Genomic DNA, 144,179 nt, shown 5'->3' with positions numbered 1-144,179 from the left:
CACATAAGAAGGCTGAAAATAATGTGGGATTCTTCATAGTATTTTGACCTATGATCATTTAGGATGTATAATATTCATTTTTAAACAGGTAGGTCTTTAGGGAGTGTTTGAAAGGAAAAAGAGAATCTGGTGGTTGTGATAGGGAATTCCAGATTGAAAATCAGACTTGCAGTCTGGCATGGAGTATGAGAGGAGAAGAGAGGTAAAGGTCAGAAAGAGTGTGTTTTAAGATCAGAGTTATGATATAGGGAGGGAAATTTGAGAGCCAGTGAAGGTATTTACATAAAGTAAGAAGAGCTTGAAGAACACCGAAAGAGAGAATGACAGAGAGGTAAAGCCACAAAAAAGAATAATCAAAAAGATAACATTTGAACCATAAATGGCAGTGCCACGAATTACAGTAAAATATGTGTGGGAAGAGGGGATGGTTGGCCATGTCAAAGACTGCAGAGAGATATTAAAGCATGAGTATGGAATTGTAACCTTCATAATTTGCCATTAGAAGGTCATTGGTTACTTTGGAAAGAGTATATTCTGTTGAGTGAAGTGTACAGAACCAAGATTGCATGGGCAGAAATGTAGTTTTGAGTGAAATTCTGAACCATGTGGTTGTAAACAAGTTTTTTTTAACATTTTGAAGACCAAAGGAAGTAGAGAACATGGACAATAGTTGATAGGAGAACAAGGTCAAGGCTAGGTTTTTTCAAGGATGAGAGTAATTAGTGCTAGCTTGAAATAGGAAGTAAAACTACCAGAAGTAAAAAGTGAAAGGTTAAATAGGCAAATAAGTGCAGGGTTAAGTGTATTGCAAAGTGGGCCAAGGAAGTGAGAGGGTAAAGGGGTCAAGGGAGCTGGTTGTGGGGTCAGAGCAGACCAGACATTTGCTTGCTTCCTCTTCTGTAAGGTAAATGTATCTTTGCTGCTAGCTAAACTTGGTGTATAATGGCATGCTGAGTTAAATGCTGTCTAATTTGTCTTTAAAGAAATTAAAAAGGTTTTGAGTAGTGCCACGAGTGGGTGGAGGAGGTGCTTGGGTACAGTAGAGTTAGAAGTAGCAAACAATCTTTGGGTTTAGAGGATAGAGGGAAGATGAAAGAAGATAAGTACAGTTGTTGAGCTGTAGTGAAAGCGTTGACATGACGTAGAGGAAATCAGGATCAGTTTATGACTTTTTTCACTGCCGTTTAGTTGATTGGGAACATCTTCTGAGATGCCAAGTTGAGCTAGAGTGCCAGTTGGGCTTCACTGGATAATTGTGATAGGTGGTGGAGCAAGAGTGTTAAAAGCTGATTTTTATAGAAGCCGCCTTATTCGGATATTCAATTGCTCATAAAATTGGTGACAAAATATGATGTTGTTTTCAGGCAAAAGTACTTTGATAAATATTTGATAGGTAGGTAGTTTTTGAATTTCAAAAACCTAGGTATGACTGGTCCTGTAATAGTTTTAACATCTGTAACCCACATTTAGCTTCATGTTCATAATTAGAATTTTCATTTCAAAGCTACTGTGTATGCATTTATGCAGTTTCGTAGTAGAGCCTGCTAGTTTGTCCATGATCAACTAAAGCAAGTTAAGGTAACCATAGTATTGCACTGCAATACTCTTACCCTTCTCTTTTTTAATGCAATGATATGTACACATATGGGTGGGGCACCAGAGCCAAAGAAAGTCTTAGTAATGCTTCCAGACAACGATCCAAATTATTCCTTCAAAACATAATTTTAGTCTTGCTGTGGAAAGCATTAAGCAATAAAGAAGATGACTTCATGAAGCAAACCCCTATATGTAAGTATATTTGAAAAGACATGTGCATTCAGACTGAGTAAAGGTGCAGAAGTGATGAGACTTTAGCGCTTGAGCCTTTATCAGAACACGTAACACTTTTCCTGGTGGTCCAAAACATGAAATACAAGTTTAATTAGCATTCAAATGTCAGTGGGATCTGACTTTATTCCCCGAGGCCCTTAAACCTTTGCCTCCCACAGTGTGAGTTCTGAAAATATTCTGTACTGTAACTTTAGTTTGAGTTAAGTTTATTTCATTCACTAAATTTCCTAGTCTCTTCCTGATAATCATTTTATTCCCTTGTCTCCCAATGTTTGGCAGCAGATGCCCTGGCAGAACGCCCAAAACATGGTGAATGACAAATCACTACCAGATGAAGGTATGAAGTCTCTGGGTTTTACATTGAGCATTTCCTTTCGCTACACAATACTTGGAGGTTCAATACAATTGCTACAGAGGTTGAGATTTAAAATTGGAATCATCTTGCTTCAAAGTCCTCCAACGCATAAAACTCCTTGAAATCATTAATACATTCCATTCAAGAAGATGCAACAATTACATTGATTAAAACTAAACTTTTTGAAATGTCAGATTGAGCTCTAATGCATTAAATAAATGTGTCCTTCTGAAAGAGTTTACCTATTTAGCAAAGATACAAACTGGAATTTTCTTTCATTGTTTACTTTAACTGCAGAGCTAAAACTAAACTGTATGTCATATATAAATAAAAATATATAAAAAACTCACAATTGATTCTTAATGTACATTATTGTCAACAGACATATGGTTTGTACCTACATGCTTTTACTTTTCACTTTCATAGTGGAATTTCTTTTTTAATAAAGTTGAGCATTGTGCCAAATTTAGCAGTCAAGAAGTAAAACAGGAATTAAGTTTGGCGGCTATGTTTCAGACCTAGGAAATATATTACAGGTATGGGACCTGTTATCCAGAATGCTCGGGACCTGGGGTTTTCCGGATAATGGATCTTTCCGTAATTTGGATCTTCATGCCTTAAGTCTACTAGAAATTCATTTAAACATTAAATAAAACCAATAGGCTGGTTTTGCTTCCAATAAGGATTAATTATATCTTAGTTGGGATCAAGTACAAGCTACTGTTTTATTATTACAGAGAAAAAGGAAATCATTTTTAAAAATTTGGTTTATTTGGATAAAATGGAGTCTATGGGAGACAGCCATTCCGTAATTCGGAGCGTTCTGGATATCGGGTTTCCGGATAAGGGATCCTATATCTGTACTATTATCTTTAATGCAATAAAATGCAAATGACCAAGACATTTTGGAGTAAAAATGTGTAATTTGACCTTTATAATTTCAAGAGTAGCAGCAGTGTATAAATACCATGGGTGTCATTTTATTGCATTTAGGAATGCAGCAAATCCACTATATAAGGATTCTGCCAAATCTCAAATCCTTTGTGTAAGATTCAGCAGAAAACAGAACCTAATCCAACCCTAATATGCATATGTAAATTAGGGAAACGAGGGGAAAGAGAACTGCGCATGTTGGAAAGTTTTTGACTTGTTCGTGTGATGAAAAGTCACATGATTTTTTGGATTCGAATTCAATTCAGCCAGGCACGGCCAAATCCTGCTGGAAAATGCAGAATCTTGGCCAATTCCGAACCAAATCCTGGATTTGCTGCATCCCTTATTACATTGCACCAAACATCATTTATTTGGATTTATTCCTCATTTTATTCTCCCCTATTTTTATAAGGGGTTGTTCAGTTCAGTTAGTTTCAGATAGATCACCAGAAATAAAGATTTTTTCCAACTGTAAACTGTAAATACAATAAAGATACGCTTAAAAAAGAGCAAACTGGAATCCAGAGGGTTTTAACAGCTGTTCAATATTTTCCCCAAATAGTAACACCTTTAGGTCTGTCAGGAAAGTGTTTAATAAACTGACAGATTTATCAGAGCATGTAATACTTTAATCAAGATGTGAGTGCTTCATAATGTATCTGACTGCTTTGAGCATGTGTATCCTGAGGCTCCTTAGGCAGCATTTGGTTCACCTGTAACTCCCCACCCTATCGATAAGACTAAGAAAATGAAAGGGGAACACAATAAAGGTTACAGAGAGCCATTAGTAAAAATAAGTTTCCACATTATTGTAAATGTGTAGTAACATGCAAAATGATTAGTAAATAAGCCACACTACTTGTTATTGCTTAAAAACATCACAGCATAGTAAATCTGTCACTGGGTTTTCTTTTTTTAACAAGTTATCTCCCCATGCTACATTTTCAGTTGGATGTTACATTATATAAGCAGCCCAGGCGACTTTCATATCAATGGCAAGTTCAACCAAGTGGGTGTTGGAGTTCGTTCCAAGACATCGCCAGGCTGTTTATTACTGAGCATCCACTGGCAGTTATCCTTCCATGCATTCCGTGGTATTCTATATGGAAATGGCTCTGGGATTCTGTGAAGGAATCTGTGTAAAATATACACAGCTTTACAACCCACCTATGGACTCAAAACACACACACACACATATATATTTGTAAACCTGCAAACATCAACTGCCTGGATGTCGGTTATGTCAAAATATAAAAGTACAAAAAAAGAACTGTGCTCACAGGACTTTTAGTGAAAAAAGTAGTTTGTTTATTGCAACGTTTCGGCTCCTAAAGTTGAGCCGTCATCAGGAGGTGATCGTGATGACGGCTCAAGTTTAGGAGCTGAAAAGTTGCAATAAACAAACTACTCTTTGCACTAAAAGTTCAGTGAGTGTGGTTCCTTTTCTGTACAATACACAGAGGTCCTGGACTAGGGGAATCCAGTCAGGAATTACATGCCCAGCACCCCCTGAGAGTTACACCCTAGGCACATGCCTCTTCTGCGTACCCCTAGTTTTGGCCCTGTATATATTTAAGAAATGTAGGAATATTTTCCAGGTACCTCCCTGGCTTCCTCACTTGCCAGTAGCGAACAACATGTGATTGCAAACTGCACCTCAACAAATACGGGGAAGAACCCAATTTTGCATCGCAACAGGTACAGACTCCATTTTATGATACATGGACTCAAAAGAGAGTTTGAAGAATATGGAGCATACATTGCTTTTAAAATAAATTAAAATGATGTAACAGATTATGTCGTTTGATTCTTGCCATAACAAATCAAACAATGAATTGTTCCAAGGCCACCATCTTGTTTTCATAATCAAATATGTGTTCTGTCTTAGGACCCTTACACATGGGCGTTTGGCCTCTGTTTGCGCCTGTGTGATTATGCTTTTCTTCCAATATTTTTTCTTGCAGTGTATTGCAGGAGAGATCCACCTCAGGGAAATGCCCATGTGTAAGTGGCCTAGTTCACCTCACAAAGAGTTCAAGATTTCTTCTATCAAGAGCTCCAATTCATTTATAACATATTTACTATGTTGACATACACAGCCTGGTTAATTGGAATATAAATGCTTATTCTGGATACTGCTTTAACTATAGCTTGGTGCCTGTTCTTAAAGCACATTTATATAAGGGGATCTTGACCAAATGTTGGGCTGCAAAGCTAAACTTTAATCCAATCATTGTGTATTCTATTTTATGTAACATGCAATACAAATGTAATGCTTCATACTCCTTTGTTTGCCCTTCTCACTCTGCTCTGCTCACTACATAATGTTTGCATATAGACATATATCTTTTCAGAGGTGGGGAAATAAAGAGCTATTTGGTAAATAAACAGAAGGGTAGGGGTTCCACAAACGGATACTCTGAAGCAATATTTAATGCTTTAGACCCTTAAATAAATGAGCCCCAGTTTGGTACTGTTAAATCCTCTTTTTAAAATAAGCTGTAATCTCATTTAATGTATTTTCACTGTTTGCCAGTTTAGGTCACAGCCCAACAAAAACTAATTATACCCTGTTTGCCATCCAATCATAAAGCAAAATGTAGAACCAGCTATGGTGATGACATTAGCAATTTACTGGAGCCCAAGAGCAAGGGGACAAGTGATCAGTGAAAATTAAGGAGAGGAGAGCTATGAATGGGCAGTTTGTGAAGACTGATTCTCATCTCTAATAACTATGCAGAAAATGTCTTCCTGATTAAGTGTTCCTGAAAGGTGTAATTAAGTTGTGGTTTTCTGCATGTGCTTAGTTTCAGGAGTAATTGGGGTTTTGGATGAGTGTTTATTTGCCATTCAAAGAATAGCTGAACCTATAGCAGGGTAACTGTTTTGACAAAGGTTATATTGAGATATACTGTATCTGTAATCTTATTAAAAGATAGGGGGAGTAGGCGTGCCCAAATGTTGGGCCTTAAAGGGGTAAGGTTTTAAACCCTAAATTGCTGCAAATGTCTTTATTAGAAGAACAATATATACTGTATACATCAGTCAAAATGGGTAATTAATACTGAATGTAATTTAAAAAAATCAATGTTGATAATATTAAAAAAGGTTAAATTATTTTCATTTAAAATATTTAATTTTAATATGGAATTATTATTCCTAGTCACATGGTTGTTCACCAAATCCCTCGATAATTCCCACATTTCATGGCAGCATAACGTTTCAAATGGCACTCCACTCGTTATCAATTCTTTATATGGGATATTTTTTTATTCAGCATGTTAAGGAACAGTATTCCCACATATTTGTTTAAGTTAGTGAAGACTAATGGGGTCCCCCTTGAACGTTGGCAATCAGAGTATAACATCTAAAACTGTTATTTTAAAGTGAATCCATTACCCGATGCTTGTGTGTAAATCTGTTAATAGCTCATTGTTTAAATCTAAATAAATGGGTTTTAATAAAATTATTATAAGTTCTTACATCTGAGAGTATTTATTTTATGCTCTACATAAGGCTGCCTCCATGACAGATATTCTACAATATAGGGCGTGCTTCTTGAATAGGCATGCTTAGTATTGTATACGTGCCTGGAGGCTCTTAAAGAGTTCCAAAATCAGGCAGCCTGTATGTGTCAACTCTGACTCATTGCTGCCTGACTTCAGAAAAACTACTTAACTATGTAGTTGCCAGTGAGCATGCAGTTATGGGGTTTAATTGTTGTGCTGAATGTATGAGTTGACTCACACATCTTGCCTGACTTTGTAACTCTTCAGATACCACTAGGTGACACGTTATACATTTTCATAAAATGATTAAGCGCCATGCACAATTGAAAAATAGTTTTTTTAATTAAAATACATTTCAATCAATAGAAACATTGTTGCAGTAAAAGACATATATCCAGGACCAGCCTCATTCATTTAAAAAAAAATGACTGTGCATTTGCGTTTGTGTGCATTTGGTCCAAATTTGAAGTTTCACATGCCATTATAAGAAATCCACCAAATCCATGTTCCGTACAGCTTGCATAATTCCATTCCGATTGAGTCAAACCTCAAGCGCAGGCCACCCATGTTTGGAATGGAGTTCATTACAGAGAAATTCCACATTCATACAGTAGTTTCCTATCCATGAGTGCTGACTAGTACAGTAAATACTTACAAAAGTTACAACAGCAACAACCCCAGAGCATTCGCAATGGAAAGTACAAAGAGACCAAGTCATTTGACTTAAAGATGGAGGTAAAACAAACTTCAAAGGGTCGCGTCTAGACAACACTTTCCTGTTTCAGAGAATTGCGTGCAGCCCTTTTGTATAGGCAGAAGAGGGAGAAAAGAGTGCTGTCAAATCTCATTGACCAGTCGCAAGAATGCTTGGTAATTCCTTCTGATAATGTCGCAGGGAAGGAAATCCTACAGACTAAATCCATTAAAGTCTCCAGAGAAATATTATTTGAGTCTTGTGGGTATTTTTTATTTTGTTTAAAGGGCAAGTCGTTGGATGCAGATTATCACTCTTTCTGAAACATACTTAATGTTTTAAGGATGGCACTTAACATAAGCCTTCAAATATTTGTATTTTCCTATTATATTGATTTTATTAATTTGGGGCTTTCTTAATATCCACTTTCTGTACATGTTATTTTTCCCCCGGAAAAACTGTTATTAGAAATATTTATACAACCACCACCAAGAACTTTCTTTCAAACAGAAAAGCAATTAGTGTAGTTTCAAAGACATTTTTATATATAGTTACTTTAAGGTAATCTAATAAAAAATGTTTTTTCTTTCGGAACACTTTAGAGATATCCAATCAGGATGCTGATCAAAAGTCCCAGTATTATTCTCTCCTACATGTTCAATGTGCTATACTATTTATCATAGCCTTTCATCTTGGCTCCTAAAAGCCACAAACTCTTGGGAAGTAACCACAAGTAACTCAATTTAAGCACAGTCCAAACACTGTTTTACTTTCTTCTAAACTAAATACAACTATAAACTAAACTTTATTCAGAGATACAGTATATAATCTCCTACCAAGACAGAAGGATACAGCGATCTTCAATTTTAAAACTTTGTTTATGAGACTTTGCTAATTCATGTTTGTTTAGTGTTGATGTTCCTAAAGATAAAAAATCCTTACAGCCCATGTTATTTTTTTAATAGTTAGGGGTTTGATTTTCAACATATTGAACTACTGTATGGATGTGTCCGTATAGCAGTAAAAATAAAGAAACATCTGCCTTTACTTGAGTGTTTTTTACCCTACTTTCTCGAGGTCAATAAGGTCATCAGAGACAGGGTAGGCCTGCAATCTATAGGGCTCATTTACAAGCACAAGCAAAATCTGTAATGTGGCAAGTCATGTTCAAATTTTACTGGTGTTAAAGTTGCACCATACGCATCAAAATCAGACACATTTAGCATTTTCTGTAAGAGCAAGTGTGGAGAACCTTTTTAAATACCTTTGTTAAATACTATGGGCATAGACAGCGGATGGGTAAAAGATATAAAATGTAATGGGAAATGTCCATATATGAAAAATGCCACATTGAGGAGCCTATTAACTAAAAATCTAACTTTGATTTGAATCTCACATTTTTTTAAAAAGCTCTGCAAATTCGAGTGCAAAGTATTAAGTGTAAAAACCATAAAAACCTCTAATACAGGGTCCCCAACCTACGCAAACATTAACAATGTTCCTGGGTGGTGCAAAATAAGTGCTGCGATGGCTATGCAGACTGGCAGCCTATGGGAGGCTCTATTTGGCATTATGTCTGGGTTTAATTGCAACAAAAACTTCACTTCAAGCCAGGAATTAAAAAAATAAGCTCCTGCTTTTAGGTCACTGGGAGCAACACCCAAAGGTTTGGTGAGCAATATGTTGATCACGAGCCACTGGTTGGGGATCACTGCTCTAATACAAAACTTCACCAAGTAAAAGTTATCAAGGTCCTATAGAAGTCAGTGGGAGCTACGCTGATCATATTGGACTGTTTTAAAGGAATTTGGAATTTTAGAGGTTTTCGGATTATTTTTCGCCAGGAATATGTCCAAAAAACTCTAATTTTTTAGAGGTTTTAGAGGTATTTGTATTTATTTTCGGATTGTTCAGCGTAATTTTCAGTCCATACTGTTTTTATTCAATTTTAATAAATTGCATGGCATTTGAAGTTTTAGAGAAATGGAGTTCAAAAATCTCTAAAACCACTAAAATCTGACCTCCACGTGTTACCTTAAAATAAAGAGTAGTTCAGCATTGTAGAATTACTTATGTTTATAAAAAGCCCCCAAACAACCAAGAAAAAACACCCTCTGTTTTTAGCCTTGCTGTCTTTGGGACTTATTATATCGACAGTATTAACTGCTATTGATTTTAACCTGTATAGAGTCAAAATGAATCACACCGGCCCAGACTAGTTTTTCAACAGGGAGGGTGGTTGCAATCTGTCCAATTGTCTCAGCAATCCTCCACAGTAGGTCAGGCTTGGCACATGTGCAGACCTGACCTGGCCTTGCCAGTGGGGAGTGCCTAACAATTGGCACCACATTTTCTTGTACTTTAAGGCTACTTAAGAATATTTCAACATAAAACAAGTAATAGGATACTTTTGCCGATTTATTCTAACACAGTTAACATACATTACAGTGTATATTTTATTATGACAGATTAAAAAACAAGTCAGTAAATATTTATTGACTTCAAATTAGTCACTCCGGGATATAGAATTGCCATATTGTGAAGAGTTCTGAATAATGGCTTCCAGATAATCGATGCCATTCCTGTATTTGGAATAAAACAGTACACACCTCCTGAAAAATGTAAGTTTATTTTTGTATTTTTAAATACTGATATATAGAAATAATTCATTTAAATTACTAATTTAGCCCATATTTTAATGCTTCATGCTAAATATTTGAGTCCACTCTGAATATTGGTATTATTAAGCTGATCACAAACCTTGCATGTACTTAAAAGTTCCCATGCCAACTCTGGCTAGCTTGGGGGTTTATTGAGATAAAACCTTGGTTATAAGATAGCCCACACATGCAGAAAGATTGTTTTTGCAGTTGTACTCTTGCCATGCCTAAAAAAATTTTGAAGAATTTAGGATTTTCTTCCATAAATAACGTGCTTGTCTCAGCTGCCTAAATGACTAGAAAGGGGAAACATTTTCAGATGCTGTTGTGTCATTTATTGAGTCGGCAGAAAAGGGAATGGGTTTGCATCTAACACTGACAAGTAGGAACAATTTATTAATTCATAGTAAATGAAAAAAGCTCTTTTTTTCAAGAAAAATTAAAATCAGCATTCAACATTGATTTTGTATGTGAATCTAAATGCCTTAGCTCTGAGAAAATGTGCCTTGCTGAATGGTTGTCAATACCTTTTTCATTTTGACATATATGAGCCATGTCATATCATAAAAGTACTGATGCTCATAATGCATTCTTTTTTTCAGTGCTTTACAACTGTCATTAATACACAACCCTAAAGGTCCATGGCACACCCAGTAGTTTTTGATTTTTCTGCCCAGCACGGAAAAAACGCAGTGTCAAAACTCTTAGAATCCCATATTCTTGTGTATGGGAAATGCCTGAAAACACCATCAAAGCTGTTTTCACATGATTCGCACAAATTCATGCAAGAATTGCATAAACGTGACATTGTCGTCAAAAAAGATTTGCTTCTGTTTGCACTTTACCTCGGTCTCCCTAAGTGCTTAATCCTAGACTTAAGTCACTTTCCTTTTAATTTGTTTAAAGTGTTGCAGAATTTGGATAAAACTGGCAAATAAGGTTTACTGAATGTGTAACGCTAGGAAATGGACAGTGTGCTTTGGATGTCACCCTTTTTGGTTAAATGAAGGTGGGTACATCCCCTCTTATGCAGGAATACCTGTAAGTGTTCCTTCCTGTGGAATAACATTGATTAGAATAAATCCCTGTTTCACTTTTTATGGTAGCACAAATTAATGAAAGCTCTTCTATAATGATCTAATTTCCATCTATCATATAACTGTATGTTATTTTGAATAAGTAAGGCGAAACAACCTCTCTAATATAGCCTAGATGTGGAATAATCTCCCTTTGTAAATGTGATTGGTGCTTATCAGCTATGTGCCTTTTAAATATATCAGCTCATGTCATTTTTAGTTACTACTGTGTAAAGTCCATTATAAAAACTTCTACTCTTAGTCGCGGCAGTATTAGTCCAGTTACTATGTATGTGTGCATTGTTCAAACGAATCTGCCCAAACAAATCGACATTAACGGATTCATTTCCAGAAAGCATTATTAATGTGTAGTGCATGTGGGCACCCTTCAGACTCAAACACAACAGTGGTCTCCTTAAATCTGCATTAAGTTACAGGGCAAAAAAATGGCTTTTAAAGCAGAACAAAGCAACAAGACTGAAATTGTGTAGTCTGTGGCTAATATCATAATTAATCATAAAATGAATATGAGAGGCACTAAAAATGGCTACTCATTTGTATGAAGCATTTCTAACAAATGACTTGTCAGATACATATAAACAACACATAAAAAGACTAAAATCTCAATTGGAAAAATCAGGAAGGGCACATTTACACGAAATACAGCAGCTGACGTAAAACCAGGGGGGCAGGTTAATATGGAAAGTGAAATGAAATTTTAGCTACATGTCTAGTCTGTTAGCGTTATTAGCAGATGTTATGAATATGGATCAAGGTACAGAATCTTGAAGTCAGAATTCCAGACAGCTGCTAGTACTAATTGAATGCAAGGACCCTCCCACCAGGTGTCTGGAGCTGAAAAGATGTGTATTAATATAAACTATTACACATAGCTTAGTCTATTACAACTAACAAGTTTCTCCTTCATTACTATGCAAGTTGAGTGTGTTCCAACCATAACACAAATCTATCAAACTTAGTGGTGATCATTGGTTCCAGATCACGTGGGAGCGCACTTGGATGAATGGATTTACTGAAAGTAACCATCACAATTCCCAAAGGAATTTGCTGAAGGGACTGGAATATCATTACTCAGTGTGGGTTTAGTATCATCATACAACCAACATGGATTTTAAACATATTCCTTATATGCATGGAATGTTCCTTTCATTCCTTTTTTCTTTTGGAAATGAAGATGTGGGACATTAATATTCAGAACATTGTTGTTTAGTCTCGTTTATAAATTGTGTGAGAACAATTTAAGTAAAATCTAATTATGGCAAAATAGTTGCCAAGGCTTTGTGACTCTCAGTGAGCTAACTGTGTTAGTATGCACCTCCAAACTAAGCACAGAAAATGCACTCAAAACCTTTAATCAACCATTCTTTAGAACAGCCCCCGGATCAGCACCACAAGTCTAAACAGTATTATTTTCATGACTAGTCTTTTGTACTGTAAATCCATAGATGTTTGCTTTTAAATGCATTTCTCTTCCTTTGCTCCTTGTGGGATGAAAGCAAACTTGTATCCGTCATCCATCCACTTCCTAACCATTAAGTGGTTAACCAAAGTATTGTCAAGATTGGTTTCCAAAAGTCAAAGCAATGGGGTAAATTATCTAAAGGGTAAGATCTGTGAAGTTTGGTACTTTGAAAAAAAAATAGAATGGATGCAATCTCTTCCAGGGCTGTCACCATGGCTCCATTATGTTTCTTTTGTATTCGGCTTGGAGGGAGAAACTTGAAATAACAAAAGGAAAATATTATTCAACGCCTTCCAAACTGTGATCCATTAGCTTTACTAATTGCACCATAATATTCATCCCATCTTGCAACAAATGAAAGCCCTTCTGTTGCACAGGCTGTACTTCCTTAGAACTGTTCTGACTCCAGTTTCCTGTTTCCGAGTTTATTGTATCATTTTGTCTTGCAAACACTTCAATTCAGAGCTATTTACATTTCCTGATGCTTCACAGTAAAGCAGTCGTATGCCAGTGATAGATTATACACATTTGTAGGAAATCAACTCAAGGTCAAATCAACTCCAAAATAAAATGTTTCCTAATAAAAGAAAACATTATTCTAAGCAACTTTGCAATATGAATTCATTACACATTTTCTATGGTTTTTCATTTATTTGTATATATATTGCTATTGAAATCAGTGTTTCTCTGTCCCTTTCTATTCTCTTTCTTGATGGCTAAGACTGTTGATACAATATAAGACAAATAGCTGATTAACAGACCTGAATTGGCTGAGGAACCAAGACTTTTGCAACATTGTTTAAAAAGTAACAAGCAGGAGTTGAGCAAATGCTGCTTTTAATAGCAAACATTTTTACAAATAACTTTAAAAGCACTGAAAGATTTTTTAATAACTGTATATTAGAAAGTTGCATAGAATTATGTTTGCTTTTATTAGGCAGATTTTTATTTTGGGGTTGACTTGCCCTTTAATGTGTATATGCAGTCAAAATTAAGTCACTCTAACAAATTGCTTACATAAAATAAATGCCTTTTATGTGACACTTCTAATATATTTTATCCAACATGGCCATTACACAGGATCAATAAGTATATATACATAACCGATGAGAACTATAACCTGGGTGCTCAAGCCCCGAGTCCCTTGCACTCCAACCAAACAAAATTTTAGCCTAATCTGCTGTATAGGCTGGAATTTACCAAATGTTGTCGGTGGCCCAGGTGTAGCAGCCCTGAGCAAGTAGCAAGGGGAGGAATCCAATACACCTAGGGGCATAGTTATAAAGGGTTGAATTTCGAATTGAAAAAACTTTGAAATTCTAATTCAAAAAGACCAACCGAAATTAAGTCGAAGGTTTTTTTTGGTCGAATAGGTCCTTTTCCGATCTAATAGGTCCGTATTCGGCTGAATCGATGGAATATCGCATTCGATCAAATTCGATTCGAAGTTCTTCCCAAAAAAAACCTTCGATTTTTCAAAGTCCAACAATTGAAGCCAAATAGGTTGTAGGAGGTCCCCTATAGGCTAAAACAGCAATTCGCAAGGTTTTAGATGGCGAATGGTCGAATTTTTAAAGAGACAGTACATAATAAATTTTTATTTTCGAATTTTTTACAAATTCAAATCGAATTTGGACTATTCTCTAGTCGAAGTACACAAAAAATAGCTTGAAATTCGATTTTTTTTTTTTTTTATTTGAAAATTCACCTCAACCTTTAATAAATCTGCCCCCAAATGTAGTGGGTTGCGCTCTACCAGACCACCAAACCAGATTAAAAATTTAAAAACAAAATCTTTTTTGGAACATTTAAAAACACATATAAATGCTTGTTGCTTTTTGTGTCCTGCACTAATTCATAAGCATCACCGATGGTCTGGTAGAGCGCGACCCTTCTAATGTACCCCAAACCAGATTAACAGCCTTATTTATTAAAGCATGGGTAAGGTGCAAAGTTCAAAATATTGTGCAAGGTGCCCTGTTTTTTGCACTTTGTATCTCGCCCCATGGGTTGCTTTTGGAGGCACAATTATTTGTACTATTAGACAGAGAGCAAAGAGTTACTTCTCACTCCTTATGCACCATACATAGGGGCATGGCCCCAGACAGATATTGTCTTTGAAATCTAACGCTATTACCAACCTGTAAAACAAATGACAAAGTGACACATTCCTAAAATAATGCATCTAGGTAGCTATCAGCCTTTGAAAAAAGTTAGCTAGAGATAATTCAAATTACTATATGGGGTTCATTTTGTCTTGGGCAGTGTGGCTTATCAATTTCCCATATTTTTATCATAAGCTTGTAATTTAAAAAATTGCTGCTAATTAAAAAGCTAAATTATTAGCTAACTATAAGTGATATCACTATAAAATTAAATTGTCACATAATATAACTGTATACATCATATTAAAAAGGTGAACTACCTGAATAAAAGGATGCTGTTGATTCATCTGCCTCTTATTTTATCTTCATGCACTACAGGATTAACCACTCTTCTAACTTTAATATACAATATACGTTACATTTTTAAAAGGACCTGTATTAGTGTTCCCTTCATAACATAGAGTTTGCAGAGTAATGACAGGTGTATGAAAAGCCTACCATAACATTATTTGGTTAGCACAAAACTGAAATAAAAAATACAAAGTAAAGAAATATGTTAATGCCTATGTAACTTTACTCAGCTACACTGAATCCAAATTAAATATTTAGCAAAGAGTATTTAATACAGTTGAAAAAGTTCACAGGCCTCTTACAAACATGTCAGCCGTACTTCGCCAGATAAAAAGGATAAAAATGACACTGCTGTGAAAATTATAAATTAAAAAAAAAAAAACAAGAAAAATAAACAAAACTGTGGAAACAACAAAATACTCCAGTTTTGTGATAGCAAATATTAAACTGGGCAAAGATATTAAAGGAAAAATATACCCCCTCTTTTTGACATGAGCTTATTTGATTGCTGTTATATAGAAAAGGTATATGATACCAGTTAACTCCTTTCCATAGACTGATCCAACTGTTCCCTCCCCTATGTTCCATTTTGAAGTGGATTCTGGGGCACAGTGTTTTAGTAGTTCAGAAGCCAAATAAGTGCCCATAATGCACTGCCCCTCCATTCTTAGTACTTCTTTGTGTCTAGCAATGCTGCTCTCTGTGTTTTGGGTCTGATTCCATAAAAGGAGACTCAAAGACACAGAGCACAGCTGCTTACAACCAGCGCATGGCACAAGCATAATGTGTATTGCCTTCTAATGAGTATAGTTTTGTGTCTATTAGTGCCTAAAGCACTTGTTTGTTGCTTGGTATATAAGCACTAAAATCTTTGCTCCAGGTCTTAAAACAGCAGGCTAGTGACCAATGCTACCTGCTGATTGGGATCACACTAAATGCTACCTGCTGATTTAGTCACACTAAAATGTTACGTGTAGTTACAACATTCATTGAAGGTAGGTTTGTCCAAACATGCTCCTTGGACTTTCACACAGTTGCATTGCCACCATTAATTCTGCTTCGATGAAAAGTGCTATCTTGCTGGGGGAATCCTGGAGCTGTCGCCAACCTGGGTGTAATCATAGAGTTTCCACAGCAGGCATCAAACTTGCACCTAAAGAATAACTGTGCACCAGATATGATACAAGTGCCATTGTTGCAATTTGGTCATAATTTACACCCCACAAGCTTTTCTAACTCTGGCCCTGCTGATACTTACTGGCAGGAATATGGGCTTAATTAATAGTGATTTCATGGATAAAATTACACTTTCTTTTTACAGTCATTTTCCAAATCTATGGCAATAGTATGAACTTGAGACTTCAATACTGTAGCATTTAAAGGCTACACAAATGATCCCTGTACTGCCATAGGCAGACATTAATTATTGGCAATAGAGTAAATTATAGGAAAGTTCCTTCTTGGTGCACAATTCAGATATGAGTCCTAGTCCTGCCAATCTGTATGGAGTTTGTATATACTCTCTATATTTGTGTTTGTTTCCTCTGAATTATATCGACAAATACACATGGGCAGGTTAACTGGCTCCTGATGAAAGTGACCCTAGCGTGTATGTGATAGTGACCTAAGCCTGGAAGCTTCCCTGGGCCAGGGATTGATACAAATGATAAATAACCTCTGTTAAGCATTAGATCACATATTTCCATTATAATACAATAGAGGTGCTGTGCCAAGACGTGACATTAGTGCTGCTTTTTCATACCTAACCCAAAGCATGTTCATTTGTGAGTATAAAAATGACTATAAAATAAAGGGGAAGGATTTAGCATCATTCCTAAAAACGTTCCTGACTGGCAGAAAAGTGTTCTACTAACTGATTTATCAAAGCTAATGAATATGTCTGTTTAGAGCTCAGGGGCAGGACTAAACACTAAGGGGCAGATTTATCAAAGGTCCAGCTGAATTTTCGAATGAAAAAAATGTGAACTTCGAGCTATTTTTTGTGTTTTTCAAGTAGGGAATAGTCCAAATTCGATTTGAATTTGAAAAAAATGCAAAAATTTGAATATCGAAATTTATCATGTACTTTCTCTTTAAAAACTTCGACCATTCGCTGTTTTAGTTTTTTTGGGGAATTGGGGAAAACTTTGAATCAAATTCGATCGAATGCGCTATTCCTTCAATTCGTACGATTCAAATTCGAAAACGGACCCATTTCGACCAAAAAAAAAAACTTTCAACTTAATTTCGGTTGGTCCTTTTGAATTTAAATTTCGACATTTTTTTCAATTCGAAATTCGACCCTTGATAAATATGCCCCTAGTACCTGATCTAATCAATGATGCCAGGTGCAAGTAGGGATTAATACTTTGGATGACACAGAAAATAAATTGTATAATCTGACAAGATATTCTTTTCCAGAAAGGTCATTTTTTATTCAACATGTTTGGCTGTAGTGGCAGTAGGGAATATGAGGCTACAGTGTTATGATTTTCACCTGCCCATTTGTAGAGGTTTTATGCAGAATCATAAAGAAGCTACTCTTTGGTTATGTTTCTACTATTTAGAGCCTTTAATTCAACAACATGGATTGTTTGCCAAACCTAAAGACTGTGCCAGAATGTTAGTGGCCCCTGTAGTGTTATCTTTGTCTGGTAAAGGGTGACACAGTTAGGACGAATGTGTGCTCGCTCCTCAGAAGCATTAAGTCCCATGTAGAATATAGACACAAAGGCAGAAAGGTTCAGGATGTATAATGTGTAATGAGTACTGCTGATCCCTCCAGATGATTTTACACATCCAGTGCCCTCGTGGGCTCATCTTTCAACTGCTCCATGGAGGAAACAATGCTGTTGTAAACTGTCAGTTTAATTGTCCACCACTTCTAAGGTGGCACAGATTTGCCTGCACAGTGGAACCACAACTGCATTCTTCATTTACTTCTACCAGCAATCTTCCGCCCACTGAGGTAATACAATACTACAGTCACATTGCATCATCTGGATTCAACTGTTTTTTCTATGTAGTTTTTTTAAATTGTTATATCCTATCTTATTTATAAGAAGGCTTTGAAGATTTTTTTCATGCCACTAGGGCAATTGAATTTGCCATAGTGGCAAAATCTACAGTAATAGAAGTAGTAAATTTTTTCTATTGACTAGAGTGGAAAGGCAGCCTCCAGCACCATGCAATAAAAATATATAGAAATTGAAATATAGAAATATAATGCCCAATAGTGGTACAATAGTAGTATCATTTTGTGGAAAATCATCAACTCCCGCTGTTTATATGGGGGTTTTGCTCCATAAATCCAGATCTGTGTGTTGCCAGGCATTATTTAGAATTGTCTGTTTACGCAGTTCTGGAACAAACATTAGAAAAATGAGATGGACATCACTGGTGTTTTTATTTTTCATTATCCAAGAGCCACTAGATTCCACTAAATGAACCGTTTGTCAGGTTTGACAGAATGCCACTTTTGTTTATCCAAAACCAACAGGAATAACCTTTAGGGCATTTCGACCAACTACAGTGAAGGCAGAATGTTCTCCAAACAGTGGCTTATTTATTTGAATTCATTATGTAGTTGAAGTTGTTTGTTTGTAGTTATAAGCCTATGGAAAGAAGTTTCCACCTAACCGCCCCTACACCATTTTGTATACAACTACAAAGTCAATTCTCGTTGAAAATTCAGTATTGCCCTTTGTTAATGTTAAGTCTTCTAACCGTAACAACAAACGCAGCCATCATTACTGATTGTTTATGATACTATATCGCACGCCTTGTGATTCTACAAGAAGTTGCTTTTAGCGTTCCCTTTCCTGCTTTGGGCAGAATATTAAATACCGTATTTATTAATATACTATTATTGGAAACTATAGAAATCTGGAAATCCAATATATGTAAACAAGGCCTCCATCATCAGGGTATAAGGGTGATCCATTCAGGGGCCCCATGGTAATGTGAGCCCCCAAGAAATGCAACACCGATAGTCACAGGTTTTGGGTATTGGACTGATTATTGGCAGGGTTTGACATAACTGGTACATGACTGTGGCAGATCAGGGGCATCACCATATCTACAAATTTTATTTTACTTATTGGCAGGGCCCACCCTTCAATTGGTCCCAGTGACTAAATAACTCAGTGACCAAATTAGTGGGCAAATTACTTTATAGTATGGGGCCCCTTGGTTAAAAATGGCAGCCCTGATGTGTAACTGCAGTTTCTTACAGGGAATAGGCGCTGAAAAATAATAATAACTCCATTTATGTCTATATATATATAAATATATATATATATATATAACGAGAAAGAAAAAGATTAATTTACATTAAAAATTCGGCCTAATTCGGGCGAATTTTTAATGTAAATTAATAAACATGGAATTTTAATCTTTTGTACACAAATCCTGGTGTGCATCTTTTTCTTTCTCATTATTTGGATAATTTTGCCAGTGAAGATAGCACCCAGGTATCGACCTAGACTGATGCATTACGGTGTGCGTTAAGAACTTCTGGACTGTATATATATAAGATGCACACCAGGATTTGTGTACAAAAAATTAAAATTCCATATTTATTCATTTACATTAAAAATTCTATAGATATACAGTATAGATAGATATAGATATATTTATATATACATCCCACAAAGAAGGTCCGCACTCAAAGGACTTAAATTGAAATCAAAATGTTTTATTTAACTAAACGACTAACGTTTCGGCCTCTCCAAGGCCTTTCTCAGAGTGATAATAGGCATTCAGAAAATGCATTAAATACCTATGATGGCGGGAAAAAAGACTTAATTGACTGACATGTCATCATTGTCATCCTCACTGTGCGTCAAATAGTTTAATTACATATGTAAAATTCGTATTGTTACTTAACAAAAATAAATACAGGAATAACCACATTTATATTAAAACTTCCCTATTGGGCTAAAACCACCACACTTTTATCTAAGTAAAGATAGATCACATTTTAGCTATCGCTATAGAGGGTGTCCTAAGACAGACCTTTCATCTATAATCAACTGTAGGTATTTGTAACATAAGTAACATTTTGTGCTGTGAAATACAGAGGGTTACAATTAAGATTAACAATTGTTACAAAATACATTGTTCTGTTTAGCCCAATAGGGGAGTTTTAATATAAATGTGTTATTCCTGTATTTATTTTTGTTAAGTAACAATACGAATTTTACATATGTAGTTTAACTATTTGACACACAGTGATGATGACATGTCAGTCAATTAAGTCTTTTCTGAATGCCTATTATCACTTTGAGAAAGGCCTCGGAGAGGCCGAAACGTTAGTCGTTTAGTCAAATAAAACATTTTGATTTAAATTTAAGTACTGAGAGTGCGGACCTTCTTTGTGGGATGAATATTTCAAAATTTTGGACACTGCACCCAGGCACGGTTGAACCGTTTGACGAAAGTGCCGGCTCCTCCATTGATTCTATAAATATACATATATATGAAATATATAAGCAATGGTTAAAACTGCATTTGAGAAAGCCTGCATAAATGGTAGTCAATAAGGAGAAGAACTATAAAGGTTATAGCAATTCTAAGGCCAGAAATGTCAATTCTTCCTTCAAGAACAGTTACAGATTGTTTTATTATCCTTATTTTAATGCTTTCCTCAACAGAGATAATGATAGGATAACTATAATGAATTTTAATGAATAATAATTGAGGATCTGGAGCCCAGTTCCAGTAATTACGACAGTAGACGGGGAAATTGTCCAAATAAGTTACAAACTTCCAACGATTCAGCCATCAATTAAGTGTGACCTGCTAGCTAGACAATGTACTGTATCAGGAAATAATATAAAGATTATTATTGGGAAGGAGCTTTTGGAAGTTGAATTATAGAACTTTATCTGAAATTGCAAGAAGCAGGGAGCTGTTAGTATGTACCAGGGTTGATTCTATCATTTTAACAGTGCCTGGGCAATTTGCATTAAAATGCATTAAATATTATGCCGAGGCAAAGTAAATATTGCATTGCATGACCTGAACTTGAAAAAAAACCTATACAAATACATGAAATCTGATCTTCTAAATGTGACAGAAACCCCTGTAACTCAATTAAGCAAAGGGAGTACAGTAGAACCCCCATTTTACTTTTGTTGCATAAAATCAGAGAAGTGAGACATTGGTGGGACCACAAAAATGGTGTAAAATGTGGGAAAACAAAATCGGGATATGCAAAATTGAGGTTACACTGTAATAATATGATAACAATAGTTGACTAGTTCTCACTCTCAATCTCCACATTTTTACATGATGACATGACCCCTCTAAAACTTGGAATAAAGGAGAGACAATTATCTTATGGTGAATTTGCACAAGTGCTGACTCTTCACAGTGTATCAATTTAAAATACATTGAAAATGATTAATTCAAGTGACAAGTGCCGACAAAAGTAAATATTTTTAATTTGTTTAAATGAATCCAGTCATACCACCAAGGAAAGAAGACAGGAATCCAACAGCTGCCGTTTCAGTTCTTACCTTCCCCATAACTGCATGGAGAACTAGGTATCCTAAAAAAACTCACGAACCCAGTGGCCCTTAGAAAATAGGATAGAAGTTAGGTTCTACAGATGTCTTGGAATACTGCAGCCTGAATTAATAAAAAATCAGACAATAGATGCCCACTATCAACCAATTACCTGGGCATCTATGTGTCCAAAATTACACTTTGCACACTACACTTGCAATTAAATGCCCCTAAAAAGTAGTGCAGCTCTTGCTCTAAAGGTTAATAAATACCTAAATAGTAGGTGCCCACTATAGGGGAATGTGGACAAGTAATTTAGTAATTTTTAGTAGTTATTTGTGAAAAAAATTGTGAGATTTAGACTTATGCTACTTGTGGTGTTTATACAAATGGCCTGTAGATGTCACTGTGCTCATACTTATACTGTGCATACTTCCTGTCAGCTTAAAAGTGAAAGTTACTGTTGTGAAATGCCTGCATGACTCTGCTAATAAAGCACTGTTATACTCTCCTCATCCTCGGCTACCCAAAACATAACAAATGGCGACAAGGATGGCTCTTCTACCTCTGCAGCAGCCTGTACCTTTTCTTCCAAACGCTGGTGAGCCTACCATACATTTTACTGATTGGATCCATATGTTTGAAAATTACATTATTGCTGCTGACCAAGGGGAGATTTCTGCTGCTAGAAAGCGTGCTTTACTTATTCACTGCCTGGGAGCAGAGGGACAGCATATATTCTATACATTACCATTACCTGATGATACTTATGAAACTGCTCTTACTGCTATAAAGAACTTTTTCGTGCCAAGAGTAAATGTGGTTGCTGAAAAATATAAATTCTGCCAATGTGGACAATGTAATGACGAATCCACAGAACAATTTGTAGCAGCTTTGAGAGAGCTGGTTGTTACCTGTGAGTTTGGAAATCTAACAGATTAAATGCTAAGAGACTAAATAGTGGAAAAGACAAACTCACCTCACATTAGAGAGAGACTGCTCCTAGAGCAGGATTTAACCCTTGCAAAGGCTATTACAGTGGCTAGTTAAATTGAAACAGCAGTAGCAGAGGCTAAAACTCTCAGTCAGGGAACTGCTGGGAATGTACAGATTGTGAATTCAGCACAGTGGCCTAATAATGCACAGTCACAGGCAAAATACAGTGCTAAGGAAAGGGATTCACCTACACTGCAAAACCGTGCAGCAAATACAAATAGAAAATACTGCTTTCACTGTGGTTCAAGACAACACACTGCAAATCATGTTACATGTCCTGCAAAAGCTAAACGGTGCCACAAATGCACAAAAGTAGGACATTTTGCTAAGATCTGCCGTAGTTCTGCTAAAGATGTTCATGAAGTCACTTCTACAAATGTTACAGTATTTAGTGTGGATAAAGCTGATACATTTATTTCAGACAAGTTTATATGCACTGTCAGTACTGCTTCTGCTGACAAGGGACACTCCATTAACCTGATGCTTGATACAGGTTCAGCTGTTTCTATACTACCAAAGGATATTTTCTTGAAATACTTTGCAAAAGATCCGCTTGTTGCACCTGCCCTGAAACTGGTCAGTTACTTAAAGGATCCAATCCCTTTGCTTGGTTGCTTGCCAATGACTGTACAATTTGAATCAAATACTGCAAAATGTGACTTTTACATTGTGAATAAGGGTACTGCTATACTTGGAAGGGATCTCTTTGCTGCATTAAACCTACAATCGGTTGATGGTCTCATTACTACAGCATCAGTGCCTGCCACACAGCCAGTGTCTAAAATGTCACCACAAAGCAACACTTCACTGGGCTGTGCAAATAACTTTGTACTCAAAGTTACGTTGAGGCCAGATGTAAAACCAGTACCATTTCCTGATTCAGCATGGGAAAAACTGGCTATTGATATTGTCATTCTTTTTACAGATGTTATTATAGACTGTAGATTTGCTATAACCTTGATAGACTGTTACAGTAAATGGACTGAAATTGCATTTGTTTCTTATATAACATCAGCTACAGTAATAACATTTCTGTCTACAGTCTTCAGCAGAGAAGGTAATCCAAAGAAGTTAATATCAGACAACGGACCACAGTTTGTCTCATATGAGTTTGAATCCTTTCTGAGAGAGAGGAATATTGTGCATAGGAAATCTTCAGTGTATTACCCACAAGCAAATGGAGAAATCGAGCGATTCAACAGAAGTCTGAAAGAAGCACTACAGACAGCAAATCTTACTGGGAAACCTTGGAAAGTATTTACAACAGAGTTCCTACATAACTACAGAGCAACGCACCATGCAACAACCCAATCATCTCCAGTTGAATTATTACATGGCAGAAAGATGGGCACTAAGTTACATGTTGCAGACATCAAATTTCCACAAAATACTGTGCCTACAAAATCATCTACTGCTGACATTGTGAAACGTCAACAAGCCAAATGCAAGGCTTATACTGACAGAAAACGTGGTGCCAGAGAAGTACACTTTCAGCTTGGATCTTAAGTCAGAATTAAGAAACCAGGAATACTGAAACAAGGACAATCTAAATTTACTACACCACCTGAAGTGAGATGCCAGCGAGGACCATCACATATGAACTGTCTGATGGACGTCCATGGAATGCAAGTCATCTTGCTCCTGTTTGAAGAAGCTCCATTTGATAAAGGACATTTTCCTACTCCTGATGTAAAGTACAATAGGCCTGAAGAAAGTGAACCTATGAAGCGTACTGAGAGAATCAGAAAACTACCTGCATGGACCAAGGACTATGTGATGTGTATATTATTGCTGTAAGATGCAATGTTGTTGTTTATTACATTTGCCCAAATGTTTTCCTACTATAGGGGGAATATATGGTGTTGATACAAATGGCCTGTAGATGTCACTGTGCTCAGACTTATCTGTGCATACTTCCTGTCAGTGAAAGTTACTGTTGTGAAATGGCTGCATGAGTCTCTGCTAATAAAGCGCTGTTATACTCTCCTCATCCTCGGCTACCCAAAACATAACACTACTGCAGTTGGTATTATTGAGACATTATTAACATTAAGGGAAACAGCAGGTTTAAGTGGGAGTCAGCAAGCTTAGAATAGGAAATGAATAGTTTAGACAGAAGGAAACACTGAAACAGCAGTTGGAAAGGTGAGACGAAAACCAGAAAAGTCCCTTATTACCCAAGCCAAGTGAGTAGGGTTTCTTGATGCAGGATATAATTAAATCTGTCAAAACAATAACAAGAGCCAGAGCATATGAAGAGAAGGGAGTCTTGAACTTGGCACTGCGAAAGTGATTCTTAAAGTGGCATACTAGCTAAAGCAAGATTGTAGGTGGTCCCTGGGTGAATAACAGGAAGAAAAACTGCTGTTACTTTAAGAACTGATGCATATCAATATTAAACACAAAACAGATAGATATGGAAATGCATTTTAAAAAGATCAGGGCATGACATGCCCAGCCTGCAGTTTGCTGAGGAAACAGGAGTTTCTCTATGTTGGTATGCCAGCCAGCATGACTTCTGGTACAACTAAACAATGCAGAAGAAACTGCAAATGACAGCAACTCAACACATCATCATCATCATTTATTTATATAGTGCCGACAAGATACGCAGTGCTTTACCTTAGTTATAACAAACAGGGAATAAATGGAGGACAACAAACAAGGGTTTACAGAGTACAGTAGGATTAGAGGGCCCTACAAATTAGAGTTTACAAACTAAGGGTTAAGGTACAATTGAGATATTTAGAAACAATTTTGTGATTTATGATACAGCAATGATTGATTCATTAAGGTACATTGAATAAGCTTCTTTAACAGGTGGGTCTTTAAGGAGCATTTGAAAGTTTGGAAAGAAGGAGAAAGTCTGACAGGTCGAGGCAGAGCGTTCCAGAGAAAAGCAAAAGCCCGAGAGAAGTCTTGTAGACGAGAATGGTCAGAAGTGATATATACATAATTTTAAGGGCAGGACTCCATGGACGATTCCGCTGCGATCCGACTTGCTGCGCAAAAACGCAGGCGTCACGTCGGATGCGACGGAAATAAGGTAAGTAATTCTATTGTCGTATCGTGTCGCAGCGTTAATGTGATGGGACACGACTGTCAGATGTAGAAGCTGCATACTACGTCTGCATCCGACAGTCGTGCCGCATCGCATCAATCCGACACTAGCCTTACTTACCTTATTTCCAACGCATCCGATGTGACGGCTGCGTTTTTGCACAGCCCGTCGGATCGCAGCGGAATCGTCCGCGGAGTCTTGCCCTTACACAACTAAAATTTATAATCACTTTATTGTGGAATGTTGCTTACATTTTTTTTCTTTATGCAGCATTGTCTTGTTGGGTTAAAAATCATCCCTTTTAAACCAAAAGTAATAGCCAGATTTAAAATGACACTTGTAGTTTCTCTGTAGAATTTGATGTGTAGGAAGCTGAAAAATAGTAAGCTACTTCAGCAATGGGCCTCATGCAGTAATGGGATAATGCTTGGCACAAAAGTCAATAGGATACTCCATATTTCCATACAGAACATTTTTTTCTGGAATTCCCTGCAAATTGTTTAAAAGTTTGGGGGATGCAAAAACACAAGTCGCACTCAGTACACTGTACTCATCACATAAGCAGGCTGTGAAAGTATATTTATACCGGTTCTGTCAATGGTAAGTGTAAAGTACAGGGTTCCCCCTGAGCCTGCCCTGGGTTTGGCTACAGCCACATTGGGCTAATTTAAGCATGTGGATAAACTTAAATCAGCACTCTTCTGTGCCTGCACCCAGAACCATTGCATCGGCCCAGGTGCAGGCACACAAAGCAGATTTTGGTACTAAAACATGCGCGTATGTATTTTGCCTCCAAAACCCAACCTGTGTGCTTGCACCCAGCCTGGAACAGTGGTTCTAGTGCAGGCATAAAAAGAGAGCGGATTCGAGCATTGGGAACAATCCTTGGCCTGTGTTTATCCACAGGCTGAGAATCAGCCCAGTGTGGCTGTGTCCTTAGAGACTCATTCACATTAGAAGGGACTATTAGTGTTCTGGAATTAAGAGCAAGAAAAAATAAGCAAAGGCACCACGTCATGTTGTATTTCAGCATGGCAGCAATGAGCAGCTGTAGGGTCCTGAACACACTAGACACCCATCTGGGAGTATTCTGCAGCCTCGGCAAGGGCACTCTCTCAGATGCTGGACAGACACAAGAAGTATGAGCATATAGACCCTAAAATTGGGAAAGTAACCAATGCCAAATAATGATATTCCTGCACAGTTACAGCACATGGATTTCTCATATGTTAATTCCCATGTAACCGTTTAAATAAATATTTATGAATATTGCAAATACTCTTTCATATGGGAGTAACATGCCCTTTGGCTATAGTTTTCCTTAAAAACTGCAGCTCATTTACAGTAAATGTGATATTTATTGCTGATTTACCGTCTCACTAATGACCCTGAGCTAAAGCAACACACAAAATGGAGGAAGTGGCTTCCTTAAGTCTCCTATAAAAATGCTCCCCCCCTAAAGCAGATGATTATTTATGATCTCAGAACAATGTACCTCTTCAGGCGGGCTGTTCCGGTATTATGCTCCAATTACACATTGTTATTTATAGTGTAAATATATATAAGCGTAGATTCGTTATTCTACCTTGTAAGAAAATGATCCTTTAATCTAAACAACTATAAGCCTTTCCTGCTGTGTGCAACTTAAATACACACATTCTTCCAATAATCTGTGCCATTTATAGACACATTCCCATATAGCAAGCCAAAATACACAGTTTTGTAATAAATTGCTTATTTAATCAAATATAACAGTGGCAATAACAATGATCTAACAGCTTTCATATTAGTCTTTTACCCATTATACTCTCATTTCCTTGTCAGAAATACTGTACATAGGTGGTGAGCTGGAATGTACCAAGTAGCTCTAGGCTAAAGGAGTTGCAGGACCTGCCATGTATCCTATCAAAGGTATTTTACATTTCTACAAAAATTGGGCAGTTGCACAATGACCCCCCAAAGTGGTGTGTAGGAACATAGTAAATAACACTGCTGCTAAAACCTGTGACCACTGCAGTATAGCCTTCTTAAAAATGAATGGCAACAATGTAATGGAATTCTTCAGAGGAGCATACCCAAGAGAGGGAGGCTTTAGCCTCAGCGGATGAATCCATGAGAATCCCTAACAAGCAATCAAAGGGGCAAATTCATTAAAGTATAATTTTCGCCTGCAAAGGCTCCGCCACACTTCATCACATCAGTTGTAAATTTGCAGCGCATACTTTAGAAATAGAAACGCATTTTTAGAAATAGATCTATAAATTGTGATTATATTGGAGAGGAGTGGAGTGATTTAATCTTGGTAAAAATATAAACGGATTACTGATGGCATAGATTGTACAGATTGTACAGCATTTATCCCTCCCATCCTTCACGTTATCTCTACTTTTAAATGAGGTATCTTCAGAGAGAAAGTATACACTTTGTGTAATGTTTCCTTCAAATGGCATTTTGAAAACATAGCACTGGCTCTCCAATTGGTCTCCAATTCCAGGCTTTGCTTCTATCAGTCTTTCCTTCCAGTGATCCTGCAGCATTCCCACCTGCCCACTGGAGTACTCTTAACATTACTTCTCACTGCTGTCCAGCCAATCACATCGCTGCCCGTTGCTGTTCAGACTGATATCGCCATTAGTCCATCACACTGGATAACAAGTAAGCTGTATGGGAGTACAATAGAGATATGTACAGATATGTGAATACAAAAATACAGTTGTAGACCCATAGTAGCAAGAAAGCACATTTAAAGAAATAAAAAACATAATCCATGTTACTTCAGCTTGTACAGTCACAAAAAGGAATACTTCATCTTTACACTTAAACTATTGGGAAAATCTGTATTTGTGTGGCAACTGCTATCCTACAGTACTGACAATATTACTTGGTAAAGCTACAGACGGTAAATTCTTCCACTTTTCTTTACGCCAAAAGTTCAGGGGATCATTACTTTACTAGTGTCTTTGGAGTGGATTTCAACTCCACTACAAATCCAGATTTCTGGATTGTCCATATGTTTCACTGAAAATCTCTGAAAAGCCTAATTTATATTGGTTTAAGTTGCCCTTGTTTGGCACTTTTGAACTCATCTGTGACTGTTTCATGAGTTAGTGACTATATTTTTCCACATTTTTAAAAAGACTATAGAGTATCGGATTTTCAAGAGATTATAAACCTCAGATTGCTACAATTACCCAACAAGATGGGAGGTTTTTACGGGTCACCACAGGACCTATTCCTGGTCAGTGAGTGGGCTGCTGCAATTCTCTGGTGTTTCCTTTTGTTGTTTATGATTGATGATTAGACAACTGGTAATTGCATCTGTTTAGCACCAGGTGAAACATTTGAGGGAACTGACAATTATTAGCTTTATCCCTATGAAATGTGATAGAAGATTGTGGTATTTTTCTGCAGATGCAAATATAAAGTGTTTCACACCAGCCAATTCTAGAGCACACAAAGCCCTGCCCCATGTGAAATCCTGTGTAAACTATGCATTGTATAGAGCTGTAGTGAAGATGCAGAGGTATATAAGTTATACTAAGGGGCAGATCTATCAAGTGTCAAATGTCGAAGTAATGGGAGTTTTTTGAACTCCCATAACTTCGAAATTCGAATAAAAAAAAAAGAACAACCGAAATTTATTTAAAAAATCAAAGTTTTTTCTGCGGGTGTATAAGCTGTGTTCAATTGTTCGAATCAAAGTAAGATCATATTCAATCGAATTTAATTCAATGTCTTTTTAAAATAAAACTTGCATTTTTCAAAGTCCACCAATTGACTCAAAATAGGAGGTTCCTCATAGGCTAAAACAACAATTCGGTAGGTTTTAGATGGCGAATGGTCTACGTTTTAAACAGATAGTACATCATAAATTTCGAATTTCGATTTTTTTTCCAAATTCGAATCTAATTTCGACTATTCCCTAGTCGAAGTACACAAAAATAGCTAGAAAATTTGAATTTTTTTTTTACTTCTAATTTTCAATTCGACCCTTGATTAACCTGTCCCTTAATATATATAACAGCCATTTGAACTTTCAGTTTCCTACTTATACTGTATGTGTACAGACACCTGGACAACAAGTGTGTTTAAAGTTCAGGTTTGGGAGCTAGCTACAGATGGAGGGGAACTACATCTTACGTCAGGTATAATTGGTATATAATAAGAAGCCTACACCAGAATCAGGCAAGTCTATAGCAGAGACATTTGTTTAAAGGAGTGGTTCACCTTTAAGTTAATTTTAATATGTTATGGAATGGTCAGTTCTAAGCAAATTTGTTGGCCTTCATTTTTTTGATAGTTTTTATACTTCTGCCTCTTCCCAGCTTTCAAATGGAGGTCACTACCCCATCTACAAACAAATGCTCTGTAACTTAACAAATGTATTGTTATTGCTACTTTTTATTGCTCAACTTTCTATTCAGGCCTCTCCTTTCATATCCCAGTCTCGTATTCAAATCAGGGCATGGTGAACCCTAGCAACAAGATTACTGACATTGCAATCTGGAGAGCGGCTGAATAAACAGCTAAATAACTTAAAAACCACAAATAATAGAAAATGGAAACCAATTGCAAATTATCTCAGAATATCACTCTCTACATCATAATAAAAGTTAACTCAAAGGTGAACAACCCCTAAAGGGGAAAATTAAATCATACCTCTTAGTATTGCCTATTAAATAGGCCTACTTTGAGCACAGCTGCCAGTAAATATTTAGACATAGCACAAAAGGAAAATACCTGCAATCTGCAGAGTCGCCTCCTCCTTTCTGGTAAGACCCATCTTGTCTTGGGACCCAAAATAAAACAAGAGTGAAAGAAAGAGATTGTACAGCTGAAAGTATGAATGAAAAAGATCCAATAAGACTTCACCCAATTTTATAGTTTATTTCCACTACACTGCACCTAGGGATATAAAGATGATACATTTTGACTTTCTGACCAGAAAGATAAGGAAACACAAGTGTGACCAAACGCATCTTATGAATCACAACTCTGGTAAGTATTCTCTTCCTAAATCCCCAAATAGAACCACTTTTGACATTGCTGGTGAATAATCTGGAACTACACCTCCAACCACCACTGCACCACTTTTTTTTTTTTTTTAAAGTAACCGCTTGGGTAGAATGGTGACCACCGACTAGTCCACTTTCCTTTCTTTGTTCTACATCACAGATGTGTACGTCTTCAATTCAATATAATGGCCTGTTCAGAGAGAAAAAAATATTGTATTTTTCATCGCTACCCACCGTTCAATTAATGTAAAGATACATATGAGAATGCTGACAATATTCATCACAAAATCAAATTAAAAAGGGGGACCATTTAAAAAAAAAAACTTTTCCAGGGCGTTTTAACAGAATATGTTCAACAATATAGTAAGATGTAAAACAGATGTGCTTTCAAAAGAAAAAGGAAAGAATAATAATGTGTGAATGTATGTTGTTTCCACTGCCTACAGGAAAGAAAATGAAACTGCCTCATTCACAGTTTTCTTTAGAACAACATTTACCTGCTGTACTTGTGGTACCTTGCAGCATCGTGGATTTTCATAAAATTAAGAATTCAGCTGTTCAGTTCTAGAATTTATTAGGCAAGCTGTCTGGTAGGTGTCCAGCAAGGAAGAGTGACTTTTTTACTGAAAGAGGCAGTGCTGACTCTTACTTTGCCGCGCCAGTGCAATATATGAAAGGGAATTTATGACTGGCTCAGCACTTTAAAGGGCATTGTTCACCTTTAAATTAACTTTTAGTATGATGAAGAGTGATATTCTGAGACAATTTGCAATTGGTTTTCATTTTTTATTATTTGTGGTTTTTGCGTTATTTAGCTGTTTATTCCGCAGCTCTCCAGACTGCTATTCAGCAATCTTGTTGCTTGGGTTCAAATTACCCTAGCAAACATGCAGAACAGAAATGTAAGTAATAAAAAGGCAATATAGGGAAACTAAAGTCTAAAATAGAATAATTCTATAACTGCTGTATTTTGTTTACTAAACATAAACATGAACTTACTGCACCAGAAGCCTATTAAAATAATGATTTATACTTTCTAAGTTGACCATTGGGGTCATCATCTTGTAACTTTGTTAAACATCTTTGCAAGACCAAGACCAAGTACCTGCTCAGTGTGGTCTGGGCTGTTGTTAGGAGGTTAAGTTTAGGGATCGTCATAAATTATCAAAACAGCACAATTTAAATAATATCTGCCATAGAAGCCGATACAGCAAGACTTATTAATAATCAGAATATGCAGACTGCACTGGGTTTGCAGCTACAAATCTCTACACAGTCGCCAGCTGCTCTACAAGGAAACAAACAAAGCTGCTTGAGTTTTGGGAAGTAAGGTGGGGGGCTCCCCCCTGCTGTTTTAAAGTATGATTGTTTCCTTGCAGAACAGTTAGGGACCATCTGAAGTTTCCTATCCACAGCAGTCAGAGCAAGTAAAAAGAAGGAGGAATTTCACTGCATACAAATACCACAGGTTTATTATAAAAACATTTTTTAATTAAAGTATATTAGAGATAGGTTTCTTTTTCATTAAAGAAAGTAAAAATGGGATTTTATTTTTTTGTCTTTACATGCCCTTTAACAATATATTTGTAGCCTTATAGAGCATCTGTCTTTTAGATGGGGTCAGTGACCCCCATTTGACAGCTAGAGTAAGAAGAAGAGGGCAGATAATTCAAAGACTACCAAAAAATGGAGACCAATTGAAAACTTGATTATAACTTAAAGGTGAACCACTCCTTTAATTTAATACTGGCTAGATATTAGCTGAATTCTCAAATAAATACAGGTCAGTAAATAGGTTTGCCACCTGGCTGGTATTTTACCGGCCTGGCCGGTAAAAATGACGGCTGATCCCAATGTTATTAATAGGGAAAAAAGATAAATATATAGTAAGGCCTGTATTTTTTTCCAGAAAAGGTGGCAACCCTATCAGTAAGAGGTATGGTGTAAGGAATAGACAAATAGTAGAAGGAGATCTATCATGTGCTGGTGGCATGTACATGTTTTACCACATTAAGATTTTTATCTTATTATACTTTAATAAAAAAAATACCTTCTCTGTTATGCATCTGTTTAACATCTGTGTGTATTTATTTTAAGTGTGTCAGTTACATATGTGTACCTCCATGACAGTTCCAAAGCTGAACAGGCAAGAGCAAAAGCTGACTGATAACAGGCTCCCTTCAGCAAAACACTTGACTTAAAGGGGCAGCAAACACCTATATACAACTGTTTTCAACACAAGCAAAATATATAGAACTTATGCTGAAAACACATTCTGCCTCCTATTTGAATGTTTTTGAAAACTGTGTTTTTTTTATTATAAAGCAGTAACTGAGCATTATTTTCCTTGCACACTTACTATCTGACAGTTATTTAGATGAGTTAGTTTAACTATAGATTCTTGCATAAACAACCCCCCCCATCCACTGTTGTGACTGTATGGCTTATAGATAAGCAGAAACCTATAATGTACAGTGATTATCTGCGCACTGATAATCTAATGCCAAAATATGAACCAAATATGGACTGTCTTAAGTTTCCTGTTTGCCCTATTTAACTCAAAAAATAACAAAAACCATATTGTTCATGGTGAAAACAATAGACAAAAATTATGTTCACCACAAGCCCTATTGATCAAGGTCATGTTGAACAAGGGGCTGTACTACACCTTTAAACCAAAGCCCTGAGAATTAGCAATCATCTTATCGATCTTGTTGCAGACATAATGCCAATTAAGTGGTTATAAAAGGCAATGAGTGAGAGCTAACGAGTACAGCCTGACTGGTATTTCAACTGTTCTTGAGTCTCCAAACACTCACAGTACTGTACACACTGTATGTTACAGAAGGTTATATTCCTATCAACCATTTAATTGCTCTTCCTTTTTATTTTAGTTTTTTCAATTCTTCTTTTGCATGCCTCTTCTGCATTTTCCAACTTTAAATTAGGGTCACTGAGAATGAAAAAAAACTATTGCTCTGTGAGCTTTCTCCTTAAAGGGATACTGTCATGGGAAAAAAAGATTTTCTAAATGAATCAGTTAATAGTGCTGCTCCAGTAGAATTCTGCACTGAAATCCATTTTTCAAAAGAGCAAACAGATTTTTTTATATTCAGTTTTGAAATCTGACATGGGGCTAGACCAGGGGTCCCCAACCTTTTTCACTCGTGAGCAACATTCAGATGTAAAAAGAGTTGGGGAGCAACACTAGCATGTAAAATGTTCCTGGGAGGTGCCAAATAAGGGCTGGGATTGGCTATTTGGTGGCCCCTATTTGGACTGGCAGCCTACAGGAGGCTCCATTTGGCATTATATCTGTTTTTTTACAACCAAAACTTGCCTCCAAGCCTGAAATTCAAAAATAAGCACCTGTTTTGAGGCCACTGAGAGCAACATACAAGGAGTTGGGGAGCAACATGTTGCTCACGAGCTACTGGTTGGGGATCACTGGGCTAGACATTTTGTCAATATCCCAGCTGCCCCAAGTCATGTGACTTGTGCTCTGATAAACTTCAATCACTCTTTACTGCTGTACTGCAAGTTGGAGTGATATCGCCCCCCTCCCTTTCCCCCCCCCAGCAGCCAAACAAAAGAACAATGGGAAGGTAACCAGATAACAGCTCCCTAACACAAGATAACAGCTGCCTGGTAGATCTAATAACAACACTCAATAGTAAAAACCCATGTCCCACTGAGACACATTCAGTTACATTGATAAGGAAAAACAGCAGCCTGCCAGAAAGCATTTCTCTCCTAAAGTGCAGGCACAAGTCACATGACCAGGGGCAGCTGGGAAATTGACAAAATGTCTAGCCCCATGTCAGATTTCAAAATTGAATATAAAAAAATCTGTTTGCTCTTTTGAGAAATGGATTTCAGTGCAGAATACTGCTGGAGTAGCACTATTAACTGATGCGTTTTGAAAAAAACATGTTTTCCGATGACAGGATCCCTTTAAGACTATATTTACCATATAAGCACCCAATAGCCCATGACTAGGCAAAGGTGCCTATATGGATAAACAAGAAACATTGCACAGGGGAAAAAAAACAGATACTTGCAGCTAAATCTGCTGGCAGAGCTGAGGGTGATGGAGGCAGCACTGGCACATAAGGAGAACTGCAAGATCATCTTTCCACCCTCTGATCACCAAGGAAAGAGGATGGGCTGTGTCCAGTGCCTAGGGCAACAGCAGACCACTCCTATTTATCTTCCAATCTCACTTTTAAACCACTGTCTGGTTACTAGGGTAAATTGCCCTATAAATAAGACCACTGCTGAAATTCCTCCCAATACCACTTTCTACATCCTACTTGAATGAATTTGAGGATTAACTACCCCTCCAAGTACAAATACATTAACGGTCAGACATCTGAATCTGTTTCTTTTGGGGATAGGTGGCTAAGTAATTACCTTACTGACCTTGACTTTATTAGGTGCTTTTCCAAAAATTGATATAACATAAGTTCCTTCAAGAAAGAAAAGGGACACAGTTGCCATTATTATCCCACCCAGCAATAATTCCAAATAGATGAATAGTTACTTAGCCCCTGTGTATGGTATGTGAACTCAGGGGAGCGGCTAACTAATGGACCTGGCGGACTGGATCGGTAATTATATGGCTTCCCTGAAGATGAATTAGAAGGGGAATCTGACAGAATGTACTGTGTACTACACTGGGGTTTCAGAAGGCAAAATCAGATTCAGATTAAGTAAAGTAGTAAAAGAACAAATCACACAATGTTCTGGCCATGAATTGATAGACAGCAAATGTATGAAAGTTATGTCCGACAAATAGTAGTGACAATCCCCCATGGATATTATCACATAGACAATACATGCAGAGATATTATCGTTAGCTGACAGAAATCTTCTAACCTGTCCAATCGACTAAACGACTGATCACCATGGCACGAAAAATGTTGGGACAACCCACAAAGGGTCCGAAAACCATACAAAACGAATTTTTGTGCGACATTATCTTTGCATATATATCCCTCAAGCACAAGAAATCAAACAATAGGAAGGCAATGGCTGTATATTTATATAGGTAAATAGGTGTATAAGAACAAAGTTTTTAACGGTCAAGTCAACCACAAAATACAAAATCTTCCTAATAAAAGAAAACATAATTTTAATCAACTTTTCATTATTTTTTTCAATTTTTTCCATTATTCATAAATAGTGATGGGCGAATGTTACCCGTTTCGCTTCACCAAAAATATGCCAAACGGCTAAAATTGACCAAAATGCATTAAAGTCTACGGGCATCAAATTTGTTTTGTCGTGCGATGCACCACATCAAATCACTATTCATAAACACAGTTGCTATTGAAAGCAGCATTTGTTGTTACTTCTCAAACAATGTTGCAAAAGGCCTTGTTTTACATTGTTTCGACAGCCTGAGCCGCCAGGGAAGAGAATATACAGGGTCAGACAAACACTGTTTTTAATAGCAATACATACACAATAGAGATGTGCGGGTCGGGTTTTACCCAACCCACACCCGTCCGATATTCGCCCTACCTCCACCCGCCCCACCAATGATGTCACAAAAGGGGCGGGGCGAGCAGGCGCGGCTATAAAAGTTGAACCCGGAAGTTGGAAGCTGGCATTGTAAGGTTGCGGGCAGGAAAAGCAGGCAGAAGAGCTCAACCCAGACCCGCGACCCCGAAAGGGGAGTGCGAGGTTGGTCCAAACCCACCGGATCCGCAGGTAGCAGACCGGCCCGCACATCACTAATATACAAGTAACTTAAAAACCATAGAAACAATGTAATGACTGTATATTGCAAAAGTTAATTAGAATAAAGTTTTCTTTTCTTAGGCAAACAATTATTTTTTGGGTTGACATTCCCTTTAAAGGAGACATATAGGATAAACAAAAAAAACTAAGTTTGTAGGCAATTATGTATACTATATGGTGTTGGTTTCACACTGTGCTAAAAATGTATATTATCTTTAAAAATAGCCCTTTTATTGGAGCTCCCTATCAGAGTGGGGCCAACCGGGGCAGGCACCCTAGGCAGCCTGCCCGGTTGCTGCGCTGTCTGGGTGCATGCATGCGAGCCAGATGCTTGTGCGTGCGCGAATAGATGCTGGCGTGTGTGCGAATAGGCGATTGTGCGTAAGGCCACACGAGGAGATTCAGTGAGATTTTGTCTCCGGGCGACTAATCGCCTCGTCTTTTGAGTGACTATCTCCCCAAACTGCCTCTGCGTTTTTCCCCATAGGTTACAATGCAAAGTCGCCTGCGCTAATGCACACGCGGCGATGCGTTTTCTATAGTCGCCCGAAGTTGCATCAGTAGCATTGGCCGGTCGGGATGAGACAAAAACACAGACAAGAAGATATTGCTCGGACAGCCAGCTCCAGGCTCCTCAGTCTGGTGGCAGGAAATCCTTCCAATTCATTCATCTGAGCAAAGCGCAAGCAAACAATGGACGACAAGTGATTTTTCTCTTGGCTAAACTAGCTAAAAGAACATTATATTCAAACTGCTTGTGTACATAAATGATCATATGTTAGAGCATTACATAAGCTTTTACTTTTTTCATTGGATTAGAAAAAAAAAAATGCTAGCTCCAATTAAAACTTATCCCAGTGAAAGAAATTGTACAATTTCCATGAGTTTTTGAGTGATTATAACGTCATTTCTTAAAAACATAACCACTATTGAAATCAGTCTATCTGTCCCTTCATTCCCAGCCCTGTGGTTCTGACTTTTGATATAATGTAGCCGAAACCAGTTAATTAACAGACCTGCGAAAAGCTTATGCAAGGCTGACTTCTGTCATTCAAGTGACAGCGCAGAAGATATTGACTTCACTTACAAATAACCTCAAACCCAATTGTAATTTGTAATGTATCTATCAGTACAATGCACAGAAGCTACAGCTACCGAATGTTCACAGAAGCTGAAATAAAAAGGCTAGAGAGCAATTGGATATATATTTAAAAAGGGGTGTAAACTACAAAAATAAACCCTTTTCCTTAATGAAAGTTGATTTAATTCTAAGCAGCTTTCCAATATATATATATATATATATATATATATATATATATATATATATATATATATATATATATATATATATATATATATATATATATATATATTAGAAATTGGCCGTCATGTTATTTGTAACTGAAGGCAATATTTAGCTGTCCCTTTCTGCACTGCTGGTCCTGTCACTTGAAAGGAAGTAGCCGAAGTCAGCCTTGCAATACTTTTTCCTGGTCTATTGATTAGCTGGCTTCGGCTACATTGTTTCAAATAGTCAGAAGGGACTGAAGGAACAGATAAACGCCGATTTCAATAGCAGTTATGCTTATTAATGACGTCATGATAACGTAAAAAGTAATTGATGTTTTCAACATTGTATTGAAACACTCTGGTTATCTCACAGGGAAGCCAGCGTGTATGCTATAACAGCAAGTCCAGTATTTCTCTGTAGAAATCAGTTGTGGCCTATTGCTACGCTTTCATTGGTCCTCCCTCTCTCTCTCTCTCTCTCTCTCTCTCTCTGCAAGACTGAGGTTTTTTTTACTTGGCATCTGGGAAAAGATCCTTGTGCATTCCAGTAACCAGGGAAATGTAATAATATTTATTCGCAGTCCAGCCTTAAAATGATCAACTGCAAATTCACACAATAAAACTGAGATTTTTTTTTTTTTTTTACGTTTCCACTAAAAAAAAAACCCCAACAATATGTTAACTTATTCAATTACAAATCGGGTTTGTTTGAATGTTATCAATTAACAGCACCCGGAGTTTGTTTTTTTATGCAAGATAAAATATATATGTTTGCCAAAGAGGAATGTAGATTTGTATACTTCTTATAGCTTGTTCAAATAAACACAGGCAAGCACATTAAGTGTTCTAAATAGAGGGGAGAAGCACTCCCACCCAGCTGGGAACCCCTCCCTTTGTACTGGAGAGCTGCCTTTGTATTTGGGTCATGTGTGGACTGGCCAGATCATCCCCTGCAGAAGGGAGCACGAGTGGGAACACTTCTTCCATTCATATCCCAACATGGATACAAGAAAGGGAGCTGGCTATGAATTCGGATTAATGGGAAATGGCTGAGGCTGCTGAGGTTGAATGGGTTAATTATGTACTTGGAATAATTGCTGCTCTGCTGCCCTTGTACATAGTGTTTGTCCTCTGGAAAACCCAGACAACTGGGAATTGCCTTAATCAGCATCTGCACCTCTGCACCTATACACTTACTACATATAAATCTAATATATATTATATATATATATATATATATATATAAAATATATATATATATATATATATATATATATATAATATATATATATATATATATATATATATATATATATATATATATATATATATAAAATATATATATTTTATTTATAATGTAGTATAATGTAGTAGTTTTTCAGGAGACCAGAGAAAAATGGTGTAAAATCCAAGTAAAGATGTAAATGTAAGATGAGGGGAAACTTGAAATCGGGTAAAATTGAGGTTTCACAGTATATTTCTGACAATAGATGTATTTAACATTAAAGGGGTAATTCATCTTAAAGTTAATCTTCAGTATGTTATAGAATAGTCAAATCTAAGCAACTTTTCAATTGGTCTTCTTCGTTATTTTTTTTTATTTATACTGTAAAAATTTGCCTTCTTTCTCTGACTTTTTCCAGTTTTTATATGGGGGTCACTGACCACCCATCCAAAAACAAATGCTCTGTAAAACTACAAATGTACCGTTATTGCTACTTTTTATTAGCCATCTTACTATTCAGGCCCTCTCATTTATATTCCAGTCTCTTTATTCAAATCGATGTCATGGTTGCGAGGGTACTTTGGACCATAGCAACCAGATTGCTTCAGTTGCAAACTGATTAAAAAGCTAAATAACTATCACACATAATAAAAAATAAATTGAAAAGTATCTCAGAATATCACTCTCTACATCATACTAAAAGTTAACTCAACTAAAAAGGTTAATAACTCCTTTAAATATGGTTTATTGTTTGTGAGGGTCGGATGGGTCGGATGGAGGGGAGAGCCTAGGAACCCGGGTACCACAGAACTCCCCTGTGTGTGTGTTGTTTTTTACAAAAACCTTGTGGACAGACAGGGTCGCACTCAGGCTCAGCTCCACCAGCAGCAGCCAATGTAGGCGAAAGGATTCTGAATTTTTGTTCACAGATCTCAGGGAGTCGTAGAGGGAGATCGGCATCTTAGGAAAACAAACGCGCTCATTAATGTGATTTATTGTGTGTGTATATTGAGTGCAATTGGCGAGTGAAGTTTATATAAGAGGCAATAAAGTAATCCAAGGCTGGTGCTTATGTGCCAGGCTGATGTACCTGATAGGGAGCAGTAGAATGTGTTCAGATGGGTTTATGCAGCGTTTCTCGTGGCGCAATGTCTCAGCCTGGAGGAAAATCCCGCAGTGGCCGGTTTATTTGGCCTTGTCACTCGCAGGGAGGGAGTTTATGAGCCAACTCGCTCCCAATAGGCCATTGCCAAAAGCCAAGGTCTAAGGGCAATTGTGTTGTGCAGCAGGAGGTCCCGGCCTAAGCCCTGAGGTCACAGTGTTTCCTACTAGACAGGAGGGAGCTATTAAGGGCCAATTAGCAGGTTTAGTCTGGCGAGAGCAGGGATTTCAATGGCAGCAGGACAGGCGGCTGCAGGGCGTGTGTTTCTCCAGGAATCGTGTCCTGCTGCTAAACGCCTGCAGCTCAGCCCATCATCCACCTGTTTTTTTTTATAGTGCATATGTGTATGCTGTCTCCTATAGACTGCCCCACCGTTCTTCTCTGCAACTTGCTCATTTCACCCCAAAATTATTTATTGACTTTGTGCCACTGGTTGGCATTACCCTCTGCTTTGAATCTGCTTCGTATTTCTGAACTGATAGACATTTCATCAGATAAACCATGTATGTGCCAGTCTGATAAGAAAATCCTAATACCCCATGTATGAGCATATGATGATGATTATTATTATTATTATTATTATTATTATTATTATTATTATTATGCGCCATTGTGGTGTATTTTGGGTAAGCGAAGCATACAGATCACGTACAAATGCAAGGGATAAAGGAGACCCGGCTCATTAGCATTTACAAGCTAAACAATACAAAAGAAATCCCACCTCCTTATATACTGGCCCTAGAAACAAACCCTGTCTTCACATAGCGCAAAATACACACAGATCATAATGCCGTTTATATCAGGCAAATGGAACAAAATAAATCCTATTCTATATGAAATGTACACACACATCCTACTTCCCCATATACCACACCTACATAGTTTATCATTTCACTGCATAGTATTCCAGAGATAAGTATACAACTACTATATAATAAACTTTCACCTACACAATAATGAGTGTAATTCCGAAATACAAATGCTACTCATACCCCAATAAATGTTATTTCTACACACCATAACAGTTTTGTCCAATTTCGCCATATTCCCATCATATAAGGAATTTAGATATTCCCATACAGCAGATATAATAATAATAATGATGATGATAGCATTCGAATAAATAAATATCATTATCCCATGTACCAAACATGCGCAGTTCAATTCCATTCTCTTCACACGGTCACTTATATCATATAAAAAAAGTATATAGTTTGAATTCATACTCTATACACAATTATTTATATCATCATATATACCAAACATGTAGTACATACTATATGCAAATCAAACTGCGGCAGACACACGCGCATCCTTATATACTGTATGCGGAAATACGCACCAGATTGAATTCAATTTCTGCATATACCAGATATACAGAATACACCATAGTCATGCATATCCCAAAACTAATCTCAGAGGATATATTTATTAGTGAAAGGAGAAATAATTTTGTAACAATGTGAAGATTTTGATTTTGTTTTATTTGAAAATATTCTAAATTCTACACAGTGCATACAAGTGTGTTCCTTTTGTGTGTGGGGTCTTGATTTATGCCACATATTGGCACATACACCCTCATTGGTACATACAGAATAAATCCTTAGGATACGAGAGAGAGAGAGAGAGAGAGAGAGAGAGAGAGAGAGAGAGAGAGAGAGAGAGAGAGAGAGAGAGAGAGAGAGCGCAATACAGGTGCTATTTGGAAATCACTGTCTCTGTTTCTTCTGAAGTATAACAGCCAGGCCAAAACGCAGAAGACAGACAATTTGGACAAATGTGAAGCAATGTCACCTTAAGGAGGGTGAGCACTTCATCAAACTTCCTAAGGTTTGGCAGAAAAACAGAACTCAGGGGATGCCATGTTACCTGGAAGCTATAACTGCCCAAACACTTCCACAATCCAATATTTTTTTAACCAGCAGGTGTAGAAAAAAAGTAATATATATATATGTGTGTGTGTATATATTCTAGAGAAAGTCTATAATTAGTAATTAAAGAAGTACTAACAGTACAAATAATGTACCAAACAATATCATTATTACCAATATACCTAACAGAAACACTAACAAATTGTTTGAATGTTTATCATAATGCTAAAAGGTTTCGTTTGTTAATTAAATAATTTAAATTTTACAAATACTTCAACTAAACCCATAATCGTAATGGTTTAATCGGATGGCAGCCAGAAAAATATCCTCCATACAAGAAAGAGTCGAATTGATATGAATCGGGAGTATGCCGTTTAATTGAAACCAAATCAATCGAATTGTAAATATTCTTCATACTCAGGTTATTTATGAAGATAAATGCCACTGTAACATGTGTTGTTTAGGAAATATGAGAATATATAGGAATTTTAGAGAAATAAAATAAAGACGCTTGAGAATTCCGGTTAGAGGATGAAATATGTTTTTCAGTGCTGGAAGCAAACAGTGTAGAGCACCTTCTCATTACTCGGAGCACAATAATATCAAGCATCTCATTATTTGCCTTAAACTAAACTAATTGTTTTTTGTTCCATTTTTATCTGCATGGCATCCCTAATTAGCCTTATTATTTGATAATAGACATTCAGATAACAAGCGGCATGAGCTGCCTGGGTGATAAGAAAACAAGAAGAAAGAAAGTCTTGTGGGTATTTTGAGCAGATATTATGCCGGTGGGCAGAGCTACTACTGATACCAAGGAGCAGTTGTTATCACTTGTAGGGGATTTGGGAAAAAACACTGTAATTCTGGCCTTGCCAACCCCCAGCCAAAATATTGCTTGCACCCCCAGAACCAAACATGTGTTTATTCCCTGTGTGCACTATATGTAAATGCTACTTGGGACCCGGCTTAACTGCTTAAGTAGTCATTTGCTAATTCCGATTTATTTCATTTAAATTTCAAGTTGCAATGACCAAGAGCTGCTTTATTGTAGTGACTGATGAATGATATTTAGGAAAGGTCCCCGCAGTGCAAGCTGCGTGTGCAAAAGGATCTCTGTTTGCGTCTGATGGGATTGCCAACATTGTACACATTATTAGGAGATTATAAATTTTACAGCTGTGGATTTGCCCGTTAAACCCCTGTTTTACTAAACGTGGTCTATCCTCGAGCCTGTGTGCAGCTCCCTCGCCCGAGCAGGGCACATGATAACTGTACAGATAAAGCTGTCGGGGTGCAGGGAGTTGGCAGCAGTTCTATACACAACATCCAGCGTGAGAAATCGGGTTTATACAGCTCCAATAAACGGAATCGGTGTGCAAAAGCCACGTGTACTAATTATAAATATGCGGAGTTATTATATTCTGCAAGCCTGACATAAATACCAGAACAGGAGACTTATAAGATTGCACCTGGATAATAAGATTGCGCCTGGATAAAACCCACATTCGTATTTACTTGTAGAATGTGGTTCGTGGAAGTGGAAAGTTTAGATAGATGAAATGTACTGAATTGCAGGTGGGGCAGCTTGTGGGTACCTATCTTGTCTATTCTGCAATTCCAGGAGTGCTCTATGGGCATAGCTTCATTTTTGCCCTATTACATTGTGCCATTCGGTGTATCCAAAAAAAAATATAATCTTGATATAGATGTAGGTAAGAAGAGAGTGGCCGTGTGCCAATTATTTAGTATAGCGGTTCACTACATGATTCCTTTGCTTTCCTTTCCACAAACAAGATATAATAGCAACACAATTGTTCCCGTTGTAGCAGTACAGTGTCCCAGTAGCAGTCAGCAATACGCAATTAGCATTGTACTGTACACAGACGCGCATGCATTATCGCACCGATTTATATGCAGAACTTTGGTTTCATTAGGAAAAAATCACGGAGGAAAAGCTTAATTTATATCGCCCAGCCACAGATTGGCAGATAAAGTTGAGAATGTGAATACCCTGCGCCCCCAAGTCGCTGCGCTCACCTGTTGCAGAAGATGAGCCCTATTGAAGTTGCTTGTCACTAGTCCTTATATGACAGCAAATGGCGAGGAATCTGTGTGAATGAGGATGGACCCAGTTGCATTAGTGAGAGGCAAGGCTGTGAGTCCCACACTGGTTCCAGACAGACACAGCTCAGCACATCAGCTCCAATTATGTGGGCTTTTTCCCTGTCAGACTGGGAGCTTAAGCTAATTAGCAACATACTGTTCCTCGTAGGCTTGATTTCCCAACTAGTCATCACACACAGCACTGGGTGACTCACATGTTGCCTTTTTCTCCTAATGAGCAAGCTTTCTAATAGGAGCACACACACACACAGGGCTACAACTTGTGCTCTAGGATATTGGGGCTGCAAATGATCACTAAGAGGCTTCTGGCACTATGGGGACCTTCCAGCTGCTACACACGAGAAGCAGTGCACAGGAATCTACTATTGAGTCTGACAATGTAGCACTGGCAAATGATAGGAAAGGGGATTACAGGAATTGCCTTTGTTCCAATCTTTCTACCTGTTTTATTGCTACATACAAAACTGGAGTTGGTTGCCTGTCCTGGTCAAGTCTTTGCCATGGATGGAAGGAGGAGTGTCTGGCACAGGGAGGTGCGGCCAGCAAAGCCCCTTCGTTCCTCGAGCTGCTGGTTCCACCCACTTGAAAACAAAACTTTGTTTTTCTGAGCAGATTGTCAGCATTGGAGTCAGGAGCTAGGAGGCAGTGGGAGAGCTGGTCGTGGCTTTTCCAGTTGTGTGGATCCTGTGGAGTTGCTATGTGAGTAGGCCTGGCAGGGCCATGTATTGGAAGAGCGAGCAGATGTTTTTGTGCAAACTGGAAGACAAGGATATTCCTGCCGTAGCGTCCGATAAGGTAAGAAAGGGAATTTCTTGGCGCAAGTCAGCGATGTATTTATTTCCAGCTGTGGGATCGAATGGATCTCCCCCTATTCTCAGCAGCAGCTACAACCCCATTCGTTCCTACAGATCGCACTATCAATACATTTCCCATCAGAATGGGCAGAATAAAATGTTCTTTAGATATTGCCCCTGATGGGCTAGTTACATACATCAACAGAATAGTTCCTTGCTCCGGGTCTATATTTATAATTGTGAGATCCATACAAATAGATCCATGCAACAGATCTCATGCATGTCGCAAATGGATCTTTAAAACAAGGCGCCCCAGAGCCACGCGCTGCGCAAATAATTCCTATAACAAATCCTATGTGGCTGCTGGTGCTCATTGTCTGCCCGGTGCAAAACGATTCCCTTTTTTTTTTTTAAATCTCCCCTAAAGTGCGCATTCAATTCAGCCTAAGTATTTACTATTGTTCCAGGTTTTTTTGTTTTTTTTTCTCTGTTAAAAATAATCCCTTTGGCAGCACAAATGTTGCCTTTTATCGAACCTCAAGTGGCAGTTGAAAACTGTAAAAGAAATGAATATAATTCACCTGCAGATTTAATTGCAGCCGGTTTGCAGAAGGGCCGCTGGCTCGGTTTAATTTGCAGCATTTTCATTCAAATGATGATCGGAAGAAACAGGCGAGCTGCTCGCACTCGGCGCTAATTAGCTCTTGAGGATCCTATTAAAGCTCTTCACTTGCCGGCTTCGCAGCTGAAAGGCTTCCCCTGTGTGTGCGGCTGCGCCTCTAATTGCAGCTCAGTCGGCCCTAGTCTGTGCCCTGTCACTGGGGAGGGAAGTGCTGGCCCTGCGGTTGGTAGTCTCGCTTACTGCCCATAAACTCCACTGGCTGCTCTACGTACTTAGCGTAATAACGCACTGACACATTTGTACCCGGTGAACACGCAGACAGCGGAGCTGTGCCAAACATGTATGGGACAGGCGCTTAGTACTTGTGCCAACTTTGTGCCAGAGTCACCGTGTCTTCCAGGCTGGTCCTGTGTAGCCATTCAGTTCTTATACAACAGCGGAAGGCTCCGGCCAGTGACAACAGTGAGGCATCAATACTTTAAACAAAACCAAACCTTTAAAACGACAGCACGTTTGAACTAATAGGAGCGATCGCAGGACCAAATCGCAGTACAAAGGCCGGTTTGAATAGCCTCGGGCTTCCAGTGTCCCCGGCTGCGGCTGTGGAAGGGTTACAGGGAGAGGGCATAAATAGCGCGCAATGATCTTCCGCACCGCAGCAAGCGGCTCCGAGTTATGGCAGCGGCCGGGATTTGGGAAGAGGGTACCGACACCGCGCTCAATCCGCTCTTTCCTCTCTGTCCTGCAGTTTGCGCCCCGTATGTCCGAGGAGTGTGCGGGAACAGCGCTGCCAATGGGAAGGAGCCGGAAAAGCGAAGGGACTCCGGTAAGTCATGTACACATACCGGCCCGACACGTGGCTCCCCACTAGGAATGGGCGCGAGGGAGGAGACGGAATAGCCAGAATAGGGGCTTCGGGGAAACTCGGTAGGATCTTTTAGATTTTTCCTCTCCGTTTACTTTTTAAATTGCCATTCAGTCTCCTGACAATTTTGGATGGTGAGTGAACGTGAGCCCTGTGAATTGTGGGAAGAGTCTGGCTGCTTTGTGCCAATACAAGGGTCCCTCTGTTATATCATGCAACATGCCAACGACATTCCAGCTGGTGAGGGGCAGTGAGGGGCAGTGACTCCTATGAACCCTATATATCTCCTCGGAAAGTGCATTCATAGTCAGTGAAGCTTGTGTGTGAATCATGGTCCCATGGCTGCTTTTCCACACACACTACATTTACACACAGCCACACTTCACGAACTCCTCTGGGTACCAAGCAAACAAAAAGGAGCCTACTGTCCCAGTCTATACACTGACAGGTATTTGTTTTTTTCCTTGAAATTCAACATGAATTTCACAGTTATAATGTATTCTGAATGTGCGTCAAGCCTACAAATGCAGAATGTTGTGTTAAATAAACACATCTGAATGCTCATCTGTACAAACTGAGTGCAAGAAAATGGGATCAGTTAGCTCACACGTCTAGGCACGCTAAAACACGTGGGGCCTTCCCGTGTGTGCGGCTTTGGCCTCGTGTTTTTTATATTTTATGTTTTCATGAAACTCCTTGGTAACTTATAATATCCTTATATTTTACAAGAGGGGGTACTTTATGAGGGGGTACTTTATTCACTATATATATATATATATATATATATATATATATATATATATATATATATATATATATATATTTTATATATATATATATATATATATATGATCAAAGGATGGACCAGCACTCCAGTTCAAATAAATAACGTGCTTTTATTTATCACCGTGCATCCAACGTTTCGGCCCGCATTGGTAAAGGCCCCAATGCGGCCCGAAACGTTGGATGCACGGTGATAAATAAAAGCACGTTATTTATTTGAACTGGAGTGCTGGTCCATCCTTTGATCATTATACATTACGTTTTTGACCAAGCACCCGTGAAAGTACAAGTGGTTGGAGTGCAGGTACCATTGGACATAATATATCTATATATCTATATATATATCTATATATCTATATATCTATATATATATATATATATATATATATATATATATATATATATATGTATGTATGTATGTATGTATGTATGTGTATATATATATATATATATATATATATATATATATATATATATATATATATATAGTTTGTACAGTGACCGCACTCCTCCCGGTTCAAATTCTGTTGATGGTGGTGCGTTGGTCAAAATTCCATATTACAATTCAGTGAATGGACCCGCACTCATTCTTAAAGGTGAAATAAATGTGCCTGTGAATAAAAGCACATTTATTTCACCTTTAAGAATGAGTGCGGGTCCATTCACTGAAAAAAAAAAAAAAAAATATATATATATATATATATATATATATATATATATATATATATATACACATACACACACATACACACTCTCTAGATAATTTCTTTCTAGATAATCTTCAGCATGTAACAACTGAAAGAACTGACTCGAGTAGTTGGTAACTTTTGTTTCCAGTATCTTAAGTTCTGCGTGGGTTTCCCATAGACTGCCACATTTCACAGCTAAACTTGTTGGAATTTGTCCGTGGGAAGATAAAAACATGTTGGGCTATTTTGTAAGTTTGGGAAGCACTCACAAGAGCAGGATAACTGCAATAAAGCTTTTATTGGGCTTCCACACAGGAGCATCCAGGGAAACACCACAAAAACTAACATACAAAAAAACAAAAGCTAATCTGTGTAAATCTACTTCATGTTGGGCTATTTATTTTGTTATGCCCTTTCCCCAGATGTAAATAATGATTATGATTTCAGCACAGTTTTCAGGCACTCTAAACAACTATTGTAGGATGGATGTTTTTTTTTTTTTTTCATGTTCCTTTCTGCACTGCTGGTTGTGTCTCCTAACGATGTAATGGAAATCTTGTCTTGCATTGTTTCTGTTCATCAAATGGCTGCTGCTACGTTATTGAACTTAAAACCTCCAAGGCAGAAAAGAGAAATTACAATTTGTTGACAAACTATAAAAACACCGACAATTCATAATTTATTATATCTGTTGGAAACTTGCAAAGAATTCTAATTTTATTATAACTGGTTTAAAACACTGCCGTGGCCCACTCCACCCTTCTGTCTAGCTTTTCCACTAAGCAATCCCTCTTCTAAAACCTTTTTTTGATGTTGTTCTAGGTGCAGGGAAGTCCCGGTGCTGCAATGGATGAAGATTCTTGTTCATCAGCTCCTCTGTCTCCTGTATCCTCCTCTTCTCCTCATTCCATGCCAACGGCTGGCCTCAACCAGGGCAAGAACGTGTGCAACAACTGTGGCATGGAAATAGTAGATAAATACCTGCTTAAGGTATGCACTCTGCAGCAACGTTTTCCTAAATCTGGTGGTTATTTTTCATTGTATGGATGTATGTTCTGGTCCTTAACCTCATTTCTAACCAATACGAAACTGTGCAGTATAACTTCCAATTGCCATGTTATATAGGATACCGATACACTTTGTCCTCTGTCCAAAACCAAATCCACTATTGATTTAATATATACAAGCTCTCTGTACCGTGTGCATTTTTATTTATTGTCTTAAAAATAGTTTTAGATGTCACCACAGTACATTTTTTTTTTTTTTTAGTGAAAGAGCTGAAATACATTGGTTAAATATAGAGGGAGACATAAATACCATTGATGTCCTAGAGAGAACAGCATGTACTGGCTGCATTCAGGTCTTTTTATGTTGTTTTTTAACACTATAAGTGTGCCATAAGGGGGACTAGCTTAAATCTGCAAATTGTTTTTAAAAGTGGAAAAATAACACATAATCATCAGATGTATGTAATATATCTAAAATATAGATAAATATCTAAAATATATCTAAAATACTTTACTCTGTCCTAAAACATTATAGGTAAAAAGTCAGAGCAAAGTCTGTATGGAAATTGAACTTTCTTTTTCAATGTATCATACATGTTTAAGTATCTCTTCATTTCCATCAATATCAATGACTATTATTTATTAACTGAACTGATCAAACTCATTTAGAGACTTTCATTATGCCCTCATGTTAATAGCATAAACCTTCCTTGAAATAAATTAAAGGAATAATTGGTTAGTTTGCCTTTTTTAAGAGCCCTGACATCATAATTATTTGAAAACTCTTTACTTCGGGAGCCTATTTGAGAAAACAAATACAATCTTTAGGCTTACTGAGGGATAGGGATTCACAAGCTAGAAGTGATATTACACCACCCCCCTTTACATAATTTGGTAAAATAGTCTTTGTCCTGTTATAGATACGAATGTATAAAATATGTTTTTGTAGTATTGGGAAGCTTGGTTCAGTTTCAATGTTCTCCCATTGTCTGTATGAATTTCATCCTTGTACTCTGGTTTCCTCACACACCACCAGGGACTGATGTGAACGATGGATTCACTTAAGCGCCGCAGAAAATAATATGCACTATATAAGTAAAGATTCATTTGAAATATGTACTCATCAATTAGCGGTTCCTTGAATCAAAATTTATATTTATAGTTGAATCATTAGATACTTGTTATACTGTCCCAACATGCTGCTGTGTTTTTATATACAGTATACTTATCGATAACCCAATTTGTTTTTGTACTAATGAATTTGGGGTGGGGGGGACTTAATCTCTGTTTTTGTATTTTACTCCTATAAGTATTGCATTGCTTGCTGTATTCCTGTTCAGTTGTATTGAAAGGGATTTTGGTTTTACACTCCAGTGTTTTGCAAGGAAGTTGTCATATTATGTATAATAGGAACTGCTAGGAACAAATGTATTCGCTTTCCTCTGTTTCAAAGGGCTCACACTCAAAACGTCAGGTGTAATATCAGGGAATCTTAACATTACACATATAATATATCCAGTTGTCTCCCTAACTAACAACAATTTAATAAAGCAAATTATTAACTTATGCAAAGCTCAATGGCTTAATTTTTTCCAGAAAATCTAACCCATAGTAATTTTAACTTACTATAACTGCATCCTCCAGCAATCTTTTCAGATGAACTGCTTGTTATCTGCCATGGGGACAGAATGGGTGTTCCAATTCTTTAAAACATTTTTTATGATTTGGCTTATATACCCAGTATGTTTAACATTTCTTTGGCAATGTGGAAGGTTGGGGACATGGTAGCAATAAGTGTTCATTTGTACTTTTGGATAAATCAAGAATTGAATATCATAAACCAAAAAGTTTAGTCACAAGATACATTTCACGTTGCGTTACCCTAACCCTGTGTTTAAATAGTGAGCAACACAATTTGTTATAATTGGTAATAATTGTAGTAGATTGCTGAAAAATTGTAAACTGCTCAATTTGTTGCATGTATTTCAGATCTTTTCCTTCTGTTCTAATGGGATATGTGCAGAATACATGTTGCATGGTGAATGCTTGATGGACTAGCTACAATTACAGGCTTTCAGAATATTTGAGAACAGTATAGCATATTTAAATTTTTTTTTTTTTTTTTTGCATCTACAATTAGAACTGCTATTATATACATTTATCAAAAGTGACTTCTCAGTGGAAAAATATTTATGCTAATTATCACATTGGTGTTCCTGCATATTATTTCGTTTTGTATGTTAAAACATGTATTACATGCTACTAGATCAGGCCTGAACCAAAAAAGTTATTGTTGCCTTCAATGATGATTTTTGTTTTTTCTCCAGGTAAATGACCTGTGCTGGCATGTGCGCTGCCTGTCCTGTAGTGTATGCAGAACCTCCCTTGGAAGGCACACCAGCTGCTACATCAAAGATAAAGACATCTACTGCAAGCTTGATTATTTTAGGTAGTATACATGTATGTACTTGATATATCCGTATCAGTTTTGATATGACGAGTGGGGCAAAAACATTTTAACCTGGCAATAAAACATTTTTTTTTTTTTTTTTTTTAATTTTGTTTAAGACGGTATGGAACACGGTGTTCACGGTGTGGTCGGCACATTCATGCCACTGACTGGGTGCGACGAGCAAAGGGCAATGTCTATCACTTAGCTTGTTTTGCATGTTACTCGTGCAAGCGCCAGCTGTCCACAGGAGAGGAGTTTGCTTTGGTAGAAGAAAAAGTCCTTTGCAGAGTGCATTATGACTGCATGTTGGACAATCTGAAAAGAGCAGTGGAAAATGGTAAGTACTGTGCATGTGCAAGTTGTTTAGGCTTATTATTGTGTTTAGAAGGTCTGAAAGATTAACAATGAATTTATCATTTTTTTTTTTCCTTCCACTGTTCCAGGTAACAGGGTTAGTGTGGAGGGTGCTTTATTAACAGAGCAGGATATAAATCAACCAAAGCCAGCTAAAAGGGCTCGTACCAGTTTCACAGCAGACCAGCTCCAGGTAAGTTGTCCTTTCCACACGGGTTTTGGTTTTTTAGTCTTTCTTCAATTTTCACAAATGGACTTCTGCATACTCTGCTAGGGGCAGCAGCTATAGACACCATACATTTGCATACTTACACAGCCATAAACAAACATTTATGTAGTAGCATAGGGGTAGTGTTTCCTAGTCCAGTAACCCCTAGCAGCCAGGTATTTCATTTGAGGCCAACTGGAGTAGACAATCAAAGATAAGTATGGTACAATTTAATAACAGGGAAGCCGTTGCTTCTGTTAATTACATAAAAAAAGGTTTTCTTTTAATAGAAGTGAATAATAAGCTTATTTTATATCTGTGTAGCCATTTGTTGGGCACCATTTGCTCATAAGAAAAACTATTCCCTCGTGTATTTCCCCTTTTAGCGGTTTAATGGAAATATCAACATGTAATGCATACTTTGCCTTTTGTTTCCCCCCCCAGTCTTCTAGGAAGATCATTATGACTTAGCTTGCCGTTTTAAACCTACACGGACCATAAACAGCTTAACATTTGACTATATTGTTTAGTCTGCCTGATTGGTTGGCCACAAATATCCTTATTGCTTTCCATAGCTCTTCTAATTTTTATTTTAAACCCCTCGCCTGAAGTTAGCAGTGGTCACAATCAGGTGGTCAAAGGAATGAAGCCAGCCAAAAGTGTTAAGCAATTGGATTCCATTGGCATAGTATTAGTCAGACTGATGATGCAAGTTTTCTGGTGTCCTGTGACCATATACCTGTACGTGAAATTACATCAGCAAAGTAATGGTTTAGTGGCCTTATCCAGCCCCTTTGTCTAAGCTCATTATTAACAGGTTTTAGTATAGTACCTCTCAGAAATGTCTTCCTTGTGTCAGTGGAAATTGTATGTAAAAAGTTACAATGCTCTTCTTTTGGGAAAATAATCTGTGTATAAATGTTTAAAGCGTATATATAAAATAGAAAAGTATATCAAAGAAAACTTCACATTGCCTTTACAGTATGAATGTGTGTGTCTTTATATAACTGCTAATAAAGAAACCCTATGATGTTTGCAGGTTATGCAGGCACAGTTTGCGCAGGACAACAATCCTGATGCACAAACACTACAAAAACTATCTGAAAGAACAGGCCTAAGCAGACGTGTAATACAGGTGAACATCTTTTAGCTTGCTCTGTTTATGGTTATATATGCAGGTATGGGGATCAGTTATCTGGAAACCCAGTATGGGATCCGTTATCTGGAAACCCATTATCCGGAAAGTTCTGAATTACAGGAAGGCCATCTCCCATAGACTCCCTTTTAAGCAAATAATTCCAATTTTTTAAAATTTTTCTTTTTCTCTGTAACAGAATAACAGTAGCTTGTAATTGATCCCAACTAAAGTAGAATTAATCTTTGTTGGAGGCAGAGCACTGCTATTGGGTTCGATTACTATTTAAATATTTTTTTAGTAGACTTAAAGTATGGAGATCCAAATTACAGAAAGACCCTTTTTTGTATATTTTTGCTTAAAATATCTGATTGCATGGGAAAGACCACAGAATATGAAGGCATAAACACACAAAGTTGCTCCATCTTTTCAGACAAGTAAATCCTTAATTCTAATTTGTTTTGCTTTTTATTCCATGATTGTTTAATTTCCTTTTACTTCTTATTAAATAAGGCCAAAACAGTAACCCCCATATGTAATAAAAGTTTGACCTGGTGCAGTAACCCATAGTTAACAGTAAGATGTTGGCTTTTGGACAGGTGACGGTAAATGCTACCTGCTGATTAATGCTATGGGTTACTGCTCCTGTCTTTCATGCCTTTTAAGTTTGCATTGCCTTCATTCTCTTTTTTTCTTTCTCTCTTTTTCTCTTTCTTTCGCTCTTTCTGTCTTTTCTTTCGCTCTTTTCTTTTGCTCTTTCTTTTGCTCTTTCTCTCTCTAGCACTTACTAACCAGCATTGATCTCTGTTGACTTTTTTTTTTTAACTTGTTTTTTTTTGTACTGAACCTTGTTTCAGGTTTGGTTTCAAAACTGTAGAGCACGCCATAAGAAACATGTCAGTCCAAATCATTCATCAACCACTCCAGTTACCGCTGTGCAGCCATCTAGACTGTCTCCACCAATGTTAGAAGAAATGACCTATTCCGCATACGTTCCTCAGGATGGACCAATGCTAACGGCTTTACATAGTTACATGGATGGTAAGCTATACCACATAAACATTATGCATGCCATGATCCCTTCTGGGGAGTTTTTCTTGCCAACTCTCCTTTTCAACCCCTTATCCAATTTTAAGAGTTCTATTTTGTGCAGGAACACTGTTGCATATACTGCAGGGCTTAAACAAATTTTAACATAAATTAACAAATTTAAACAAATATAAAAATTGGAGAGCTAGCAGTCGTTTTCTGTGGAATTTTTATTGTATGGTTACATTTCTATTGTGTAGGCCCCTAGTGCTGGTAGGATAATGTGTTTTAATGTATCTGATACATTTACCTTGTTTTTCTTATCCTATTGGGGGATTTGCCACATTTTATGGATATTTTTATGTGGCTTAATGTCGTAATCTCTGCTGAATTATTGTTTAGTCTTTCACAACAACTGCATTGACTGGTATTTTGTAACAAACCACAATTGAGAATATTGTGTTGATCATAACTATCTGATTGAAACTGAAAATATAGGTTCTTATATCTGTTTGAGCACAGAGATCTCCGTTTTGGCACAGTTGATTATAACATTTGCCATAGACAGTATGCTTACTAGATTGCAGTCATTGCCCTTTGTGGATAATTGCTTAAATACAAGGCAAGTCATGTGGATCATGTCAATACTCGCTCTGAGAAATCTGTGCATGCCACAAGTTATATCCATAAACCTCATCAATGTTTCTACGAGCACAAGGAATTAGCAGACCTTATAGATCAACCTCCCTCTTGGTTTTTATTGGTGCTTCCAAAACAGTTCTGCTTTACTTTATGTACATTATCTAACTCATGGGTTTTTGTTTTTGTTTTTTTTAGCTCATTCTCCGACTGCTCTTGGTCTCCAGTCATTGTTGCCCCACTCCATGACACAACTACCAATAAGTCACGCTTAAAAGTATTTTTTTTTTTTTCTCAAGAATGTACGTTGGGTATAGTCATTTATTGTGTATAAAATATAATTGAAACATAATGCTTTCTTATATAACTCCCCTTCATCGCTGAAGAAAAGAATGCTTGGCTTTTTTGCATCTCTCTCAGCTGTGAACGAGAACTTATACACATGAATTTAAGGACTTTTGTTGCTGCCCTTGCATGTGAGTATCAATGGGGTTATACTTAAGTGCCACTAAATTCCTTGACTTCATTATTTTCCCCCCTTTTTGTGTTGTCTGGAAATAGTCCAACTTAGTTGTGTGTTTATTTATTTGTCATCTTCGGAGCACTTTGCCAAAAAAAGGTCTGAAAAGTGTGCAAAAAATGTTTACAATTTTTTTTGTGAAATTGTAGTTTTGTCATTAGTTGTATCTGTAAATTATTACAAAGGTGCATTTGTATTTTGATTTACTTTCCCTTTTCATATCTGTGAACTAGCAAATTCAGTTCAATATTTTTTCCCTCTTTTGGAACTGACTGAATAAAGCTTTGATTACAGCACTCTGCTTCTTTCACTTTATACGTTCCTCTGCCTGGACTCCTTTAAAAAGTTTCTTGAGGGTGTCTGGGGGAAAAAAAAAATAGTCCAGTCAGGTAGTTTGATTAACCCTTTAGGTGCCACTTAAAAAAAAAATCCACACTTGTTTCAAACATCCAGGGACAATAGAATCTATGCCTGTAGCTTAGATTTCACAGTGGCTGGCACTTAAAGCAATAATGTTCCCTTCAATTTCGTCATGAAAAATTCTTTTGTGAGCACTTTTTAAAACCATGTGCACGCTTGTCAGTGTGTCGGACGGTCGGAATAACTACAAAGTTAACGCGTTTCAACACAATTCTTTATGGACGTTGGTCTCAAAATTAGTGTGCACAGCTAGAGGCAACGCTAACTTAAAGGAAAGGCTCTCTAACAATGCTCTTTAATTTCTTGTAGCCAATATTTTTTTTTTTTTTTATAAAGAACACACATTAGAAGTGACTTCACAAATATGTAAATATATATCAAGGCGCTAAATGGACTGGATTATTTCTGCTAGACAGGTGTCCAGTGTTCTCCATATGGAAATTATAGTGCATTTCCACATTACGTTGTGTTACAGCCTTAAATAAGATCTGGTGAAGCCAATTGCCTACATAAAGTCATATCATTCGTTGAATGGATTCAATCTATGTGACACTGATCATTTGGATTCAGATTTTGTCAGAGAACATAACTAAATATCATCACAAAGACAAGGAGGTATCAAAACAAGAAAGAGAAAAAGTTCTGGCAAAGCACCAGTCAGGATTGGGTCATTGAACAAATAAATTCCCCCAAACTTTTTTTTTTTTAATGGTCCTCCAGGGCATAAATAAAATAAAGACAACGGAAAGAATACAGTAAAACTCTCCCTAGAGGAAGCCGTGCACCAAAACTCCATTACTAGCTAGGAAGTGGATTAGTCAGAGAAGCAACCAAGAGGGCAACTCTGAAGGAATGCCAAAGCCGAGATGTGAAATGGTTAAAAAGATTTTGCACCTGCAGAGCGTAGTAGTATACTACGGTGATCTCTGAGACTGCACACAGACCATCACAAAATGGGGGTTCAAGGTAAGAGATGTAAAAGGACAATATTTACTTAAATATATATACCAGTTTGGTAAGATTCTTTAATATGTCCCTTAATATGATATTGATTGATATATGATACTGTTGATTAAGTATTCATTCTTGAGGGTATAGTTTTCCGACTGGTCTTCCCGATTGATATCTGGCCACTATATCAATCTGGAAGGATTAATTTTTCCGCTGACCGACCCGTCGGAGCCCATTGCGCCTCGTTGTAATCTGATTGTTCGGATTACCCTGATATAGACCTGCCGTTGGTGGGCAGTGAAAGATCCTCTTGTCTGCCAATGTCACCATTTTAAGATAGTAGATCACAGGGAACTTTTTTTTTTTTTAAATAAAGTAATTGCTTGCATGTTGTAATCTTGTTGGTGATTGACATTCCAGCAAGGTGACAATATATTATGACGGTCAATAAAACACATTTAAAACGTTATGAAACATTTCTTTTTATTAAAAGACATTTCAGAACCTTATTCCACCTGTTACAGTATTATGGAATCAAATTAGGAACCCAGCTTCCAACAATGCCACAATAAACAGTTTTTGTTTTTTTGTATTTTAAAGCATTTTTTTTATTATAGAAAAGTTCTAATTCTGCACAGCAGAAGCACCCATGGTATGGGGTATCAAGGTTACATTCATACACATGAGAAATTTTAAAAGCAGTTAATCTGCTGGACCACATCAGTTGCTTATTATTGTCACCTCAATCATACATTGCACGAGGTTACTAATGGTAAAAAGAGTTTGCAAACAGTGAGCAATTTAATACAAACCTATGTATGTTTATGAAAAACAAGGAATGTTCATTTGTTTATGATAAAAGAAACACCATTTTTTCATGAATCTATTTACATGCAAACATCACCGACACACTATTCTATCACAACTGAACATGCCCGGGAAGTAACTGATCCATATTAAAAAAAAAAAAAAAAAACGTAACAAATTCAGAGAAAATAGCTTTGCTCTGGTCAAGTATTTGATGGAGCTCTTTAGTATTGCATTCTCCTCTAAGGGAAATGTGCAATGAGCCCTTCATAAACATGCTTAAGATGACTCCATCTATCCAAAACAAGAAACCAGATTACTGGTCATTCTACTTCAGTTGTTGAGAGACCACTTTTTTTTTTTTTACTCCAAGAGCCTGTTGGCATGAGTATTTTGCGGTCCTGCTTAGCAAAGCTAAGTCCACATATGGTTGTTGCATGGCCCCTTGCACACTTGTAGTTTATTTGACTAAGTTCTAAGACAGTGGTACCAAAGTCACAGAAACTTTCCTCTCCCTACTTGGGTCACCCTTCAGAATATAAACAAAACTTTCCTCTCCCTACTTGGGTCACCCTTCAGAATATAAACAGATCACTAGAATTTCCGTGTCGGAAAATGCTTTTTTTTTTTTTACCACTCCATTGGTTTTCTTAGTTTGTGGTATTGATCAGTTTAACATTGCTTTAACTTTGCTATAAAATATACAAATATGTAACCAGTATATGCTGTGTTTAAATACGTTGGGTGAGCTTACCACTATACACGGTGGGCCCGGGTGCACATGCCCCAGACCTTCAGCAAAGTAGAGCAAACACCGGGGGGAAAAAAGGCTGGCACAAGCCTGGACCCACAAAGTAGTAAAGCCGGAGTCTGATTGTAAAAGGTTAAAAATGCTTACATTTTATTCTCCATAATAAAGAACCAAGGCCTGACGCGTTTCATGTCTATCAGGGACAATTCGTCTAAGACACGAAATGTAAGCATTTTTAACCTTTTTATAATCTGACTCCGGCTTTACTACTTCGTGGGTCCAGGTTTGTGTCAGCCTCTTTATTCCATTGCAATAAACAAATTGGTCCTTTAGTTTCATGTAACAGATTTAGCAAACGTGAAGCACTTCTAGTCGACTTATATACAGGAAAGCAGATAAAGGGTTTTTATACCTTATCCAGAAAGTATCAGTGATGAAGCCAATGGGCTTATACACACACATAATTAAATATGCCCATCACACTTAATAAACAACGCATTGCATTAGGTAATGATATTATAGAAAATGAATCCTCTGCAAATTATAAGTACCACAATTACATCATTTCCATGTAGTTCCCACTCCCCCCCAAAAAAATATACTGTATTTGTTTATGAATCCAATAAAGAGTCTGCAGGCATTTACTTAAGGGTAGAACTACATGGACGACTTCGGTGCGTTTCTGGTGGATCCGACGAGCATCGCCAAAACGCAGGCGTCAAATCAGATGCGACGGAAAATAAGGCAATAGCAATGTCGGTTGGTGTTGCAGCGTTTATCCGACACAACACGACTGGCAGATGCTGCGTCTGTATCCGACGGTCGCGTTGTGTCGGATGAATACTGCAACAAAATACGATATATGTATTTCTTACCTTATTTTCTGCCGCATATGATTTTTACGCCTGCGTTTTGGCACAGATCCTCTGGAAATGCACCAAAGTCGCCCATGTAGTTTTACCCTAACTTGTTGTCTTAGCACACAACTAGAGTAGCAATGACCACAACTTTAATACAGCGCTAATTTTGTCATAATAATGTCCTATGGAAAGTAGGCAGATGGCATGAATTTGTTTATGTGGATATATTTACTGGCACTCCGTTTGCTATTTTGCTTTTCTTGCCAGTGTCGACTGGCAACCTAAATTCTTCCCCAGGCCTAAGTAAATATTGTGAAAATACTGGCTGCACTCGAATGGTTTCTAATTTAAGAAAAAACTCGAATCCGTGAATTCGGGGTTAACAACAAAAACTCTGAAAAAAACTTGGACATCATGAAGGCAATTAACATCTTCAAATGGTTCAAGGGACCTCTTCCATTGACTGCTACATGATTGTGACAGGTTTTAGATGATGTATTTTTTTTCCAGGGTCGGGGTATAATAAATCTCTGAAAAATTTAAGTTTTTTTAAGCTGGCATCTCAATTCTTCCCCAGGCACAAGTAAATATTGTGAAAATACTGCCTACACTCATCTCAAATCGCTTGAATTAATTTAAACCCACTGAAAAAACTTGAACATCATGAAGGCTACAAACATCCCTTGAAAATGGTTCAAGGGACCTCTGCCATTGACTTCTACATGACCCTGACAGGTTTTAGATGGTGTATTTTTTCCAGGGCCGGGGTATAATAAATCTCTGAAAAATGTTTTTTTTGCCTCCTGTAGAGATACCCGACTAAAACAAATATTCCCGGAACTACCTCTCTTGTTTTATAGACAACCACCTAATCTGAGGAAAATGCTTGTCAGAAGTGCTCTTCCTAAAACAACTAAAGCAGGTACATTTCCCTGCAACAGATGTGAAACCTGCAAATACATCCTGTGCAAAGATCAAGTTGCAATTTCAATACACAATAAGTCTCCAACATTCTGGACCACTATTCGTGTGCTTCATCCAATGTGGTATACATGATTACATGAACTAGGTGCTCTACAGGAGGCATATACATTGGTGAAACAGGACAAAAATTGCGCACAAGGATGAAACATCACAGACATACAATCAACACCAAATCATGTGATACACCAGTGGGGCAACATTTCTGCAGTCAAAATCACAGTCTTCAGGACATGTAGGTCTTAATTCTAAAAGGGAACTTTAAAACTGAACGGGGAAACACATTAAGACAGGGCCTTCATTTAGGGTCAGGTTTCATGTCACACTATGTGACCTGACTGAATCCAGACTCCTGGACTATTTACAACCCACCCTAATTCATTGTATTATCTCTACATTTGATCTCTATCTATCTGTAACTTCCTAATTTATTGCCCATGAATACCTTTCACTGATCTAATAGAATATATGCTGAGCCTTTCTAGCTTTCATTTGTATTTTGCCTGACGAAGGGGCCTTGGTGCTCCAAAAGCTTGCAATGTACATTTTTTTTATTGTTAGCCAATATAGGTATCACTTCTACAATACTTTTTGTATTTGTTTGTTTTTTTATTTGTTATTATATGTAATCTGACAAATTCAAACGACGTATCTGAAGTATGTGAAAAATTTTACTCTGCCCACGTGCTGAGTATGAAGATGATGTATCCTTCCTCAACTACAGTTAAAAGATACATCTCTTCTCTATTGAATAATTATTAGCATTCTCAGATATGTAGGTACATGTTTGGTTCTGTGCTACAATATATAGTGAATAAAATACCCCCTCTTGTAAAATATAAGGATATTATAAGTTACCGAGGAGTTTCATGACCATATAAAAACACGAGGCCGAAGGCCGAGTGTTTTTATACAGGTCATGGAACTCCTAGGTAACTTCTAATATCCTCATATTTTACAACTGGGGGTACTTTATTTATTATAATACACAAGTTTCAGTGAGTCATGTGACAGAAATGACATCAGAACTCACCGTTTATAACTGATGACATCAGAACTCACCGTTTATAAGGATATCATTTACAGGATATTCATGGCTTTTGTGTATTATATGTAGTTATGGAGTAGTTAGGACATTAGAGCCTGTGTCGCACATGTCCTTGATAGCAGATTTTCCATTTGGAGAAATGCCGAAACCCCAAAAGTAACCTGGGCTAGTTAGGCAAGGTACTATTTATTTACTATCATGGGCCCTGGCATTAATTCAAAATCATAATTCCCCTTGTATGCAACGAGGCCTGTAGCCAGAATAACTACATGGACTTTTCAGGGTCTGATTCAGGCAGCTAAACTTGTATACTATACACTGACAATGATAATATGCATTCTAGTAGAGGTTATATTACTGAACATTTAAAGGATTAAAACATTGCAAATCAGGAGTATAATTGTGGTAACTGAGGCAAAGGTTTACAATTACCTTTCTTTGGGGGTAAAATTATACTTTAAACCCATTTAGGCATAATGGCAACCAATCAAACGTTGACTTCCATTGCTTTATTTGCAGCAGTTGGCCAAACAAAAAAAATCACTGACTGGTGCCCATTGCTACTGCCCAGGTGCATTTTTCCCCCAATGTTAGTGTATATACGCATATAAGTCATTTTTTTGTTTTGTAGAACATATATACGGTTGCAAACCTACAACTTCCGTTTGATAGGGCAACAGTTGGAGAGCCTCAAGTATTATTTTATATTCTTTTTTAACCATTCTTTTGTTCTACCTTATATTTATAAAGTGCAGAGCTAAACAAATAATAGCGCAGCTGCCCTTGCTTTAGAGACTTTTCAAAAGTTTACTCTTTCAGAAAAGAAATCTATATTATTATTATCATCATATTTATTTTTACCTCCAAAGTCTGTCTCATGTAGACTGGTGGCTGCAATGTGTCCAACAACCCTAAGGCACTTGGCATAAGACAGTTACAGTAATATTTATAATTGTATCCTCAAACGGTATTTACATTTTCTTAGACATTTAAATGGTTTGTAAAACAGAAGATTAAAAAAATATTCTGTGCATAAATACCCTACTTAACTCTACCAGTAGTTGAAAAGTCCATCGCTATGCACTGAATACTATTCTGAACATTGACTGACCAATACAAAACTCTTCCTTGCTTGAAATCTGTTTCTGGAAAGGTCTCTTACTATGCCAGTTAGCTTTGGTATAAAATATCAACACACTCAAAAGTTACCGCAATTCAAATTATTGTCATTAAAGGTTGTTTTCCATACATTTGTAAAAAGATAGCATAGCTGTGTAAAAAAAAAAAAAAAAATGGTTTTACATTTTACTGTGTTCTGGGCGTGTTTTGTTTGTTCAAGATCTTCAGAAGAGTTTTATTCATATAAAATGGTTTTTCAGCAGAGCCATCATTTCTCTCCAAATCTTCCACTGAGAACAAAAACGATACATAGTAAGTAGCTTCATCAATAGCAACTGACGCACAATGAAAAAAAAAATACACAATTGGAATTCTTTCTCTTCGTGTTTCAATAACGCACGAAGATCACAATTATATATACGTAAATCCATGCTTTCATGAGTAAAGAGTCATGTCTATAAATGGTTATGCTGTGTGCTGTACAAATTATAGTAAAACAGACACTAGAAAGAAGGATTCCTTATTCTGTACTCTGGTACCAAGTCTGAATAACAAGAAATTATACTTTAAAGGGATTCATTTAAGACTTCAGTTAGGTTGTGCCAGTAATAGACTGGGGTTTGTTTCACTTTCAAGCACAGTTGTTCCCAGCAATACAAAATGTGAATTTATTGTGTAGCTTCAGAAAAATATCTATTTTAGATCTTTTGCTAGGCAGAATATTCGTTTTCGTACATTAAAACACCATTATAACAGTATTGGTGAAATACTGTATATAGGGCACTTTAGTAAAGAGAACATATACTCCCTTTTTTGACATGAGCTCATTATTTAGGTTTATGTAGAAAATGTACATGTACAAATGTTTGTTTTTTTTTACACAAATATACTTGATTCCACAGGAAACCACAATAAGTTCTATGAGCATAAGATCCCTTATGCTGTAAGTGTAGTGCAACCTCATTCCTTACTTTGTTCCTTTTTAAAGTGAGGAATTCTGGAACTTAGAGGGGTATTTACTAAAAAATTATCACATTTTTTTCTTAAAACAAAGTCAACCTAACTCCCATCCATAAATTGAACTCATTTATCAAGAAATCAGCTCGAAAAAGTCAAGTGTGGGAAAAGTCTTCATAAAATTGTATGAAAATTCAGATTGTACGTCGAGTTTGACGCCTGAATCGCTCGATTCAACACAGATCATGATGTCAAGCTTAGCAGCTTGGGGGTATGATAAATCTTTAAAAATTCTAGTTTTTTTTTCCTCTAAAAATGAGTTTTCCCATTTAAAAACTTGACCAGAAAAAAAATCAAGCCTTAATACATAGGCCCCTTAAAGTCTCTCTGCTCACTGTACAAAGGAACAGGGTCTGTGTTGCATGCAGTCAGAGTATGGGGGGCAGACTAGCATGGTTTCCCTTTAATCTGTGGAATCAGGTATGCCTGTGTACAAATAAAATATATTTATAATTAATTCTTGAAAGTTCAGATAGTGTTCATGCTTTACTTTTTTCTACACAAGCCTAGCTGGATAAGCCTGTGTCAAAAAAGGAGGGAGTGTAGTTGATCTTTCAGACAAGGACTTGTCTTATCTGGGAACATTGTTAAACCCATAGCATTTTGTGGTTTATCCAATGGAGTCTGATCATATGATTCCACATTAATGAACTAGGTCTAAAATAACTGTTTACAACATTATATATTATAATAGTGTTAGCTTGTGTTTCAATCTGTTATTGTACATTATACATGTTTATATCAGCCAAACCAGGTCTGGAGTTTGATTCAAAATAAGCCCCGTCATTTGAAGCACTTTGAGGCCCAAACAGCCCCCCACCAGCCCAGTAATCTAGATTACCAGTCTGGGCCTAAACCAAACTACTTTTTCTACTTTTGGCAATTCTGTAGGCACTTGCAGTTTGTTGAAGCCCTTCCTTCTATTATTTTATTCATTGCAAAATACATTTCTTATAACAAATGTAATTATATAACATTATTTGGAAAATTCCATGTGCAAGCAAACAATTAAAAAAAAGTGTCATGAAATCAATGTTCTTTCTGTCTCACTATAACATTGTCTAACTTGGTGACAAGCTGCCTTAAGACTTTGGGAGTATCACACAAGATACACACAATGTTGTTTAAATGACCAAACTCTGGTAAGTCTAAGCAGATTCATAATATGGCCTATGAGAGGTCACCAAATGAGCAGATCTTAAACCAATCCAATAATTTGCCCCCTAAAATGAAAAACAGAACACAATGGCCAATGCAGATGGGAGAAGACCTCGTAAATAACCCAACATGGCCCTTGCCTGATGGTATTTTGAGTGCATGCATCAAATACAATGCTCACCAAAACTCTGAGCTGGGTTTACTGGGTGCCTAAACAAACATGCAGCCATGATGGTGTAAGCACATGGTATTTGCTGTGTTCACATTTGCATCCCCCATTCATGAATTAGCCCTCTTGTCTCCCCTTTTTCATTTGATGTGAACATAAACATGGAGTATGCGACTACAGGTGCCTTGGATGTTTTAGAATTACTGTTCCCTACATTCTTCCATTAGTTTAACTGTTGTAGGGATGCTTGGAGAAGTCCTGCAACATGTATGGAGCAAAAAGATGCCTCTCCTGGATCAATACTTTTATCAATTCCACATTATAGCCCATAAAGAAAGAAAGTGTTTAATGTTTTGCTAGAACCAGTACTTTGAAAGTGAAATTCTCTCAATTCTCAATCTCTAGAGAAAATATTTTACATTGTTGTGATTGAAGTAGTTCGATCACTATGCATGATAACAATTAGCAGTATCCAAAATGATGAGTGCCTCCAATGCACTTTACATACTTTACCTACTTTAAAAAAAAAGTTAAACACAAAAATTTTAATACACACCAAGATGAATGTTGGCAGGAGAGACAGGATGTGATTCAGCTTAAATAACTTCTTTGCTTATATTACCTTTAATGTCATGAGTGGCCTAGAGTACATTAGTATAATACAAAAGGCGCATGGTTTTGTAACCCTCAAAGAGACGTATGTCTCAAGTCTGCTATTCAAATACAAAAATGTAGAAATTATTGTACGTTATGCTTGGAAGTTGTAACAGTAATCCAATATTCACATTTCAACTATGTTCCTACCTGAAAAAAAAGAAAAATCTGTATATTTATACTGCATCTGTAGGATTATAGAAAATAAGTTATGACTTGAAAGCCAAAATCAGCGGGGGTGCCAAATGGTTTGGAGCTAGACTCACCCCTGTGATCCTATGGGCTGTGTCACACCTGATATCGTCCCCAATAGTAGCAAGATGTGAGCGGTCAAAATACCAATATGGTTCATTTCCACCTTTCTGTAAATATGGAGAAAATGCAGATACGACTTGCTACCGCCCTGTGTGTGCAGTAAATGACATGACAGGAATCTGCCTGCTTAGTGCTGGATAGATTTTGGCCAGAAACCCCAGTGTGTATTTTGTGGATGAAATCCAACCCATGCTTGCAGCAACAGCCGGATATCATTTATATCATTTACTGCACACACAGGGCACTAGAAATTGTATTAGCATTTTCTCTATATACATTTGTCTGCAGATGGAGAAAATTTCACATGTGACATAGATCACTAACCAAGTACCATAGACTGGTGCTCCTCTTAATTATTATAACACCAGTATACTGGGGTGTTTTTGTTTTATTGATCATCTGTGTCACCCTGGGCAGATTCTCAGGAGATTTCTCTACTACACATTATTAATTTGGCACAGGGAATCACAAAAGAACAAATGGTGCTGGAATTGTTTATGTATACCACAAATAATGATTTTGTTGCATTCTATTTTTCACAACTTTCTAAAATAAAATAAATTTTGTTTTGGCTTTTGCTCCAAGGTTTACTAGTAGCAGCCCAGCAAGAATGGTTACTTAAAGGACCAGTAACATATACATATATTAAAAAAACACATATTAAACTTTAAAGTCGCTAAGTTTTTATTAAGAAATAACTTACCAAAACTCTGATTGCGCTCCTCTTCAGAAAAGACGATCGGCGATTCATCGTGCGGCTCTCCATTTCTCCTCCCTGCCTTCCTTATAGGAGATAGCCAGGGAGGAGAAATCAAGCACTGCACGATAGATCGTCGCCCTGTCAACGTTTCTGAAGAGGAGCGCAAGCGGAGTTTCTTTCTGTAAGTTATTTCTTAATAAAGACTTTTAAAGTTTAATATGTGTTGGCGTCTTTTTTTCGTAGCATACTAACGTTTTTTTAGAAAATTTTTGCTGTTACTGGTCCTTTAAAGGAATTTTAACACCAAAAAAGGAAAGTAATGAAAATATACATATAATGTCCCATTTTGCTGTACTGTGAAACTCACGTGTCTGCTTCAGAAACTCTACAATATTTATATAAATGAGCTGCTGTGTAGCCATGGGGGCAGCCAATCAAAGATGGAAAAGGAGTAAAGGCACAGGATATACAGCAGATAACAGATAAGCTCTGTAGTATACAATGGGATTCTTCAGAACTTATCTGTTATCTACTGTGTATCCTGTGCTTGAATGGCTGTCCCCATGGCTACACAGCAGCTTGTTTACATAAACTATAGTTGTGTTTCTGAAGCAAATACACCAGTGCAGGGAAACAATACATTGTATTGTCATTTCTTTAAAACACTTTAATTTTTGGTGTTTCTGTTACTTTAATGAGCCGCTACTAGGAAACAGAGGGAAACATTTTCAAAATGTGAAACATGAAAACGATTGAATACGTAACTGAAAGGGGTAATTATTAGTGGTGTAGTTTGAACTACCCTTTAAATCAAAATAGCGGTAATGACATCAATAGTATTACCATCATCATAATAAACCATGGTTCAAATACTGTATAATGTTGAAGGATGCGAACGGCTTAATCCTACAGAGGGTCACACACGGGTTATTTTAAACATGGAGGAATCTGTAAAGCTTACATCACAGTTTCGGTGGCTGTCCTGTGAAGTGCAAACATTACCTAGCACCATTTACATTAAGTCACATTGCCAGATCTCTCATCAAAAAAGAAAACGTTTATGGCTAATTATATTAATGTACCATTGTATCAAGTATTTTATGAAAAAGAAAAACATTTAGTTTAAAAAAATGCTGTTCCCTTATATAGAAACCAGCTTTATAAAAATATTAAAAGCCTAAAAGCATTTTAGGAAAATCCTTTATACATTGAGAGCTTTGTGTTAAGAGGCACTAAAAACGTAACACTGATTCACATGATATAAACTTTCTGCTTTGATGAATCCATAGGTTCAGATTGAACGGTTTAAGCATGAAATCAATAACTTCTGTCCAACCTTCATTTACCCTCCTATGGTTTTTAGTTATTGTGTTAAAAAAGTGCTTTTTTTTTTTTTTTGTTAAGAGTGCAAGATCAATTAACGCTTTGCCTTCTTTGAGCTTATTTCCTTTTTTCCCAGAATCCTATGCAGGTTAGGTGACATGTAGTAAGGTTTCGAAGAAGAGCCATTATTCCTTTCCAGATCTTCGCCTGAAGATGCAATAGTGCAGGAGCAAGCAGTAGGGGATTGGGAGCAAGTAGGAAATGGAGACAGAACAGAGAGCAGGTGAATCAACATGAGCTTTTCATATCAAGAACATATTGCACTGGCACAGGGTTCCATATTCAGATTTTACCCCTAATAACGATTTTAACAGTAGGTACATGTGTTATATTTACAGAATGAGAATCTAAAGGTTGAAAATTCAGAAAAGAAGCAGAGCAAAAGCCAAGGACATTTTTACACAGTCCAGCTAACTACTACCTTGCATAAGGCAATGTATTTATAGCACAAAAGAACTGTTGAATAAGGTAGTAGTTTAGGGATATAAAATATTAATTCCAAAGACTTGAGGAGAACGTTGTCAAACCGACATATAAAAGCATTCAGATTCAGAAGAAAGGGCCGACCTTATGTGGCATAGGAATTTAAATAACTGCTAAAAAAAAAAAGTCGTGAAAATGTAAAGCTTTTCCGCCTGCTGCTTCTACAATGCATGTCATATATGAAAGGAAAATAAAGGCTCTGAATAAATCTATGTTTGAAGAGAATGTAGAAGTAATTTTGAACGCAATACAGTCACAAAGTGCATCAGGGTTAAAGCCAGCATAAAATCAGCACAGCATAAATCCCTTTTACCAAGTGTAAAAGCCACGAAAATGCAATTTGTGTAATTTTACACAGTTAACAGATTTATTGGGATGTAGGTAAGTGAAGTATGCATGTACTTATAGCTCAGTGTAGTACCATCCAAAGTTTTCCAAGATACCATAGGCTAATTATCTACAATTTCACTTTTTGGAGGCCTGATACAGTTGTGGCCCACAATATTAACTTGTACCAGCTGTGCTGGAAAATAGTTAAAAATAATAAAAGATATCCACCTATGTATTTTTCTTTTTGCAGAGGATCATTTTAGGATTGCTGGTAAAAAATTACTAAATCTTATTCCACACAAAAATCAAATTTTGCAAATGAACCAATATATATATATATATATATATATATATATATATATATATATATATATATATATATATATATATATATATACATATATATACATATATACATAATATAATATTTACTGGAGGTTTTTTGGAAGGCTGTGCTTTTAGACTCCTTTTTTTCCCATTCAAATTAACTATGTTGCTATGTTAGGAGACCCAGGAGGACCCCACTGTGGTCAGAAAAACATAAGAAAACTACAATGTATAGCACACCATCCTCCATTCTTTCTTTTTTTGTTCTCTGCACAATTTCATATATCATATCTCCCTTTCCCTTCTATTCTTCTTACCAGGTCAGCGTGTTCAGCTTTCATTTACTTTATACCTTTTTTTCTTTCCCTCTTCCATTTTTTCCTTTCCATGCTACATTTACATTTCTGTCTTCCTTCTCTTATCCTCTTGATTCTTCACTTTCCTCTTACCCTCTTCTCTTCTGTATTCTTCTCTTAAGCACAGCACTCACACATGCCGTTCTCACTCATGCCGTTCTCATTCTAACATTCTCAGTTAGAATGCACAGGGCCCCAAGAGGGCATTGGTGAATATCAGGACCACCAAAGTTATGCTTTTCTGTCTGTCACAGGCACAGATGCAACTGGTTCAGACTCTGGCATGAGTCCCCTTTACACCATTTCTTCTGATTTACCCCCACCTATCAACTGTCCTTATAATCATCCCCTCTCCTGTATGCTGCCCTTTAGTGATGTGTGGGTTGAGAAAACCTAAACCCACACCAGACCCTAAGGTGACCCACACCCAACCCTAACCCAAAGTGAGCTCCTACTTATCTGCCGCCCGCTGTTATGTCAAGGAAGGGGCGGGGCACACCAGCATGCAAGTATAGAAAAAGGAGCAAGTCCAGTGGGAGTGGGGCACTAGGAGGTCGTGGCCCACAAACTTTGTCGACCCGAACCCGCCCGCTTCGGGTCGACCAGCACATCACTACTGCCCCTATATTTTCTGCGTTTTCATAAAACTTTTCCTTTGGTCATACACTTTTCCAATCTCCTTTGTATCCCTTTTCCTTTTGCTTATTCAATTTTAAAAAGGTGCCTTCCTACAGCCAACTTTACCCAAATTTCTTTAATAACTGGAATAAAGATATACACTGACCACAGAAAATATTGTCAAGACCATATCTTCAACATAAACTTCTAAAGATAGAGGCTAACTGCCTGCATTATATCTATGCCAATGAGAAGCTTTAAGGAAGTATTTGTATGCTAAAAATATTAATTATATATTTAAAAAGATTATGCATGAGCTATCCCAATAAAAACATACTTACAAAAACACAGGAAAAGGGTGTCAACACACATTGCATAGACACTGAAGAATCCGTGTGCAATCAAGTAGGACCCAATGATCACGGTCTGCAATGAAAGAGATGTAAAATGAAAGGATATTATCAAATGATTTTCACTACTATGTAATGTCAGAAACACGTTTTGCTTTTGTCCTTCTGCAGACATAAGTATATCTGTGATTCAATTAAACATTTTGGTTGATCCAACATGCTAATGGTTTAATTCTAATCTGTGAAGCCAATGTTCACCTGTAAGTTTACGTACAGTATGAGGTATAATCTTGTGCTCTGTATAAAGGAGCATTATCTGTTTTATAAGCGTATGTAGACATAGTGGACCTATCTTGCAAATTATTAACAAATGCCTGTGTCCATATATGAAGTAAAAACCTGCAGTAGAGTGCTGCATCACGTCCAGTACTTGTTGGCCAATTGCAAATGGGTGGCAAAGAATGTCAAAGAATGCTTCTCTACTTCACCTACCACCTTACCCCACTCTCTCATTTCCAGTTAATGATGACATCAGTTGTGGTCTATGATAATGTTACTCCCAGTTTTATGGTGCCCAGCAGTTAGCAGGACTGTGTTATGGTGCCCAGTGGGTAGCAGGACTGGTTGTGAGTAAAGCAGATGTGGGCTGGATTGAGTAGCATTGGATAAAAATGCAGGTGTGGGTCCAGGCATGTTGCAGTTCGACCTGATTAAACTCAGGTAGGTCTTTAACCTGCAGTCTATTGGGTAGGAAATTGTTTACACAGTCAGATGTTTGCACTGGCCTCCAGCCCTATGTGACAGCTGCATGTTCAAAATCTGCAGTCACGGAAGAAAGGCTGCCAGACTGCACCACAACTAGGTAGCAGAGGGAATGATGGAGGAAAAAGGCTGTGATTTTTTTTTTAATAAATAAATAAATAAAAATTATATATATATATATATATATATATATATATATATATATATATATATATATATATATATATATATATATATATATATATATATACACACACACACACAGAAATTGCTCCAGGTGTCCGCACTCAAACCTTCATGTTGCAGAGGTGCAAGATCAATGTGTATAATAGAAATCAAGGATGAGAAAGGTCCCCAAGTGGGACCAAAACCTCGGATATGATGCTGTGTTGACAATAAACACTTTGTTCACTAGTGAGTGCTGATCTTTATTGATTTATATATATATATATTTATATATATATATATTATAAAATATCTAAAATGATAATTATTACAACATACCCAGAACACACATCTATAAACCAATGACTAGTAGAACTAAGAAGGTGGGAGCAATTGAACTAAGCAGAGTGACTAAATTACTAGTACAATTGTTTTTTAAAAGCAGAGAGGTAGGGTTATGAAATCTGAAATTGTCAATTAAAAATAGTCAACACACACGCCATCTTGTGGTGAACAGAAGAATTCCCTCTTAGCAAAGACATTTTTGATATAGATTATACTCTTAGCTTGATCCCGCAATAGTTTATCATAGGTCTAATTTTAGAATTTCCGAATAGAAAAAAACTAGAATCAGAGAGTTCGGGGTTAACAACCCGAAAACTTAAATTAATCGAGTTTTCAGCAGGAAAAAATTCGAATTGCTCAAATTGATTGAGTTTTCTGGCAACACCCTCTGAAAAAAACTCGAACATCATGAAAGCTATTAACATCTTCATATGGATATGGGAAACTCTGCCATTGACTCCTACATGACCTCAACAAGTTTTAGATCGTGTATTTTCAGATTCAAGCTATTTTTCTCGGTAAGGGTATAATAAATCTCCAAATATTTTTTACCAGAAAATTTGATTTTTTAACCAAAAAACCTTTGGAAACTCGATTTTTTTGTGCAAACATTACTCGAACCTAAATAAATCTGCCCACATATGTTCCTTGTTCTTTAAAAACGAGCCCTGAAATGCAATATTTTACTTGATTAATGCAGAAATCAGACACAAACACTTTATAATTGTTGCCAAAGTGTTAGTGGAACATTTTAATATGTTTTTGTATTTTTTTCACATGAGTTGATCCATCAATTCATGTCACACTGTTGCCACAAGTATCTTTACTTGGAGTCATAATTTTTACATAAATCCTAGATGTTTTGAATCCATCAATCCCTAGTAAAGACCAGCTCTATTAGAAGATGGAGGTTGTTGTTGCAGGACACCTACTATAACGGCAAGAAACCATTTTGAGATTAAACATCCCATAAGTGTAAAAAAGCCACTAGTTACAGCCAATTTACTGGGATGAAGCCATGTAGCGCTGCTCAATCTGACAGCAATTGGCAAGGAGTATAAGACTAATAGTGAAATTAATGGAGAAGTTGCCATGAATCTGCCCATATCATCAGTGTGGTTGTTGGCCTTCCTTTACAGTGCTCCGTGCTGAATTGCCTATATGTCTATAACTTCAATCTCAGAACTTTGGTTCTATAGTGAGCTACAAATAATCACTGAGAATAATTTGTTTTTAGGAATACAGTTAAATAATCTCAATGATATGAGTCTACTGGCCAGTTAGCCAGAATAACATGTTATACCAGTTATACATGTATAAACAAAACACATGGCCACCATGAAATTGCTAGGTTGGACAGTCAGTAGAAAAACCTCCTAAAACAATTTTCTACCCTCATAACCTTCAAGTCCCCAATAAATAAGACAAATAGAATCAAGAAAAGATTGTATAGAATGCAGAAGTGAGTTTTCACATCCCAGTCTCTTCCCTTTGATATCAGAAGACAATTTACCATAGTCTAATATGAACACAATCTAACTGCTGAAGAAGTAACAGAATAACAAATGTAGGGGGTATTTAATAAAACTCGAATTTATCCATTTTTTTATTTAAACAAAGTGGACCTAACTCCCATCAACCAATTTAACAAATGTATCAAATAATCAGCTCAAAAAGTCAGTGCGGGAAAAGTCTTGACTAAATCAAACAAAAATTCCAATCATACAACTACATACAACCAGAAAAAACAAACATAAATAAATAGGCCCCCATAGTGACTCCAGCCTCAAGAAAATACTGTAAGTCAGAATATAAGTACATCGCAATCTCCTTCTACACGTTCAAAACAAACTGCTTGATGCCCCAAACCTTTGAATATTGCCTTGGCCTATGTGAAACTGTTGCTCCAAATATTTAATTATCCTTATAAACAGTGAATGTGGCCAGAATCATCTGCCAATATCATCTACAAACATATTTGTATATATGAAATGATGTTCAATGATGTTCAATCAGGTAATTATAGGCCAGTAGAGGTATAAGCACTGGGTGAGGTATCAAGATGTCTTTCACATGCTTACAAAGTCACATCACCTCTATTTCCCAGTATAACTATCATTTGGGCTAGAGCTCAGGGTATGCACTTGGTGTGGCATTCCCCAATTCATTACATTCTAGGCATGGGGCAGCCATATGGGGTAGTGCAATAGTGTTTCCTGGACAGAAAGCCTTGCATATCAAGCCTGTGTTTTTTCCTAAAGATAAAAGTAGACATCTGTGCTACTAGCTACTCGGACACAAACTCTGGAATTACTGGGGCTATTGCTATCTTACAGAATCTACATAGACATGCGAACCCTGTTAGTCACTTAGTAACATAGTTACATAGTAAGTTAGGTTGAAAAAAGACACACGTCCATCAAGTTCAACCTTTTATATCTTTTTTTAACCTGCCTAACTGCCAGTTGATCCAGAGGAAGGCAAAAAACTCCATTTGAAGCCTCTCCAATTTGCCTTAGAGGGGGGAAAATTTACTTCCTGACTACAAAATGAGCTATCTTCCATAACCCTGTATTCACTCACTTGCTAAAAAGCCATCCAACCTCTTCTTAAAGTTATGTAATGTATCAGCCCGTACAACTGATTCAGGGAGATAATTCCACATCTTCACAACTCTCACTGTAAAAAAACCCTTCCAAATATTTAGACGGAACCTCCTTTCTTCTAATGGGAATGAAGTTATTAGTAAATTAATAACTAGACATTTTGCCCATGTAGGCACAGCATAATCAACAAAAGGCAAAGGGGTCCCTGCTGTGCAGTATTAAGGTATCAAGTAAATCAAAAATAGCCGGAGAGCACACCTTTATGTTTTAAAAGGTTTTCATTTTTATTTCACAGACAATCCTGCACAACATGTTTCGGCTACAACAGCCTTCATCAGGTGCACAACATGTTTCGGCTACAACAGCCTTCATCAGGTGCAACCTGATGAAGGCTGTTGTAGCCGAAACATGTTGTGCAGGATTGTCTGCGAAATAAAAATGAAAACCTTTTAAAACATAAAGGTGTGCTCTCCGGCTATTTTTGATTTACTTGGAATCTTTTGCAATCTGGCACGGGGACTGCGGCTCGTTGAGAAGCACTGAACACACGGAAGACCACTATAAGGACTATTTGATATTGAACCAGTATTAAAGTATCCACTAGGTCTGACTGTTGTTACAGTGTCTTGATGGTTTTACCCAAAATTCTGTGTTCCATATATATCTTTACATACCTGCTACCATTGTACAACACAGAATCCTTTGTCATATAAAACATTCGAGCACATCTTAAAGATAAACTTACCAAAAGAGGTACCCAATAGTAATTTAAAGCTGGAGCTTCATCTGTAAGCACTGGGATTTTTCTTGTGAAGAAGAAGAAAGCAAGCACACCTATGCAATCAAGAGATGCAACGTTAAACATAGCAGGGCTTGACACTACTTTTTGTTTCGCACAAATATAATAAATATTAGGAGCATATTTATCAAAGGTTCAATTGTGTTTCCAGTTAAATGTTTGTATTTTTCCAGCAGGTTACATTTTTTCACATTATGAAAGCTTTTCACAACTTTTCCCCCCAATACATTTTAGCAAAGTATTTTCTTGCTTCACCAATTCTTTCACCAAGTGTTTTGTCATTTTAAGCAGACATAAGACATCGTATGGACCAAAACTTGTGTGCCTGCTCTACTTTTTTCAGTCCACTGAAGCAAAGAATCATGAATATTTTTTCCAGTTGTGAGAAAATGTCAAAGTGCAATGTGAAATGCAAAGCTATGTGAAACCAGCACTAATCTAAAATTTCTTTTCATGTCTCCTCACTTGAAAATTCTAGAAAGAGATGACAAGCAGGGGCAATTCTGCAGCCCGCATCACCCTAAAGTAGAGACCTGCAGTGGGTCAAGTTCCCGCAAAAAATACCCTGCGGGATGAGGGTGGGATTTTTGGGTGCGGGTAAAGATGCAGGGCTACGGTCATGAGCTATGAGTTGCGGATCAGGTTGTGGGTCTCATCTATATTTCTTATCTTATGTTATATTGTCTATATTTTACTCCTTTTAAAATTTTCTGGTGATGTCACTTCCAGTTTGCAGTAACAGCACTTCCTGTTTAATGTTGGTTTGGGGGATGCGTATCTGGTTGTGGATAAGATAGTTGCGGACCGGGGTTGGGCAGCAGATCCAAGTGGGTAAATATGAGGGTTACAGTTTGGGTGGCAGGCTGCGGGTCGGGTCTGGGTCTCAAAAATTGGTTCTGCACAGGATACTCTAAACAAGCCTTCTTTCCAATGCAACCCCCCTTAGCAGATCTTCAGTCTCACTGTGGATTGGGGGATACATTACTACTGCAGAGAGTGTAATTCACTCTATACATTGGATGAGCTCAGTTTCTGATTTGAAAACCAGAATCTGATTCAAGTTTCCACACATAAGTTGCCTCACACTGTTATCTAAAGCAAGGTCATGGCAGGGAAGAGTATTAAAAAAGAGAATTTTTTGACCTCTGATAAATCTATCACAGACTGCCTTTATGTGCAATGATGGTTAGTGGTCTATGCACTTTCAAGACTTAGGGCCAGATTCAATTCAATGAGAAAAAACACGTTTTATGAAGCACTCTCTTTGTATCCATTTCTTTGGGATTTTTACAAATCTATTTATTAATAGGTCCCATAGGAATGAATATAAATTGGGGAGCTCTGATCTCACATTTTAATAAATCTACCCCTAAGGGAAAATCTGGAATTCAGTTAGGACATAGAATTAAATTTGGACCATAATATACAAAATATATTATGCTAAAGACTTTGCTAAATTACTAAGCAGACCAAGTTTAAACTAGGGATGCACCAAATCCACTTTTTTGTATTCGGCCGAACCCCTGAATCCTCCATGAAGGATTCGGCCGAATACCGAATCCTAATTTGCATATGCAAATCAGTGAGGGGGAGGGAAAAATAGTGTTGAGAACCAAGTACGGCTATAAAAATTTTTACTTCCTTGTTTTGTGACGAAAAGTCACATGATTTTAAGGATTTGGATTCGGTTCGGCCAGGCTCAAGGATTTGGTTGAATCTGAATCCTGCTGAAAATGGACGAATCCTGGCCAAATACCGAACCGAATCCTGGATTCGGTGCATCCCTAGTTTAAACACAGATACATATCTCAGTAAATGAAATGCATCATATGCATAAGAGTGTGTGTAAGCAACTCAAACTGTAACCATAATGCCATGCAAATTGTTTCTCACACCACATTAAAGGGTATACATCAATGTTCTCTTACCAACAGAGCCAGTCACAAACACTTTCCCAAGAAATAATAGGAAATCTGTTACTTTGTCCAATACAGCAACTCTGAAAATACACAAGAGAAAAGAGATATAAGAAAGACTATTACATATTTTCCTGAATATTCAGCATTGCATATACAGTAAATAAGCCAGTCAAACATTGTATTCATGAATTAACTGCAGGTAACATTATTGTACTATGGGGAGAAATCATATGTTTTATAATTCTGCTGTTGTAGGCTGTAGGCTGTGCTGTGTATGCTTAACTGGTTCCCTATCAGAGGACATCACACCAAATGAAAGTTGACACAGCCACTGGGACTCACCAGCAATTCCCCCTGTATACTGCAGAAAGGTATAATGGGGATGATCCCATGAAGAACAGGTTTCACTGCAATTGTAGCTGCATTAAGCCATTTTGCATTAGGTATGAATAATTTTATATGTGCAAAGATAGAGCAAGGATGTTTTTTTGTATAAATACTTACTTGCTGTTATTTTTTTACTTACCTTATAACATTTCTCATAAGTAGAAAAAATGCATCTTTAGCTGAAGTACAGAAGTTCTTGCCATATATAGCAATCTGTAAGAAAAATATAGCCAAAAATAAGTAGGACAGATGACATAGAAATGCGGTTTAATACATAGAGAGTACTGAGGGAAATCTATACGCACCATTATATATGCATTTCTGTTCATAAACTTAATGAATTTTTCCAGACACCAGAAACAGCATTTCAAGCAGCATAGTAAGAACTTAGCAAAGGAGTTCTGAGAAGCTGAGCAGAAACAAAAATGTAATGTAAAACATATCAGTGGAGTAAGTCACTGTGGTACAAAAAAATCAGGTGGGATACTTTTTAATAAGGTACTCAGCCTATTCCTCACCATTTAATGAAAAGAAATGGGACCTTCCTGATGTGTAATCCAGAGATGCACCGAATCCACTACTTTGGATTCGGCGGAACCCCCGAATCCTTCACAAAATATTCGGCCGAATACCAAACCGAATCAGAACCCTAATTTGCATATGCAAATTAGGGGTGGGAAGGGGAAAACATTTGTTACTTCCTTGTTTTCTGACAAAAAGTCACGCAATTTCCCTCCCCGTCCCTAATTTGCATATGCAAATTAGGATTCGGTTCGGCTAGGAAGAAGGATTCTGCCGAACCCGAATCCTGCTGAAAAAGGCCAAATCCTGGCCGAATCCCGAACCGAATCCTGGATTTGGTGCATCCCTAATAATTTATACATTTAGTAGTACAGAACTGTGTCCCAAATATATCCATATTAAGGAGGTTATTTACTAAAATCCGATTTTATCTCATTGTTTCAATAAAAAAAGCTCGACCAAAATCCCATCCCTTATTTTGCCTTATTTATCATTAAAATAACTAGAATAAATTGGATCTGAAAAAAAAATGATAAAACCAACCAAAAAACCTGCACCGTAGATTTTTTTCAGACTTTTCTCCTGAATTGCTTGATTTTTTGGGGGGTTTTGGTTGAAAACCCGAATTTTTCAGATTATTAAACTAATTCCAGCACAAACCTCAATATCTTCAAATTGGAATAGGGACATCTCCTATTGGCTTATACATGACCTTGAAAAGTCTGATATGGTAGATTTTCGGATTGTGACTTTAGGCAGCATCGGGGTAAAATAAATCTTCAAAAAAATTCAAGTTTTTGCCCCAAAATGCCAGATGACAAAAATTTTAAGTTTAGAAAATAACCCCCTAAATATCTTTGCAAATTCTCAAAGTTCAACCAAATTGCAAAACATATGATTATCTAACAGTTGGCATCAACTATATAAATTTACTGTCACCAGACTATTAAAACAAGCTTGATGGTTACAACTCCGTTTCACCCTTCTTTTGGGACAACAAACATTTTGGAGATTTGACTGATATAACTCTTGTCTTCATGGATTTCAAAACGCATAGCTGTATACAATAATCTAACTCAGAAAGCATTGTGCCTCATATTTTACCTTTGAGTTTGTGATCCAAATACTCTAAAATGATTCGGATTAACTGAACAAGCGCAAGGATGAGAGACCCAAGTGCCAGGGATCCTGTGTGGTATCTGTTACAGAAAAGCTGACAAATAAGGTTGCGTGTCCGAATTTAAACACAACACTCACTATAAACAGTAAGGACAAAGTCACAAAGGTCCATGGGAAAAAAATCACAGAATTACAGCAGATTTTCAACACTTATGGGGGAATGCAATAAAAGTCTGCAACGGAAAAACAATTCACAATGCAAAAATGTTTGCCTTTGTGCGAACAAATCTTTCTTAGCACATATTCAATATAGCTTTTGTGAACCATGAGACTGTTTAGCAATTGTAAATTGTATAGTTTGCACCAGTGCTCAGTGAATGTGATAAAACTTCTTACTGAAAAGGTTTTTATGTTTGCTCCAAAAGTTTAGAATACCTTCAATCATTTCTTGAAGTGTGCAATGTGCAATTAATATTCCCATTGCAATAACAGTCTAAGGAGGAATTACAAATTTTTATTTGTGTGAATTCTTTTCTCTTTTTTTTTCACTTTTATTACATTTCCCCCTTTGATGCCTATTTAACAAACTTTGGGTTATTATAAAGGTTTTTCCATCTTAGACTAAACTCCCATTTTAAAAAACCCCCAACAAACGTCTACTTTTATTAATATATTATAAGATCCAAAGATATAAAAAGCATGGATTTATAAAAGCGAGGAAGAAATCTGAAAACTTTGAAATACTCATTTACTCCAAATTGTTCATGCATTTACAAGTAAAAAAAAAAAAATACTAAAACCTTGAAGTAACTAAATATTTTACTAATGACAGCTCCCTTTGACTTCTGCATGACCTCAACAGCTTTTAGATGATGTAGTTTTACATTAGAGTTTTTCCTGGTTTTTATACTTAATAAATATCAAAAACATTATATTGTGAAACCATTCTTCACAGGCAAGATTTTTAGTGCTAAAAATGTTGAATCGTGAAAAAAAGAATGTTAATAAATTGGCTCCTTTTCCATTACTTTCTGACAATACAATATTAGCAACTGATAGCTAACAGCATTGTGATTGCTACAACTTTCCCACTTTTCTCACTAAAATCTCCTGTGTAGCCACCTACACTACAGAACCATAACTCTCAGTTCAGCTCTATGAACTCAGCGCCTGACTATCTCACCTAACAAGATGCAACTACGCCTATAAACACTTATCATTATGATTTGAATTAAGATTTCATGCATCTGTGGCATTGTCTCCCAGAAAGGGTGAATTTGATGGGTTTGTGTCTTCTTAGCAATATAATTACTATCTTAATATATGTAAATATACTCTGCGTGTTAAGACATAAAAGGCACATCAAACCAGATCATTGATGAAAATAATTGTTTCAGGACAGCACATTTCCAAAACATAAAGCACAATAATGCATTAAAAACACAGCTCTTTGCACCAGAGGAACTTCTATTTGTCTCACCTTATTGCTCTTCCAAATGAAGAAAAGAGAGGGCATGCTGGAATATCTGCAGGCTTTTTGAAAGCCCAATAATAAGAGGCAAAGGCACCAGCAAGGGTACATTGACCCAATGCTATGGAAAAGTTTACGAGCCATAAAAATACAAAAACATTACAGAGCTGAAAGATCAGTATGTATTGATGGTAGAAGCTTTCCCCGCCATAAAATGCAAAAGTGCACTGGGCCCCTGGGCAGACTTTAGTCACATTGGTGGTATTGAAGGTCTGAAAAACAGAAAAGAGTAAATAGTAGAAATACAATTCAGGTTAACTTACATGTACAGTAGATTATTGCAAACTTTTACAAAACTGTGTATAACAGTCTTGATTATATCTAGTCTAAAAAGAAGCATGACCCATCCTATCCAAAATGTTTTTACATGTTACATCAGATGCCTTTGCTTTTCTCTGCTGCTATACAAATATATTTCCCTTCCTAACTGAAATTTCTAAGGTACAGGTATTTCAAAAGCATGTTACCATATTTTTTCATTAACCCTTCCTCATCCAAGTATCAATATATGGCATATCCTCCTGAGGAAGCAAGGCGCACCACGTGAAACTCGTATAGGAATTAATATCGTGGACATTCAATGCTGTTTTATTTTCAAATCTACGAGTATACTCAGTTGGAGGCTCTTTTATCAACAATTAAAAAGATATACTTTACTATATGGCGTTCCTATCTTTGTTTTATCAAGATTGAACTAACTGTGTTTGGCCTATATATCTCTTAAAGCTGGTGAGTAGGTATTGTCTCCAGAGAGGTTTCTTATTACCTTTATTAGTGGGGTTACCATACTGAAACGGTGTATTTGTTTTTGCACTTTTTACTGAGCACATATGTATCTGGATATTCTACAGCAGGAGTTTTAGTGTTTGCGCTTCCCCACAGAATATATTTTCAAGCCTATGTGATTGTCCTGCAAGGTGGACATGTTTGGTGCGAGCTGCAATCAAACACATACCTTGAATACAGCGCCGATTTGACTTTTTTTGCTTTTCACCAATATATTGCATACCTGCCCCACATTGTTTCTGTGAAGGTTATTCAGTCTATTTTCATGTTATAACAATGAATAAAATATTTAATGCATTTAACACAAAAGAAGGATGCTAAGTATAGCATCCATATGTTGTATGCATATATCACAGCTTCCCATTGGGCACAGTAGTACAGCTCAGTTGTGTCTAAAGCTGTTGTGTTGTGTCTATCTTGGTTTCTTAAACTGCATCACATTTCCCATATTTGACAATTTTACTAAACTATACTAAATTCACAAATAAATCTGTTTACATCACATTTCTATTCGTATCTACAAATGTGGATTCTTTTATCTGGACTTATAAGGGAATGCTATATTATACCCTTTAGCAGGGCTTGTTTGGTCTCAAAGTTAAAATAATCTTTTGCACCTATAGGCAAACTTCAGATAGCTAGATGTTAAAGGAACAGTAACACCAAAAAATAAAAGCATTTTAAAGTAAATAAAATAAAATGTACTATTGCCATGCAAAAAAGTTATGTGTTTGTTTTAGAATCACTACTATACTTTATAGAAATAGGCTGCTATGTAGCTATGGGGGAGTGCCATTTAGGCTGAAACAGGAGAAAATGCACAGGTTACTCAGAAGATAACAGATAAGCTCTGTAATAGAATACAATGGTATTCTATAGAGTGCATCTGTTATCCACAATGTAACCCGAGCCTTGAGAAGGTTGTTTATATAAAATATAGTAGAGTTTCTGAAGCAAACACACACATTTTACCAGTGCAGGAAAACAGTACATTATATTTTAATGACATTTTTTTGGTTTTCCTATTCCTTTAATGCTATACATTGAAAGGCACAGCTGCATCAGCATAAACCATAGCATTCCTCCTCTGGCACCTACTGTGAACAAATGCCTTGCTAAATTAAGAATCCATTTAAAACATGTTTATTTAAAGCTGTTTTTAAATTGTACTTACTTCAGGAATACAAGTAATATCTGCATATTTGCACAAAGTTTTATTGGCCATCACTTTATATACAGCTTCACCTGAGGTAGCCATGAATCTTATGACATCTACATTAAGGAGTCAAGCATTCTCTTGTTTTATCCACTACTTTGTTTTTACCAACCCAGATGTACCCAATGTAGATGCTCTGGATCGGATGAGCTTTGATCAAGAATTTCCTGTTTTAATTTAAGACAATATTGTTATTGACAGGAGCTTTAAGCATTTACAAGGTAAGTGTATGTACTGCACCTCAAACAAATTCACATGTAAAGTAGGCCAAACATGTTGTTAACAATGTATAGGACCAAATTAAATTATGTATTGGCAGGAATCAACCTGTCACTAAATTACAATTACATTTGCCAGGAAACCTATACAACTAACATTCATAAAATCTGTTTGGCTGATGATTACATCAACCAGTATTTGTACAGTATATACACAAATGTGCTTATAAATAAACAAAAAAATATATTATCTGACAGGAAGGATACACTGCAGTGACAGCCCAATAGGAAATGCAAATCGATATTAGAATGAAGGTAATGATCGGATAGAACAGCGTTGACATGATATATCCGATTGCTCTGTGGATGAAACAAGATATATAATACAGTATTATTAAAAGCAAAAGAGCAAAAAAAGGACCGCAAACAGCTCACCGCTCTCCCCTCAGGACAGGTGCTCAGTCAGACAGTGTCCCCACTGTACACACAACAAAAATCGAAAAGCAGACGGCACTTCTGAAAATGGGGTTTATTGGAGTTCCTGCTGGAAAGACCTAACGCGTTTCGGGAGTTATCCCTTAGTCATAGGTAACCTATGACTAAGGGATAACTCCCAAAACGCGTTAGGTCTTTCCAGCAGGAACTCCAATAAACCCCATTTTCAGAAGTGCCGTCTGCTTTTCGATTTTTATTATTAAAAGCAAGCCCAATAACATATCTGACATTTCACAAAGTTGAATGAATACATACTATCCATACAGAAAACTCTGTACAAGTTAAAGGGTCGTGTCTTAAACTTAATATTGTATTTATAAGTGGGTTCTTTGTTTTTCAGTTACTGTTCAGTGATAAACCATTGGTCTCCAAGGCTATGTCTGGAAAAAGGATAAATGGTTTGTTTTTGCTAAGCTTCTCTAAGGCATGAAGGTGCCCTATTTTACAATAAAATATAATTTAACTAATAGTAAACTACTTCAGTGCATTAACCTTTCTGAAATGCCAATCTCATATTTTTTGATTGCTACCATTTTAAATCAGGAGTCAGGACATGGTAAGTTAGCTCAGCATAAAAAGATACAAACTAATTAAGGACACCAATGATTGTTTTTCTAGTGTGCAGAGAGTAATCATACCTATTGGTAAGATCATGTGGATATTGTTTGCAGGATAATGTGGAAGATTACAAGATACTGCCTTTTCATTTTACATTCATGGTGTAAGTAGTACAAACAAACTTGTCAGAAACTTGTCCTTTAACTGTACAAACATCTTATTTATTAACATTCCAATATTTTATTATATATTATATTATTTACCTGCTACCTTCTTGCAAAAGGGCAATTGCTATTCGGATTCTGTTTCGCAGGAAGATCAGCATCAGTATGATGACAACTTCAACTATACAGAGCAGTATCACTGTAAAAAATCAACAAATCAGTTAAAATCGCAATAAGATCTTATATTTTAGCACTGAAATACTCAGTAGGTTGCAATAATACTATACTCAAATATACCTTACAGAATTTATTAACCTGAATTTACACTAAAGAATCCTTTGTCTAGTTTTTTTGCTGCAGTTCTTAACCTTTATTCACCCAGGTCACATTATCCTAGTCAACATCCAAGCTTCATCTATTTATAAAGAACATGACTTCTATTATATCTATAGTATAGTGGCAAAATCATTAAATAAATCCAATAGGATTGTTTTTACTTTAATAATGATTAGTTATACTGTAGTTGGGATCAAGTACAAGGTACTGTTTTATTATAACAGAGAAAAGGGAAATAATTTTAGAATATTAAAATGGAGTCTACGAGAGATTGCCTTCGCATGATTCGGAATTTTCTGGATAATGGGTTTCCAGATAACAGATCCCATGCCTGTATTTGAAATTTTGGATTCTGTTTAGAAGAACCACTCTGTAATGACTTATATAAGCATCAAGGGGTCAAAATACATGAAGTTTCCTGGATGAAAAACTCACATTTAAATTACAAGGAGTAGTGCCATTAAGTAATTATAGAGCATTTCATAATTTCTATTAAAAAGTGTACTAAATTAAAATGATATAATGAACAGAACACTTACTGAACGCTAACCATGTCTGTCTCAGTTGCAAGTAAACCCTAAAATCCGTCTGTAAACCAATGTCATATATTGTTAAATCAGCTCCAGGAACGCCTTTCAAGCTGTCATATTCCCAAAAGCAGTGCCAGATGCCTGGAAATAATGACAGAGAATGATTACTACAAATTATTTAAAAGAAAAAAAAAAGGCAAAGTTGCTTAGATTACTTCCATTTACCAAGTTCATTTTAGGTGAAATTTCCCTTTAAAGAACAGATTATACACAGATTATTTTTAAACTTCACATGGACCAACAGATGATCTTTGGATAAAAATAGGGATGCATTGAATCCAGTCAGGAGACAGTTCGGGATTCTGCCAGGATTCTGCCTTTTTCAGCAGGATTCCGATTCGGCCGAATTCTTCTGCCCGGTTGAACCGAATCCGAATACTAATTTGCACATGCAAATTAGGAGAGGGGAGGGAAATCGCATGACTTTTTGTCACAAAACAAGGAAGTCAAAAATGTTTCCCCTTCCCACCCCTAATTTGCATATGCGATTCGGTTCGGATTCGGGGGTTCGCCAAATCCAAAATTGTGGATTTGGTGCATCCCTAGTTAAAAACAATAATAATACCACATTGCCACGAGATTTAATAGGGATGACAGTACAGTATAAGTTTTGTGTTGTTTCTGAAAACAGTTGTCAAGCCTTAATTGTTCCCAAAAGGCATAAAAGAAACATACTATCTATCACACACTCATAGTTTAATACACATATACTGTATATACGTGTATATATATATATATATATATTTTTTTTTTTTTTTCATTATTTACAGATTACAGGAAAAGGTAAAAATGGAACTAAGCAACAGTAAGGTAAGGTATGTGCAACATGAATCATGTGTGAGTTCCCTTGATGTAATTAATATATGGGGATAAATATATGCCAGACATATGGTACGTTCATCTCTTATTCTACCCAGGGTGATCATCACTCTGCCTTTCTTCTGTTATGTAGTATGTAGAGTTATATAGTGGTCTTAGATGTTACTATACAATTCCGAAGTTTTGTTGGCTCATGTTTTTCTTTGGGAAACACTTACCATATCCAACAACTCCAATAACGCCAATTATGAAAATCCAAAAAAATACTCCAGCAGTAAACCTCAGAAGTATAAGGAACAGTAGGCTCACAACCATTGCAATAAAAAGAGCTCTGAAAGATGGAACAGAAAAAAAAATGTTTGGTGAGAAGTAAATTTAGAAAAGAATACAACAAATCAGATTGTTGAATGTGAAATCTAGTTAAACTGGTCTTCAAGAAAATGAGATTATTGGATGTTTATGACACTTCATAGGCAACTTTAGAGAAAAGTGCACAGTGCATATGTTAAAGAGGAACAATCCAGGATTAAACAGCTCAGTCTGTAGCCTGTATTTTCCTAAACTTTCACAAGCTGTGAATAATTAAGACCAACATATCCTGCTTTTACTTTAGTTAAAGTTTAAAAGGAAAAATGATAAAAGAAAAATATACTTACATCAAGATCCAGTACCAGGAACTAGCATAGTCCTCAAAAATCTTCATTCCAAATGATCTTGCATCAAGTACACTATTGATACCACTTCCGTTAAAAAAGAAGAGTGTGCAGTGAGAAAAACACCGGACCCTCACTGCAGTGAACAGCACTGCTTTACATTCAAGAACTGTCTCAAGCTGCTCAAGTTAAAAGCTTGCAAAGGCATAAGTTCCTTTCATTAGTAATGTACAGTACAAGCAGCGCAACCTTAGGGATGCAATATGTTAAATACAAAAGAAAGACTAGTTATTTCTGGCTACTACTCTCAGAAACATATGACATAATAGCACATTACATTATCTAGTATGCATGAAATTTAAAAATCCTAACTTATGCAACCAAAATATTTCAGATAGGCAAACGAATTATAAATGCAATGAAAAGTCTACTGAAAAATAGTTGTCTTAAAAAAGAGATATATTTGGGATCAAATAAAACAAGATAAAAATCTAAACCTTTTATGCTGTTTAAATATCTGTTCTATTTACATATAAAGGGCAACATTAGTATTGCTCCAGCCTCCGGGCTCCAACAATCAGTTATAGAAACCAACAGTGAGTTCCTTAAATTGTGTCTAACGTCTTAAAGGACATGTAAACCCCCCACACAAAACAATCAGTGAACAGACTCTCTGAAATCTTTAGATACCTGCCACTCTGGTTGTTAAAAGGATTACAGTAAGGCTGCAGCATCCCCCTAATTCAGGGGTCAGCTATCAAAAGAGCCATTTTGCCCCTCTCCCACTAAAGAAAAATAGTCAGGATCTGCAAAACATAACACAGCTTATAAACTTTTTTTAATTTTAACTGTTACAACAACAGAATACAACAAACAGAAGTGCATTGTGTATATGCAGGGCTACTTTGAAATAAATTAAACACTGAATAGCCCTATTAAATGCTAGTGTTCTCATCTGTTTAATGTGACTTCTGTTTCTGAAGCTCCATGCTGATCATCTCTCTTGTCTTGGGTGTGTGACCGCGGTAAGGACCATGATGAATCATCTTGCTGTGGCTCAGTCTTACCTGTCACTCCTGTGACATCTATACAGCCCTCGCACCTGCTGGTGGCTTCTTGAGTGTGCTTACCGCACACTCAAGAAGCCACCAGCAGGTGCAAGGGCTGTAAACACGACCTGACAGGCAAAGCCGCAAGACTGAGCCACAGCAAGCAGGATGAAGAGCTGCATGCGGCTCTAGAGCCGCAGGTTCCCTATCCCTGCCCTAATTCTTTCTCCAGCTCTAAACCACTCTGCCCCTCCCTCAGGAATTTGCTTTGGATGTTGGTTAATGATCTTGCTCAGTTCTTCTAAGCTCAGATTACTAAACACACCTTCCAGTCTAACAGCCAACGAAGAGATAGCATTGCTGGTTCCCATAGAAACTCTAGCTGTCTGATCCTATTTTTTTCCTAACCCCCTCTCCTGAGCTCAGCTTAACCATAACCCCAGCTGAACTTTTTTATGTTGTGCCTATGTAAACCTGCATTTTGCACTGCATGAACTTTACAGCATACATGGCCAGTTTGCAGATGCCAATGTTGCTGATGATGTGTCAGAGGGAAAATGGCCGGCGGGGGAAAGCTGCTATTTGTTTTAGGAAAATGTTGTGGCTTGGGTGGGAAAGATATGCCCAACTTACATAGATGGTAGAAAAATGTAGGCTTTACATGTCCTTTAAGGTGCCCTTACTCATTATTGTAATTGTGACACAATCTGTACTGATATTTTGCACCATGTTCCAAGTTCTGTGGATTCTTTGGCATTATCCAGACCACTATGACATACCATGATGCTCAAGCAGTTTGGCCAAGATGACATAAAAACAAAGATGGAAGTGTTAGTAGATGTCAAGTACTTCTTCCTCCACTCCTTTGATGTACAATAGGTTACTATTACAGTTTACATTATTTTGCTTTGGCTTTCTTTATTGCATAGCGTTTTAAGCTAACATAGTGCCATTGGGATACCCTGGCACACGGAAAGGTTAAACAGCACAGCCATGCAGATAAGCCAGTGCATTGCAGAGCACCATTAGTCCTTGATGTATTTCCTCTGCAGGGTGCAATGCATCATATAATAGCTTGTAAGTTAAATACTAACTGAAATACTATTCCAACATGAAATATAGCAATCATTTGTGGAGTGGCATGCTGCATGCAATCCTATATATTCAGCTGCAGAACACAGCAATCTTAAAGTGCCCTAAACTATGACATAAAGAACTGCTATGGTTATCATAAAAAATGGACAAAAACATGGCTATAAGCCATTCTTGCAAGCTAAATTAATCTGGTTCCATCTATTCAAACCATGAAAATGTCCATGCAAAATATTATTTTATACATGATTTATCATGTTGAATTTAATGATTTTCTTCCACTAGAGCATATTATGTATAATAATATCTCCTGACATTTTGCCATATTAATTGTTCTAAGTATTGCTTTGTTCCAGCTGAACAGGTGCCATAGAAGAACGCAATTTATAAGAATAAAAACATTTGGTTTTAACCTTTTAGTTCCGTGCTGAATGGTAGTTACATGGCTAAAAAAATATAAATAAATGTTGTGGTCAAAGTAAAGGAAAAGGTGAATACACAGCATAAGCCCAAAGCAAAAGATAAAATAGGAATACATTTATTGATATCATATAATGGTCTTAAACTGCTGTAAGAGATAAAATATTTGGTGGCCTCTAATAAGGTGAGCACTTTCATACTACGATGCAAATAGCGCATGTTTTTTTTTAGGGTGCTGATTTCAACACATGGGGTCCCTGTGAAAGTCACATGCTACACATAGCATTTCTCTTAAGGGCACCTATCACATAAAAATTTTCCACCACCAGAGGTGCAGGCTAACAGAGCCCACAATCCAGACAGGGGGGAAATAACAATATTTTTCAAATAATTGCACCCTGAACCAGTATGGGGAGTCATGCATACATCTAAGGACCTTTTTATCATGTAAAAAGCTGTATAAAATAATGCCTACGGTTTTGATACTATTTACAAGAGGTGGAAGACTTGTTTTAAGAGGCAAAAACTCTAATTGACTGAGCTAACTGAAGAAGATGGCAGAAAATAGAAAAGACAGTTGCATCTCAGGTAACTTTAAAACTCAATATTAATTTAAAATATACATAATGCAGCATATTACTTTTCAGACAGTATCACAAAGCCAATCTTTACAGAAGAGCTGCCACTACCATACTACTCACTGCAGGTGATAAAACTGTACTGCGCCATAATGTAAAGATCACAAGCACCAAGCATCAGCTGACTGAAACTGTGAGGTGGATCTATAATGGTCCTAACAACAATATCATGACATTCCTTAGAAGCTTCTTAGAAGTAACATTTTCCACAGCACTGTACACAAGGGTACATAACATTGGATACACAGACAAACTAGAGTTGCCAACTGTCCGGTTTTGACTCAAGACAGTCCAGATTTTAAAAGGGCTGGCCAATCGCCGATCACCATGTCATAGCCCTGCCCTTGATGTCACCTTTAGAATGTCAACACACGCTCCTCAACATCGTTGGCCCACCCCCTGCCCGGAGTTAGCAAAAGGTGGCAACGCTAAGACAAACTAGTAGATGTAATAACTGCTCTGTCTGCAACAATCTACACAGATGAGGATAAGTGAGACTAACAGAAAGTATGTAGCTGTAAGGGAAACTTTATTTTGGAGAAATATAAAGTTCATGACTCTTAGTGAGGAGATACCGGATTAGCAAGATGTGATGTATGAAGGGTTATTTAGTTATTGTAAGTATTTTGTGACTAAACTGCCACTGATAAATAGTTTGCAGGCTTGAAGGAAGAGGTGAGTTTTAAGAGAAGATCTGAAACCTCCTGTTGTTGTATTGTAACGCCACAGGTAGGGAGCTGCTCTAGAAAAAAGTTTATGGGATTATGTAATAAAAGGCACAAAATTTGCCCAGGGGCAGTAACTCATAGCAATCAGCAGATAGCATTTACTGGTAACCTGTTTAAATGCAAACATCTTATTGATTGCTATGGATTACTGCTCCCGGGCAAACTTAGTGTCTTATATTACATATAGGGGTTAAAGTCTAACATGGGGCATTTTTGAAGGGAGCTTTATAGTTAATGATGGGGAGTTTGGTTGTTTTTGACATAATTACTATCTATTACTGAAAAGGCGCCTATGTGACAAAAGAAATAGCAGCTTTGTGGAATATTGTATAGAAAAAAATACCATAAGGGTATCAAATGGGAGAATTACAGTATGTGATTAATGTATTCAGTTTACAGATAAATTGAGTGGGATAACATTATAGGTCTGCAGCTTTCACAAATCAGCCCTGAATTTTGAGGTGATTCATATATTAAAGGAACAGTGTAAAACTGCAAACTCCTGCTTTTCAGCTCTCTAACTCTGAGTTAGTCAGCAACTTGAAGCGAGGCCACATGGGACATAACTGTTCAGTGAGTTTGCAAATTATCTTTAACATGCAGCTCAGATTCTAAAGCAACAATTATGGCCCATGTGGCCCCCCTCAAGTCACTGATTGGTTACTGCCTGGAAACCAAGAGAGCTGAAAAGCAGGAAGTAATGTTCTGGCTATTATGTCAGACATTCAGTCACTCCAGTCTTTATACATTACATTTTTGGCCAACTGACTATATTAGAAACATTTTTTATTTTGCACAGCCTATGTATTTACACAGTTTTTATTTTTACACTGAACAGTTCTTTAAAGGTATGTAACTCCATAATTTAGAAAATAAACATGTAAAGAAGATATGGCTTACTTGGCAGCTGCTCGTAGATCTGTTACATTTCTCAATTGTCCCATCGCATCTTTGAATTCTGTTTTGTTTGCAACTGTTAACACACCATTTCTAGTGGAAAAATCTGGGAAGCACCTCTGAAGAACTATAGGGACAATTAAGAAAGGAGTATACACATGTTAAATATAATTAAATAGCATTTAAAAGACCACAACACCATATTTTTTACTTTCCATTTGGAAATATTAACTGTCAAATGCATATTTATTTTTCTCTTCTTCTTCTGCTTATTTTCACTTGCCACATGTTTCATTAGGGCCTCAAAAAACTTATTACTTTAATTGTTCATTAGAAGCTGTGGTGTTGATACAAATGGCCAGTAGATGTCACTGTGCCCAAACTTATACTGTGCATACTTCCTGACAGCTTAAAAGTGAAAGTTACTGTTGTGTAATGGCTGCATGAGAGCCTGCTAATAAAGCACTGTTATACTCTCCTCATCCTCGGCTACCCAAAACATAACGGAATCCAGCCAAATATTGCTTCCCAGTAGCACATGAAGCATGATATGATATCACTAGTGGTGTGGACAGCCAATTTAGGTTATATGTGGAACTTTAAAGAGCAGGGACAAATCTGTAGAGATAGAAAACTATACAGGACATTCCATAGGGTCTGCATTATTTATGAAGAGTTGAGGCTACAGTTTTTCATACTGGGCCAGATTTAATTGGAGGAATGTTATTTTTCTCCTAATTCACTTCCAAATTTCCCAATAGATTTCAATAATATTTATATATATTCAGCTTGAAAAGGGAACTAAAATGTTCTGAAATCTTGCTATGATTATCTTGGTTATACAATAGGGGGCAGATTTACTAAGAGTCGAATATCGAGGGTTAATTAACCCTCGATATTCGACTAGGAACAAAAATCGTTCAACTTCGAATATCGAAGTCGAACGATTTAGCGCAAATCCTGCGATCGAACGATCGAAGGATTATTAGTTCGATTAAATCCTTCGAATCGAACGATTCGAAGGATTTTAATCCAACGATCGAAGGAATATCCTTCGATCAAAAAAACGCAGGCAAGCCTATGGGGACCTTCCCCATAGGCTAACATTGAGTTCGGTAGCTTTTAGCTGCCGAACTAGGGGGTCGAAGTTTTTCTTAAAGAGACAGTACTTCGATTATCGAATGGTCGAATAGTCGAACGATTTTTAGTTCGAATCGTTCGATTCGTAGTCGAAGTCGTAGTCGAAGGTCGAAGTAGCCCATTCGATGGTCGAAGTAGCCAAAAAAACACTTCGAAATTCGAAGTTTTTTTAATTCGAATCCTTCACTCGAGCTTTGTAAATGTGCCCCTAGGTATCAACTTTATACCACGTTTTGTTATTTTTTTGCCCTGTGACTGGCTAACACAGTACAACAACTTTACCTGGAATTACTCAAAAAAACTTCCACTTACATGGTCTGCTTGGAATTATCATAGAGGGACAATCTTCATCCCGCAACACTTCTGTAATAGACTGAAAAATCAGGTATTATGAAATACATGGTTTAGCTTTGTGAGTGTTCTTGTGCATAGCAAAGAGTATAACTATGTCTGAATGAGTAAAAATCAAGTTAACATAATTTTATGAGAAATAATATATTTTAATACAGAAACTGAAATACATACCAGGTCTCTAGTACTATGATTAGAGGTCATAGTGAGAAATAGTTAAAGGGGTTACCAATAGATATAGTAGGATAGAAAAGAGGTGCAGATGAGCAAAATGTAGAGCAGAGAAGAGAGGTTTGTAAATGAGAGGGTCAAAATTAGTAGGTCATGAATGGGAGAACATAGAAGAGGTGAGAGAAGGAAGCATAAAAAGAATATGGGGAAAACATGTAGAGAGATAAAGAAAAGGAAACTTAAAGGAACAGTAACGTCAAAAAATAAAAGTGTTTTAAAGTAATGAAAATATAATGCAGTGTTGCCCTGCACTGGTAAAACTGCCGTGTTAGCTTTAGAAACACTACTATTGTTTATATAAATAAGCTGCTTTGTAACAATGGGGGCAGCCATTCAAAGGAGAAACGGCTCAGGTTACACGGCAGATAGCAAATAAGCTCTGTCTGTCTAATGGTGTTATCTGGTGTTATCTATTATCCATTAGTTAACCTGTGCCATATAGCCGTTTTTCAATTTCCGCCATTGCTCCACAGCAGCTTGTTTATATGAACTATAGTAGTGTTTCTGAAAAAAACAGATCAGTTTTACAAGTGCAGGGCAACAGTACATGATATTTTCATTACTTTAAAACACTTAAATTTTTTGGTGTTACTGTTCCTTTAAGAATGGTAAAATGTAAAGAAGGTAAGTGTGAAAGTTTATATCATGTGTACATGTAAGCTCTATACATGACATAGGAGCCCCTGGTATAGGGAAGCATGCATATATATCATATAGCACATATTTTTGCATTTGCAATGTATTCAAAACTATTAACATCATGTAATTCTGAGCTTTCTGAATAACAGGCTTCCAGATAAAAGATCCCATACCTGTACTAGCACTTTATATCCACTTACTTTTCGGGGCTTGTCAAAACCAGGTTTGCAGAATTGCTTGTAGTATTCCCAATAGCTGTTATTAAATCTGTTGGCTTGCATGTCAAGGTAGGTAGCAAATCTGTCTGGGCACTTTGAGACACAGAGCTAAAAGATAAATGATCATTAGTTTAGCAACATTAAAAAAAAATATATATACACACACACACATCTACAGTAATAATTATAATAATACCTAGTATAAGTATTTGGACAAATATTTAATTTTCTTACTTGTGTTGTAGGGCACTGCAGGTTTATAAGCACAACTGGACTTGCACATCGAAGAATGTTAAAATACATCAAAATTGTCTTGTTCCTGAACAGAGATATACATAGTTAACAACTAAAATATAACGGATATATTTTTGGAACACAGTACCATATGTAAGTGTGACTGTCCAGGCCAGTTTCTTCATTAAAAAAACTCTGCAGTAAGGTCGGTTAAACTACCATGCCGTTGCAGGACCCTCACACCCATCCTTTTAATGGTGGTCTTTAAGTGGTTGTTGAATTGCAATATCTATCCCCTATAAAAGCTACAGTATTAAAAGCTACATTAGGGGAAGGATCAATATGGAAAATGAAAGCACTGCAAAGGAGGCACTTCTCCCAAAAAATAAAAACAAACAGGAATCATGAAAAATATGAATAAATTGTTAGGGCCACCATTTGGAGTTTACTTTGATTTGGTATGGTGACATGGAATATTTATGATCATAAATTTGTAACAAAAACCCTTGTTCTTGAAATGGTATGTTTTCATGTCTGTTGTTTACTTATCCACCACTATATATTATAAATTCTCCACAAGGTGGCACTAAAACAAGTATCAGCTCAGCGGCTTTAGTAGCATCTGAACATAATTTAGCTTTTGTAAACCTGGAAACTTTTGCATCCCTTTTCATCAAAAACAGATGAAAGTCTTGTGTACACTAATGTACAATGTAACTTAAAGTACAGAGAAATGTAAATTATTTATGTGGAATAAACTCGCTTTATTTTTTTGCTTAGGATGCATAAACCCTCTAGGGAATTTACAGTAAATATGCCCAGTGTTTTACAGCACTTTTACAATTTATATTTTGATCTCTTTTTTTAAACTTTTGTTGCACTGGTACAACAGCTCTTTCTCAAGCTTGCTATGCTGATGGTTTGCTGGTTAGTTGACTTTGCAGGTGGCTTCACCAGTGAGTATATACTCAAGTGCATACTCATCACTCATCCCACCAAGTGTTGCCAAGCTCTTTTCTCTGGTGGATGGAAGAAGTAGCCAGGGGCATAACTACAGAGGAAGCACCCTACAACTGCAAGAGGGCCCAGGAGGTATAGGGGGTCCCGTGAGACCCTAATGAATGATCAATTTCAAGAAGTATTGATAAAAAAAAAAACATCTCCATATGTTGGGGGCCCTAAAATGAATTTGCTGTGGAGACCAATAACAACTGAAAGCAGCGGTTTTCCAGTACAGGTTAGCATTGCATATGACCCTTTAAATTAGATCCTGACATTACTTAATGGTTGGATTTATATTCTAAATGTTTTAATAAAATATTGTTTTATATTCTAAATGTTTTAATAAAATATTGTTTTAAATTCTAAACGTTTTAATAAAATATTGTGTTATATTCTAAATGTTTTCATAAAATATTGTTTTAAACACAGCAGATAAAGAATAAATAAGTTAACAAAATAAAGCTGGCAGTATATTACACATCTGAAAAGCAACATATTTTTATGCAGCAGAGAAAGTAGGGAGGAAATTGCACTTACTCATTAGGTGTACCCTTTTGGCCACAAAACTGCCCATAGCTGTCTGTTGGGTAGACAATCTTCCTGGGGTCACCATGAATCCACGCTACAAAGAAAGCCATAGTTAAAGACATTAGCTCGATGTAGTTCAGCAATTTTCTTCCCAGTCCTTAGAACGCATCTCCCTCCTACCATGTGATACTAAATGCCTTGAAGCATCATTTACTGACACCTGGTTTATAACCTGGTTAATGGTGTGCACCTATATATATTTAAATATATATAGCCATTTGTTACTCCCTGTGTATGTGCACATCACTCCACTGAGGTCACTGAATGCTTCTGCGCATTTACTCTAATTTTATTGGAGACAGTAAAAATGAGTTAAAGTGTCAAGAGACTGGGGGGGGAGAGAGTCATAGATCAGGTAACATCAGGTGCATCCCCTCCACCTAGTCTTGTTTCTATAGTCCATCTTGCATTTTATGTTATTAGGCCAAAGAGGTAGTTCCGGACCCCTGTACTTCCTTATATTCTCTCCTGTTTGGGAATTACCCTAAAGACCAACCTTCGGGCTGAAATGAAACTAACTATTTACAATTCAAATAATCTTTATTTCACCTCCTTACACACTACTTTACCTTTAGCAATTTGTATACCTCATTTATTCTGCAGCATAGTCCCAGATACTGAATTATGTGCACCAGATTATTCAATACTGGCAGCTCCCTGTACTGGGTCTCACACCACATCAATTGCATGAAATACGCTATGACTATGCCCCATATATCAAGAGAGACAATTTAATCTGGGAGGATCAATAGGAAGTTTCAGGCAAGGGAAAGTCCCTAACCAACCCCAATATCTCCAAACAATATCTCTACAAACTAAGTTCCAAAAATGTTATCTACTTTTAAATGGAGAGATTTGCATACAAAATCAGTATTGTTTCTTTGCACTTACAAAATATAATTTGCTTAGAGGCTAATACTATTCCTTTTTAGCACTATGTCATCATTCAAATTCTTGAGCCAAAATTCCAACACCAATACAATAACTACTTACCTACGACACCTAGTGCAATGTATCCAAGGATCACCACCACAAAGATGATGCAACACAAGATGTCCGTACAGTGCCTAGAAATAAATATATCAAAAAGAAAAAAGAAACAATACAACTGATTAACAGAACTGCTGTTTATTAAATGACAAGAAAGCCTTAAATCATCGGAGCACAAATGTCTGTCCCTAGCCAGTGCACCTCTTCTATATCTGGGGAGCATGGCACTGCCATCTTTCTTCATCTCCAGGTGTAGTATAACAATTCAGATAAAACCTTGTTTACTGCGCAAAGAAGTCTGGGAGATGAAGAAAGATGGCAGTGCCATGCTCTAGCCAAGTGGCTTGTAGGAGGGGCTTCCAGATTTTACAGGGGAAGTAAACCCAACTGTTACTCACCACACAGAACTCGATGGAAAAATTGAACAGAAGATTTTTATTTACAGGCACACCAGAGGCTATTCATATCAGGCACGCATACACACCAGAATTTGTTCTTCTTTAAACATGTAATTTCACAATTTCCTTCTTTCCAGTTTCTCTTTAAGTAGGCACACCTTCCTTGGGACATTGGATCCCACCTAACCGACTAGTGGTCCGGTATATACTCCACCCGTATCCCCCCACTCTCCAATAGTGGCCCGATACTTTCAGGGTGATACCCCTACACTCTTCCATGTGAGGCCCTTTTTATCCAAATCCTGGCCTGTAGCCTCGGTGTCCTTCCTTCCTAGTCCTAAACTGTCAATGGTTCCCTCACTTACGGAGTGCCCGTAGGAAACTAACTCCACTTTCCTCCTTGATGGGGCCACAGCTGCCCTTACTAAATATCCTGACTATCTTGTGCACCTAGTGCTCGATCACTTAAGATCTTTACTGCCTATCTTCTCCTATCTACTGTTGGGGTCTCCACTCATCAGCCAGGTGATGTTCCTTCGGCCACACACTCCCATCAAGGCTCAAGCTTCCCTTTCCTTTAAATCCTAATAGTAGAGATACAGGATTTCCATCTTGTTTTGTAGCAATCCCAGCTCATTTTGTAAGATTCAGATTTGGCTGAAAATCTGCAACGCTCAGATTTGGCATTTCAATTGTATAAAGATATATCACAGTGTACAAACACATTATATTCACTGAGCCCCAAGGTTAAAATGGATAAAGTCAAAAAAGTAATAATATTTATATATAAATATCCTTTTCAATGCCACCTCTAGAAAAATTAACTAATGTGCAAAATATAGAGCTGCCAAGCTACGATTAGACTCTAGCCAGAGCCTGCAACTGAGCTGATATCTGTAGCGACTTGAAAGAAAGCTATTTGATTTTATCATGAGCTGACGGCATCCGTTTTATTCCTAAATATTTCCCAACACTTTAACTCACACATGCATCATATCTTTGTTAAACATGCCATTAGATAAGCGAAGAAAATGTAATGTATGTTACTAAATTTTGATTTTGTAATCTCATTAAAGCCTGCTTAAATCTTACTGGGTTTATAAACAAAAACATGTGCATTATTTTTTAGTTTTAATTTAACTAGTGAATTATTTCTTCAGTTGCTATGTGTGTACTGACAAAACAACATGGTTGGGGTCATAAGTCCTGGGGCTAAGGATTGATTTTTGCAAGGATTTTGCCAGCGGGGGACATAATGCAACTTTTAAGACTTACATAGCTTCTGTTCCCATATCTTTACAGTGTGACTTTGTTTTAGGGTGTTCACAAGTAGAGCTTGGTGGAATGTAAGGGCAGATGTGGGTAAAAGAAGAAGGTCATGTCTGGACTCTAGGAGAAGAACACGTCTTATAACACTGCAAAACTGAGCCTGAGACCTTTTGAGCATATTCTGTATCTTTTAATTTGTAGGAGGGCTCTTATAGGAGAACTAAAGCCTAACTAAAGTAGTAGGCTAGAAATGTTGCACGTTATGTTTTGGGTTTTCTGTACCAGCCCAAAGCAACCACAACCCTTTAACAGTGATGAAGATCTGTGTCATCTTCTGTGTCATGCCCCTGTAGCTCCCCATCTTTTTTTCTGCTGATTCACTGCACATGCATATGGCGGGTACATACAGGTAATATGTATGTATTTATTACTTATGTTGCTGAAATTGCTGGAAGTGGGCACTTATTATTAAAAATGTCAAAGGAAGCAAAATAAAGACAAAATACATCCTCTATTGTCCGAGACATGAGCCCACCCGAAAACAAATGTGGCGTGAGCTTCAAATGGTTAAAAAAATGTAAATAACATATATTTAACAGTTACAACTTAAAATAATCATAAACATAATCCCACATTAAAATATGAAAAAAATGCCATAGTCTCTTTTTTGGAATACAGGATATGATGTCCCTGACATCCAGAACCTGGCGAAATAGACTTTGGCGAAAAGGGTAACAAATAGAAACTTTCACATTTTGATAACTTTGCAGATTAACAGATTTGTCTGAGTGAAAATTTGCCTGGCAAAATGGCACGAAACTTCTCTAGTGCTGAGCTTTCTCGCTAGCGAATATTGTTCTTCACATTTTTGTAAATTGGCAGTGTCCCTGCTAATTGTCATTTTGGTGATTTTTTGCTAAAAAAAGCGCTTAGCTTTTTAGTAAATTTGCCCCTAGGAGTGAAAGGCAGGATCAGGGTAGTTGGTAGAGCAGTCAGAGACTCCAACGAAGAGGCTAATACAGCTTAGTACCCTGAGCTATCAATGCTGCCAGTATGTGCACTAAAGCGGTGAGGTTCGGGAATGAATAGATTCCTGGAGTAATAAACTTCTGTGAGCTTTGCCTAGTGCTGGGGATTGTTCACCAAGAAGTAACACTATTACTGTGATTGGGTGTATCTGATTTGAGATTGAAGCATTTACTGATTAAGATTGTATACTATCTAAGTAAGCACCCAAAGAGAATTTCTGTAATATCCATCAATAAAGTGGTTTTAAAAAACCACTGGGTCTATTTAAGAGATCAAGCTTTGTGTGAGAAATCAGCGTGGTTAACCTTTTCTCCAACAGTACAGCGAGGGCCCACCTAAGGAGGAAGAGTCGCATGTAAGAAGCGCCCTACTGGTAGTTGCAGGGAGTTGTTTATAACCTAAATCTGAGGTGACCTATTAGGAATAACTGTGATTTTAGGGTACCCACCCCCATCTACCTGTTACTTATCTTTAGTTACAATTTGTAACCATGAGACCATCCTATATAGGAATCAACAGAAGAGCATACATAGGTTATGCTGACCTTTATGATAAGTAAATGTGTCCTTCTCCAGCAGGAGTTGCAAAGGCAGGCCAATTATTAAAAAAAATCTTAACTAGCAACTTCAGGTTGTTTTCATTTTAGATTTTGCAGTAGAGGAGGATTACCCATACTTTACTAATGCGTGGTCTACTTTAGAGTCCCATTATGATCTACATCCATAAAGCAATGTTAGCATTCTGTTCCCTGGAAAATATTACTTAAATATTATATTGATTTATGAGAGAATTTTTATTGCTACATTACCAATTTTTTTTTAACGTAGTAAATATATGAATGAAAAGCATGAATAGGAGGGTGATTTAGACAAGCTGTTTGTTGACATTGTCTTGAGATCTACTGATCCCCAGTTAAAGGTCTACCGGTAGATCCCGATCTACCTTTTGGGCACCCCTTCAGTAGAGCAACTCAGTAGAGAAATCAGAGAACCATGAGAAGAGTGGCAGGGTTATTCATGAACACCACTGTTATGTTTTGGGTAGCCGAGGATGAGTAGAGTATAACAGTGCTTTATTAGCAGAGTCATGCAGGCATTACACAACAGTAAGCTTTCACTTTTAAGCTACCAGAAAGTATGCACAGGATACGTATGAGCACAGTGACATCTACAGGCCATTTGTATAAACACCACAACCACTCTGCCAAAGCTTTTATATACAGGTAGATGGTTGACTTTAATCTGCCGTATTTCTTTTTTGGTCTTTGAAAAGGTTGAGAGAGAATATCACTAATTTATCTAGAAAGTTTTATGATGCCAATTAAGGAAATACTTGCTACTAAATACTCCAATTTTAAGTTAGCGCCAAAAGTGAGTTTTCAGCCAAAAAATGAGGATAATAACATATTAATGGGTTCAGCTTATTTACTTCTGAATTAAGCTGAAGAATTTGTTAAGCAGCACCCATAACAGTCTGCTTTGCTGGCCATGAACCAACAGAGGAAAACAGCGAAGCAGCAGACTCTCGTGGAGCCCCAAATGTGTGATTTTTGAAGAAATGTGACCCTAGGTGTAACTTCACGCAAAATAATTTTTCCATACTATATAGAATAAACACTTGTAAAATGATATATTTGTAATTGTAGCTTTTACATGTTTATACCTATGCTAAAATGTGTATCCAAATGTGTATCACCCCCAAGTAATTGTATTGACTTACCTGAAACCCCGGGTCTGCAGAAAACTGCACTGGGCCGGAATTAGGCTCCTCTTTAGGCTTCTTCTTTCTTCTCGCGGCTGCGCATGCGTAGTAGAGTGAAAAGCCAAACTTTAACTAAAAAGTCGGCTTTTTTATTCTACTGCGAATGCGTCTACCCCGGGAAATTTGAAGAAAGAAGAAGCCAGAAGAGAAGCACTCTGTGGTGTTCGCTGGAATAACCTTGGGTTGGTGCAGTTTTATGCTGATAGGAGCACTGGCCTGGGGTTTCAGTTTCAGGTAAGTAAATACATTCACTTGGGGTGCCTAACATTTGGCACCCCCAAGTGGTAAACGACATTCCTTCTCCCTTAACACTTGACCCAAAAGCTAAATGATCTTTGATTTTAACAATTAATTTAGATATTCAAAAGTACAGATGTTTGAAGTAGGAAGAAGGTAGAAACCTGTGTAAATTTTAAATGTGTAGAAAATTATTGTTGTGTTTTGTTAATACATAATACCACAAATAATGACCTGTTACAAAATGATAATAATGATAGGGGCAATTTACAAAAGCCCTAGCTGCAAGTGCTAGAGCACAAAGTAACATCTTTTAAAGCTCATCCAGGAATCTAGGGGAAGCAAGGCAGCCCTTTACTTACTGTCTGCTATAGGGCAGGCAGTAATCAAGGCAATGCAACACTCAGGACTACCTGTGACAACATAGCCAGCGTTGCCCCCCTCACCCTGCCCGCACTTACCTTTTAGCGTGTAAATAGGTAGAGGAGGCGCATCACTATTGCAATGATAAATTTTATTTCCTACCAATTCTATTCCCACCCTTCAGGCCTGGACTGGAATTCAAACTAGACCCAGGCACTTCAATTACACAGAGGCCCAAACAGTCCCTCCACCAGCCCACTACATAATGACGGTTGATGGCATCTTATAGCAGCCCCACTGGCATTTGCCAGGATCTAAAGATTGCGAATCTGGGCCTGCCACCCTTGTTTCTTCTCATTATGCCTTATTTTGTTTTATTGCCCTTTGAACTTAAAATGGTACAGCTGGCATAAACTACTGCCAGAGCAACTCATTACTGAATAGGGCCAATCTACATTTCCAGTTTCTTGACCTTCACCAATTAGGCAAAGGGATGTAAGCTTACAGTTTACATCATTTTTTATATAGTACTTATTTGTATTTTTATCTTAAATAACCATGCTTTAAAGGTATTAAAAGGGATAATACTGAACAACCCCATTCACAAGGACTTTGTGATACCTTTTAAGGAATTATGTGAAAATAAATATCTTTCTTCTGGAAGGGACATTCAATACAGGTTATTCAAATGAAAACTCATACAAACTATCCCTAAATATACAAAACTGTGCAAAGAAGTAATTTAGTCTGAAAAACAAGTATAATTTTATATTAAGGTTGAAAGGATATGTTCAGGACAGAGGGAAATGTTATTTTTTTTATGAAGAGCAAAGGTAATTGCCACCTCAAACATCAATGCTATGCCAAAATAACATGTTGCAAGAATATCTTACTTAAGTGGATCAACATTTTTTACATTTCCTTCAGAACCAGAAATGTACTTTTCATTTGCACTACAGAATATAATTTGCCTTTTCCTTTTCTCATCTTGTGTTTCTTTCTTCTGTAGTCATTTAATGCACTGAAACAGACACAATTGTATCATCCCAAGTTCAGTTTCTCTTAACACTGGGGTACTTTTCTTGTTAAAGAACCACTATACACATAGTTTTTACAATTGTAATCAGTAAATGTAAGCTAAAATTCCCTTATCATATCTGTTTGTATTATGGTTGCCACCTGTCCGGTTTTAACTTGGACAGCACTGTTTTTGGAAAGTTTTCAAATCTGGACAAGGTTTGAAGTGAATGATGAGACAATCAGCCTATCTGCGATCGCCATTTTATAACCCCACCCACACATAATCATGAACTGCTTTCTGCCCCGCACACAAAATCATCTTTCTGCCCACTGCCTGGACTCTCCAGCCATAAAAGATGGCAACTCTAGTTTGTATAATCAATGAACAAGTATATTGCCAATATTTCCACTGGAAAATTTACAGGGAAAATTAAAAAGGCATTATAGTGACCTTTTAGGCAGGTCAAATAAGAAGTAAATTTAAAAAGAAGATGGAAGACAATCTGAATATATATATATATATATATATATATATATATATATATATATATATATATATATATATAGTGAATAAAGTACCCCCTCTTGTAAAATATAAGGATATTATAAGTTACCGAGGAGTTTCATGACCATATAAAAACACGAGGCCGAAGGCCGAGTGTTTTTATACAGGTCATGGAACTCCGAGGTAACTTATAATATCCTCATATTTTACAACTGGGGGTACTTTATTAATTATAATACACAAATTTTAGTGAGTCATGTCACAGAAATTACATCACTACTCACCGTTTATAACTGATGACATCACTACTCACCGTTTATAAGGATATAATTTACAAGATATTCATGGCTTTTGTGTATTATATATATATATGTATATATATATATTATACAAGTTCCAGTCCATATCTATATTTATAATAGGGAAGGACAAGAGAGAGTTTGTATTTGCAGTAAGAAATGTGTGGTATAAAAGCTACAATGGAAAACATATTCCAATAAAGACATTTTTGGAATTCTTCCTGATTCACTTATATTATGGCATCTGTTATATGGAATGCAAAATCCCCCGTTCTGGCAAACAATGCTCATTAGACAGCTTGATAGTTGTTTTGGAACAAATGCATGTCACTAGGAAAGCGGTCAGAATCTAATATGATTCACCAAAGCATATTTGCTTGCCAAATACAGTACCGTTCACATACCCCTATCACCTGGTTTGCAGTATATACTTAAACTGTCTTCTTTCACACTTAGGGCTCCTACACAAGGTTACTCCTACGTGCATATGTGTGTATTTGCTCAATCTGAGCACATTTAATGCATAAGATAAATATGCCATTTCATTCAACTTGTACCCACTTGGATTTACATCATGCATTTTAGTGCAGTCTGGATTTATTCATTGCCTTTTATAAAAAAAAAAGCCAAAAAACAACTCTGTCTATTTTTACATATTTGACGTGTTCAAATTATTAACAAGAAATGCACACAGAAATCACAAAAATGCACTTAATTGCGAATAAAAATGACACATACATACAATAAATGTGTTTTGACATTCAACAAGCATTTGAATTAAAGTCCTGACAAATACCCATGTGAAATAGCCTTCACTAATAAAGGGTTTATACAAGATTCAGCAGTTCTATACCATCACATTTTATACCATGACTGCAGGATACAGTTATATGTAGTCTGGGTGCCTTTCCTGTTTCACGCCACTTTATTTTTTTGTGCAATGCCTAGGCACTAAAGACTAGGTTCCACATTAATAATTAGACTTTTAAAGAACTGCATGTCATAATCAGACAATTCAGATGTGCAAATTACTAAATGAATGCATGATATAATGCACATATGGGCAATCTTACGTGAATTAATATGCAAATGCAATCAGAATATATAAATGTACAATTATGTCCAAAATGGAATATATTTGTTAATTAGCAAACATGCTCTACAGAGAAGACATGACTTGCACAAGGTCAGACAGAACTGTGTGAACTAACTAGCCTACAAAAGCAATGCTCCTCTAGAACTTAATCCACTCTTCTTGATTTCCACTTCCTTTGGCACCTTGCCTGAGATACATTAAGCTATTGTATCTGAGAATTATGCATTTGTATGAGTGTTCCAAAAGCAGACTAGCTCCCTTCCCATTTAATAGCACACATTCATAAAGGGCACATATAAGGGGTTATTTACAAACTGGAAGGCAGGTGCAAAACTGGGTGCTATCTGCTTTTTTGAACTTTGCATGTACAAGCTACTGTTTTATTATTACAGAAAAAGGTAGGATTATTTGGATAAAATGAAGTCTATGGGACATGGCCATTCTGTAATTTGGAACTTTTTGGATAACGGTTTTCTGGATAATAGATCCCATACCTATATTTGCATCTTCCAACCATATATAGAAAACTATATGCTAGATTATCTAGAACGAATAAACTTGGTTTTACAGTTCTATGGGAAATTTAATTGGTTAAAAAACAAAAAGAATTACCTTTTCCCAATGGGTCCTTTAAACTTTGGGTCAAACTTTCTTGGTTCACCTGAAACAAAGACACACCATTGTTACATACTCAGTTAAAATAGTTTTATATAAAGCAATGTAAAAAAACATCCATCATAGTCAACAAATTGCTCAAATAATTCGCGACATTCGGTGTTATAAGTTCCAGGAATTCTTGCACAGACAATTTCTTTTTGTTTCATGAACAAATTGTTTTGTAAGATTACTTCTAGTATTCAAGTACTGTTTTCAATGGCGTGCCTTCATTTTTGGTATAAAAGTGGTATAAGTTACACCTCAGCTTATATATTTGATATGGCATTAATTTGGGAATCAGTGCCCTACATGAATGGGGAAACAGCAAAATAGGAATTCAGTTGGATAGTTAACTAAAAGAATTCGGAATCCTAAATGTTTAGCTGAAATTAATCATATGACTATAAAGGGGTGGTTCACCTTTAAGTTAACTTTAACAATGTTATAGAATGTCCTATTAGCAATGTTGCAATTAGTCTCCATTATTTATTTTTTAGAGTTTTTTTTAAATTATTTGCTGTCCTTTTCTGCCTCTTTCTAGCTTTGGGATGTGGGTCAGTGACCCAGGCAGACAAAAAAACTATTGGTCTCCAAGGCTACAATTCTATTGTTATTCTCATTTCTTCTTATTCAGTCTTTTGCCTGTTGATATTCCAGTCTCTCACTCAAATCACTGCCTGGTTATCAGGGTAAAAAGGACTCTAGCTGAAATACCAAACTGGAGAGCTATCAAACAAAAGCTAAACAACTAAACAATCCACAAAAAATGAAGACCGATTTAAAATTGTCTCAGAATATCAACATCTACATCATACTAAAAGTTAATTAAACGGTGAACAGCGCCTTTAACGCTCAAGACAATTGAAGGTGGCAATTTTTGGTTCACAACTGATGCAATTTTTACACTTCTTTTCTTAAATGTAACTACACAAATTAATTTTTGGATTTGGTAACATTTTTGACCAAAGATTTTGTGGTGGATTCGATAATAGACCGAATTTAAAAATGATGTATTGAATGCATGCATGAATGACAACGCCAAGCAGTAAGAAAGCAATGCACTGTTTAATACTAAAATGTATTTGGATTTAATAGCTCCACTGTTTATATAGATAATATTAATGTCAAAGGATGGCTTTCAAAGACAGATGGTTATGCGTGATATTTCTCAGCTACTGCTGGAAGCATCTTGTTTTAATATTAGAAGAAATACTGTATATGTTTTTACTGATGATACATATATCTGCAACACCTTCAACATATTTATTAATAAATATTACTAGAGTATAAACAGAATATAAACCGATGTGGAACCTAAAATCTCCTGTCATAGAATGCAAACGCACAAACTACAAACATTTGGAAAGACAACAATTATTATTATCCAGTTTAGTGCCAACGTATTTCATGGTGCTTTACAGAGAGCGTTTACTGTCCCCATAGGTTTAATATTGTTGTTATCATCCTTCATTTAAATAGCATTGCCATTTTAAGCAGAGCTTTGCAGAGATTGTTTATCATTCACATCAGCCCTTGCCCCACTTACAAACTAATTTCACACACACACAGGCACACAGCCTAGGGTCTATTGCATCTAAAGCAAATTTTCAAACCAGTATGTACCAAAACAAACAAAGGGAAAACATGTAAGCTTCTCTCAGATTATGTCATGGTTAGAAATAACTGAAAACCACTGCAAGGCAGCAATGTAACAGTGTGCTGCTCCCAGTTTGTAGGTACCCTACATGCCTATAACAAAAATATTCATTAATATAGGCCTTCACCCAAATAAAACACGTTTGAAAAATAAATGTGCAGGCAGGAGCATAACTACAGAGGAAGCAGACCCTGTTTTCAGGGGGCCCAGGAGTGTAGAGGGTCAATTAAGGTCCTAATTATTGAGCAAATTTAACATATCTTGGTAAAATATGTCAATTTACCAATATTTTGGGGCCCTAAACTGAATTTGCTATTGTTTATATATTTTATATCTTTTATACCTGGAACGGTCTATTTCCTATGACAGACGAATGGCTAGTGTCAGAGGGTCGATATCTATTACCCCCGCCCTCTATGACGCCATAACGCTATAGGGCCCAAGGCAGGATGGACTATAAGGGCTAATGGTCAACTGTGGACAATGGTCACTCACATAACTTATACTAGGCCATACAAATAAATGATCTCCACTCTATTACTTAGATTCCAGAGTGTCAGCATAGTGTCAGCATGTCTCTTGGGGCCTCTTTTGCAGAAGTGCTGCTCAATTACTGGCTTTACCACAATGGCTATGTTTACCCAACAGATGTCTACGAGGCTGAGGACAGTTGGAACCAGAAAACTCTTATGTTACAAAACTGCACATTTTACAGGAATGTATAAATATATATGCAAGTAAGTCTCCTCGCCAGACCATGTATGGTATTTCTGTGTACCCCTTGTCACAATTAGTGTAAATGCCTTCTGAAAGCTATATAACGCTTGGACCAAGAGGTGTGTCTTTGGTAAGTCATTGGGTGACATTCTGTGTGTTACTCCAACAGTTTACCCAGACAAAACTGTTATGTTGTATTCTGTATGAATAAATTGCCTGACCTATTACTATAGGTTTTCCTTTACTGAGTTTTGTCTTACACAAGGTCAAAATGGTACTACTAAAAATACCATCACTATGGGGCCCAGTAGTTAGCACTTCCTTGACATAATCTCAGTTTTGTAGCCTACACCATGCACCTGATCCAGACCAGTTCTGTGTTTAGCATTAGTGGCCACTCTCATGGGTGTAGATATTTTCATTGCCATGAGGTGAAATATGTATGGGTATATCATGTATGGGTATACACTCAATGCAAGTAATAACATATATGTGCATTTGCTCTTGAACAAATGTTAGTACTGCATTTAGCAAATTGTAATGATTATTCTTCATATATATATATATATATATATATATATATATATATATATATATATATATATATATATATATATATATATATATATATATATATATACACACACACAGGGTAAATGCAATAATGCAACAAGGTCTGCACTCTCAGGACTTCTTAAAAGGAAAGAATGTTTTATTGTAGAAGTTACAGACTGACTTTTCGGCCTGGTCCCAGGCCTTTCTCAAAGTAACAATTCAATATTGAAAATGCATTTTATACACATGATAAGGCGGGAAAACAACAGTCTGATTGACGTGATGTAATCGTCAGCATTTAGCCACTGCCAATCAAACCAACTTTCATGGCTGCACATCAGTGTTGCTTAAATGGTTAATTTATCTAAACCCATTATAGGGAACCAAAAGGCTACTTTTAAATAACAGTTTAAAACAAAGTTAAAAACAAACCACAATGTTGCAATGTTACTTGTTGAAATTATTATAGAAAAATTGTAACAATCAAAATATTGCTACTGTGTATAATTCATGAGGATCTAATAAGACATGGACAACTCGTTCTATCACTGGGCCATATTATACCTTAACTCCATAAAACTAAGTATATTTTTCATATATCATTATAATAAATTATGTAAATGTCCCTCTCACTGACTCTATATAACACTAGTTTAATGGACTCACATGTTCGTTAGCTCATACTACATAGAAGCACACACTTCTATATACCTCAGAACTTTTAAACTATGCACAGGTGATTACCCTAGTCTGTACACCCACCTACTATTATGAAACCCACTAAAATGTGTCATAGATATATAAATAATACATAATAAAAGGTTATATGTTCTGATGTGTATCCCAGTCGCTACGTGTCCTGAAAGGAATCAAACTGTTAATAAATATGTCTAAATAAATAAATTAAAATTCCCCACGTGTAACTTCAAAGTAAACTACCCATACAATAAATTATGTATCACACCAATTCCAAAAGGGCTTCATTTACCCTTAATTGTGTAAATGCTATTTAATTTAAATAAACACTAAACTGCTACCCACCTAAAATGACCAGTCAATAGGGATGTAGCGAACTGTTTGCTCGCGAACTAGTTCGCGCGAACTTCGACCGTTGGCGTCCGCCAAATGTTCGCGAACGTTTGGGAACGTTCACATTTTGAGTTCGCGTTCGATCGTTCGACCATTCGACCATTCGAATTCCTTCGACCGCTAAAAATCGAACGATTTCCATTCGTTCGAACGATTGTAAGCATTCGATCGAATGAAAGTCATTCGATCGAATGGCTTCGATCGTTCGATTCGAATGAAAATCCTTCGATCGAACGATTAAAATCCTTCGATCGTTCGAATCGAACGATTTTAGCGGGTGTTCGGAGTTCGCGAACTGTTCGGCAGTTCGCTACATCCCTACCAGTCAATGACCTATGCATAGATATAAAAAATATGTATATATGTATATATATATAGCACAACCATATTTCACAAACATTGAACACCATTCGTTCACATCAGTCCATGCCCCAGTGTACCCAGAAGAAACCCATTCAAGGATGGAGAGAACTCTTTGCATTTACCGGGCAATGTAATAAAAGTCGCAAAGAGCAAAACAATTCGCACCAATAAGACTAAAAATCCACATCTCGCAATGTAATATTGTTGCTTAAACTGTTATTGCATTGCGAATTTTAATTGCGCATTGCGAATTTTAATTGCGCACTCATAAGAAGTGCTTGAAGGTGTCGTAATCTTTTGGAGCAAACATAACTTTTTCAGTAAGAAGTTTAATTACATTGACTGCGCATTGGCGCAAACTATAAAATTCGCAAACAGTCTTTCACTTTCGGAAGTGGTCGCTAAACAGATTCCGGGCTCGCAAAACTATATTAAATTCGCACAAATCAAAATTTTTTGCGCAAAGGCATAACTTTTCGCATTGAGAATAGTTTTTCCATTAGCGATTTTTATTACATTCCCCCGATAGTGTCCAGGCTGCAATCAAACCTAGGATCCCACCATGCTAATGAATTGATTTAACACATTCTTTCCTCTTAGGCAATTAAAGAATGATTAACAACTCATTATTGATGGCTCTAATTGTTCTAAAATGGGGATCCCCAACCTTTCTTTCCTGGTGAGCCATATTCAAATGTAAAGGGGGAGCAACACAAGCATGAAAAAAGCTCACAGGGAGTGCCAAACAAGGGCATTGGTTGGCTATTTGGTAGCACCATGTGGACTAGTAGAATGCTCTGGGAGCAACATCAATTGTGTCGGTGAACAACATGTTGCTCACAAGCCACTGGTTGGGGATCACTGAACAACCCCTTCAATAAGTCTTAACATATTACATGTATGGACATGAAGTCTGTTGGATCAACTGGTTGTAAGTTGTGTCATACTCATATCTGTCTGTATGTATCTGCAGATTAATACATATAAATGGACAGTAAGGAGGAAATTTATATTTCTACAGGTCTCTTCTAGATCTCAATAGAAACTCCTTTTACATACAGGCCCGGATTTGTGGAAAGGCAACCAAAGCCTGGGCCTAGGGCAGCAGTATTTTAGGGGGCGGCATGCTGCCCAACCACACCCACATTGGTTCAGAAACACTGGGGATCCACAGGAGATAGAATAGTTTTTTAAATTTCCTGTGCACCAATCCCCATTGCCCCGGTCCCAATGAAAATGTGCATGAATGAAGGGGAGGGGACAGGGGTGACGAACGGCAGTGGGCCAAGGGGCGCCTGCCATATAAATCTGGCCCTGTTTACATAGGCACCAAACCCCTGACCACCCACCCCCACTTTGGTGAACAGCTCATGCACTCACATACAGCACAGCAGAAAAAGGAAGCTGGCCCCCCTCTCTCTCAGCTCTGCTTTTTTTTAGTGTGTATATATATATATATATATATATACATATATATATATATATATATATATATATATATATATATATATACATGTTGTAGCTCCCACCCCCTCCAACTATAGTCAGGTGATCCCACTGGTGTCTAATAAAAGGGCAGCCAAGTTTGGGAGTTTTACTTTGAAAGCAGCAAGTAAGTTGCAGGTAAAACGTATTCGTCCCTTTTATAAAATGTATAATTAAACCATAGAATTCTTAATGAATCAGATGAAAATTGAGCATAGGACTGGCCAGATATGGGATGACTTTGACGTAGTTGGCCAGCTTAAATATATTGCAATATATGGACAAACAATCCCTGTTTTGTTTAAAGGGTAAGGCATTTTTCAGTAGCAGTATGCACAAAATGTCGCTGTCTTAAATATATTGATAATGGGTTGAGTGCAGAGGAATCTTGTATTTGTCTATATGTTTTTTGTGGTCACACCCTCATTGCACCCCCGCCTAAAGATTTTAAAAACTAGTGGTGAGCACAACTTTCCCTTGTTTGTTATAGTTATACAGGAGCAGTGACCAGCTCCATGTTGTAGCTCCCACCCCCTCCAACTATAGTCAGGTGATCCCACTGGTGTCTAATAAAAGGGCAGCCAAGTTTGGGAGTTTTACTTTGAAAGCAGCTAGTAAGTTGCAGGTAAAACGTATTCGTCCCTTTTATAAAATGTATAATTAAACCATAGAATTCTTCATGAATCAGATGAAAATTGAGCATAGGACTGGCCAGATATGGGATGACTTTGACGTAGTTGGCCAGCTTAAATATATTGCAATATATGGACAAACAATCCCTGTTTTTTTTAAAGGGTAATGCATTTTTCAGTAGCAGTATGCACAAAATGTCGCTGTCTTAAATATATTGATAATGGGTTGAGTGCAGAGGAATCTTGTATTTGTCTATATGGTTTTTGTGGTCACACCCTCATTGCACCCCCGCCTAAAGATTTTAAAAACTAGTGGTGAGCACAACTTTCCCTTGTTTGTTATAGTTATACAGGAGCAGTGACCAGCTCCATGTTGTAGCTCCCACCCCCTCCAACTATAGTCAGGTGATCCCACTGGTGTCTAATAAAAGGGCAGCCAAGTTTGGGAGTTTTACTTTGAAAGCAGCTAGTAAGTTGCAGGTAAAACGTATTCGTCCCTTTTATAAAATGTATAATTAAACCATAGAATTCTTAATGAATCAGATGAAAATTGAGCATAGGACTGGCCAGATATGGGATGACTTTGACGTAGTTGGCCAGCTTAAATATATTGCAATATATGGACAAACAATCCCTGTTTTTTTTAAAGGGTAAGGCATTTTTCAGTAGCAGTATGCACAAAATGTCGCTGTCTTAAATATATTGATAATGGGTTGAGTGCAGAGGAATCTTGTATTTGTCTATATGTTTTTTGTGGTCACACCCTCATTGCACCCCCGCCTAATGATTTTAAAAACTAGTGGTGAGCACAACTTTCCCTTGTTTGTTATATACACACACACACACACACACACACACACGCCTCCCCCTAAAGTTGCCACCCTAGGCACAGGCCCATAGGGATGACTGGGTTAAATTATTTTAGAGTTTGCTTTTAGAGGAATGAGGGTACCCAAAAGTATTTTGCAAAGCAAAACCCTGTGAAAGTTTTTTTTATGGACTGCAAAATGAAAACTTTAAAAAAGAGCAGGCGTGGTATGAGAAAGGTAACCATTGTTTATCATAGGTCACTGAATACTTTTAAGAATATAACATTGGATGTCATTCAGGAGTAACACAGTAGACACTGGCTTTAGTAAATTATTAACTAAGAGACTTTGCACTTTAATGTATCACACAAGCTGAATTACAATGTCACTACCTTCTCATATATTCATCTTTGGAGTAATGTACTGTTCGTGCTTATTATGAATCATGAGTTTCTCTGCGAAAGCTGATAGCAAAGCTGACACATCACATGAATAGCAAAATAATTGTTGAAATGTAAAGGGATAATGCACACACTAATATTTTATAAATTCAGTCCAAATATTAAAGTAGGTGTTAATTCTTCTGCAGCTAAAGTGACTTCAAATACCCTGTAACTTTTTTTTAAACCCAAACTGTTAAAGGAAAAGTACCCCTGAACAATGTAGGTCTACATAAAAATATATTGCATAAAACAGCTCATATATAAAGCCCTGCTTCACATAAATAAACCATTTTCATATACATTTTAGTAGTATGTGCAATTAGATAATCCTAAACAGAAAACTGTCATTTTAAGAACTAAGGGCCGTCCCCTTGGACCATACGATTCACAGTGCACACAAACTAACCAAGGGCACACATTCATGTTAGGTCACATCAGCCAATTAATGGACAAATGTCTTTTACACCAACTCTTCTTCCCATTACAAAGTACCCAATTTGGTAAGATTCGTTAATAGGCCACTTAATATGATATAAACTGCTGGTTGCTACATTCTGGGAGTATAGTTTTCCTTTTAGTGTTTAAGTGCAACATTATCTATATAATATACTATTGTTATCCAGAATGCTAGGGATCTGGGGGTTTCTGGATAATGGATCTTTCAGTAATTTGGATCTCCATTCCTTAAATCCACTAAAACATAATTTAAAAAATATTTAACCCCGATAGGCTTTGCTTCCAATAAAGGTTTAATTATATCGTAGTTTGGATCACAGAAAGGTGAAACCTACTGTTTTAATATTTCAGAGAAAAAGGAAATAGTTTTTTAAAATTTGGATTATTTGGATAAAATGGAGTCTATGGGGCAAATTCACTAAGGCGCAAAGCGCCGAACGCTAACGTTTTTTCGCTAGCGTTCGGCATTTTCGCTACTGCGCAAATTCACTAACGAACGCTGGCGTAGTTTCGCTAGTGTTACTTCGCAACCTTACGCCAGGCGAGTTTTCGCTAGCGACGAAACTACGCAAATTCACTAACTTGCGCAGTGTAGCGAACGCTACCTTTTACGCTAGACTTCCTTCGCCACCTCAGACCTGGCGAAGCGCAATAGAGTAGATAGGGATTGTTTCAAAAAAAGTCAAAATTTTTTCTAAGTCCCAAAAAACGCTGGCATGTTTTCTACATGACGGGTGATAGGCTGAAAAAGATCGAAAATTTTTTGGGGCTCCCCTTCCTCCCCCCTACATTTCCTGACTCATGGCAACTTACCTAGACAGTGGGCACATGTGTAGGGCAAAATAAAAATTTTATTGGCTGATTTGAAGGTTTTCTAGGCATTTGTAGTGCAGATACGTGTTCCTCCATTGAAATTTGAATTTCGCGCCGTATGCAAATTAGCCTTCGCTAGCGTAACTTCGCTTTATATAGCGAAACAACGCTAGCGCAACTTCGCAAACTTACGCTACCCCTGTGCGCAACTTCGCATTTTAGTGAATTTGCGGAGCGCTGGTGAAAATTCGCCTGGCGCAACTTCGATTTTTAGTGAATTTGCCCCTATGAGAGATGGCCTTTCTGTAATTTGGAGCTTTTCTGGATGATGGGTTTCCTGATAATGGATTCCATACCTGTACTACCACCTGCTAAATGCAATGCCACATCCCTCACTGATCCTGAACTTGCCTATCGTCACACCTTGTGCCGCATACGCCCTTCTCCTTTTTTATTGTAAACTCTATTGAATTTGAATGTAATCTTAATATTCATTGTAAAACCCCTTCTATTGTACAATTTTACAGAATATGCTGGTGTTTCATAAATATGTGTTGTAGTTATTATTAATATTATTATTATTAATAATATTATTATTATTAATAATAATTAAACTGCTAAGCCTGCATGTTCTCAGAAATATCTGTAGAGGCTATACAAAATTAAATTGTTTCATTTATAATCACTTATGTTTCTACAGAAACAATACTATCATGGAAATTTTTTTGTCTTTTATTAATCAAAAGCACTTTGCGTAGCATCAGTTGTTTTGAAAAACATATACGTGTTGCTCACCAGGAGTAACCACCTGACTTCAAATCATGATCATGGAACGCCTCAGTAACTTCTAATATCCATATAACTGATTGTAGGAGTAAAATGATCCACAATGTTATTAAATCATGAAGGCTAACAGACAAATGGTAGCTTTCCCTGCTGTGCACCTAATACCTGTGTATAAGCCTCTTTCATAAAACTACCTCCGCAAAGAGAGAATATACCGTAACTGCCCTTGATATATAGTTACCTCCTTTGACTAATTTTATTTTTTAGATAATTCTGTACAGTTGCAATTTAAGAATGCAGACAAAAATTATAATTTAACACAAGGTTCCATGAAAGCAGTAATACATGATAAAACCATCAGGTGATTTTTCTTCTACAGCTCTGTCTACTGTAATGTCCAATAAGAGAATTCAGAATTTTTAGTTGAAGAGTCATTTTATCTGAACACTGTAGCTTTCTGATGCATGAACACTATGTACATTATGGTGCCCGGGAAATAGAAGGAAAAGCACACACTCTAGGTGCTGATCTCAATGGCTAAAATGCCTTTTTTCAGGTATCTTTTTATGCCAATGGTCTGGGATGTAATATAGTTGGTGATAATGGCAAAAATTGGCTTCACACACACCTCTTGAGTAACAGAGTGGTTAATTAACTGAAACTGCTTAAGCAAGTAACAGATTAAAGTAAAGGTAATCCCTTCCATGCTGCACTTTAGCCAGTGACCTAAAAGCATAGCAGAATGATTGTTAATATGTTACCGTGTTTCCCATAGTAGTTCTCTTCAGTTGCCATGCTTCTCTTCACAGCTTTCTCTCTTCAGCTATTTTTAGTTGAAGTATTAGCTGCAGTTTCCAGTGCACGAGCATACGTACAATTGACTCTTTAACTAACTTAAAAATAAACCTGGCTGAGAGGCACCGTCTGCTCCAGGAAGAGTAGGAAACTACAGGGAGGCTGGGCTAGGTCTATGTTCACATAATTCATACCTCTCACTTAGGAGTTTCTGCTGTGACTGTTAAAGGGCAAGTGCATTTAACTTTTAGCATGATACAGACTGATCTATCCATAGCAGCTTTTCAACTGGAATTCATCTTTAATTTCTAATCGATTTTGAATTGTTCCTATTCTACCTTTCCCCATATCGCAGTTTCAATTTCTATCAGGTTTTCAGGGACACTGACCCAGACAACCAATTGAATTCTCTGTGAGGCTTCAAATGTATTGTTACTATAACTTTATGGTTTATCTTTCTTCAGAGGCCTACCAATCATCTTCCAAACTGCAATCTCGTTGCCAGTGGGACCCTTGCAACTAGAGAGCCATTAATTCACAAACCACAAAAATATGAAATAAAAGACAATTGCATATAGACTTAGAATACCTACATATCTACAGCTGTGGCATCCAACTGACAGCCTGGAGGCTGTAACCACTCCCCTTGTGAGGCCCCCCACATGAAAGTCTGCCTGCTGTGACTGCTTACCTTGTATATGCTTTTTAAAGGCATCAGTACTAAGATTACCTATTTAACTGACCCCTGCATTGTTTACACCTGTAATCCCCCTGCATTGTTTATACCTCTATTGTTCACACCTCTAAAGCCCTGTACTGTTCACATCTCAGTCTCAGACTATAAATTTCCCTGTCTCCTGCTGTATTCTGAACACCTTGTGTGTGCCATACTCTTCCTGCCCTATGTTCCATGTGTGTGTGCCATACTCTTCCTTCCCTATGTTCCATGTGTGTGTGCCATACTGTGCCTGCCGTTTGTTCCATATGTTTCAAGTATGTGTGTGTGTGTGTGCACACCATACTCTGCCTGCCCTATGCTACCTGTGTGTGCCATATTCTGCCTGACCTGTGCTCTCTGTGTTCCATACTCCACCTGCCCTATGCTCCCTGTGTGAGCCATACTCTACCTGCCCTATGCTGCCTGTGTGCCATACTAAATACATACTAAATTTATATTTAAATAGGAATGCTTCTGAGAGAGTCTCTCATTACATATACATGTACATATTTGGAGCATCTTGTCAAAAAAATTACAATTTAAAATTTGTTCCATTAGCCCTAGTCAAAACTTCTCCCATTTCCAGGATTTGTTAATTGTACCTGTATATATGGTCAGTTAGGTATGAGAATAAAGGTGGCCTTACACAAGCCGATAAAAGTTCCTGACAGATCAAGTGGGCAGCTTATTGGCCAGTGTATGAGGCCCTTCAATAAGCTTCCCCAACCTATATTTGGACAAAAACTGTCAGGCAGGATTAAAAATCTTGTCAGATTGCGGACCGCATTGGTTCATTGATGTGGTCCTCGCTCCGACGATTTGAGTTCCTGGCATTGTGATCAGTCCGATATTGCCCACTCAAGGTGGGCATAACGGGGCAAGATCCACTCATTTTGCGACCTTTTGAAACTAGTGGATCAGCCCATGTATAGCCACCTATAGCAAGGCAGAAGAAAATTCCTGATCTTTGATATTGCTGTTACAGAAGGATACCATAAGACAATTCTAGCATAGGTTGTCCCTTGTTCTAATTCTTATTCCTCTGAAATGTACAAATCGTGCTGTACAATATATGGGTGTATACACTGAACATACAGATTACATACAAAAGTACAACTGATAACTGATATAAGAAGTAAAAAGGGTGTTAGCCAAAAGGGCTTACATGTAATAGACTAAAACTACGCCTTACGTGCTATGCCATATAATTTGCATAGACCCTAAAAGGATAAGTGAGCCAAATAGTAAAATACCAGATCAGTTAGAGAATGATACATGCTGGTAAATCACCCTTTAGTAACAGGTAACCCTTCAGTATACAACTATTGTGTATTCAGTAGTGGGTAAAGCAAACACTGGTCTGTCTTTTACTAATCATACTGTATATTGCTATAGCCCTTCCTGGATGCACTACCCATATACTTACCAATATTGTATCTTGTGTAAATATTAACTTTCTTGGTAGATTCAGATCTATGTAGGAATGAAAGCGTAGGTACTGTTTGTTTAACAGGGATGGATTTGCCTGTTGATAAAACTCACAATGCATCACAATGTATCACAATGCAACTAGCTTGTCTTGAATAATTTTTATATAATTATATGGAATGCACATGCTAGAAATTCAAACAGTAATATACTGAGAAGCCTACTATGTGTGTATGCAACTTATTTTTGCAGTCACTGTACAAGATGACATAGTTAATGTGAATATGAGAAGTATTGATTAGTAGATAAATTAATGAGGCCAGTAACCTCAACAAATCACTGCTTGTATTGTTATTTTTGTATCTTTGTAAAACTTTTTAATTTTGAACCAAATAGACCGCTCCAAGCTTACCCTCCCACCGGCTGTTCCAATCCCTCCTCGTTAGGTGCTCTGTCCGCAGCGTCCCCACCGCCAAACATCAATTCGAAGCCAAAAGGATGGACGGCACTCCGTTCAAGGAGGTAGCAAATTTATTGCAGGCTCCTACAAGGATCAAAAGCCATAGGCCTATGATTAAGGGATTGTATCCCGAAACGCGTAGGGCGTTTGATCTTTGTAGGAGCCTGCAATAAACTTGCTACCACCTTGAACGGAGTGTCGTCCATTCTTTTGGCTTTGAATTTTTAATTTTGAAGCTTTTTTCTCTCTGTTCCTTTGACCATCTTAATTTGCTGTTGCATCTTGCGCCTGTAATGCACGGGTGTCCAAAAGGTAAATCAGGATCTACCAGTAGATCTTTAGCTGGTGTCAACAAACAGCTTGTCTTAATCACCCTCCTCATGTCATTCAGACATAATGTTAAGGGTTACATAATGTTAATGTTAAGGGTTACATAAGAAATTGTTGTTTGTTAAATATAGAAATATAAATTCTCTTATAAATCAATATAATATTTAAGTAATATTTTCCATGGAACAGAATGCTAACAATGCTTTTATGGATGTAGATTATAATGGGACAGCGTCATTTCGCTTTGGGAGGAGCCAGCCCTCTGCTACTCGGATGCTGCCAGATCTTAAAGTGAGAGGACCAAGGGAGGAGTTCTGGGCAGAAAAGGGAACCGTAACATATACAGAAAGAACAGGGAACAGAGGGTATAGTCGAAGGTCAGGCCGAGGCCGATACCAATCGTGCAGTGCAGTACAGAAACGGGAACCAGGAGCGTAGTCAGGGCAGGTCAGGATCCGAGACAATGGTCAGGAACAGGCAATGGTGGGTACAGGCAACAAACAAGCAGTAGTCAGGGACAGGCAATACACAGAAATCACACCCAGGAACTTTCAGGCAAGGAGCAATTGGCCACGGTTCCTTTAAATAATTGAATTTTGTGCCAACATTGAAGTCACTTGCAGCACACTGAAAATAAAATAGCATTTGCATGCATGCACACGTCAAACCCAGAAGTAGTGGGAATCAACGCACAGAAGAGGAGGTGACGGCTGCAGATGTCCCCGTAGTCAGCGAATCGGGCATCCCCGCCACCCCACTAGACCACCAAGTATTCTCACAGAGCCTATATGGCAGCCTCTGCATATCACTTTTTTTTATATTTTATACCTATGTGTTAGGCAATCTAAAGAGGTCTGCCATTATATCCAGTATGACAAACATAAACTCAGATGGGAATTGAAAACATTGGTTCTTGCTTGAATAACCCTAGCCTATGTTAGCATCAGCTGGGGCAATGCTACTTTGCCATAGGTCATTACTAGGGATGCACCAAATCCAGGATCTTGAAATGATGGGTTTGGTGCATCCCAAGTCATTACCTTTAATGCTGGGAGGACTTGAAAGGTACTTGCACAAACTTCCCCCAATCCTTGCCAGTGTGGGGTACCTTAATAAAATGCCTAAAGTGGCATCATGCCTATCTCATTATTTGATGAATACACCACCCGATGCCTTAACTCTAAAGAGATACCACAAATGAGGTAAAGAATAAATACAGTATAGCCCCATCCCTGCCAAGAGAATCCATCCCAATTCTTACCTTTAGATGAGTGCCATAAATGAAAAAGGCTGTCCCATTAACCCTCAACCCTTACTTGCCAGAAGAAAAATGTGGGCTCCTAACTCTCTAAATTCTTGGTCTTATCAATTCCACCTTATGACAAACTGCACATATGGACAGCTTAGTATTTAGCACTATGTAGTGCTATGATCCTAGGTTTAAATGCTTTGCATGTTCTCACTGTGCTTGCTTGGGTACTGTACTTTCTTTCTACACACCAGAAGCATACAGACAGACTAATTGCCACCTAATAAAGCTGCTAAAAATGTCTGTGTGTGTGAATGGCAGAGAGAGCTTGGATTTTAAAGCACTGCGTATCTTGACAGCGCTATATAAATAAATGATGATGATGATGATGATGATGATGATGATTTTAAGAAAAATATATTTCAGAGTTTTAAAAATATGATTAAAAAACATAAAGTAGACTTTCTGGTATATAAACATTAAATAATTACAATGCAGCTCCTATCGAAAGATCATCTAAACTTAGAAGATATTAGAAACTGAAAATTAAATAGTAGTGCCCATAGGAGAAATATTAGTTCTTCACACTAGAGCATTTTCTGGCTCAAGGTGGGACAAACACTTTCAGTTGCCTATAGCTGCAAAATAAATGGATTTATGTAAAGATCAAGTACCAGATACTGATACTGATACATTACAAAGAAAAAAGGCATTCATCTTTAAATATCTGAATTATTTCCTTACCAGGGACTCCATTCAAAGATTTCTAATAATGAGTTTCCGGATGGATCCCATACCTGTTTTTGGTTTTAAATGAGCACCAAATCACTTGCTTTTTGTATTAGTGTATTTATAGCAGCGTTAAATAGGTTTGTTACCTGACCAGTATTTCAAAAGCCCATGCAGTAAAAATGATGCTTACCGTAATACTAATATGAGAAATAAATAGGCAATAACAAGGCCTGCAGAAAAGGTGGCAACCTTTGCTATTAAAGCAATACATTTAAATCTCTCAGGGTGCATTTTAAGTGACTCCAACTAATTGTGTGAATGGGTCAGGTTTCTACAATGCACTCATGCTGGGTGGCTTATAAATACTCAGTTTAGCTGGATGCTTCAGCTTCCTCTTTGCAATTCCATGAATTATAGCTGAACCTTAATTACTTAGTCAATCAGTGGGTCTATTTCATAAATGTCTTTTGTCTGGAAACTGCATTTTTTTTAAAGAGTGAAGAATGGACCCATGTATTTTTATTTCGAAATTAAACCCACCCTGTAGCATTCTTGCAGCTGTTTAAAATACAGTTAGATAGTCCTATCTGTGCTTCCGACATGGGGGCAAATTCACTAACGGCGAAAATTTGCCAGCGACTTCGCACACATTTCGCCAGGCTCAACTTCGCACAGACAATGCTAATTCACTAAGTTTTGTCGCCGGCACCGTACGATTGAGAATTTGCGCTAGCATTACTACGCCAGGCATAGCGAAGTTGCGCTAGCGTTAGATAATTTGCATATGGTGGGAAGTTACATTTCAGTGGACGTATATGTTGCAGCAAATAAGGTTCACTACACAAGCCCAGGGAACCTTAATAAAATAGAGCTGTTATATTGCCCTACACATGAGCCCACAGTATAGTTTATGTGCCATATGTAAGGAAATGTAGGGGGGAAGGAGGGTACCCAAAAAATAATTTACGATCTTTTTCAGCCTATCACCCTGTAAAAAGGAAAAGACGCCAGCGTTTTTTGGGACTTAGAAAAAATGTCACCTTTTTTTGGACCAAGTCCTATCTACTCTATTGCACTTCGCCTGGTCTGAGGTGGTGAAGGCAAGTCTGGCGATAGCGGTAACGTTCAGTAAAATTAAAAACGTAGTGAATTTGCATAGTACCGCCCTTTCGCCAGAGCGAAAATTCGCCTGGTGTTAAAGTGTGAAGTTGTGCCAGAGTCTCTCTCCTTCGCTAGCATAATTACGCCAGCGCCAATTAGTAAATTGGTGAATTGCTGAAATTACGTCAGTAAGTTAGCCACTTTGCCCTTTAGTACATTTACCCCTTGGTATCCAATGCATCACTAATCAACAAAGTTTTTTCTGTCGGGCCAAACAGCGCCTAACAAAACAAATGATGTACCCACCCATCCATTAGCAGTTTTATGATGTTGGAGATAAAACCTACCATACATTTAGGAGTAGTTATCACACAGAATGAATCAGCATAGACCCATAGGCAAGAATATTTTTCAGAAGTAGTGTTTGCCCAGATTTACACATAACTTAAGGGCTGTCCATTGTGCAGAGGCATTACTTTTCAGAAAAGATCATCCCAGTTCCCAGCAGTCATTTTTGATCTGCCCCAGTATTTACCACTCAGAGATGATGTTAGAAGTAAGGTTAGGATTATAACCAAATAATACACTATGAGCAGATAAACACTGGTAATTGCAGCAGAAACAGCAGCACAAACAATAACTCTCTTTGCCTCCTGCAGTGCATAGTAGGAATACATATACACTCTTTTACTGGTATTGTGGGCTTTTCTGTATAGTTCCAAGTGATCAAAGTAACCAAACCTTTTTTTTATTCATATAAATGAATTGTTATATAACAAGGACATTCCCTATTGAATTATTATAAGATACAAATTCAAGAGGAAATAAAAAGAATAATAAGTTAGCGTGATTAATATTGGCACTGAATCCTGTTGTCTCTTTGTGAATATAGACCAGTATACTGTAGTGGAGGGCTAAAGACAGTGCTTGAATTGGGGAGAAAAAAGCGTAGGGAGGATGTGCTAAAAAACAGCTCTTTTTGTTTCCACGATTTTCTTCTACTCTCTGGATTTGCTGGATTTGCCTCTGTGGCGCCTGCCGTCTGAGGCCTTGTGGTCCTAACGCCTGAGGTCTGCACATGTGCGTGGGTGCTGGAGAACTCTGTGCTCCTAATGCGGATATTAAGATATTCAATATGCACCTGTTTATGATTTTCTTTTTTAGGTTAAGCCCTATGCATAGTTGTTCCAGACTGCTTTTTGACGAGCTCCAAATATTAGATTTTTCTTAAAAATTACTCTACTTCCTCTGGATTTTTCAACCTCCCATACTGTACAATATGCAACTCTATATATACGTATGTGTATATTACATTATTCTCACTAAGGGGCAGATTTACTAAAGTGCAAAGTGACACACGCTAGCTAAAATTCGCCAGCGTGACGTCATTTCGTTACTTTGCCAATTTACTAAAGGTCCTGGCTTAACTTCGCTAGATAAAGAGATAGACTCTAGCGGTACTTCACTCCCTTATGCCTGGCGAAGGCAAATGAACGTAATTACGCAAATTCACTAAGATGTGGATTTTACTGAACGTTACATCTTGCGCCAGACTTGCCTTCGCCACCTCAGACCAGGCAAAGTGCAATAGAGTAGATAGGACTTCCTCAAAAAATAGTCCCAAAAAACGCTGGTGACTTTTCATTTTTCAGGGTGATAGGCTGTAAAAGATCGTAAATATTTTCTGGGGTACCCGGCTTCCCCCATACATTTCCTAACATATGGCACATAAACTATACACTGGGCTCATGTGTAGGGCAATATAACAACTCTATTTTATTAAGGTTTCCCAGGCTTGTGTAGTGTAATGTATTTGCTGCAACATATACGTCCATTGAACTTCCCGCCGTATGCAAATTAGGCAACGCTAGTGCAACTTCGCTTCTCTTGCCGCAGTAACGCTAGCGCTACTTCACCAGCATTTGGCGCTCTGGACGCAACATTCAGATTTTACTGAATTAGAGTTGTCCTGACGAATATACGCCTGGTGAAGTGATGCGTTGTGAGCGAAGCCGTCGCTGGAGAATTTTAGGAGGATAGTAAATTTGCCCCTAAGAGTATCACCTTAACACATACTATAACAACATTTTAAATGACATGTAATTTTTGTTCTACTCAGCCCCCGTTTAGAGACTTATTTGCTACATCCTGAAGGCAGTAGAAGAATGAAGAAAGGCCCCTTGTCTTCTCTGTGGAAAGAAGTCTGCTATCACAAAGGATATAAAACTGACAAAAACTGCATATATGAGGGTGAAAAACCAAGGGCCAGTCATATACTGAAATAAAAACAAGTCAATGGAAACCATTCATCTTTTCAGATAAATATAAGATATGCCCAAATATTCTTTCAGGAGGCAACTATTCTTTATACTTGCTTTCCCATTAAAAAAATACATTTTGTGCAATAATAAAGATGCTACAGATGCCTGTACATATTTTTAACTTAATATAGATTTACGGGATAATTATTTGACTTTGGATTTATGTACCATTTGAACTGGGGGTTTTATCCCAGTAACCATGGGCCCTTTTGGACAGGCCCTTTAAACGTTAGCATCCCATTATACAGTATTTTTTTGTACAGATGAAGATAGATCCAAAAGAGACAATATTCTGGTTTACCACAGGCTGATCCCCAAGATAAGTCATACGTAGGATGAATTGTAGGGCAAAAAGATCCATGTGATTCTCATAACATAATTCATTATAAGGGGCCATCTAGTTTGTCCTACATCAGACTTAGTGGCCTGTGCTTATCAATGGCTACCAAAGCCGGTCCCTTATCCAAGACATCACTCAAGTCAGACCCAAGTGCCCTCAGCGCTATAGTCTAGAGTCCTATTAATCAACCTGGTAAATAGTGTCTAGTACAGAGCTAACATGGCCCCCTGGAAAGAAAAATAGATAGCAATGAAATGTGAAGTCATGGGATACTATTGTGGGGACAAAGACTAGTGACTGGAAAACAAGAATCAATAATCAGCCTGTAACCAGCAGCAGAAAAAATGAAAATTGATTGCTGTTTTCTCCACATTCACAAATGCATATCTTGTTTACCGATGATAAGGTTTCTCTTCAAGTAAAAAAAAAAATGTTTTCATGAATTAATTACTGTACAGAAATTTCACACCTACGGAAAGGAACAAGGGGCTGGTGCTGAGTAAATCATGATGTGAATCTGCTACTCTCTTCATAAAGCAGTTAGATCATTAGAGACAGACGCTGCAGTAACAATGGATGAGCTCATTTTATCATTAGCTTTTCACTCTCTGGCTTAAACCCTTTCAACATACCCACAGCTCATAACTATCACAGCTGAACCTTTTGCTTTTTGGCCCCTTTCCAAAAAATAGTACTAACGTTGAGATGACATTCAGTTTTCTATGTGATGGGTGAGAAACATCCCATATTAAGCATGTGCATAAATTAATGATATCATCCATCCAAAAAAAGGCAAAAAAGGCTGTGATCTCACTTGAAGGCGCAACAACAAGCTGAACTCTTTGCTGAAATGGTTTTTATATTATACGGTAGTGAGGGAAAAACAGAAAATGTTACTGATTCCTTTGAAAAACTAAGAGCATAAATAAAAAATTACAAATAAATATATATATAGTGGATAATGTACTCCTTACTGTAATTTATAAAGATATTATGTCACCGAGGAGTTATATGACCATATAAAAGCATAAAAATGCTTTTATACCGGTCACATAACTCCAAGGTGACTTCTAATATCTTTATAAATTTCAGTGGGGGTACATTATGCATTATAATTTACATTTTGTTTGAAATGCCGGGTGGGGGGGTCGGAGGGGTCGGCGTCCAATTCTGGTCACGGGCGTCCAAATCGGGCGAGCTGGCGTTCAATTTGAATGCAGCGACATCAAATTCAGGCGCGCAGCGGCAAATTCGCCGGCCGGGGACCCCCTCTTATAAATGGCGCGTTCTGACATCAGATAATTTACAGTCTGGCCCCATAGGGAAATCACTAGACTGTAGATATATATATATATATATATATATATATATATATATATATATATATATATATATATATATATATATATATACACACACACAGATGTGGAATCCATTATCTGGACACCCATTATCCAGAAAGCTCCAAATTAAGGCAAGGCCAACTAAGCCACTATTGTGTGTATGTGTCCAAATTTGTAAAAATGATTTCCTTTTTCTCTGTAATAATAAAACTGTTGTTTTGTACTTGAACTAATATATACTGTAATTAATCCTTATCAGAAGCAATGTTTACATGATTTTCTAGTAGGCTTAAGGTATGGAAATGCAAATTACGGAAAGATCTGTTATTCAGAAAACCCCAGATCCCGGGCATTCTGGAAACCAGGTGCCACACCTATATATGCAAAAATCATGGAATATCTGGTAATTTGATACTAACACAGAGGCCGTTCATTTAAGTCTGAATTTATCTTAATATTTTCTGGGGAAAAACTGTGACCATATCCGCACAGGTTTTTTTGCCTTGTTTATTAATACACTTTCCCAAAAATTCCCAAAAAACCAAAAAAAATCATGAAAAATACAAATTTTTCCACCCGAAAACTCAAATTTTTTTTGATTTTTGCCCGAAAACCCTGAAAACTTCGGATTATCGCACGAAACCCAGCGCAGATCAAAAAATCTTTGGGACTTCTCCCATTGACTTATATGCAACCCGGCAGGTCGTAGATGCCGGATTTTTGGATTTGAACTTTTTCCATCCTCGGGTATAATAAATTACGAAAAGATTTTCACATTCGGAGTTTAATAAATAACCCCCACAGTGTCAGAAATTATACAATGCCCAATTTAACAAATTTCAAACACAATTGTGTCCATTTTACCAAAACACAAACACAGTTGCAGTTTGTTTTGATGCATTGGACAGAACTGTGGAAAACACTGCTCTGCTTGGCCACAATAATATTGGAATTGAGGGAAAAACACTACACTGCGTTTAAAATACATGGCGATTTGCATCTTAAATTCCACTTTGCACACTGCACTTCCAGTCAGAAATTAGACCTCAAGTGTCCCTTTGACTCACAACCCTACCACCAAATGGAAGGTAAGAGACTGTAAAAGAGGGACAAGGAGGAAGATTTAGGCAAATGCAAATTCTTTTAAAAGTCTCTCAGACTGCACTATAGTGTTCACAGATGTTACGTTTCCATCTTGAGCCAATATATTTATTGGATACAGTAGGCTCAAAGTGCTGCTGCACTAACAGAGGTTATTTAAATTAGAAAAGAAGACACAAACATTTTCACTAACAGGTTCCCTATAGTGGCATGCAGACTGTAACTCAAGTGAAAGAAACAGTTGTATGCCTTTAGCAATCTAATTTCATACATTATAGAACAAAGTGACAGAATTTGATGTGGTTACTGATACACAAGCCATTCCCGTACAAAAATCTATTGATGTGCAGAGATTTAACATTTTGCCTGTGGGGTTTCTGCCAGTTATTTGAGGTTCAGCAGCTCCCCTCTTCTTTTCTGAACTGCAAAGGCCGTGGCACTGCATCTAATATTATAGTAACAAATGGAGTTACAGTACAGTGACCTTTAAGATTTAATGACTAAGCCACTATTGTGTGTTTGTATCTCTAGATACATGCTGCATTTTATGAACCATTACAAATGCGCAGTTTGTTCTAAACACAATCAGAACAATCCTTCTTAGTGATGAACAATGAGCAATTGTACGGTGCTAGCTCTTGCTCATGAGAAAAGGCTAATAGTCTCCCAGCTTTGGAAAACTAATCATCAGAGGTTGCAATATGTAAGTATTGTTTCAAATGTCTACAATTCCTACATATGCAAACTATTCTATGAAAACTTGAGACAGGCTTGTGCAATTATTATATCAGCCTTAAAGGAAATGTATTAGGTAAACTTAGGGCTCCAACTGAAGGACTATTTCCATTGTGCTCTGCTTGCCACCTTTCATCCTACTGCCCAGCACATCTATGAATAAAACTTAATACAAGTACAAATAGTGAAACATTAAAAATGCCTGCAGAATATAAAGATGTAGTTTACAATTTCTGAGGTATTTATAGTCCCAAGGGGAAAAGAACATCATACCTGCCAAATGTTTCGTTTTTTCAAGGATAACAAGGTCCCATTTTTCCCATGGCAAGTCTTAACTATAACCTAGCAGTGCAAATAACTTTTTAAAAATCAACATCTTCATACTGAGCCTCGATGCATGAAAGTATTACTAATGTTTATACAGGTGGGCCCTATTAATACACTGCAATTACTGTTTGCAGCTCAAATGTTTTTTGCATTTTATTTCTCTGGCAGATGTAAGGGCCCTGCCCACACGCAGAATCTAATCGGCCAGAGATTAATCTCCTCTAGCACGGGTAACTTATTTCCTCTGGATGCAAACTATTTCTCACTGAAAAAGTAATAAACTGAGGTTCATCAAAGTGTTCAAAATACCACGATGACAAAAAACTGAGAAAATATGCGATCTTCCAATGATCATTCATACCTATACGGTATACAAAAGTGAGTCCCTTAAGGGGTGGTTCACCTTTGAGTTCATTTTTAGAATGTGATAGAATGGACAATTCTAAGCAACTTTTCAATTGGCCCTCATGTTTCTTTTTTATAGTTTATGAATTATTTTCCCTCTTCTGACTTTTTTCAGCTTTCAAATAGGGGTCCCCATCTAAAAAACAAATGCTCTGCAAAGGCTAAACATTTATTGTCATTGCTTCTTTTTATTACTCATCTTTCTATACAGGCCTCTCCTATTTATATTCCAGTGTCTTATTCAAATCAGTGCACGGTTGCTAGGGTAATTTGGACCCTAGCAACCAGATGACATTGCAAACTGGACAGCTGCTGAATAAAAAGCTAAATAACTCAAACACAACAAATAATAAAAAATAAGAACCTATTGCAAATGTCTCAGAATATAACACTCTAGAGTCAGAAGAAACAGGCAAATTATTTTAGAAAAAACTAAAAAAAGTAAGAAATGGCCCTTGATCCAAATGGGATTTTTTAACCTGCCCGATCATTATCTGGCGAGTTGACCAGATATTGGTTCGGGAAGCCATACACGGACCAGCTTTTATCGGCCTGTGTATAACCATCTTTATACTTTTTAAACAGAAGTCAAATACCATTCATGGCTCTCTACAGAACTACTGAATATATATAATTCTAATTATCTACTTCCATGATATAATTTATTTGTAGGTCCTAGATAAACAGATTGAAATAAGAAAAAAGATTTTCAACGTATGCAATTACTAGTCTTTTAATACCAGTGGTTTTTGAATGAGACGTTGGACAAGAAGGTGTCCAAATACATGTGGTAATATAGTATATTTATGGGTAACTAGGAATAACAACAGTGTGTCAAAGCATGTTGCTCCAGTGGATTTTGGTACAATCACTGATTCTGGTAGCCTACTTTTCAGGCAGTATGTTATATATATCATGAAACCAGGTCAGAACTCTCCAAAACTGTGTGCTAAAATAAGACATTATTATTTATAAACTCATTAAAATCATAGAAAAACTTAGGTCAGAACAAACAGGTAGTTTACATTATTTCTTAATTAATATACCTCCTTTTTGACATGAGTTCATTTAGTTTGGCGTATGTGAAAAAGGTGCACAAACACTAGCTGAACTTTTAACAATAAATACATTTTTTACAGACCTTTATGAGTCCACAGATTGAAAGGAAACCATGAGTCTGTCACTCTGCTCACTGGACAAGTTCCCCATCTCCAGTGGGCTCACAATGTAATGCAACACCTTTCTCATAGTTTTTTCTTCCAGAGAATCTGTGCACCTCACACTATGGAAAGCATAGAGGAACTTCAAGTGCCAAAATCCTGGGGCTAACAAAAAATATCTAAATTTGCATCAATAATGGGTTTATTTATTAAAGGTCAAGTTGTGTTTTCCCCCAAAAAATTTAGTTTTTCAAGGGTAGTTTCACTAAAAACTCAAATCTGAAGCTGCTTAAAGCCCAAATCCGAAAATACTCCAGCTAAAACCTTTTGAGCCATTTGAAGATGTTTTTGCCTTTATGATTTTCAGGTTTTTTGCAATTACAGTTTCTTTCATAAATAAGCAAATATTCGAGTCGTGAGTTTATTCGAGGTAGAAAAACCTTACAAACTCGACCTTTGATAAATAACCCCCTCAATCTCTAGGATGCTAATTTTTTTTTATTAAAGCAAAGTCGACTCAACTTCCATCATGAATGTAACAAATTTATCAAGAAATCAGCTTGAAAAAGTTGGTGCGGCAAAAGTCTCGACAAAATAGTGCGACAATCATAGGCAGGGGTGCAATGAGGCTGTGACCACAAAATACATATAGACAAATACAAGAGTCCTCTGCACTCAGCCCATTATCAATATATTTAAGACAGAGACATTTTTTGCATACTGCTACTGAAAAATGCCTTACCCTTTAAACAAAACAGGGATTGTTTGTCCATATATTGCAATATATTTAAGCTGGCCAACTACGTCAAAGTCATCCCATATCTGGCCAGTCCTATGCTCAATTTTCATCTGATTCATTAAGAATTCTATTGAAACATCTACAGAGACATCTCCCATCTCTCATTCCTTCTACATGACCTAGACAGGTTTTAGCTGGAGTATTTTTGGATTCTGATTTTTAGCAGTTGTGGGTTATAATAAATGTCTAAAAATTTCCCCTTTAAAAACTTGACCAGAAAAAAAATTGAGGTTTAATAAATAGACCCCTATGTGTCATTTTAATCCAGCTTGTCTTTAAATGACAGAATACACCCCATTTCAATAATAGTTCCATAAATAGGGCATATGCTCAACACACATTTTGTCTATTGTTTTAATAAGAAAATGTCTCTGGTTTCTCTTATTTCGGGTACTAAATAAGAATATGAAGCCAGTTTGACTTCCTGATCTCAAAAAAACTTCAAAGGAGGTGATTATCAGTCCACTGAGAAGCCACTGATAATGAGCTGCTGAAAGGCTGCTGCTAGACTCCATTTTATCCAAAAAATCCAAATTTTTTCCTTTTTCTCTGTAACAATAAAACAGTAGATTGTACTTGATCCCAACTAAGATATAATTAATCCTTATTGGAAGCAAAACCAGCCTATTGGGTTTATTTAATGTTTAAATGAATTTCTAGTAGACTTAAGGCATGAAGACCCAAATTATGGAAAGATCCATTATCCGGAAAACCCCAGGTCCCGAACATTCTGGATAACAGGTCCCATACCTGTACAAGCAAATCAGAATGTTTTACATCTCTATACAGTATCTTCCTGGCTGCTTATTGCCAAGCAGTACTAACGAATTTCGAAAGGGCTACTTATGCTTCTACAGTATTTATGCAGACTGCACTAATTATTTTCCTTATTATGCTGCCCATCTTGTTTTAAAACTAATTGGGGCGATTTTATGACATTTTCCTTTATACTGAAATATCATTTCTGGGTAGGTTACAGAATTGTTATATTGTTATACAATTGTAATAAAAGGCAAGTTAACACAGATAACAATGACTCTTTGTATCTTTACACTCAGCTGCCGTGCCAGACAAATTCAGTACCAAATGTCAGTACTGTACTTGTGGCAGAATCATCACACAGACAATGGCATTTTAACATAATATGAACAAGTTGTACTAGAAACGGCAGTATGATCTAATATCTTTGATGCTATATCTATACATGGAATTTTTAAACCAAATTTAAAGAGCTCATGTTAAATAGATACGGACACATTTTACAAACATGCCTGTGTTATTCCCAGGACCCATTTGCCTTTGCATGACACCTTTCGTGGTACAGCTTCCCAGGCCTTAACATTTATGTAGTCTGGTTTCTCCACACATCCACAAGTAAAGGTGATCACTATAAGATCTGCTTGTTTGTTGAGGTCGCCAAATGAGCAGATATTTCCCCCTAAGGTGGATAATATTAATCCAATTGTTGGCCCTAGGACCAAACAATCGGATCACAACGGCGGGTATACGAGCAGTTGGTGCTAGCTGATGTGGTTCCTGATCCAACAAGAAAACTAAGCCTGCTCTATCATCATTTGGCCGATTTTTGGCTAGATATAGGTTGAGTGGGCCCGTCAGAGTTCCCTATACCCTGGTATATAAACTGCCTAAAATTGGCAGAATAAATCTGTTGTATGGCCCCCTTTAGTGCCTGCTAAATGACTGGGAATAACATAGTCAGATGCTGGGCATTTTGATGCATCAGACACATGCAATTATGGGGAAAATACGGCATTCTGGGGGACAAGCATGGCATACTGATTGGGAAACATGAGCAAAATTATAGTGATACTGAGCGAGAACTGAGAATTTAAAAATCATTGTTTTCCATCGGTGCTTTCTGAGCAGCGTTGTTGTACATCATAGATAGGATGTCTTTTATTCAGATAGCTGCCAATAGATTCTGCTTGTATGAGTCTTTATTCCTATATTTACATAGACTAAAAATATATATTTTGCTAAATCATCACATAAGAAGGAAAAAATAATATGAAAGGGTTAAAATCGCGGCTATGAGGAAAGACTGGCCAAATTGGGGATGTTCACACTGGAAAAGAGGTGCTTAAGGAATGATATGATAACTATGTATAAATATATAAGGGAATCATATAATTATCTATCTAATGCTTTATTTACCAGTAGGTCTGTCCAGCTAAAAAGAGGGCACCCATTCAGGGTCGGACTGGGGGATCAGGGCCCACCGGGGCTGAGCAAATTTATAGTGATACTGAGCGAGAACTGAGAATTTAAAAATCATTGTTTTCCATCGGTGCTTTCTGAGCAGCGTTGTTGTACATCATAGATAGGATGTCTTTTATTCAGATAGCTGCCAATAGATTCTGCTTGTATGAGTCTTTATTCCTATATTTACATAGACTAAAAATATATATTTTGCTAAATCATCACATAAGAAGGAAAAAATAATATGAAAGGGTTAATTACCTATCTTACGTATAGGAATATAGTAATACAGGTGGATAGAAGAGGTAGGATTAAGAAACAATTTGGTATTTTGATGTGATGAGGAGGGAACCCCAGCAAAAATGTTCCAATTGCTCTCTAGCAACACCCATTTTGTTGTTTTTCTTATTGGGGATGCCTCAGCTAATATTTCAGCTGTGATAATGTTCATTCTCTGCCTCAGCATTCTGATGCATATTATTGAGGAAATACTAATATTTTAACATATGGATTTATCAGAGCTTATCAGACTTGCCAGAGCTGCAAAAAGAAAACAAGAAGGTAGCTTATATGTTCTTTAACAACAAACTCCCACATAAACAAACATAGGGTTTCAGAAGATACTGCGACCTGATAAGTGGGCCTTTGTCAGTAAGGGGGAATTAGTCATCGTATAAATAAGGAGGAGGGGATGCAGCACATTAAAAAAAAGGCAAGGTGAAATCACTGGGGGTGCCAAATCTTATTTAACCCTTAGCAATTATGATTATTTACCTGATACCCCAGGCAGCTGCTCTTTGTAATTGAAAAGTTCTTCATTTCTCAATGGCCCTGAGCATGCACAATAGAGTGAAAAGGGCAGCTTTTTGCTTAAAGGGATCCTGTCATCGGAAAACATGTTTTTTTCAAAACGCATCAGTTAATAGTGCTACTCCAGCAGAATTCTGCACTGAAATCCATTTCTCAAAAGAGCAAACAGGTTTTTTTATATTCAATTTTGAAATCTGACATGGGGCTAGACATTTTGTCAATTTCCCAGGGGCCCCCAGTTATGTGACTTGTGCCTGCACTTTAGGAGAGAAATGCTTTCTGACAGGCTGCTGTTTTTCCTTCTCAATGTAACTGAATGTGTCTCAGTGGGACATGGGTTTTTACTATTGAGTGCTGTTCTTAGATCTACCAGGCAGCTGTTATCTTGTGTTAGGGAGCTGCTTTCTGGTTACCTTCCCATTGTTCTTTTGTTTGGCTGCTGGGGAGAAAAGAGGAGGGGGTGATATCACTCTAACTTGCAGTAAAGCAGTAAAGAGTGATTGAAGTTTATCAGAGCAGGTGTCACATGACTGGAAATTTACAATATGTCTAGCCCCAAGTCAGATTTCAAAATTGAATATAAAAGAATCTGTTTGCTCTTTTGAGAAATGGATTTCAGTGCAGAAGTCTGCTGGAGCAGCACTATTAACTGATTAATTTTGGAAAAAAAATTTTTCCCATGACAGTATCCCTTTAAAGTTCAGCTTTTCACTCGACTGCACATGCACCAGCACGGAATAAAAGTGCATGAAGATTGCACACTGCTCTTACAAAAGTACCCTGGGTTGGTGCAGTTTACAGCAACTAGAAGCACTGGCCCAGAGTATCAGGTAAATGATTATACTGTAATCACTGGGGGTACCTAAACACCACACCTAACATTTGGCCATTTCACATTACCTTCTCCTAAAACAGTGAATAGCAGCAACACCCTTTATCAAAAGTCAGACTTTACTTGCTTAAGATTTATTGCATATATTGCTTGGAAAATAGGCATATACAGATGAATCACCGGAGGATCAATTCAAAAGTATGTTTTACCTTTTGTAACTATGTAGTGCTCTGTTCTGAAGTTGAGCAGATTCTGTTACTGGTGTGACAGTGGGCAAAGGAATACTGTACAGTCTACAGTACAATATATACTCCACTGAAAAGTAGGGGTACACCGAATCCACTTTTTTGGTATTTGGCAGAATCCTTCATGAAAGATTCGACTAAATCCCAAACTGAATCTGAACTCTAATTTGCATATGCAAATTAAGGCCAGGAAGGGTTAAAGAGATCTGAGCATGTATTTTTAACTTCCTTGACTGTATGACAAAAAGTCACATGATTTTAAGAATTCAGGTACTTGGATTCAGCCAAATCCTGTTGGAAAAGGCAGAATCCTGGCCAAATCCCAAACCAAATACTAGTTTCAGTACATGCCTACTGAAAATCAGCTATGTAGTATAGAGTTATCAGGGTAGAAATTATGTATCTTATGCACAAGTCGTGTTGCAAACCCAAAGATACATCAGATCCATGATAGTGAAGATCCATGCCTGTGAAATTGTTATATGCTCAATCTGCCATGGACTGCAAATCAGTACATTCCATATTTATTTATGGATTTTAGGACTTGAAGTCCCTTTGCTTTCCATAATGGGTGGTACCCAAAATCCATCAATTCAACAGATGAGGGGTGGCTACATGACACTGTGAGCCTAAGGAGTGCTTCGGAAATAGTGTTTATGTGTATCATGGCTTTTGTGTAATCAGTTATGTTTGTGTAAAAAAAAAATTTATTGGCCTTTCAGGTAGTGTTTATGTACCTTTTCTGCATAAGCCCATCTAAACTGGCTCATGTCAAAAAGCTAAGAATTGCACTCAGAGGTAAAGAGGGTGGTTGTTAATGGTACATTCTCTACTTGGAGTAAGATTCTTAGTGGGGTCACTTAGGGCTCTTGATTTGGCCCACTTTTATTTAACTTGTTCATGAATTACTTAGGGGAGGGTATTGTAAGTAATATATCAGTGTTGCAGATGACACAAAACTATGCAGCCCAATTAATAAAATCAAGGATGTGACATCCCTGCAGCAGGATCTTGACAAACTGGCAAGAGGAGGGGAGTTATTTTTCCACTGTACAGAGCACTTGTAAGGCCCCATCTAGAATATGCCGTACAGTTTTGGTCTCCATCGCTCAAACTGGATTGAATTAGAGGAGGCAACTAAGCCGGTAAAAGTTATGGAAAATCACGGCTATGAGGAAAGACTGGCCAAATTGGGGATGTTCACACTGGAAAAGAGGTGCTTAAGGATTGATATGATAACTATGTATAAATATATAAGGGGGTCATATAATAATCTATCTAATGCTTTATTTACCAGTGGGTCTGTCCAGCTAAAAAGAGGGCACCCATTCAGGGTCGGACTGGGGGATCAGGGCCCACCGGGGCTGACACTACTTGATAATTTGCAATGACTCCTAAGCTTAGCTTATCAACAGCTGCTTCCAAGATGGTGACCCCCTTTGACAAGTTTGAAGTGTAAACATTCTTCAGGGTACTTCAGGGTACTTATTATTATTGAGTTGTAAAACAGCTAATTGAGAAATGGGTGTTGTTCATTTAAATACAATATTACTGGGCATAGGAACTAAAATTTGGACTCGTGAATCCAAAAGCTTAGTTATTTTTATTTTACCCCCTTTAAATCTTTTATCTCTGATGCAAATTGGTTGGATTAAACATTTCAAATGGAAAGGCATAAAATAAAGAGGTAAATTATCTTAAATACATAAAAACCCAGACAAACTCAAAATGTCATTGTGCATTTAAAATAAACTCTCAGATGCTCAGCCTGCTCCCCCTTCCACTGATTCAGCCCTCCACTGAGGTGCCAGCCCCAAAATCTAGTAACATCTGCTTTACAGCAGAACCCTGGAATGCTACAACTAGCTATCTACAGGGCACTAACACAGTCTACTATATATTTCTGCCATCTGTAGTTCTGGCATTTTCTCATGTTTATAAATAAGGCCACACTGTACACATTATAGCTATAGCTAGTGTTCTTTAAAGATTTATTTTGCACTCCCATAATTGTGTATACTGACTGGTATGTACACAGTATGTGCAGATTTAGATAACTAAGTACTGTACTGAAAGTGCTATTTCAGCAGGATTGAGAAGCCATTTTCTACTAAATTGTTCGGTTTTTGGTTAGACAACAATGCTTCTGGCATGAAAATAAATCTGAAAACAACAGGCAGCAAACTTTGCTTTTCAGACTCCTGAAATGCCAACTGAAGCCCTTTAGGCTATCTTTATGAAGGCACAGTGCAGCTATACTACATCTCAATAAAAGGAAAATGGGAAATTCTGTGGTATTGTGATATTGTTTATCACAGTACAACACTCAATTACTATACCATCTCCCACAGACAATAATCCTATACCCCCTGTTATCCCACTGGTAATCACAAGCACACACTAAAATCAACATGTTATCTTTAAAGGAGAACCAACTATATAATCACTTGGGTGCCAAAATGTAAGTCGCCCCCCAGTGATTATAAATGCTTAGCTAATTCCCTGTCTTCTCTTCGTTCTGGTATGGGAAGGTGCATGCACAGTAGAGTGAAAAGCTTAACTTAGATGCAAAAGGCAGCTTTTTCAGTCTACTGCGCATGTGCCTGCCAGGGCCCAAAGAAAAGCAGAAAGAAGTGGAAGAAGGTTGCAGTGAATAAGTTCCTACTGACAGGGTTGACTGGGGGGTGCTGGGCACCACCAAAGGGGCCCCCGCCGCACCCCCAGACCCCCCCTATAGGGGCCACTGCCACCCGCCCTCCCCGTGTAAATTAAACCTACCTTCAGCGTGGCGGGAGAGGGAGATCAGCGGCCTGGGGGAGCCTGCCTACAGAAATATCCTGGGCGGGTGCAGGTTTAAAGGGCATATAAAGTCAAAAAAATAAAATCCCATTATTGCTTTCTTTAATGAAAAAGAATCCTATCTCCAATATACTATAATTAAAAAATGTTTACCGTTTTTATAAGAAACCTGACTGTATGCAGTGAAATTCTCCCTTCATTTACTGCTGTGGATAGGAATTGTCAGATGGTTCCTAACTGCTGAGCAGAGAAACAATCATACTTATGAGCAGCAGCCATGAATATCCTGAACATTATATACTTATTAATGGTGCTCAGTGATGTCATCAGTTATAATCAGTGCTTAGAGGAGTCATTTATGTCACAATTCAAATGTGTGTATTATTATAATTATTGTATTCCCTGTTGTAAAATATGAAGATATTAGAAGTGACCTTGGCGTTTTATTACCTATAAAAAAACACTAGGGCTTCAGTCTTGTGCCTTTATATGGTCAAGGAACTCCTTGGTGATTATAATATCCTCATAATACACAAAAGCCATGAATAACTTGTAAATTATATCCTTATAAACTGTAACTAGTGATGTCACCAGTTATAAACGGAGAGTAGTGACATAATTTTTGTCACATGACTCACTAAAACTTGTGTATTATGATAAATAATATACCCCTTGTTGGAAAACATGAGGATATTAGAAGTAACCTCAGAGTTCCATGACCTGTATGAAAGCACTTTTATATGGTCATGGAACTCCTCAGTGACTTATAATATCCTTATATTTTACAATAGGGGGTACTTTATTCACTATATATTTCACAATATTCACTTTATAACCACTAGGGGGTTCCCAAGATTTGGAACCCCCAGTTATCGATCTCCTTATATAAACAGGAGTTGGTTGGCTAGACAGGAAGATCCCATAAATTAAGCTGAGAATGAGCGGGAGCTGAACAGAATTGCTGCCTGTGAGAAAACACATAGATGTCTTTTGCTTTAATACAAATAATAACTACTCCCCCCAGCCAGCACTTGCATCTGTGGGTTCTGGTAAATGTCAGGGTGGCTGTTGTAAAATGCCATAGACAGTCAATCTTAAGTGGTAGAGTTGCCACCTTCTGCCAACATGGAGACCAGACAGGGGGAGGGCCTGGTGACATCAGGGGCAGGACGGGTGACAGGCTGGGGGTGTGCCTATGAATTTGGAGGTGGGGTTATGATGAGGCAATCGTCGATTGGCTGGTTAAGTGCCATTCATTTTAAACACCTGTCCAGTTTTCCTAATTTGGAAATCCAAACAGGCAGTTTTCACCCAGAGAGCCCTCCTGAAAAACAGGCTGTCTGGGTGAAAACAGTTGGCAACCCTATTTAGTGGACTTGTGGAGGGCTGTTTGGGTCTTTGTGTACTTGAAATGCCAGGGCCTATTTTGGATTCCAGTATGTGCCTTTTTGCTCCTATTGTTTGACTGTGCATACTTCATCTGAAAAAAAACTTTTATTTTCACAAGGGAACTCTTTTTATAACCCCGTTGTTATAACCCAGTATCGGTTAGTAGAATTTGGCTAATATATAAATATTCTCTCAGAAAGATGAAACACATTTTATGCATCAGACACAAAGCCGATAATGATTATGCCTCATAAAAGCTAAATTAGATTGTATGCAAATACATTCAGCAAGAATTGACAGATTATGTTACATTTACAAACAGTGTCATTCATATAAGTAATTTTCTCATTGTGACCTTGTACTATGGCACTCAAGGTTGTAGTGTCACTGGCTGGTATAACACGTGTTAAGGTAGGATTTAGTGTAGGAGGATAGCAAGTTTTAAATGGCTTACTAACAAGGTATTGAAATAAGTGTATAAATGATTCACAGCATTTAAAGACAGTTTATGTACTTTTTTTTTTTCAGAGGCCCGCTTATTCCCACACACCAATGTATCTTCGTCCATTCCATATACAGAGGAAGGATGCTAAAACTATTAAACTATTAAAACTATTCTGCTTACTGCTGAAAATATTGCAATGAAACAACAGTATGTGGTACTACAAATGGGATGCAAAGGATTATTTAACATTCTATAAATTAAGGCCCCACATATACAGGCAGATATACACTGCCGACAGATTAAGTTGCAGTTTATCAAAGTTCCCCCTACCCAGCCCCTCACCTACCTTCCCGAAAAATAGAGGCACTGCACAAGCAGGTACCGGAAGGGCCTGGAAGAGGGCAGGGGAGGAGGGAGTGGTCTTGTGCTTTCAAGGTAAACTGATAGCAAACATTATATCACTGCAAAATTATTACACAGTAAATTAATATTACAAATATTTATTACAACTGGATTCTAATGGATTGTTTTACCCCATAGATCTGTACTGGGACAACACTGGTAATAGTATAACGGTAAGTTAAATGACTTTGCAGACATGGGACATCTAATCTGTTTGTACACACAAAATCCATGAACAGGGTCGGACTGGGGGCACGGGGCCCACCGCGGCTGCAAGCCAGGGCCCCCCTCCAGACCCCCTAACCCCACTGCTGTGGTGGCGCGGCGATAAGCGTGTGTACAACACCCCCGCCATGCTGCGCTTGTGCGCACTAAGTTTATCGGGCATCAACGGTATCAGGAAGGAGCCTGCAAATCGCGGATCTGGACCAGCAGGGCCCACAAGGGCCGTGGGCCCAACTGGTTTTTTTCTAAGTGTCCCGCCTCCCCAGGCCGACCCTGGCCATGAATGTTATGTATATTATATAGTGGATAAGGAGGAGTTATGTTACATCATTACATAGTTAAATCGGGAAAAAGTCCATCAAGTTCAACCCCTCCAGCACCCAGCATCCATACACACACCCCTCCCTACTCTCATAAATTATATATACCCTATACTAACTATAGAATTATGTATCACAATAGCCTTTGATATTATGTCTGTCCAAAAAATCATCCAAGCCATTCTTAAAGGCATTAACTGAATCAGCCATCACAACATCACCCGGCAGTGCATTCCACAACCTCACTGACCTCACTGTAAAGAACCACCTATGTTGCTTCAAATGAAAGTTCTTTTCCTCTAGTCTGAAGGGGTGATCCTCTTAATGGGTAAAAAGGTCCCCTGGTATTTGTCTATAATGTCCTCTAATGTACTTTTAAAGTGTAATCATGTCCCCTCGCAAGCGCCTTTTTTTCCAGAGAAAACAACCCCAACCTTGACAGTCTACCCTCATAATTTAAGTCTTCCATCCCTCTAACCAGTTTAGTTGCATGGCTCTGCACTCTCTCTGGCTCATTTATATCCCTCTTAAGGACTGGAGTCCAAAACTGCACTGCATACTCCAGATGAGGCCTTACCAGGGACCTATAAAGAGACATAATTTTGTTTTCATCCCTTGAGTTAATCCCCTTTTTTATGCAAGACAGACCTTTATTTGCTTTAGTAGCCACAGAATGACACTGTCCAGAATTAGACAACTTGTTATCTACAAAAAAAAACAATATCCTTCTCATTTAAGGAAACTACCAACACACTGCCATTTAGTGTATAGCTTTTATATTATTTTTCCCAAAGTGCCTAATCTTGCATTTATCAACATTGAACCTCATTTTCCAGTTTGCTGCCCAGTTTTCCAACTTAGGCAAATCACTCTGCAAAGTGGCAGCATCCTGCATGCAACCTATAGTTCTGCACAATTTAGTATGATCTGCAAAAATAGAAACAGTACTTTCAATGCCCACCTCCAGGTCATTAATAAACAAGTTTAAAAGCAAGGGACCTAGTACAGAGCCCTGCGGTACTCCACTAACACTGGTCCAATTAGAACAGGGATCCCCAACCTTTTGAGCCCATGAGCAACATTCAGACGTAAAAGGAGTTGGGGAGCAACACTAGCATGAAAAATCTTCTTGGGGTGACAAATAAGTGCCGTGATTGGCCATTTAGTAGCCCCTATGTGGATTGTCAACCTACATTGAGGCTCTATTTGGCAGTACATCTGGTTTTTATGCAACCAAAACTTGCCTCCAAGCCTGGAATTTAAAAATAATCACCTGCTTTGAGGCCACTGGGAGCAACATCCAAGGGGTTGGGGAGCAACATGTTGCTCACGAGCTACTGGTTGGGGATCACTGAATTAGAAAATGTTCCACTTACCACCACTCTTTGTAGTCTATCTTTTAGCCAGTTCTCTATCCAGGTATAAATACTATGTTCCAGGCCAATATTCCTTAATTTAACGAGTAACCTTTTGTGTGGCAAATGCTTTAGCAAAGTCTGAGTAAATCACATCCACTGCCATCCCAGAATCGAGGTCCCTGCTTACCTTCTCATAAAAAGAAATTAAGTTAGTCTGGCAAGATCTATTACGCATAAAACTATGCTGGCACACACTCATAGTATTATGATTTTCTATGAAGTCCAGTATCTTATCCTTTATTAACCCTTCGAAAAGCTTTCCTACCACTGACTTCAGACTAACTGACCTTGTATGTGACCATATAAAAGCACGAGGCTGCATAAATAACCTGTAAAATATATCTTCATAATCAGTCTTTGAAACAGCTCTATTATAAAAAATAATGTACCCCCATCATAACATTTGTTAAAATTAGAGGTCACCTTGAAGTTCCATGAATGGAGGCCTGCACTTATGAGAATATGGTGGTGCTGAATAACTTCTAATATCCTTATATTTTACAATGAGGGTACATTATTATACTTAAATACATTCAAGGATACTTTTAAAGGTTTCAGGAATTGGGATCCAAATTTGTTTTCTATGCTTTTTAGCGCTGATTATTTGTAATACAGTGAAATTTCATCTGAGGCAGATAAAATATATTTACTAGTTAAAACTGCATACCTTGTTGCCTGTAAACCACATAACTTGCATAACTAATCGGGGTCCTGTACAGAAAAGGTTTAGAAACACTGATCTCAGGAGCTACTTTGGAAAAATATAAAATAGGAAAGCAATTCTGTATGACCCTATTAAAATTCAACTTTGTTTATCTTAAAGTGAACAAAATAACGATTTAATATATTGGGTTACATTATAACTCCTGTGCAAACTCTTTCCAGTACTGTCTTGCCCCTCACTGTCTCATTACTTCAATTGCCCATTACCCTTTCGTCCTGAAAATGCTATAAAAAGCTGCATGCCCAGATAAGCCTGTTCTTTTCTCATGCCAGTGCTATATGCCCACTCTAATATAAATCAGACCTGTCTGCAGTTATGGTTTTCTTTAACCAGTGCCCAGCAGGGATAGTGAGAAAAAACAACATCAATAACAAAGACAGTACACAATGTACATCAGATCTATGTACACTCGCAACAACATGAGAAATCACAAATACTGCAATTCAACGAGAAAAGAAAGATTATAAAGATTATAAACATCTTAAAATGAGGGGACTACGTACATTTTTGGGTGTATGCTCCCAAAAAATTATATAGTGTAGTGTAGCAGATCCAGACATTTAACCATACTTCTGCTTACTGCTGAAATATATTACCCCTTTATACTTTTCTACATGTGCATCATAAGTCACAATTCATTTGCAAAAACCAAAACATAAGGATTCCACATTTATATATAAAAAGTCAAAATTGTATTTTATCACAAAACACCTATATTTTGGTGATTGTCCCTATGCGTACAAGGGGGCTTTATCTGGGCGGCCTCCATGGGATTGCCACCTCAGTATTAATTAGGGTGTGCACCTTCCAAATTATAGTTCTATACAAATCATTTGCACACGTAGGTATTAGTGTTTTATTCTGTAATATACAGTATGAATGAAAACTAATGTCCAATGTTACATTTTTGTGCTGACATTCTTGTATTTGCCACAATACGCCTCCCTTATGTCAATTTTACCAAGGATGCTACATATTTATTGCAATTTGATGACAAAAAGTCGTTCACTGGAAAGTATTTATTTATTTGTTCAGTCTGCTGAATATCTGATTTTGCTATAGTATATGACAATAGAATGTTGTACATTTTTTATTTGGCAGTTATGTGTCCACATGAGAGCCGTTGAGCTAAGGATATGGTAATGGAACAAAGGTGTTGATAGAGATGTATCATGGTTGTTACTTGTAGCTCAGGGATCAATACACAGATGCTTACTTGCTCATGCCTTAAAATGGCCAGTCTTCTAGTATATATTTCACTTCATATTTTGAGATTATTAGTAACCACACTGTCATACAAATAATGATCCAGTGATGGCTTTGCACCATCAATACCATGATTCCAGTCTGTTTTGTGCCACAATTGGATGACATGCATGTAATGGTTACGAAACCGTAGAAACCATTCAAAGTGATGTGTAGTGGCACTTCAAATGCTTATTATTCAGCACTTATCCACCTTGGGCTAAAGCCAACCAAGAACCCTGGTGTCTATGGGATAGGATTCCATATGTTCAGTTATATAAGTCTAAAAGAAAACAAATGCAGCTTTACTTTTATTTATCAGGCCAGGATGTATCCCTGGCACCCCACTGATATCCCAAGAGTAGGGAGTATCAGGCCAGCTGAGTCCCAGGGCTCCATGCCCAGCAATATCACACTCGGCACTGTCGTGCTATTGTACGCCGCCTGCAACTTTCATGTGCCCACAAATAAAGAGGGCAGCTAGGAATGGCAGTCAGTGAGGTGGGGGTTGTTATTATTGTGGCTCAGTTGCACCAAGCAGTGGCACATCCTCTCACCAGCCACACTCCGAGTCCCAATGGCAGCAACATGAGCTCCACAGGCCGGAGAGATACACAGAGCTGCTGTGCAGCATCCTCCACAATGCGCTGAATGGACCAAATGTGAGTGAGGATGAAAGGACTTACCGAACGGAGACGTGGGGGCAGCACTCCGCCGGCCCATTATCCCCCAGGGAGCCAAGCCGGTGTCCTGGGAGAGTCAGATAGGGCTTCTCGTTGTCACTGTGATGGCATGTGAAGGGTCCGCTGGACAGGCTGACACTAACAACAGTTCTGTGTGTGTTTGTATTGAGGCAGCCTGGAGCTGCGGGGCTAGGAGGGGCGGGCTGGCCGAGATTGGGGGGCGGAGTCATGCTAATTCCAGCAGTGTGTAGCGCCATACACAGGGGGAGGCTGCTGTGAGGGGTTCTGGCAACATGTGTTTGTGTAAAATGAAGACCTTCAGCTGGTTCATGTGTACAAGTGTGATCATGTGTGGCATAGTCTCTGTGTGACACTGGGGACATATTCATAAAAGTGTGCATTTAATTGTACAAATAACAAATGCTATCAAATAGCTGTTTATTAAACTGTGATGTGTTGGTTGTGCTATCTCTGAATGTGTGTATGTGGCAGGAAAAATACACCATTCAGCAGATTTGGCCATTGATGTGTTTAGAAAAT

General features: G+C 37.3%; 2 protein-coding genes and 1 long non-coding RNA gene across 10 annotated transcripts; 1 reads left to right on the top strand and 2 right to left on the bottom strand.

Moving 5' to 3' along the window:
* Positions 1-27,289: 27,289 nt before the first annotated feature.
* LOC108714202 lies at positions 27,290-44,446 on the bottom strand. Of its 4 annotated transcripts, none has more exons than XR_001935326.2 (3): positions 43,912-44,446; positions 30,304-30,768; positions 27,290-28,223 (listed from the first exon to the last, which is right to left on the bottom strand). It is a non-coding gene; the product is annotated as an uncharacterized LOC108714202 (long non-coding RNA). The 4 variants fall into 4 exon arrangements; XR_001935327.2 differs by having other exon boundaries at positions 30,304-30,397; XR_005966998.1 differs by having other exon boundaries at positions 30,304-30,351; positions 43,912-44,288.
* Positions 44,447-44,659: 213 nt separating this feature from the next.
* lhx8.L (LIM homeobox 8 L homeolog) lies at positions 44,660-55,388 on the top strand. Of its 3 annotated transcripts, XM_018256465.2 has the most exons (9): positions 44,660-44,793; positions 46,163-46,240; positions 48,574-48,741; positions 51,086-51,207; positions 51,327-51,547; positions 51,654-51,757; positions 52,812-52,907; positions 53,765-53,948; positions 54,774-55,388. In XM_018256465.2, exons 1-9 carry the CDS (start codon positions 44,719-44,721, stop codon positions 54,848-54,850), a joined length of 1,125 nt encoding a protein of 374 aa, XP_018111954.1. In that variant the 5' UTR covers positions 44,660-44,718; the 3' UTR covers positions 54,851-55,388. The 3 variants fall into 3 exon arrangements, with proteins under 3 accessions (XP_018111954.1, XP_018111955.1, XP_018111953.1); XM_018256466.2 differs by lacking the exon at positions 46,163-46,240 and having other exon boundaries at positions 44,664-44,793; XM_018256464.2 differs by lacking the exon at positions 44,660-44,793 and having other exon boundaries at positions 46,055-46,240.
* A 6,019-nt stretch (positions 55,389-61,407) lies between these two features.
* slc44a5.L (solute carrier family 44 member 5 L homeolog) lies at positions 61,408-143,837 on the bottom strand. 3 transcript variants are annotated; one of them, XM_041590345.1, is made up of 22 exons: positions 143,643-143,837; positions 104,689-104,737; positions 96,103-96,176; positions 95,059-95,143; positions 93,520-93,604; positions 93,268-93,393; positions 92,159-92,219; positions 90,710-90,833; positions 85,886-85,969; positions 85,448-85,560; positions 84,360-84,491; positions 83,584-83,683; positions 82,535-82,627; positions 82,008-82,095; positions 79,997-80,259; positions 78,502-78,596; positions 77,181-77,284; positions 77,015-77,088; positions 76,498-76,568; positions 74,516-74,604; positions 69,884-69,968; positions 61,408-62,322 (listed from the first exon to the last, which is right to left on the bottom strand). In XM_041590345.1, the coding sequence occupies exons 1-22, from the start codon at positions 143,677-143,679 to the stop codon at positions 62,219-62,221; spliced, it is 2,136 nt and encodes a 711-aa protein (XP_041446279.1). In that variant the 5' UTR covers positions 143,680-143,837; the 3' UTR covers positions 61,408-62,218. The 3 variants fall into 3 exon arrangements, with proteins under 3 accessions (XP_041446279.1, XP_041446277.1, XP_041446278.1); XM_041590343.1 differs by lacking the exon at positions 61,408-62,322 and adding an exon at positions 66,660-67,575; XM_041590344.1 differs by lacking the exons at positions 61,408-62,322; positions 143,643-143,837 and adding exons at positions 66,660-67,575; positions 115,300-115,479.
* Positions 143,838-144,179: the final 342 nt, after the last annotated feature.

The sequence above is a fragment of the Xenopus laevis genome, chromosome 4L (assembly GCF_017654675.1).
Source record: "Xenopus laevis strain J_2021 chromosome 4L, Xenopus_laevis_v10.1, whole genome shotgun sequence".
Classification (NCBI taxonomy): Eukaryota; Metazoa; Chordata; class Amphibia; order Anura; family Pipidae; genus Xenopus; species Xenopus laevis.
The sequence above is the reverse complement of the archived record's forward strand: the minus strand, read 5'-3'. Positions and strand labels throughout refer to the sequence as shown.

What these genes read in the sequence shown, in the direction of transcription:
- lhx8.L (XM_018256464.2), top strand. Translation starts at nt 46,055, where the DNA reads ATGATCTTCCGCACCGCAGCAAGCGGCTCCGAGTTATGGCAGCGGCCG. An exon ending in TAGATAAATACCTGCTTAAG is followed by an intron (nt 48,742 to 51,085) that starts GTATGCACTCTG and finishes TTTTTTCTCCAG; the next exon opens with GTAAATGACCTGTGCTGGCA. An exon ending in TTTACATAGTTACATGGATG is followed by an intron (nt 53,949 to 54,773) that starts GTAAGCTATACC and finishes TGTTTTTTTTAG; the next exon opens with CTCATTCTCCGACTGCTCTT.
- slc44a5.L (XM_041590343.1), bottom strand. Translation starts at nt 143,679, where the DNA reads ATGGGCCGGCGGAGTGCTGCCCCCACGTCTCCGTTCG. An exon ending in AAAGGACCCATTGGGAAAAG is followed by an intron (nt 96,177 to 104,688) that starts GTAATTCTTTTT and finishes ATTTATTTCTAG; the next exon opens with GCACTGTACGGACATCTTGT. An exon ending in GTTTGTGACTGGCTCTGTTG is followed by an intron (nt 74,605 to 76,497) that starts GTAAGAGAACAT and finishes TTGATTGCATAG; the next exon opens with GTGTGCTTGCTTTCTTCTTC.